Source organism: Peromyscus leucopus, chromosome 12 (assembly GCF_004664715.2).
Source record: "Peromyscus leucopus breed LL Stock chromosome 12, UCI_PerLeu_2.1, whole genome shotgun sequence".
NCBI lineage: Eukaryota > Metazoa > Chordata > Mammalia > Rodentia > Cricetidae > Peromyscus > Peromyscus leucopus.
This window is the reverse complement of record NC_051073.1, coordinates 66,255,387-66,373,974: the sequence shown is the minus strand read 5'-3', so window position 1 is coordinate 66,373,974 and position 118,588 is coordinate 66,255,387. Positions and strand designations below refer to the sequence as shown.

The 118,588-nt window shown below is 42.0% G+C and overlaps 1 protein-coding gene across 4 annotated transcripts; it reads left to right on the top strand.

Annotated features, from left to right (window-relative positions):
* The first annotated feature begins 30,896 nt into the window (after positions 1-30,896).
* Opa1 (OPA1 mitochondrial dynamin like GTPase) lies at positions 30,897-108,959 on the top strand. 4 transcript variants are annotated; one of them, XM_028890070.2, is made up of 31 exons: positions 30,897-31,107; positions 37,135-37,453; positions 38,074-38,170; positions 39,413-39,520; positions 39,989-40,042; positions 40,862-40,929; positions 47,168-47,278; positions 51,489-51,542; positions 54,479-54,583; positions 56,637-56,723; positions 57,282-57,395; positions 61,827-61,907; positions 62,010-62,084; positions 62,566-62,637; positions 62,721-62,820; positions 63,074-63,204; positions 64,981-65,053; positions 65,155-65,227; positions 66,064-66,179; positions 66,821-66,885; positions 67,572-67,648; positions 71,946-72,111; positions 73,945-74,097; positions 76,102-76,210; positions 77,382-77,461; positions 80,033-80,173; positions 83,121-83,237; positions 83,938-84,031; positions 84,430-84,540; positions 105,130-105,204; positions 106,196-108,959. In XM_028890070.2, the coding sequence occupies exons 1-30, from the start codon at positions 31,076-31,078 to the stop codon at positions 105,192-105,194; spliced, it is 3,048 nt and encodes a 1,015-aa protein (XP_028745903.1). In that variant the 5' UTR covers positions 30,897-31,075; the 3' UTR covers positions 105,195-105,204; positions 106,196-108,959. The 4 variants fall into 4 exon arrangements, with proteins under 4 accessions (XP_028745903.1, XP_028745904.1, XP_028745905.1 ...); XM_028890071.2 differs by lacking the exon at positions 39,989-40,042; XM_028890072.2 differs by lacking the exon at positions 47,168-47,278.
* Positions 108,960-118,588: the final 9,629 nt, after the last annotated feature.

The following is a 118,588-nucleotide window of genomic DNA, read 5'->3' as shown; positions in this document are numbered from 1 at the left end:
CCTTGCCAGACTACCTCTTCCTGGGATATTCATTGAAAAAAATAAAACCTTTCCTGAAAGCCTCCTGACCATCCTGCTCCCCACTCCTGAATATTGGGATTATAGGCATATGCCACCATACACAGCTCATTCTGCTGTCTGGGAATCTGAACTCAGGTCCCCTGTTTGTACAAGCAGTTTATCAACTAAACTATCCCCCAGTCTCCCAGACTCTGTGTGTGTGTGTGTGTGTGTGTGTGTGTGTGTGTGTGTGTGTGTCTGTGCCCACAACTGTGTGGAAAAACTAATTTTGACAGTCTAGAGAATCATCCAGATCTTAAATTGCTTAGTCAAAAATACCAAAGGGAGATGAACCAGCTGATAGCGAAGCTCACCTTGGTCTTGTGTAACACAGTTGTAGCTTATGAAAGCATTTATCTGGAGGAATGGGGTGTGCACAGGACAGGCTGCTCATCTCCAGGTATCTGATTTCTCACCGCATAAGACACTGACAATTTGCTCCCAAGAGAAGATCTAAGAGTCGCAGATGGGAGCTGCTACCCAGTGGCGGAGAGTAAGGACTTCAGCTGTGTTCATGATGGTCAGGAATATACAGATGCACCTGTGGCATGCGTCATAGCTGCTGTATTTCTTTCCTCTTTTTGTATTTTTCAAGACAGGATTTCTGTGTGTAGCCCTGGCCATCCTGGAACTCACTCTGTAAACCAGGCTGGCAGATTTGTCTACCTCTGCTCCTGAGTGCTGGGATTGAAGGCATGAGCCACCATGGACTAGCTCGTTGCTGTATTTCTAATATACTTCTGTGAAACAGAAAAGACAATAAGTCTCAGTGTCAGATGGTTTGGTCTCAGTTATTGCCTCATCTTACTGTATGGTCCTAGACACATTTCTTATTCTCAAAATAAGCTTTTTGGGGTGGGGGTTACTATGAGGTGAGATGAGATAATACATATGGGCGGCAAAATGGACTGTAATCACCAGGTCCTTTGACTTCTGTGGTGGCCCTAACTTTTCTATGGCTTAAGCCTATTGCATGTAGAAGGGAAGTCACAGTACCCTGAGTTGCTGATACCTTGGAAAGGGCACCAGAGAGTGTTGGAAGGAGAGAGAATCATAGCCATCTTCTAGGAGCATTCCTGCCTGACTTGAGACAACCATCACTGAGCAAATAAAAAAAAAAAACCCTGAGAGCAAAATTAACTGAACATTTTAAAAAAGGTGCTGTAGAGATTGGCTGGTCCTATTCCCAGCCAAGTGACCCACTCTGTCCATGAGATGCCACATTCTTCCTCCTGTCTACCAGCACCAGGCAGCCAGGAGGTTGCATAAATCACATCTTATTTAGAGGGTCAAGTATTTAGTGATGGACAGTAGGAAACATGCCCTGTTCGTATCTCCCACTGTGAGATCCATAACAGGTCACTTCACTGCCTGATCCAAAGCTGAACGAGCAAGGATGGAGTTGATGTTATTTGCTCCACACCTCCAACATTCTAAAGCTTGAGTCCTGCTCAGTGCAGGGGCACATGCCCCTTGAAGTCCAGGTTATAGGCTGCCATGAGCATTGTGGGAGTTAATAGAAGTAGAATCAGCAGATAGAGAGCAGAGTGGCCATGTTCTATGCAGCAGCTGAAAGGAGTGTTGAGGGGCTCTAGGTCCCCCTGGATTGTAACCATGCATTTCATTTCAGGGTTTTTCTTAATTTTTGAAACTATAATTATGCCATTTCTACCCCCCTCCCCTTTCCTCCCATATACCCCTGCCCTCTATCCTTCAAATTCATGGCCTCTTTTTTCATTGTTATATTGATGTGTGTGTGTGTGTGTGTGTGTGTGTGTGTGTGTGTGTATTCCTAAATATGATGTGATATATATATATATATATATATATATATATATATATATATATATATATATAAAGAAGAGAGAGAGAGAGAGAGAGAGAGATACATACATGGGATATATATAACCATTCAGCACTGGACAAGCAATCAGTGTGCTCTTCCCTGGGAAAGACCACCACCTCTCCTGCTCTCAGCTTCTCTCAGCTACCTATAGTTCTTTGGATAGGGTTGAGGCCTCCAGAGCTTGTCCCCACCTGCTCTGGAGTGTCTCTTAGTGTTCTCCTTGTTCAGCTCTCATTTGGGTAGCCATTTTGAGGAGGCTTTATAGGTGCATCTTTTGATATTACTAGGTGACACACTCTCTCAGTAAATTCCCTGATCCCCTCGCTCTTACACTCTTGCCATCCCCTCTTCCTCAACATTCCCCGGGCCTTATGTGCAAGAATGCTCTGTAGATGCGTCCACTGGGACTAGGTCCCACAACTCTGCACTTTGATTGGTTGTGGTTTTCTGTAGTGGTCTACATTGTATTACAAAGAGACATTTCCCTAATGAGGAGAGAAGACTATGCTGATCTGTGGGCATAAGGACAAATGTTTACGGATTGTTGTTATGTTGGTTTAGTAAAGTGGTGGTTATAGATTCTCCTCCAATAACCATGACTTCAGTAGCACTGAGTAGTTAATCAGGTTTCCAGTATCAGGCACGATTTCCCTCTTGTTGAGAGGGTCCTAAGTCCAATCAAAGAGCTTTTGGTTACTGCCGAGGTACACATGCCACTACTACATCTGAAAAATCATCATGCCGTGTTGGTCATTGATGTGGTTCATAGGTGTCATGGCTGGCTGCTGTTGGTTGCCTCCTTCCTTTAGAAATTTGCATGATGCTTTTGGGTACCATGGAAGTTAGTCCTTAGGCATGGGATATTCAGGTCAGTTCCAGATCAGGGGTCCCTGAGTGCTGTTTCTGAAGTGCGTGGTTTCTTCGGCAATGGGGACTTACCTCCACCTCTGGGGGGAGCCAATGACAGCAGTAATAGGCTGCAGGCTTTGAGAATGTCTTAGATAGTCCCGGCCAACAACTCAAAGCGGGGCTTCTCATGTCTGGTATTGGGGTTTTTTGTTAGGTAGTCTTTGGTAGAAAAGATCGTGAGTAGCTCAGACCCAGAAAGACAAATGTCACATGTTCTCTCTCATTGGAGGCTCCTAGCCCCCAAATCTTCAGATGTGATTACATAGCCTGTAGTAACTACAGAAACCAGGAAAGCAAACCAGGCCCACTCCCAGAATGGGGGATTGAGGAGCAATAGAGGTGGGGAACAGCAGTATGCATGTGATCTGGTAGGGGAAATAGGGAAAGGAGGGCTCCTTCGGGAGGAGGAGGGGGTAAGCAGAGAATAAAGAAGAAGGGAGGTAGGTAAAAACAACTATAAGAATGTCTGAAAAGCCACAAAGAATCACACCATTGACCATTTACCAAATATATATGTATATGTATATATATAACACATAACTGCAGGTATAAATATACATATAGTTTTTGTTTGTGAGCCTAGCCTTTAATGGCTGAGCCATCACTCCAGCCCATAAATATACATATAGTTTTAATAAACTTTTCTCATCTGGGCTGACTGGGCTCCTTTTAGCTTTTGAGAGCATTCTCTATGGAGCCCAGGTTAACCACAAATGTGTGATCCTCCTGCTTCATTTTCCAAGTGCTGGGATGACAATCATTCCTCACTTCATCTACGAACACACCTTAGACAGTGGCTTCCTGGAAGTAATCTACTTGCCTTTATTTTCTCAGCCTACTGTTTTTGCTCATCCTGTATTCTGATTTCTCTTACTGAAACTGAATAGCTCAGGGATTATCCTTAATTACAGCTCACTGGAATTCCTTTCTTTGATCTTTTTAAGGATTATGATGGGACAGATGGTCTTCTGCCTATACGTTCTTCATACCTGAATAATTAACACAAGTGGCTACTGTCTTGCCTCCTTACGCACTATAAATGTAACCTAAGAGTCTTATAATCTGCCTTCAATATTATATGACTTTGTCTGGTGGTCCAGCCCAGAACCTTTTCTGCTGGAGTCTGAAAGCCCATAAAAGACGTTGAGCATCATCTGAGCTTTGCTCCCTTTCTCTTTCTTCTCCAGACATGACCCACACCCAGGCACTCACACACTAGCCTGAGATTTGATCACATGTGCCTATCCTGCCCCCAGAAGTCACTCACAAGGCTGAGTGTTGTGAGTCACAAGATTTTCACTTTAAAACAATTGATTCTTAAAGTGTTTGATGTTAGACTTTTGTTAAAAATAAAAACAAATTTTCTGAAATATTATTTGATAGTACTTATCATATAGCATATACTGCAATTATTGTACCTACCAGGAACATCTGCTGTCACCCTGTACCACTGTAAGTCACCACAACTCACTGTCAGGCCAACAGCTCAGTGAAGCAGGCACTTTGTTATTATAAGCACTTGATTCTGCTTCTAGAGATTGCTCCTAAGGAAACCATCTTTGGTGCATTTAAAATCTATGTATATAAAAATGCATCAAAGCATTGTTTAAATTGAATGCATCCATATGACAGAATACAATGGTCACCAAGCACGAAGTTTTTCTGGACTACCGAATAATGTAAAAGGATATCATATTAAATGGAAAATGATGTATGCAAATGATCATATGCAACATTAATTTTACTGAAAATGAGGATCCAAAGGGGAGATAGTGAGAACCAGCAAACATCCTAAGAGTGATCGTCGAAATGGGAGAATTTGCTGCTTTGTTTGTTTGAATATGTCATCCAATTTTTGTAATAAAGTTGCTTCCATGTTATAATCAGACAAAGTAATATACTAGAAATATATTTCATTGTAGTATAATTTATTTAAATTATACTGGATGTCCACTAGAGCCTAAGTCTTTTGTTTGTCTTGATGAGACATATCACAATCTCTTTGACAGAGGCCATGAGTTACACATTAATATTACTCCCAAAGACGGGGAGTCTGACATGTAACGTAGTTTATTCTAATTGTGAAAGAAATATTAAAACACTGTGGGGCAGTTGCTATTCCACTCTGAGAAGTGCGAATTTAGGTAGCATGGTCTGGGGCCCCCATTTTTCTACCAAAGCACCGTCTTCCTAGAATTCTTATCCCAGTGTTGACCTTTGATTCTTTCTTTCCACCTGGCCCCTATGCCCCAAATATGATTTATGGATCCTGGTTCTAGCTGAGGTCAGCCTGGCAGCTTCCTCTAAAAGCCTCCCCACCTCTGATCTTGTGAGTCTGGGTAGGGTGGCACCATGTAAGCCCCTGGTCTGTGGTGGCACCCTCACTTACAAAGAAACCCTTGAAATGCCTGGTCCACTATGCCTTGACTGCCAAGGAGCTTTAGAGAACTGTTGATTTCTGGAGCAAAGCTGATTCTTTCTTTGGGAGCTAAGAAATGAGACTCAACACAGAACCTGCCACCAGACTACAGATAACAATGACACCTTCTGCTTTAGCTAGTTTTTGCACATAATGTCTCATAGGCACCCCAAATCTATGCTAGCCAGGAGATGTGGAAGGCTGACTACAAAGGTTGCTTTTCTACCCAACAGGGTTCAGAACTAATAGGACTCTCACAAGAATGAAAGGTGTGCTCAAGTGTGTGCGTAAGTGGATGTAAACATAGCATCTAGAACATTCTCACACCCTGCTCCAAGAAGGGCAACTGAGGGCAATGGTTGCCTCTGGGACTAAGAAAGTAAATGTATAAGATGGGCCTGGAGCTTCTTACAGAAAGTAAAGTACTAAAACCTTGGTGATACATGCCAGCTGGGTATAGCTGTGACTGGAAGAGCTTTAGGAGGCCAACATTGGAGCACTTTGAGCCATGAGTTTATAAGTAGTCATACTGAATTGTAATTCAGAGTTGAAAATAAATGTTCATTGTTCTCACTCTTAGGAATAAAGAATAGAATGAGTGAACATATGAGGGAGAAGAGATCAATTTCTCATGAAGGATCCTAATAATACGTGCAATACTGACCCCTGAAGGAGGGTTACATACTGCCCATCTTTAAGTGTAGAGTTCTCGTGGTGATTTCCTTCCGAACAGTACAGTACAGAAAACTAAAATAGTATAGTTTGGATAGGAAATGTCCCCCACAAGCACGTTTGTTGGAGCCTAAGCATCCAATTGGAGAAAATGAGACATGATTAGATGTTGTTCATAGCCAAATGGACTGTCAGGGGGTGGAGGCGCCTCATAGAAAGACATGGGCCACTGAAGCAATGCCTTTGAATTTGAATGTCTTGTTCCTAGACAGACTGCTTTGCTCACACCCTCTCCTTTCCCCTCTTCTTTTCTGGCTGCCATAAGATGAGCATCTTTCTCCTCCTTCGACTATGGGGCTTTGCCTCATCACAGCACATAGCAATGGACCAGCCTACCATGAACTAAGGTCTCCAAAACTATGAGCCAAATGAATATTTCCTCCTTTTAAGATGATTTGATCAAGTTTTGTTTTGTTTTTGTTTGTTTTGTTTTTGTTTTTTATCCACAGCAACATAAAGTAGCCAAGAGCAGAGAAAGGGAAGATTTGCAGTCAGGAAGTTTGACCAAGCCCACTCTACCCAAGTGATTGAATCAACACCCACAATAGCAGATCATGTCTAATGTGCATCCTCAATGCAAAAAGAAGAGCATGGTGCCTCTGGAATCTGCCTCCATTAAGCCATCCTTCCCATCTGAGTGTGAGAGTATCATTACGCACATTTTTAAAGTTTACTAATTAACACACATGTGTGTTTGTCTGTGGAACTGTATGCTGTGTGTGTGTGCTGGTGCCCCTTGAAGCCAGAAGAAGTTGTCAGATCCCCTGGAATTACAGGCACTTATGAGTTACCTGATGTGGGTGCTTGAAATCAAACTCGGGTCCCTTGGAAGAGACCAGATCGACCCCCTCTAAGCTGCCAAAGCCCTCAAAAGAAAGGAAAGTTTGAGAAATGTCAGACCCAGGAAAACACTAAGTATATATGACAACTTAATGCAATGTGGTATCCTCATGAGATCCTGGAGCACACAGAGAATAATAGATTAAAGTAAAGAATCTAAACAAAGTACAGACTATAGTTAAAACTAATTACCAACATCAACTTAATCAACTGTGACAATCAAACATGACATGAGTGTAATATACTGTCTTCACATTTTTTCTTAAACTTAAAACTAGTCGGGCATTGGTGGTGCACACCTTTAATCCCAGCACTTGGAGGCAGAGCCAGGCCTGTGAGTTCGAGGCCAGCCTGGGCTACCAAGTGAGTTCCAGGAAAGGTGCAAAGCTACACAGAGAAACCCTGTCTCGAAAAACAAAACAAAAAAAAAAAAAATGCTTCATGGGCTGGAGAGATGGTTCAGTTGGTTAGAAGTGCTTGCTGCACAAGTTCAGTGACCTGATTTAGATACCCAGAACCCATGTGAAAGACCAGATGTGCACATCTGTAGTCTCCAAACACCAGCAAGATGGGAGGCAGAGCAGGAGAATCAGCTGGAAGTGTGCTGGTCAGCTAGCCTGGAGAACATAATGCAGTCTCAGAAATGAGAAAGATGCTGGTTCAAAATCAAGGTAGACAGAGATAACCACCTCCTGAAAGACTGTCCTCCAATGTCTACATACAGGCCACGGCACACATGTGCCTCCTCTCTCTCTCACACACACACCATGCACACACACATACAAACACATACAGACACAATCATACACATATAACACCACACACATGCACCACACACCAGACACACACACACACACTTATTCCAATGTTTTATAAACTACAGAACATACTTTTTCCTCATTTTCTCTCTCCTGAGATAGATTATTTATAGACTATTATTACAGAAAATGTATTTCTTATCAAATATCAACTCATTATCAAGATATGAATACATTTCTATTGATTTTTTTTTTGCTTTTCTAAAACTTTTTTTGATTCTTTGTGGCTTTCACACCATGTATCTTGATCCCACCCATCTCATTGTCCCTTTGTATCAACCATCCACCCCTAAAACCTCCCCCCCAAAATAAAATGAAGTAAAATTTAAGAGAATAGAAGAATAAAAAAAAGAAGAGAAAAATCTGGAAGCTGTAGTGTGACACAGTGAGTCACACAGTAAACCCTTTAGTCCATATATCTTTACTTGCATGTGTTCATTATAATGAGTCATTGGTCTGGTTCAAGGCCTCTGGTTTCTGCTACACTATCAATACTGGACCTCACAGAAACTCCTCTTGTATATCCTGTTTTTGCCTTGTGTCATGGAGTTCCTTCAGCTCTGGATCTGCAGTACCAGCCCCTTCACACGCTCCAGCAGATCACAGATGGGGTGGATGTTGGGATGGGCCAAGTCATAGCCCTGGTTCTGGGCCTGAGTGATTGCAGAGCTGGTCAGTCCACCAGCTCTCTCCTGTCCTCGCCACCAGGATGAACTCCCAGCACCACCCCAGCTAGTTCACTCTATGCAGCAAGGGGCATGTCTGGTTCTCCTGCTCTCATGCCCTTGGGGACCCCCTCACTCCTACACCACCAGGGCCAGCTCTACTGTGTTGCCCAGGTGAAGTGCGGCAACAAGGTCAGCTCTATTGCTGCCTGGGAGAGGTGCGGGGCCCACTTTCCCAAGTGCTGCAGCTGGTGAGGGGCAGAGTCAGCTCTCTTGCCTGTCGTAGGTGGCAGGGGGTGAGGGGGGAAACATTTCTATTGATTTTTGAAATGTTTGTATCTGATGAATAGAAATAGTAAATTAATGAGATGTTGATGAAGAGGCGTAAGAAGAAAGGATTGGGTTCTAGGCCTCCAACAACCATAGTCTTCAGCTGTCTTTACTATCCTTAACCTCAACTCAACTCAGTCTCCTCGCACATCCTGATCTCGAACAAAGGCTGGGCAATGTGCAGGCTTTGAACTTTCACCAGGCAGTGCTTATGCCCTGATTAGCAATGGCAGGGCCAGAGGAAACCATTTACCTCGACCAGCTTCAAGCTTTTCATGTAGGGCTAAAGCAGCAGTTCTCAACCTGTGGCTCTCGACCCCTTTTGGGCGTGGAGCGACACCTTTTACAGAAATCGCACATTAGACATCCTGCATAACAGATATTTACATTATAATTCATAACAGCAGCAAAATTACAGTCATGAAGTAGCAACGAAAATAATTTTATGGTTGAGGGACGCCATAACATGAGGAACTGTACTAAAGGGTCATAGCGTTAGGAAGACTGAGAACCACTGGACTAAAGGGTAATTCTTCCCTCAGGATAGTTGCTGAGTTAAATGAGGTATTGTATATAGAATGCTTAGCACAGTGACAGCCATGTATAAACTCCCTGCTATGGGTAGCTATTATCACCAAAACTGCACTAAATTTTGCCAGACACATTTGAAAAAGCAAAGCACAAAATACATCCATAGGTCCACAGTGATTAAATAATAGAGCAAGTAAATAGGTGAGGAGAATAGATAAATCTGTACAGAATTCCAGATAAGCTGTTCGGAGCCCCTTCAAGGGCAGCACAACTGTATTTCTTGGTGTGAGCTATGCACAGCGATTCCCTTCCAAAGAGGATAAAACACAGGTCAGAGGAGAAGCCTGACAAGCTTTTCTCAGTGAGGCGATCGAGGTTAGAATATCAAAATTGTTATGTCATGTGGATAAGTCATAAGAATAGCCCTTTGTGTTTTTGTGATCCTTGCTCCAAATCCCAGAATGCTGTGTAAGTATGAGTAAAAACATCAGACAAATGTGAACTGAATCAGGATAGCATATAAAGTATCTCATCAAAGTCATTAAGATCAGCAGAAACACAGGGGTTCTGAGAAAACGCTAGTCTTAAGGAGCCAAAGGAAACACAGGCCATGTGACGTGGCGTGGTATGCTGGATGGGCATTTGCTTTAAAACGCCAAACAAATGAAGGGGTTTAGTTACTACTACCATATCAGGATTGGCTCGTTACTTGTGAAAACTCTGTTGTACTGATTGGAGCCCATGGGAACTCTCTGGACTATCTTTATAACTTTTTTGGAAATACTAAAGTTATTCTTAGAAATTTAGTCAAACGCAGTGTGAATAGGGTATGTCGTTACAGTAACTGCATGGCATCCCTGTGTTACCAACTTATTAAAACAATCAAAGATGCCTGGTGTCAATGTGAGCTCCTACATTTAGATTTGCTTTAAACTGACGCAGGTTTTTAGCCAAATAAACCTTGGTTTACTGAGACAACTATGCCTCCTAGTGGCATAATGGTCTATCTACATTTTGTAGCCAAGAACGTCCCTCAAGCTTCCTTTTTTTCTTTCTTTTCTTTTCTTTTCTTTTCTTTCTTTCTTTCTTTTTCAAAGAATGAAGATGGGAACAGATTCGGGGGAAGGGGGAAGTAGAGATAATTGGAACCTGGGTGAATCTCTGGGATGAGCTAGAAACCTAGAGCAATGGAAACACCCAGGAATCTATGAGGGTGACCTTAGCTAAGACTCCTAGAAAAGGGGATATGGAGCCTGAACTGGCCATCTCCTGTAACCAGGCAAGACTTCCAGTGGAGGGATTGGGACTCCAGCCCAGCCACAAACCCTTTGACCTGCAATTTGTCCTGCCTACCAGATATGCTGGGGTAAAGATGGCACAGAAATTGTCGGATTGACTGACTAATGATTGGCACAGCTGGACACCCATACCCTGAGATGGAGCTCACCCCTGATGGCCAAGACCCAGAGGCAGGATACCCTAGAGACCTAGAATAGAACCAAACACAACTTGTATGGGAGGAAAGTCAATAAAATGATTCCTAACACTATTCTGCTATACTCTGAGATTGATGCCTAATCCAACTGTCATCAGAGAGGCTTCACCCAGCAACTGATGGAAACAGATGCAGAGACTTGCAGCCAACCATTAGATGGAGCTTGGGGGATCCTGCCGAAGAAGAGGAGGAAGAGTTACAGGAGCCGGTGGGAGCAAGGACACCACAAAACCAACTAACCTGGGCTCATAAAGGCTCACAGAGACTGAACCGACAACCAGGGAGCCTGCATGGGACTGAATATGTTACAGTTGTGTAACTCAGTCATCTTGTGAGACTCCTAACAGTAGGAGCAGGGGCTGTCTCTGACTCTGTTGCCTGCTCTTGGGACCCATTCTTCCTGCCGGATTGCCTCATCAATTCTCAATAAAAGAAGAGGTGCCTAGTCTCACTGCAGCTTGATATACCATGACTGGCTGATATCCATGGGAGGCCTGTCTGTATCTGAACAGAAACAGAGGAGGATGGGGAAAAAGGGATGGGGAGCTAGGAGGAGAGGACAGAGGGAAAGCTGTGGTCAGGATGTAAAAACAAAACAATCAAAATCTGCCCGGAGCCTGTGGCCTTCCAGGAGGGACCATACTGCATTTTGTTCCCACGAGCCAACACTACTTTCATGCGTGGCCTCTAAAGAAAGCAGACGACACACAAAAGGGATTTTGCCGGTGGGATGCCATAGCCCCACAGAGCAGTGTAATGATAATGTCTGAAATCTTGATGTTGATTGTGTATCTGTCCTGAAAAATCTCTACTCCGAAATTTCTACACAATCTGTGAATAGGAAAGATATGTCTTATGACATTTGGACTTTCTTTTCTTTATTATTTAGAGAATACTTTATTGGTTTCAGTACCCAAACCCACATAGATAAGGCCTTACTATTTAATGCAGTGTGCTACTCTTGTAAAAATGGGGGGACGGAGAATACATTAATGTTCTAAACCAGCGGTTCTCACCTTCCTAATGCTACCATCCTTTAATACAGTTCTTCATGTTGTGCTGGCCCCCAATCATAGAATTATTAGCATTGCTTTTTCATAACTAATTTTTGCTGCTGTTGTGAATCATAATGTAAATATCTGATGCAGGATATCTGATATTTGACCCCTGTGAAAGGGTCGTTGGACCCCTGGGAGTTGTGATCCACAGGTTGAGAACCACTGTTCTAGACTTATATAACTCTTAATTTCTGTGCAGTGTTAGTTCAACACGGGAAAGAGAGATACTTTTTTCCAAGGTTTACATTACAACTAAATTTTCCAAAAATTAAAATTATATGCATATGTAATATTCTATGTGTATTTAAAAGGCGAGTCGTAGCAGTAAGCTATGTACCAACAGCAGCACTCCCTTTTCCAGGTTCTTCCGTCATTCCAAAAACACTGAGGATAACCCATTTTAAAAAGGATAAACCAACAAAATCCCAGAAAATGGCACAGTTCTGCTACTGTTACAGTGCCAGGCACTTTTTTCTTATTATCTTCTCAGCCATCATCTGGAAGGGAAGCATTCTAAACGGCAATACTAAAACAGCTGTGACAAAGCATGGTCACTACTATGTATCACAAACAAGGTATGAGGTATTTAATGTTCACAGATGTGTGATATGGAGCTGTCCCTCTCACATCTGTAAACGAGAGGATATCATTTAAAAGGCTTTATTTAAGACTTCTCCAGCAGGAGGCCCAAAGGAAGGCATGGCATGACTCTGTAAAGAAATGAGCCAGTGAGAGGCCTTAGGGGGCAAATGTGCTTGCCTCACAACCCTAGTGAACTGAGCGCGCGCGTGTGCGCGCACACACACACACACACACACACACACACACACACACACTGTATATAAGCACACAACAACAACAACAATAATAATAATTACTTTTTTTGGTTTTTCAAGACAGGGTTTCTCTGTGTAGCTTTGCACCTGTCCTGGAACTCACTCTTGTGGCCCAGGCTGGCCTCAAACTCACAAGAGATCCACCTGCCTTTGCCTCCCAAGTGCTGGGATTAAAGGCATGTGCCACCACCACCCCAGCACAATAATTACTTTTTAAGGAAAAAAAAATGTAGTCTCCTAGGGAGTGGCACTATTAGGAGGTGTGGCTTTGTTGGAGTGGGTGTGACCTTGTTGGAGGAAGTGTGTCACTGTGGGGGTGGGCTTTAAGGTTTCCTATGCTCAGGATACCACCCAGTGTCTCAGTTGACTTCCTGTTGCCTGCAGAAGTTTGGGCCCTCAGCTACTTCTCCAGTACCATGTCTGCCTGCACAATCCCATGCTCCCTGCCATGATGATAATGGACTGAACCTCTGAAATTGTAAACAAGCCACCCCAATTCAATGTTTTCATTTATAAGAGTTGCTGTGATCATGGTGTCTCTTCACAGGAATAGAAACCTAAACTAAGACAGCCTGCTTCTCTAGAACTCCTGGGAGGACTTGACTGTACAGCTCAGAGTAGGAACAGCCACTAGCATGGGCCAGATCCCAGATTAATTCTTCAGCACTGGGGACAAACCAACGACTACAACCAAAAAAAGTTCAATCACCTCTCCTACTCATACCACCAAGTAAATGAACCACTGAAGAAATATTCATTTTGCCTTTTTCTAGATGTGGATTCCACAGCTGCTTCAACAGGTCTCTGAACTGGGAGGCAGCTGATCACACTCTCTTGGTGGCATTGTGAGCTGTGATGGGCGGGCCTCCACTACTCATCTTGACCCTTCTACCATCAGGAAATTCAAGACCAAGAGCATTGGGGGCGGGGGGCAAGGAGGGCTTCAAGGGTGCACGATAATGAGCATCCAGTCCAGTGGTTCTCAACTTTCCTAATGCTGCGACCCTTTCATACAGTTCCTCATGTTGTGGTGGCCCCCAACCATAAAATTATTTCATTGTTACTTCATGACTATGATTTTGCTACTCTTGTGAATCGTAGTGTAAATATCTGATATGCAGGATACCTGATGCGTGACTCTCAGTGGGGTCATGACCCACAGGTTGAGAAACACTGATCAAGTAGGAGGGCAATGTCCCTCTATGTTGCATTACTTGAACCCACACATGGTAAGGAAGGGGAGGCAAGCTGGAAAGAAGTTTGGTTCAGATAGATGCTGCCAAAGAGAATCCCAGACAGAGTTACTCCATGGCCAATATATATTTCATTTATTGTATGAGTTAAGTTTGGGAATAGGAAGGAAATAGAGAATGTATTTTAGTCTAAAGGGGAACAAAGAAAACATTCCAAAATGTGGAGGGGAAAATGCTTATAATCCAGGACAGAAGGCTTCAGTTCCTTGGAGGATAAGATGCGTCTGTGAGTTTAGGTATGGGATTGACCTAAAAATAAAAGAGAGAGAGAGGCAGTTGTACACACTTCCAAACAAATAGAACCCAAGAACAGGATAAATAACTAAGTGGTGAAAATTGTGAGGGATGGAAATGTCGGAAATACAATGAAGAAAAGCAGCGGTATGTGTTCAGAGACAAGTGCAGGGCCGTGCCCAGCCACTGGCTCCACGACTAAAAAGTCTACATAGATGCATAACTTCATTGTAAACTTTACTCTAAGTACACGCTCAGTTACTTTTATTACTTTAATTGGACAAAGATGTTGCGAGCATTACTAGTCTACCGGTTTGTATCTGACACGAATATTGCTTGATATTTTCCTAAACATTGAATAAGAAGAAAAAAACAGACAAATAGGAGAACTTACATGAATATAAGCAAGATGTCTTTATTGAACAAGACAGTGGTACTTTTCATACTCACAAAGTACTATCTCAGTATTCGGGTGCCATTCGCAATGCAACAGCTGCGAAGACACACTTCTAAATTTAATCTGCTGTACTGCCATTTTCCCGTTACTTTCTTAAGAGGAGATAATCAACGATGGTCAACCAGGCCCTGATTGTAGTGTGCTGGCCTCTGTGGTGTATTCACTGTCACTGCGACTAGTTTAAGGCTACCAGCAAGACATCACTTAATGAGGAGCTGGAGGAAACACACAGTAGGGCACCATTGTATCATTGTTCTAATTACTTTTCAATTGCTGTGATAAAACACTGACCAAAAACAACATTGGAGAGGGAGGGTTATTTCCTCTTACACTTCCAGGTGACACTCCATCACGGAGTGAGGCTAAGGAAACTCAAACAGGGATCTGGAGGCAGAAACGGGAGCAGAGATGGTGAAGGAACGCTGCTTACTGGTTTGCTTCTCCTGACCTGCTCAACTACTTCTCTTTTAACTCCAGGCTCATCTGCCTAGGAATGACACCACCCACAGTAGACTAGGCCCTCCAACATCAATGAGCAACTAAGAAAATGCTCCACAGATATGCCTATGGGCCAATCTGACAGAAGCAATTCCTCAACTGAGGTTCCCCCTTCCCAGGTGATTAGTTTTTTATATCAAGTTGATAAAAAAAATAACCAGTACAATAGTTTTTCCACTGTATACATGTAACAGAAATAAATAACCAAGCATGCAGAAAGCAGGTCTTAGTAATGCAACATAGGTAATCTCACAAATGCTACATTCTAGTGTTTACAATTCTGTGACTCTGGTGGGTTTGCTGTTTTACATTCTGCTTGGGTGAAAAGAACCCTTTAGGAGTCTTAATCTTTCAGAGGATTCCAGAAATATGTCAAGGTAGGTGGAAAAAGGAACTTACCATTCTCTTTCTGGCTTAAGAATCTCTCCTCTCCAATCTTTGTTTACCCGGGGCATATACTCCAGGCAACTTTGCAAAAACCTGCCACTGCACCTAATTCCTCACACGTGTGCTGGTGACATCCCAGAAGTAAAGGAATTATAAAATCTAGGTATCTTTCCAATATGGGAAGGAAAGGAGGAATGTAATAAATTAACATATATTTAACTTTCAAAAGTTTTATCCCACCTCAGTCGTTAGTAGAACAGAGAAGGGACTTTGGTTTGAATATTTACAACACAGATAACTTTTCTTTCAGTTGAGAACAAATAGCAGTCTTCAATGCCAGTTTTTCTGATTACTAAAATCCCTGTAAAAACTATAAAACTTGTAACAATGACAAAAAAAATAATCAAAATTATAGAAGAATAGCACTAGGCATGAGACCTTGATAGCAATATTAAAATTATCGCTATTGATCTATACATACACTGCTACATAATACAAAATGGTAACAACACACCAGACCACTTAATGAGTAATCACAGCAATCATGATAGCCATTGTTTTACCAAGGTCTGAAGAATGTTTGCTATGGGATGTTATTCTGTATGCTATGAATATGTGTTGCTCTGACTGGTTGATAAATAAAGTTGTTTGGCCAATGGTGTAAGGTTAGGCGGGACATTCCAACTAGAGAGAGGGGAAGGAGAAAGGCAGAGCTGAGGAGACACTGCTAGCTGCCGCCAGAAGAAGCAAGATGTAAAGTATCGGTAAGCGACAAGCCACATGGCAAAGTATAGATCTATAGAAATGGGTTAATTTAAGAAACAAGAGCTAGACAGTGAGAAATCTGAGCCATTAGATCATATAGTTTGAAAATAATATAAACCTCTATGTGCTTATTTGGGTCTAAGCAGTTGCAGGAGGACCAGGTGGGACACAGGAAAACTTCCAGCTACAAATGTTCATATCTATGAATTTATTACATAAGTATTCATTTACTATATGAGCAAGAAAAAAAGCTAGACAATATGTTGACAACTTCAGTAAAATGAAAGAAGCTTGATCTTCATGACAAAGACACTAAAAGCAGTAAAGACAGATAATAAAAATAATTCAGGATTTACAGTGCAAGAGTGCCTTTTTAAAAGAACCACTCAGAAAAAGGCTTTTAAAAATGCCAACTCTGGAAGGTAAAAATCTGTGGTGCGGAACACAGCAGGAAAACAAAAAAGAGACCACGGTGTAAAAATCATTAAAAGGAGAAAACAAAGAGGACAAAGGTGAGGGGTGTAATCTTAAACTACAGCTATTTCCAGATGTGGGCATGTTAAAGAACCCATCCCCCACCTCTCTCTCTCTCTCTCTCTCTCTCTCTCTCTCTCTCTCTCTCTCTCTCTCACACACACACACACACACACACACACACACACACACACACACCCCTTTTTCTCCCCCTCAGTATACTTAGAGAGAAATTACAACAATGCACTTCAGAAAGAGGTCTGCAGTCCTAATCTCAAGACCTGTGGGTGCCAAGGGCGATTCGGGTGGCTGATCCGTCACCCTTAAAATGAGGACCCCATCTTTGAGGTCGTCCTTGATTCTCTATGGCCTCCACCTAACAACAGGGTTTATTATATGTGGAAGACAGAGAAGAATCATGTCGAAATTGACCATGACCAGCCACTGCTGGCTGTGAGGACACAAGTGAGTCACAAAGAAAAGTGTGTGCCTCAGTGTGAAACCAGAATGACGAACACCTGTCTTGAATCACAGCGAGACTTGTTTTGTTGTTGTTGTTGTTGTTGTTGTTGTTTTGTTTGTTTTTGCTTCTGACATCCAGAGCAGTCAGATGAAAAATTAATGATTTGTTACAGCAGCAAAAGGAAACTAATACACGCTGTGGCCAGTTCTTCAGCACTCACAAAGCGTTTAGTGCCCTACCTTCTGTTCAGCATTCTTAGAAGAGAAACAAACAGAAAAAGGTAATGAACTCTCCTGTGCCTTGGATGCAGGAGTTGTACTGTAGATGTATCTAGTAGAGCTGGGCTCCTCAATGTCAGTTATTCTCTCGATTTTGACCAGTTGTGGCTTTCTGTGGTCCTCTCTGCTGCAGTGAGAAGCTTCTTTGATGGAGGATGAGGCCTCCACTTACCTGGGAGCATAAGGTAAGCATTGAGAATGCAGTTAGGAATCGTGCTGGTAGCTCCAGGTAGTTGGCTAGGTTTCCAGGATCAGGCATGATTTCCCTCCTGCTGTGTGGACTGTAAGTCAATTAGGGAGCCATAATTATCACCAAGATTTGAATGTCACCATTCCCGTCAGGGGTATCTTTTTTTTTTTTTAATATTTATTTAACTTATTTTATGTACATTGGTGTGAAGATGTCAGATCCCCTGGAACAGGGATTACAGACAGTTGTGAGCTGCCATGTGGGTCCTGGGAATTGAACCCGGGTCCTCTGGAAGAGGTCACCTTAACCGCTCAGCCATCTCTCCAGTCCCCTGTCGGGTGTATCATGCAGGGCTGGTCGTCAATGTGGCTCATAGGTCACCAATCACCACCGGTAGGGCTAGGAATTGCTTCCTCCCGTTGACAGCTTGCAAAGCACCTCCTGGTGCCAGGACAGCTGGTCCTCAGCGAGGCTTTCAGGTCAGATCCAGCACTCACCCACAGAGCCAGAGAGCATCTAACAGAAATCCCAGCACCAGGCATGAGAAACCTCTTTTCAAGTTGTTGGTCAGTCAAATCCAAGAGACTTCCAAAACAATATAGGCTATTGCTGTTGCTCTTAGTTTCCACCCAGAGGTTGAAGGTTAAGTCTCTATTGCTTAAGACACCATGTACTTTGGATACAGGACTCACAAATGCATAAACCTTATCTGCACATTTTGACAAATGTAATTCAGTGTCTTATCGTGACAAAAACTATTTCCACTGACCATGTCCCAGTGTGTGTTTGTTTTTATTCTCCACACTAATTTTCCCTCTTCTAGAACATCGTATAATTGGATTCACACAGTGTATCATATTTTGATTTGGGCATGTCTGTTAGACCATTCATGTTGGATCATGTTATTGAATGTATCTGTATAGTACATCTCCACTCACTGTTGAATATTAGTCCACTATTTACACACCAGTTATCCATTTTGTTGTTGTTCATGGACATTTAGTTCCAGTTTAAAGTCATTGTAAATAAAATTTCATGAATATTTTTGTTCACATCTCTTCATGGACCTATGTTCTTGTTTCTCTTACATAAACCCCTAAGAGCAGAACTGCCTGATCAAGAGGAGCCCATGTTTAATCTGGTAGAAACTGTCCATTATTTTTTCTAATGGACCTGTATACATACTAACTTTTGTATATGTTATAAATGTATGCTAGATGTTGCATGTAGTGGGGGAGTATATTTTTCCATGTGGATCTTCATTTATTCCAGAATCATTCAGAAAAAAAATATCCCCTTCTCCATTAAACTGCTTTGGTGTTTTTGTCATGAACCAGTTACTTTTAGCTGTTACCAAAATTATGTGAAATTTATTTTATCTCAGGATTTCCATGGTCTTGACCAGCACAGCATGGTGGCTGGAGCATACAGAGCAGGACACTTCCCTTCTGGTGCACAGGAAGCAGAGTGGAGCCGTGACAGGAAGGGGGCAGGGCAAGGACACAATCGCAGCGATTCTACACGTCCCACCAGGCCCCGCCCTCCACAGCTCCACCACTTCCTAAGGGGCTCTTCAAATTCTGAGTCCATCCAAGAGCCAGACTGTTCCCTGGGCCAGCCAGCCCCCTTGGATCTCATTGCATCTGGAAACACACAGACGTGCTCAGAGGTGTGAGTGACCAGCTCCTATGTATTTCTCGGTCCAGTCAGGTTGTTAAGATTAGCCATTACACTACACAACTTGAAATCTGTTTCCGAATCCTCTATTCTTGTCCATGGGTAGATGTATCCTTAGACCTACCACATTGTCTCCTTCCCAGCTGTTTTGCAGTAGGTTTTGAGGGCAGGCAGTCATAAATGCTCCAGCTTCAATTTAAAACAACAACAACAACAACAAAACATTTTGGTCTTTTACATTTCCAAGTAGATTTTCGGATATTTTGTCAACTTCCTATAATGATCTATAACACATAGGTGAGGGCGGGAGAGATGTCTCAATAATTATGAGTGCTTGCTACTCTTGTAAAGGAGCTGAATTTGTTCCTAGCATCCACACCGGGCAGCTCCCAAGTGCCTGCAACTCCAGCTCTAAGGGAGCTGCTGCCCTCTGCTGCCCTGCTCATGCAACTGCACATATGAACTACAGACATGGACACAAATGCATGCATATAAATAAGAGTAAAATAAATCTTTTATCAAATAAAGAGACTAATTTGAGGAAAGGCGCCATCCTAACAATTTTGGGACTTTTCGTATTTTCAGGTAATATTGATGAGAAGAGACTTACACATGTCTGCTGATGGTTGTAACATGCTTTCCTGAGCCTGGGGGAGTTTGATAATGATGATATGCAAAAGCATGCGTCTTCGGATGCTTCTTTCTCCAGGGAACCACAGAGGAAATACGTAATGCCAGGGACCTTGGATACCATCCAAGAAGAACTTTGCAGAAGAAAAACTTAATAAAACCTTAAATTCACACCCACGGACAAGCACAAATGTCTAAATTTCCAGTAACGTTTCTTTACTCTTTTTAAAGATCTCTGACTCACTGGATAACTGAACAGTGTTGCTTTGCACATTAAGGTAAATGCCTTGAGAGTTTTAACTGCTGGGCTGTTCAGTTCCTAACTGTTGTAGAATATTACTTCAAGGTGTGTTACTTTTGTTTATGTTGCATTTGTTTAACTCTGTGAAGCTGTGTTACTGTGCCTGTCTAAAACACCTGATGGTCTAATAAAGAACTGAACAGCCAATAGCAAGGCAGGAGAAAGGATAGGCAGGGCTGGCAGGCAGAGAGAATATATATATAGGGAGAAATCTGAGCTAGAGAGATATCTAGGGTCAGAGAAGGAGCAGCCAGAGAAAGAAGAGTTCAGGCACCAGTCACTTAGCTACACACCAACAAGCTGTGGAATAAGAGTAAGATTTATGGAAGAGAACAGGAAAAGCTCAGAGGAAAAAGGTAGTTGGAATAAAATAAGGAAAGCTGGCAAGAAACTAAGCCAAGATGAGGCGAGGAATTTTTAAGATAAGACTAAGCCTCCATGTGTGAATTTATTTAGGAGCTGGGTGGCGCCCCCCCCCAAAAAAAGAATAAAAAACAAATAACAACAAATTGGCGTACCAACTTGGGGCTCTCATATATCTATCTAAAGCCTGAGAAAGCTGAACAGAAACAGCAAAAAAGGGATGCGGCTCCTTTAAGAGTTTCAGCCAGACAGTTTCTGCCCCTCACTGAGCCCTTAAGCAGCTAGTACCTTAAGTAGGAACAAAAAACTAAGTGCAAACATTGGCATTCTAGAGCTCTAGGAAGGTTGATGCAGTTCCTGGTCAGATAAACCTCCGACCAGCCTCGAGTTTCACGTTTGGCTTTAACAACCAGAGAAGTGGGCAGAGAATCCAGATGTGCTTTATCAGTTTAAAAGTTTGCTCGTGCAGTCAAAAAAGAGGCTAAAAGATATGCAGTAAAAGAGATCCAGATGGGAAAAACCTCTAAACAGGTTCCAGTGTGTTTTACAACGTACACAAGCTTAAGAGAAAAAAGAAAATAAGGGTATGGACAGTCATAGAAAGAAATAGTATAAAAATAACAGTCTAGCCGGGCATTGGTGGTGCACGCCTTTAATCTCAGCACTCGGGAGGCAGAGCCAGGCGGATCTCTGTGAGTTCGAGGCCAGTCTGGACTACCAAGTGAGCTCCAGGGAAGGCACAAAGCTACACAGAGAAACCCTGTCTCGAAAAACCAAAAAAAAAATAATAATAATAACAGTCTTTAAAGAGAGAGTAAAAGAAAAAAGTCACATAAAATGGGAAATACACAGGGAGTCTGGTTCCTGTATGTAAGTGTGTTAATTTTGAATTTTTTGATTGTTAAAAATCAAAGGACAGCTGCAAAGAGACCTGGAATTGAAAGAGGGACTGTTGAAATAAATCAGCCTATATACTTTAGGAATGACTTAACTTTTAAAAAGTCAAAAAAATATATCTGTCAAGTGGAAATCAAAAATCTTTTGGAGTTTTGTTCCCACAGGAGATGAGAGGCTGTGGATTCCTTCAGGGCTAGTATGGATCAGGTTTGATCAGGTGAGACCTCCTGAAACTTGACAGGTGATAGCTATCAACAAAGGTTATTGCTGGTCTTCCCAGGACTTGGTCATTATTTCAAAATTTTCTCTCTGGGATCCTAAAGATACTTAGTCCACAGACAGCAGGAAGACGTATGGAGAAAACTACACCCACATTCCCAAGAGTTGGGGGGTGTGAGTGGTTTTGGGTTATTTAGTGGGTTATGGATGTTTGTTATCATTTAGGGGAATGTAGAATATTGATGCAAATTTAAAGTTATTTTTGTTACACTGTATATATGTTTCTACTCTTGTTTAAAGGATTTTTGTATATTGATAAAAATTTAAGGTTATTTTTGTTACAACATATTGTATATATGTTTCTATTCTTTTTTTTCTTTTTTCTTTTTTTTTTTTTTTTTTTTTTTTTTTTTGTTTTTTTTTTTTTTTTTTTTTTTTGGTTTTTCGAGACAGGGTTTCTCTGTGTAGCTTTGCGCCTTTCTGGACTCACTTGGTAGCCAGGCTGCCTCGAACTCACAGAGATCCACCTGACTCTGCCTCCCGAGTGCTGGGATTAAAGGCGTGCGCCACCACCGCCGGGCTTTTCTATTCTTATTTAAGGTTATTGTACCTATGTAGTTTATTTTAAAATGTAAGGTAAAATTCTAGTTTTTGCAAGCTATTATTATAAACTATATAGAATAATCAGGAAACAGGTTAGTGGTTAGTCATTTATAACAATCAAAATTGTAGATATGTTAGGTATGCTTTCCAGGTCATATAGAGATATATTTTAAATAGATAGTCTTCAAAGACATACAGAATATGACATTTAAAATGTTTTGTTAACTTAGGGTTTTTTTATGACAATGAGACACATCTGCTCCTGGCAGCATCAATTTACTTCAGAGAAGATGATGGGCATTGAAGAAACTCCTTATGGAGTTTGCTTTCATTGTGGCAAAGTTAGCCACTGGGTAAAGAAACTGCTCTTGCCTTCAACTGCTGACAATGTGGTGTGCAGAGTGGACATGCAGGACACAGGAAAAAGACTGTTGAACTTTGCCAAAACAAGGCAGGACACTCCTTCATAATTTCTGCTCCACAGAAGAGTCTGTCAAATATTCTGCAGGACACAGAGGAAAGTGACTGATGAACTTTGCCAAAATAAGGTGGGACAGTCCAGAATTCCTGCTTCATAGAAAAGTCTGCCAGACACTCCAGGCCTATAGGCTGAAGATAGATGCCCCAGTGTTGCTGAGGAACTTTCGGTTTCTGTCCAGACAGCCAAATGTCTCTGATGTTAGATAATATCACATCCTGCTGGGTCTTTGATGGAGTTGAAGACTAGATAGTTATAGTTGCAGTTTTCCTTAGTTATGATAGAGAGTAAATTAGGTATAAAACTTTAGATTCATTAAGATAGGATAGATAATGGAGTATTTTCTTTTAAGTTGCCAAACACAAATGAACTGGAATTCATTACACTGTGAATGTAATCTTTACTTGGTAATTGTTCTTACTGTGTACAGTCTTATGTTAAAGTTAAAACCTTTCATTTTTTTTAGACAAAAAGGGAAAAATGTTGTAGAATATTATTTCAAGGTATGTTACTTTTGTTTATGCTCTGGAACGTTTGTTTAATAATATAAAGATGTGTTTGATTAAATAAAATTCACCCGCACTCAGCAGGCTGAGTCAGCAACTAGCTGACAGGAAGTGGTAGGGAGGAGCCAGGTGAAAAGGGGTTTATAAGGAGGGGCGAGGAGAAGCAGGAGGGCTTTTTGGAGGACTTGAACAAGGAGAGGAGGTGATCTACTTGCTATTCAGCCTCTCTGGGAAGCAGAATTCCACCTTAACCTTTGAACTTGAGCTCTCTAGAGGGACAGAGATTTAGTTAAGTTTCCTTCATAGCTTTGCAAGAGTTGGAGCCTGAGGGAACAGATTTCCCTCCGGTTACAGCCCATGCAGCCCAACTGCCGCTGGTAGCAATGAAGTTGCAGTTCCTGGTTCAGACAGCTGTGGCTTAAAAGGCAGCAACCATTTAAAAAAAGGGCAACACCTAAGTGAACCTGAAATTTTACTTTAATAGTAAAATTATTTCATGACTCCTAGACCAGAAGACATAGTTAACATCTTTGTGTGTATTAAATAATATACAAGTTAATAAATAAAAAAACAAGGGTAGTTCTCTCTCCCACTTAGGCAGCAATGAGTCCTTTTCTCGCTCTGCTTTTCACTAAGGCTTATTCATCTGAATACTCTCTTGGGTCATGTACGCAATGTGAACAAGTAACACAAGTATTTGTTGTATAACACATTCAACTGTATTCCTTGAACATCACATAGTTTGTGTAGCTATGTTCTTCTCTGGGGGTGGGATTCTTATTGCTTGAGAAACGTCAGACCCTCTAAGTACATCAGTTAATAATTTTTGTTAAACAATGGTTTATAGTTTAAAATTCTCTTGTTCTCTAAAAAATTAATAAAATAAAACCACAGTCATAGCAATTGATGTGCTTAACTTCAGGAAGGAGTATGAAACTCCATGTAGCTCCTTACCCTAGAAAAATGTAAAGATTAGAACTTAATGTCATCTGGTATTTTAAGCGTAACTGGCTTATTTAATGTAGTTTAATTTCATAACAAATTGACTAGTTTTCTTATCCAGCACTGTAAATAGGTGTTCCTCAATGTGCATATAATGAGGCTGACATCATGTAAACCTACTATAATTTGTAAATATCACTTGAGGCACCCCGCCTCCCAAACTTCCTTAGTCTAGCCTACTGTGGTGGTTTGAAAGAAAATGTGCCCACCCCCCAAATTGGCACTATTAGGAGATGTGGCTTTGTTGGATTGGGTATGGCCTTGTGGGAGGAAGTGTGTCACTGTGGAAGCAGGCTTTGAGGTCTCATATATGCTCAAGCCATGCCCCGTGTCTGGGACCTCTTCCTGTTGCCTGCAAGATGTAGAACTCTAAGCTACCTCTCCTCTCCAGCACCATGTCTGCCTACATGCCACAATATTCCACCGTGGTGATAATGGACTAAACCTCTGAACTGTAAGCCGCCACCTCAAATGTTTTCCTTTCAAAGAGTTGCTGTAATCATGGTGACTCCACAGCAATAGAAACCCTTACTAAGACACCTATTTATCTTAAACATGCTCACCATAGAGACATTAGCAGACAGGAGGCAAAAGTGTCAGACACAAGGCCCATTTTATACAGTGTTGAGTAACTCATGTAATTATTGGATAGAATACTAAATATAGAAATCAGCTGTTAAAAACAATGACACCATGAAATTTGAAGGCAAATACATGGAACTAGAAAAATTTAACCTGAGTAAGGAAACCCAGACCTAGAAAGACAAACATGGTATGTATTCACTTATAAGTGGACATTAGTTGTAAACTAAAGGATAACCATACTATAATCCACAGACTAGAGACTAGGTAACAAGGAGGGTCCATGAGGGGATGCATGGAGCTCCCTGGGAAGAGGAAATAGAAGAGATCTGTGGGTGGACTAGGGGTGGGTGGAGATGTGAACTTGAGGGATCAAGTTGTAGGGTGGGTGGAGGATGAGAATACTGAGATTTAGGGGTCATATAGAAACCTGGTACAAGGGAAAATCCCAGGAATCTACAAGGATGACCCCAGCTAAGACTCCTGGCAATAGTGGATACTATAGCCTGAAGTGTCCATTTCCTATGACCAGGCAAGACTTCCAGAGGAGGTGAGACACTAACCAGCCACACAACCTTTGACCTACAGTCTGTCCTGCCTATAGAGTGTGCTGGGGTAAGGGTGGCACAGAGATTGTGGGAGTGGCCAATCAATGACTGGTCCAGCCTCAGACCCATGCCACAAGAGTGAACCTACTCCTGACAATGCCTGGTATGCCAGGACCCAGAGGCTGGATGGCCCAGAGACCTAGAATAGAACCAAACAAGATTGGAGGGGGGAAAATATCAACATAATGAAGCCTAATGATATTCTGCTATACTCATAGATTGGTGAGTACCCCAATTGTCAGAGAGCCTTCATCCAGTGTGGGGTATTTACCCACCAACCCCACAGCTCCCCAGAGTTTTCTTGAGTGTGAGCAGCAGGAAATATTAGATAGAAGGATTTATTGCGGAGAATCCTGCGGAGATAAACAGATAGAAAATAAAGGATAGCCTCAAGAGGGCCTGGAACCTTTTCCAACGGGCCCCAACTATCTCTGCCCCAGGGTTTTTATAGAGATGCCAAGGGGTGGAGCAAATGACCTCCTCCCCCAGCACAGCCAAGTGCAGACCATCTCAGACACCTGCACTCAGGCCCATGGTCCTATGTGGACCTGCTGGGTAAAGCCATGAGGAACCCAAAAACGGGCTCCCACAGGTCCCCCTTTCTTTATATAAAAACTAATTATTAATGGCTTACAGCAATCTCCATAGCTGTTACACCTCCCAGCGTGGGAGTAGAGGATGATACAGATGGCATTTCTCTTTTGAATTAGGTCCAAGGTGACTACAGCAGTCTTAGCTGCCTCAAGCCCTTTCTAAACCAAAAACTCTTGAGGCAACTACAAACTTAAAGAATCCCTTAGCTTCATCATTATCATTAACAGGTTAACATAAATTGCTATACATAGTCATAATTCTCCCAATCTTATAACACAAAGCAAACTCTTAACAGACCATTTGAATTAGCATATATGGTGCTATATATAGTTAACAATTTTCTCCATCTTACAACTTTAACTCTTAATCATTTGAATTTTCTTGCTAACAGAACATAGGAAAAACTTTGATGTATTCACATCAAACTTAAATATTTCCTTAACTCCACAAAACCAGGGTGCATTAATATCAATAGGTTTCTGCAAACATAATTCAATCTCATAACTCCTCCTTTTCTTTATAATATTTTAAACAAAATCTCAAACCTAGTTAGAGGAACCCAAACTTATACAATTCCTAAAAACCCATATTGAAAAGCAATATTTTCAATCTAACCATCAACACTTTGAAAACTTTTAAGCAAAACATCCAAAAGCAGTTTCTTAATAAAACTCTTTACACTTTAAAAGTAGTCTCTTAGTATACCCCATTTGCATTGGTTACTAACAAAACATGACATTAATCCACTCAAACAACCATTTTTTAAATTAAGTAGACTAAGGAATATTAACTCTCCCTTTTCGTTATAATTTTTTAAACAAATCTCAAGCCTAGTTAGAAAACCCAAACTTGCCGGGCGGTGGTGGTGGTGGCGGCAGCGGCAGCAGCAGCGGCAGCAGCGCACGCCTTTAATCCCAGCACTCGGGAGGCAGAGACAGGTGGATCTCTGTGAGTTCGAGGCCAGCCTGGGCTACCAAGTGAGTTCCAGGAAAGGTGCAAAGCTACACAGAGAAACCCTGTCTCGAAAAAACCAAAAAAAAAAAAAAAAGAAAAAGAAAAAAGAAAAAAAGAAAAAGAAAAAGAAAGAAAAGAAAACCCAAACTTTTCTGTTTAAACAGTTCCATTTGTAACACAAAACCAGTTCCATAAGTAATTCCATTTTTACATAAGCAGTTCCACAAAAGAATTCATGAATCACCAGTTAATAAAGCAAAACTGCATCTTGATTCTAGGTAGAAATAAATTTCTTCATTTAAACAGTTCCATTTTTAACCCAATACTAGCAAACAGTTCCTAGGTTATTGCTATAAGTAAACTCAAAATTGTCTCATTGCAATGAAATCTATTGTTCATTTCTTTTAGTCCCAAAATTCAAATGATAAATTCTGGCACTAGCCTTTCAAATACAAAGAAATCCATAACCAAAATCTTTGTAGTTTTGTCTCATTTTAAGTTCAAAAAGTTCAAACAAATAAATTCTGGTATCAGGCTTTCACTTCCAAATATGAAGAGATGTTTTTCAACCAAAACTTTTTGCAGTTAACAATTTTTGTTCAAACAAGTGTCTCTGAACTTTTATTCTCAAGCGAGAGACCTTTTTAGGTACAGTAGTATTCTAAACCGCACCATTTTTTATGTTAGCTCAGGTTTTTCTGTGTTGCATCGATTTTCCACGGATCTCAGCTGCAGATGCCTTGTTGTGCTGGTTCTGGCGTCCGCCATTCTTAGCTTCTTATTGGCTTCTGGAGCTTTTGAAACCATTCAGACTGCCTGCTTTGCAGTCTACTAGGACACTACCTTCTGTGTCTCAGGTTCTTTCACCATATACATTAAGAATGGAGTCACACTTAACACTTACACTTTTTTTTTTTTTACAAATTCACATATAACATTAACATCTACTTATTTATACTCTTTAAGGGAACTATAGAACTACTTTAGCAAATATATTTCTTATTACTTCTTATATACTTATAGTCATTCCATCTTATTTCTTATTTAACTTACATTTACAACTAACATCTTTACTTCTTACAAGCTTATTACTACATGTCTTAAGACTACATTAGATACTTCTTGCAAGCTTATATTCTTAAAGGAACTCTATAGATCTATTTTTAGCATATATTTAACTTAGTCCCCAAAGTTAGAAAACTGACGTTTTTCTGTCTAGTTGCCTTATTTTTTTCTACACAATCTTACATTTCTAAGTTTTTCCTACACTATATTACTACCCTATACCTTATACTTATTTTTCACAGATAGAAATTGAGAAAGGGATAGAAGATAGAAAATTTTGATAGAAGAGAATTGCGCTGCAGCATCGGACATCCTTCCAGTTCGCTTTCCTTTTCTCTCAAGGATAAAACCCCTGCCCCTCAATAATATATATAATAAAATATATATATTTTCCATAACACCGCATGCCTTTCCACTGGCAGGGATGACTCAGCACTTTTGCCAAAAACTCTAATAAAACTATTATTTTCCTTTATCTTTAGTCCCTATTTCTTTGTCTTTAGTCCCTGTTCATTTGTCTTAGTCCCCCCCCCCTTTTTTTTAGTTCCTTTTTCTTTTTTTTAGTCCCTGTTCAGGCGCCATTCTGTGGGGCGTTTACCTACCAACCCCACAGCTCCCCAGAGTTTTCTTGAGTCTGAGCAGCAGGAAATATTAGATAGAAAGATTTATTGTGGAGAATCTTGCAGAGATAAACAGAAAATAAAGAATAGCCTCGAGAGGGCCTGGAACCTTTTCCAACGGCCTGGACTATCTCTGTCTCAGGGTTTTTATAGAGACGCCAAGGGGTGGAGCAAATGGCCTCCTCCCCCAGCACAGCCAAGTGCAGACCATCTCAGGCACCTGCACTTAGGCCCGTGGTCCTAATCATCCTCTATGTGGACCTGCTGGGTAAAGCCAAGAGGAACCCGGAAACGGGCTCCCACAATCCAGTAACTGATGGAAACAAATGCAGAAACCACAATCAAGCATTGGGCTGAGCTCAGAGAAATCTGCTGAAGAGAGGGATGAAGGATTATATGAGCGGGGCGAGGAGGAGTCAAGGACATTACAAGAAACCCCACAGAAACAACTAATCTGAGTTCATAGAATCTGAACTGACAACCAGGGAGCCTATATGGGACCGACCTAGGCCCTATACATATATGTGACAGTGGTGTAGCCTGGTCTACTTGTGGGACTCTTAACAGTGGGAGCAGGGGCTGTCCCTAATGGTTGGCTGGCTTTTGGGAACCTATTCCTTATACTGGATTGCCTTGCCCAGCTTTAACACAATGGGAGGAGCTTACTGCAGCTTGATACACCATGCTTTGTTGATACCCATGGGAGGCCGGCCCCTTTCTGAGAAGAAACAGAGGAGGAGTGGATAGGCGGGAGGGGGGATTGGGAGGAGAAGAGGAAGGAGAAATCATAGTTGGGATGTAAAATAAATAAATTTAATTAAAAAAAAAAACAAACAGGCTAGTCAAAACAAGTACATGAAGCATGGCTTCTCTTGAGTCACATTCTTGGCACCATTGAAAAGCTAAAACCAAACAAAACCTAGATAAAAGCCATTTCAATTTACAACCATCTATTTCAGATATTATTCTCTATTAAGATACAGAGAGCCCATAAGTTTTTGTGGCTAGTACGAATATAATACACTTAATTAGCTAACTATTCAGGGACTTTAAGGTTGATTCTACTATTTTGCTATTCCATTTAATAGCAGCCATGGTCTGCACATAAGACTGGTTCAGTAGTCCCAGCCAACAAGTGGAATTACAAAACAAGAACTATGCAAAATACAAAGAGAAGTGAAAGAAACATGTCCTTGAAATGAGATGAGTCCAAGACCCTTTGACGTTGGTTCCCACTAATGCCATTTATTGGCTTCATAACCTTTCACAGGCAATATCCCCTTTATAAGCTCCCGTTTCCTTTTAAAAATACAAAATGGTTGACTTGAAAGAGATATTTAGAGTAATGCAACTAATTTAGATTATCAAGGAGAAAATGTAGCTAGAGAAAGGAAAGAATCCACGACGCCCAAAACTTAACTGGAACTTTTGAACATTAAGAAATAGTTGGGATGCCGGGCGGTGGTGGCGCACGCCTTTAATCCCAGCACTCGGGAGGCAGAGCCAGGCGCATCTTTGTGAGTTCGAGCAGCCTGGCTACCAAGTGAGTTCAGGAAAGGCGCAAAGCTACACAGAGAAACCCTGTCTCGAAAAACCAAAAAAAAAAAAAAGTTGGGAGAAACAGATAGCTAGGGATCTAGGAATCGACTGTGTCTGAAGAGGGGGTGGTAGGGAGGAAATAGGAAGCGGGTATGGGTTACAAGGAAAGGGGAGGATGAATCTGACGTTTGAAAGTCAAAAGAAGACTTACGAGAGCTTAGCTGAACGGTGCTGAAGGGCCATTATCCGAGATACAGAGCTGTTAAGAGACTTAACAAGGACCATTTCAATAAATCAACGCCAATGGAATTCAAATGAAAGCCAGCTAAAGAGAAAATGAACAAAATCATTTTCGCCTTCATTAAATACCGTATGTGTTTATTCCAAACCAAGAGCTTAACTGTCCCAAGTCCCTTTCGGATCGTCTACCACGACTCCCGGCTGTATGGCTGTTCGGCTACGAAAATACTTTTAAACAGATCTCATTAAATTGGCTGCTCCCAATAAACATTCGCCGTGTGTATTTCATGCACCCAGCTCGCCCAACCCTCTCGCTCCGAATCCGTGAGACCGGGACATTGGGAGGGCGGGGCTGGGGGCGGGGCGACTAAGTGGGCCCCGCCCAGAGGCTTCCGGTGCATGCGCACGTCCTCCGCGGCCCGTTTGTGCAGCCTTCCGAGTGTTCCTGTGGGTGATTATTTCGGTGACGGACTGACTACGGGTGCCCGGCCGGCTCTTGCGGAAGTCCATGCGCCGTTGGGAGGGACTCGGCGGCTGCTCTATGCCCTTGTTGCCGAGGGCCTTTTCCCGGGTCACTGCGGGAGCAGGAGTCGGGCTGAGGCCGACACGGGGCTCCCACGTGGCCGTCTAGGCGCCGGTGTGTGGTCTGCGCTGGCGGGATGTGGCGAGCACGCCGGGCGGCCGTGGCCTGGTAAGTGCGGCCTGCGACCTGGCCCCGTTATGTCATGTTCTGGGCCATTTGGACAGCCAGCGGGGTTGTCCCATCATTACTTCCTGAATGTGCAGGTGACCCTCGGAACAGGCCGAGGCTCTTAACAGAGAAATCTCACGAATGTTTGAGCACCCGAAATGGCAGGAGCTGGCCGGTGACCACTCCTTGTTCAACTCGAAGATGTTGGACGCCTTCAGCCTTGGCCCATCACCCGTGTCCCTTTTGCCCCTGCCCTTGTGATCTCGCTGTTATCTCTGTCTCTGGTTGCTGCTGTTATTGTTGCTATTCTCTCTTCGCCTGGCTCTGTCCTTGTGTCTCTTATCTGTGCACTTCATTTAGCTGTCTTCTCCCAGCCGTACGCCATGTATACTTTGCACTTACAGCTGCTTGGGCTCTTGGTGTAAAGGCAGAAAGGAAGGACTCTGCCTTTTGCCTGACCCTCTGGCTGGAGTCAGGTCTAGAGCAGTGACGCACATGAAGAGATGTCCTCCTCAGAGAAGATCTAGTTGAGTGCTGAGGTACACTTCCAGATACAACGTGCTGCGTGCTGCGTGTGGCGCCACTTTTCCAATCACACTGCTGTAGTCGCCCTAGTCTGGTTTTGAAGTAGAAAAATCATAAAATGTTTTGATTTATGTGAATTGTTTGCTGTATGCACTTTAATGGTATTAAATTTAATGTTATATATGTAATGTGTTCCAATAATATGATATTTGTGCCAAGCTTAACACATTGTTTTAAGACATTAATTGTTTCAGACATTTGATTATTAGGAAGTTATATGTACCAAGGAAGATTGAGAAAATGTAGCTCTCCTGAATTAACTTCAGCTTTAGACATGAATCTTAAATTTATTTAGAATTTTTAAAGGATTTTGTTTTAGTTGTGTGTATGGGAGAGGGCGGTATGTGCACAAGAGTACAGGTGCCCCGTCTGGGTAGAGGGGTGAGATTCCCCTGGAAATGGAGAACAAGCGGTTGAGCGGCCTGAAGTGGATACTAGGGACCGAACTAAGGTCCTCTGCAGATACAACAAGCATTTCTAACCCTTCCATCCATCTCTGCAGCTCCCTGGAACTTTTTTTTTTAATGGGTCTATCTGTTTTGCCAGCATGTCTGTCTGTCTGTGTGCCACTTGTGTCTGCTGCCCAAGCGACCAGATCACAGCATTCAGTCCCCAGGGACTGCAGTAACAGACAGTTGTAAGTCGTCATGTGGCTGCTGGGAATCCAACCTCGGTCATCTGGAAAAGCAGCCCTTTTTCTTAAGCAATAAACCATCTCTCCAGCCCTCCCTCAGGAACTAACCTTGATTGATTGATTGATTGATTGATTGGGGTTTTTTTGTTGTTGTTGTTTTTGTTTTGGTTTTTGGTTTTGTTTTGTTTTTTTTCTTTTTGTTTTTGTTTTGGTTTGGTTTGGTTTTTCAAGACAGGATTTCTCTGTGTAGCTTTGGAGCCTGTTCTGGAACTCGATCTGTAACCAGGCAGAGATCCCCTGCCTCTGCCTCACAAGTGCTGAGATTAAAGGTGTGTGCCACCACTGCCCAGCTAGGAACTTTTTTTAGTGGTATAAATGATTTATTACACTTAAAAGGAATGGAACCCATTTGTTTTGTCAGGGTTAATTATGAGTCCAAAAGTGGAACTGCCTCTGCTACAATGTGGTTATTTTTAATATTATGGGATTTTAATTTCAATTCACAACCTTTGGTATTGAAATAAGCTATTTACAACTTTTCTACTATTTTATAACTAATGTGGAGACATCTAATTTTCTGTAAAACAGAAGAAACTGCAGAAGATAGCATATTCTTTTTAAACACCGAAGTATGTAGGAAACACTTTGAGTTGAGTATACAGATAAACAGATGTATAGTTTGCATTGTTTACTTAATCGGTTGTTTACCATTATGGTGAATTGTTTCTGAAACTATGGGTTCTACAGTCATGGCTTTAGCATGTCTCATGCCAAAGCACAGCTTAGCTAATGGTAAATTGGGTATATGGAAAGCTGGAAAGCCCCAAGCTCTGGAATTTGCCTTTTGCTGTAGTTCCTATGCAAGTCCTGAAATATTGCAGCTAGTCCTACTCTAGTCATAAGATGGAAACAGACTTTCTATATACACACAAAAATACTCCTTCTGGACAAGTCAGTGGAAGACTGATGACCAACACTTGGGGGGTGCAATAAGTGTTTATGTAAAACTAATGAAAAAAATTTCATACTAGACAGTTCATATAGGTAAAAGATGTGGTAGTGGAGCAAGAAATGACTTGTGGTGATCTGCTTTGCATCACATTTGAATTTTGTTTTCATGCTTCTTTAGAGACAGAAGTCTTTTTCTCTTCATTGCCTCTGTTAGGATCTTTCTTGACTTTGTCCTTTGTCTCAAATTTCTTAAGGCTTTGTTCAACTGTGGGTTTTCTTGTTCGTCACTTGTATGGCTTGACCTTTGATTTTTTTTTAAATCTCTTTCTTCAGTTTTGCAAAATTTTTGTTCAACTTTATTTTCTTCCTTCCATTGCAGCTGTTCTTTTTCTTTCAAAATACTTTTGAAAGAATATGAGATTGCTTAGGTAGGTTCAGTATTTCTTCATTTCCAAAATAAAGACATGGACTCCCTTTTTTCTCCATATATATTAAAAGATATGAGGTTATCTTGGAAGACATAAAATATACATCTCTCTGCAAGATTAGTTGATGTTTTCTCCAAGCTACACAATTATTTTAACCACTGTAAAAAAGAGAATGTTTGTAATGTGCTAAGCTGTAAGCCAAGTCACAAAACTACATGTTATAAAGTCCTTTTTATATTACAGTCTGTTTCTGAGTATGCCCAATAAAAGGGGAACTCCACTGAAAAACAGGAAGCCTCCCAAGCCTGCACGGGCACCCAGAGGTGCGTAGGCATATTCATATCCAGTACTTGATTCCCTGATCCCAGTGGACCATTGCAGTGTACTCCATGGGCTGCGTTATACCTCCCATCCCCCCACTTTGATACTTCTTTGCATCATAGCTTTTGTTTTCTGCATTTTTCTTTATTCTGCATCCTAGCCAGTGTCCTCAATTTATTTTCTGCTATTGATGTATATAAATGCAGCTTTGCTTTTTTAAATATTCACTAAGCTCTTTTTTTAATGTTTAAATCTATAAACATTGTATTCTCTAATATCTTTGAATATACTCTTAGTGAAATTGCAGTATTTTCAGGAATCCTGTCAATACAAGTGGTAGCATGCAAAGAGCCGCTGGTTTGCATGCAGTAAGGGTCTGGTTGTCTGGGGACTTTTAAATATGAAGGGCCAAGGACAGATGCAAATGCTTTGTCCATGCTGCTCCTTAATGAGAGGGATGGATGACTAGGCAGGCTTAGTGTTTTCTGATTATTTCACCTACAACTTTCCTTTTCAGCTTTTATGGAGTGGACAGGTGATTTGAGCCTGTTACAAATGCCAGTATTGATGACAGCTCACTCTGGGGAGCCTCCTCCACACATACAGATGCACTTAGGATCCCCAGGTCTTCCCTGACAGCTTGCTCAGCTTCCAGAGGCAATTGCTCTCCTCCTCTTACTCTTTTACCTATATATCACAAATACCACGATGTGGGGCTGGAAAGATGGCTGCTCTTCCAGGGGATCTGGGTTCAATTTCCATCACCCACCTGACAGCCCACAACCATCTGTAACTCCAGTTCCAGGAAATCCAATGCCTCATCTGGCTTCTGCTGATACTATGCACACACGTGGTACCCAGACATATATGCAGGCAAAATACCAATACATATAAAATAAGTAATAATAAGACTTTTTTTTGGTTTTTCAAGACAGGGTTTCTCTGTGTAGCTTTGCGCCTTTCCTGGAACTCACTTGGTAGCCCAGGCTGGCCTTGAACTCATAGAGATACGCCTGGCTCTGCCTCCCGAGTGCTGGGATTAAAGGCGTGCGCCACCACTGCCCAGCTAAGATTTTTAACACTTAAAAAAAATATAATACCTGATGAAGAATAGCTTTCCCCTGGGTGAGCTTTTGTCTGTCTTTGAACTGGAAGCTCTGAACAATGCCTGTCTTAAGTACAGGGATTTGCTTTGAGTCCGTTATGCCTCCAGGGGGCAATTGAATATTATACGTCTAACTACTGACCTGGAACATCCTGTCCCTGTGTCTTATGCTTATTCCTGCCACCATTGTGAAAATAGGAATATTTGAGGATTTGGAGAGAAATGAGGGAGAAAGTAAAGATATAAATGCCCTAGGGCAGCACTTGGTCTTAGAGTTCATCTAGATGGGGTTATATTTGGGTTAGCACCGTTCTAAAAAGTAGAAATAACCTCTTGAAGGTTAAAAAGCTATTCACTCATTTATACAAAAGTTAAATACAAATTAATACTAAAGTGACATTAAGCCCTTACTCTGGGCTAGCCTTTGCTATGTTCTTTGCAAGCCCCAAGGTGAGAGGGAGGGTAGCACAGTCAAAACACTGGATCACAGCAAGGCTGTGTCCTGAGGAATCCAGAGGAGGTATTAGGCCTCCAGAGTGTCCCCACAGCCCCATTTCCAGTGTTGCAGCTGTTTACATGTGTGCTGCTCTCCTCACTTGTTCAGTGTCATCTCTTGTGGAAAGAGCTTTATTACAGAACTGAACCTAGTTTCAGCCTCTTTCACTCTTAAACAAGACATCGTTTTGTTTTGTTTTTTTTTAAACAGTTTATAAAAGGAGCTATCTATTCTTTCAAGTTTTCCTATGTGGGAGCCCACAAAGGTTTCCTAGTGAGATCTGAGCTTGCTTTACACAGCAGGGCTGAATAAGGGAATGGCTGGACCACGTGCAAGGTCACCAGGTGTTTGGGATGGGCTGCACTTGGCTGTGCTGGAGGAGGTCTTTTGCTCTACCCCTTGGCATTCCTTTAAAAAGCCCTATAGTGGAGACAGAGGGGGCTGATGGATTTGGACCCAGGCCCTCCTGAAGAGGCTATTCTTTTTCTTTCTTCCTTCTTCCTTTCTTCCTTCCTTTCTTCCTTCCTTCCTTCCTTCCTTTCTCTATCTGTCTGTCTGTCTATCTATCTATCTATCTATCTTTATCCTTCTATCTACAAATTCCTCATTTCTCCCTGCTCAAGAGTACCCTGGGGGAAAAAGAGGGAGCTGGTCTCCCTCATTCCCATCTTGGGTTTGTGAAAGCGTCTAACATAATATCTCTGACATAACTGGAATTGAGCTACAGCCTGTGATGCCTGTTGTATGAGAAGTTCTCAGCTTCGTGTAACTAGACAAATGGACATTCTAACACTACTTAGCATTGCACCTCACCCACAGGATGGAACCAGATGTGGTTGAAAAAGATAGGGCATGTAGGCTTCTTGTGCGAATGCTCTCTTCTGTGCAGGAAGGAGGGTAGGGTGGAGCCCGGACCCTTAGCCTGTACAGTGCAATCTCGTCTCTTGAGGGCTGTTCTGCTACTTGCATTTTCCTAAGGAACCAAGATTAACTTAATTTCCATTTCTGTGCTAATTTAGGATTGGGAGGCAGAACAAGCAGATATTCCTGACTGCTAGAATTTTTGTCCTTAAAAGTAGAATTTTGCACGCCCTTTTGTTACCAGCTGTTACAGTGCACAGCTGTTGGGAAACTAGTACCCACCTCTTCCTTCTTTGGTTTCAATTCCTTGGACGAGTAATATCACTGCCCACATATAGTAAATTAACATGTAGAGTCAGGAGTCCCTGTGCCTGGACTTACATTCCACCTTTATTCCTCGGTCAATGTCTTCTTGGGCAGTTGTGTTTATTTCTCTGTCCCACATTTTCCCTCGTCTGTAGAATGGGGCTAGTGTAATTATTTTCATGGTAGGGTTTTCAACAGGATTGAATGAGCTGGCACACAGCAAGTGTAAACTATCATGTGATGGGACATGGAGGGTCAGTATGCATGTGTGTTCTTCTCTGTCGGTTCCTAGGCATTGTTACCTTCTCTGATGTTTTCCCATCCTTTTTGTTTTTTTCAGTGAAGTCTGCCAATCACTAGTGAAACACAGCTCTGGCATACAAAGAAACTTCCCACTCCAAAAACTACATCTGGTTTCACGAAGTATTTATTGTTCACATCATCCCACCCTAAAGCTTCAAAGACCCCAATTAAGGACATCATTTCAGCAGTTCTCTTCTCTGACTAACCTTTCTTTACATAAATTAAAACTATCTCCGATTAAATATGGCTACCAGCCCCGCAGGAACTTTTGGCCAGCAAGGTTAGCTGCAAGGCTCTTAAAACTTCGATATATCATACTGGGATCTGCTGTTGGAGGTGGCTATACAGCCAAAAAAGTGAGTTGACTTTCTTACTACAGGTCTAATTATTCAAATACTGTAAATGTGTATAGCATGGTAGGAAGAAATTGTCATTTTTCTTTAGTGAGTAAAATATGATTAGCTATTGAAACATTAACTGTACATATTTGCAATGTCCTGTGTTGTTTCAATGGTCCCTTTTAAATATTAACTATAATTATCGATGATCTGGAAGATGGAGCCCTGGTCTGGGAGTAAGAACACTTTAGTTTGGTTCTGGACATGGCCACTTAGTAGCACAGGAGAGGAAGTCGGTGGCATGTTCACGGACTATTTCTGAGAGCCCTGGGTCCAGAGGCAAGGTGACCTCTCCCCATCCATCTTCCTTGCTTCATGGTGTTACTTAATGCCAACATGAGCCCTGTTTGAAGTAGGAACGTTGTGAGTTTTTACATTTCCCACATTTGATAGAAGAGTACTTACTTTCATTCTACACACTCACCTACAGATTTGTTCTTAAAAGACCTGGGCTCACATAAATTCGTTCCGTAAGGTTCTGCAAGTGATACATTTTCTAGTAGATTGTTTTAATCAACATGCTTTCTCTTTATATTGGCATTTAGAATATCTGATTGACATATGTTCTTGTCTTTTAGACCTTCGATGAATGGAAAGATATGATACCAGACCTTAGTGACTATAAGTGGATTGTGCCTGACTTTATATGGGAAATTGATGAGTATATTGATTTGGGTTTGTATCATCAACATTAAAAATAGCTTTTGGATTCGGGGGTGGGTGGGACAGAAGTAGTTGTATTGATAGTTTTAACTTTTGAGTCAAATATGTGATAGTTTAAATAATGAAAGTAATAATCTGTAAAAGAAATTAATTTTGATTACATTTATGTATGTGTGTGAGTGTGCATTACACTTGTGTGTACACACATACAGAAACACATGTGCATGCCAAGGCCTGCATGTAAAGGTCAGAAGACAATTTGGGGTTTTTTGTAATTAAAAGGGATCCTGTAGGTACAGGGACAAGCTCAGGTTGACAGGCCTGGGAATGAGCACTTGGACCCACTGAGCCGTTTTGCCAACCCAGAGGAAAAAAAGTGTGAGACTGAAGTATCCAACGGTCTGTCATTTTAACATGGCTGCCACCACTCCTGTGGAATATTTTCTTCGGGTTTTGCTTGTTAGTTGGCTGTGGCTAACGTTTTGGTTTCTTATTTAGAAATTGTGCCGTCATGGGGATATGTACCTTGGTGTTTTGTATTTTGCTGCCTAGCACATCCTCTGCATGTCCATGTTGCCGGCAGCCTTTCTAAACACCATTTTCAGTATTATGCAATATTGCCTGCATCATACAAACTAGGACCCTAACCAAAAACCCCTCTCTTGGGTTGACTACCTTGGCTATTTGTACTTTCTGCAACCAAGTTCCTTAAAAGTCTGTTAATATGCAAAGTAGCTTCAGCCCTAGAAATCCCGCCCCTCCCTTAACAAGTAGGTGAGACTAGAGTAAAGTTCAATAGCTGATCACAAGTAACTCAAGGTGAGCTTAAAAAGTTTGGATATTTCCTTCAGTCCCTTTTTAAGACATGCAGAGGTGGAATTCATCTGCATAAGTGCTTTATCATGGTGCTTCTTAAAGGTAACCATGTTAACAAAGGTATTTTTAGGAAAGGGACAATTCCGTTTTTTAAAAAAGAATTCATGTTAGTACTGTGCAACAGAATGTATTTGCTGGTATCTCAGTGTAGTGACTGAGGATCTAGGTTCTAAACTGGGCTGCCGGGTCTTGAACCCTGCCTGGCCCCCTCACTTCCTGGCTGTGTGCTCTAGATTTTCATCTGTAAGTAGAGTTGACAGTAGGAAGTGTTTTGTAGGACTGGCTTGAGGTGTAAACAGGTTGACACACTTATAGTCCTCATTTGTTTGCTCTGTCCTACTTTGAGACTGTTTGTGACTCCTGTTTTGCTCTCTCCAGAGAAACTTAGAAAAGCCCTTCCCAGTTCGGAAGACCTTGCTAAGTTAGCTCCTGACCTGGACAAGCTTGCTGAAAGCTTCAGCTTACTGAAGGATTTCTTCACCACAGGTAAGGAGGGACTTTTCTCCTAACTTCAAGACTTAGGAACCTCAGGGAAAAGGCATGGATGGTCATATTTGTTCTCATCTTTTAAATTAAAACATTGTAAACCCAAAAGCATTTTAACACAAGATAAACACAAAGTTTGCACAATACTTTTAATCATTAGCCTAATCAAACGAAAATCTGTAAGAAAATGTGTGCTTAGCTTTTAGTCGGTGAATAAAAAATACTGCTTCGTGACAAGTAGATGAGACTACCTATGCATTTGCTTTTCATGACTGCTTAGAGCCACTATTGATGCTTTAAAACAGAACCTAATTATTAGGCCATATAAGATACAACTTATGAGGTTTAATACAGTTTATCCTGGCGTAGTTGCCCAAGTATTGCCCTAATAGGATATAAGTCTGAGATCTCAGACATCTTTGCTTATTCTTATTAAATTGTATTTCCCCTTTTGCTGATTTTTCACAGGTCACAAATTGGTTAGTGAAGTCATAGACGCTTCTGGCCCACTTCTCTTGTTAGGTGTGTAACCAGACATTTTTGCTGACCTTAACATGCCTTTTACATGCTTCTAATAAACTAGTCACGAATAAAATTGCAGACCAAATTTATAATCCTGCTTATATATGCTGATCTTTAAACCCAGAACTATATTAGGCAAACTTACATCCTTTTGGTGGAAATAATAAAAGAATTACATTTATGACAAAACTAAAATTGTTAAATACATGACTTAAAATTATTAAAAGAAAATTTGCTTAGCCAAAGTGTTTTCTTGAAAAAAAATATTTTTGATAATTGAAATGAAAAGTAATTTTAGCTTGTCTCATCTGCCCTGTCAGTGACATTTAAATTGGCTTTGTGTTATGTACGTTGTCTGATGGCAGTGGTACTTGGCTAAATTGTAAGTACTCTCTTGTTTTTTAAAGAAAAAAGTCCTTACCAAAGATTGTCTCATTTTTATTGTAATTTTCATTTATATTTTAAAAACGGATTGATTTTGAAAATTTTTGTCATTGATTGCCAGTCATTTTCTTAGAAATACAAACATATTCTTCGAACCTCGTTTGGTTTCCTATGAGCCATGCTCGCTGTGGAGCCCAGGTTCCATCTCCTGAGCATCGGTGCTGGGACTGCGGGCACACACCTGGCCTGTCTGGGTTTGTTTTGATTGGGTTGCATTTCACAAAGCTGGGGATCCAATACATACTAGGCAAGCACTCTGCCACAGTGTCATGTCTCCCCACCCCACTGACTTGAATTGCTTAGATGTCATTTGGAATTTAGCTTGGGCTGTTGACATCACTGGGGAATTTAAAGAACTGTGTGTTTATCTTTAAGGGTCACCTGGAGAAACAGCATTTCGAGCAACAGATCATGGATCCGAAAGTGACAAGCATTATAGGAAGGTAAGTATGGAGGCCTGAAAAGCTTGACTTTTCCTTTCTCTTTCAAAGATTTGAAATGCTAATCCATTACTAGAAAATACAAAACTGTCTGCTTACTAAGTGAAAACTGCAGGCGCGGCTGCAGCAGCTCTGGAATAGAATCAGGGGTGCCCATCCCCTCTGGTTATGCTCTGAGAAATAACCACCCCAGGTTTTTCATGTGGGAAAGGATGGTGTAGACGTTTAAGCAGTCTTCTCTTTCTTGGGACTTCACAGACCAACTTATATTCATTCATACATGTTCATAGAGCTCCAAAAGGCCTAAGAATGTGCAGGGCATACCAGATTTATGCACAGAACCTACTTCCTCTTCTGGAGATTTACATTAGCTTAGAGAAAAGATATGAGAGAATAGAAAGTGAGTTATTAGCAAAGAAGTCAGTTCTTATACATTGAGAACCTACATGGTTGTGTATGGATGAGTCCAGTTAGAGTATATCAGTTTTAGTACATTCTCCGACAAATCCATGTGAATGGTACAGAACAGGTGTTAACAGGAGTTACTCTGCATTTCTAATCATATGCCCTGCTATCTTATTCTTAGGTTTTACTTTCATCTTTTTGAACTGGAAAAAGAAGTAATTACATGTAAAGTTTTATAAAAATAATGCCTCGGGCTGGAGAGATGGCTCAGCCGTTAAAGGCTAGGCTCACAACCAAAAATAAAAATAATGCCTCGATAAATAAATTTATAACCAAAATATTCTATAAACATTTTAAGTTAAATATGCATTATGTAGTTTATACTGAATTTTAAAGCATGGGAAAGAAATAATTTTATGATTATTGAGCAGAAAGAAGAAATAATTTCTGTATTTCCATTTCTTTCAACTTGGACCTTTTTTTATGCTATTCCAAATTTAAATATTTTTCCAAGATTTATTTTCTTTCACCTTTTAGGTAAAACATACTATAGAATATGTATTTGCTTTCATTTTGACCTGTTTTTAATACACATAATTTTAATTAAGGAACACTCTTGATGGTTTGTGCATTGAGCAGTAGGGTTAGAAAATAGCTTATTGGCTGGGCGGCTGTGGTGCACGCCTTTAATCCCAACACTCAGGAGGCAGAGCCAGTTGGATCTCTTTGAGTTCAAGACCAACCTGGTCTACAGAGCAAGATCCAGGACAGGCACCAAAACTACACAGAGAAACCCTGTCTCAAAGCAAACAAAAAAAGTAGTAAGTGGAATACATTTCTACAGCTAGAATGGAAATGAAGATCTGTCCTTTGATAGGACAGAATGGAAAAGTCTTGGCAGTAGAGAAATAGTTAGGACCACTCAGAGCCAGCTGAAAGTAAAGGGAGTTAGGGAATGCGGGTATCGCGTAATGTGGCCTGAGAATGAGCAACACCATGAGCTGATGGCTTGCTTGTGCTTCCTGTCTGGAGCTCACTAGACTTGTCTGTGTCTGGGGAATTACAGTGGAGATCTTTAGAAAGCACAGAAGCCATGTGACTGCTCAGCCTGAGCAATCATCTGCTTCTACCTGAACTTCTGTTTAGACTGTGGACACGGTTTATGCTGTGTTGATCAAAAGGTCTGATATGTGTCTTCGTTAATAAACATTGAAAGGGGTAGCAAATTCACTTTCAGCTTGAACTACTTTATTGAGGTATGATTAGCATATAGTAATACTACTTTATAATAAATGGTCATGTTAATCAAAAGTTTAAAATTTGGAAAAAAGTTTTACATTTTTATTCACTGGAGGAAATATTAATGTGAACTTGGTAAAATCCTTGGGATCTGGAGAACTTAAAACTTCCAGAAGCCAAATTAGGGGCTGGAGAAGTGAGCCTGTTTTAGTGAATGAGTGGACTCAAGATTTGTAAGCCAGCACTATAAAGTAGCCACGGGTTTGAAGAATTCGTGTTTCCTGCGCAGCTAATAGCTGCAAGAATAGATGAGATAGTTCTTGGCAAGAAGCCACAGCATGTGTATACTTAGTAGATCAGAAACTGAGCGATCAGAAGTAGGGAAATGCCCGTAAGGAAAATGGAATGAAGCAGACAGCCTTACTGCATTGCCTAATAAGAAGCACGCTGCATGTTTATGTCATTTAAGAGATACTATGAACATGTATCAATAAACTATACTGTTGTAAGTAGCCACTTAGAAACAAAGATTTAATGTAAATTGTAATATTGGTAAGTACTGATAGCTGTTTTATCTTTTAAAACTATTTATAGAAAATGTCCAAGTAGTAAAATATATAGTATGCTGTTTCTGATTGAAGCAAATTAATTAACCCAAAGTGGGAAGACATTTCATTTTGACAACCAGTAACAAATTTGCATTCATAAATATCTGGAGCAGTTATTTATTAGGAAACCAGTTGTTTTTAGCTAAACAAATAGCAGAATTATTCAAAGTTTGGAAAGTAGTGCTTAGGAATATTGCCTAAAGTTCTTTTACTAAACAAAAACGTAGTATGGCAAATGTTATGTTTTGGGTCCCGATGTGAAATAGTTTATTTAGGTTTGCAGACCATAATGTCTCTCAGCTACTCAGCTGTAGGCCGCCAACTCTGCTCTGCAGTAATCTGGATATGCCTGCCATTGTGCTCTTGGAAAAGCAGGTTGATTGTAATGGGTCAAAGGCACTTTGAAAATAGCTGTGCACTATTACTGGGTGGTACTGATGCAGACTTTGGAATCACAGGTCCTGTTTTTCCTGTTCTAAACTGTAACCTTCTACAAATCGTTTAGCTTCTCTGAGTTCCTCATTTCCTCTGTTGGAAAAGGAGATGCCCTTGAAAGAGTGCGAGGAGTAAAAGTAGATAAAGAAAGCTGTGAGTTGTTAGGTGTTAATGGGACATTAACGTTTGATTAATTTCTTCTCCTTGCTTTGTTATGAAGTCTTCTGGAGATCGTGGAAAGTGGGAAAATGATTTGTAGGACTGACCTGGTAGATTCTAAAGAGTTTTTAAATTATCTTTAACTAGAAACTACAGGTGATTGATAGGTAAAAATCAGCTGTTTTGACTCACTCAAGCAACATGTGCCAACCCCTGCTCTACCTGGGTGATAACACATCTCAGATACGTCAGGCCTTAGTTAAGATGCTAGGTATTAAAATAAACAGAGTGGAGCATAGCTATGGTTCCAGGCACTCAGGAGGCTGAGATGGGAGGCTCGCTGGAAGCCAGGCCTTTGAGACCCGTCTGGGTAACATAGCAGGTGAAGTAATTATCTTAACCGGTTCAAGCTTTATAAGAAGGCCACAAACAACAGAAGTGTGTTCCTCACAGTCCTAGAGCTGAACTACAAGAATGAGGTACCGCAGGGGTGACGTGTGGTGAGCACTGTCTGTATACCTCGGGGCTAGGCAGCTCCTGGCGTCTGTCTTACAAGAACACTTGACCTGGAGGCCTGTGACCTCATCACCATGCTGAGGCCCTGGTTCTCTTACTACCCCAATGAGGGTTAGGTTTCACTAGGAATCTGTGGGAGCTAGTACTTAGACCCTAGCATAATAGTTCAAATTTATTAAAAATCTTTCCCACCAAACTCATTAAATTGTAAGCTAGCGTTTTCAGTTGGTTTTTTAGAACTCCAGCTATAACCAAGTTTCTTGATTTAATGCTGTCATTTTTTTACAATTGTGAATGTTATACCTGAAACATGAGACAAGATTATAGTGTCAAATTAACAACGACCAAAATAGTGTTAAAGAGTATTGGAGGCGCACGCCTTTAACCCCAGCACTTGGGAGGCGAAGGCAGGCGGGTCTCTGTGAGTTCGAGGCCACATAGCCAGCCAGAGTTACATGGTAAGATCTGTCTCCAAAAAATAGGGGAGTTCTTTTCTTTTTTTGATAAATTACAGAAGGTAAATTGTAGAAGTTATCTTCTGTAATTGTTAATCATAATCATTGTCATTTGTAGCCATTACTGTGATCTATATATAATATTTTTTAAATGATGATTCCTTGAGAGAAAAGAGGTCACGGTCAGGAGAGTGTTGCTGGCAAAGGTGTGTTTTGTACATCTGTGTGTCTGGTCCATCTGTCTCTTGGCTGTTGTGATGCTCAGAGACTGGCAGCTGCACAGCCTATTAGTTGGTCCTCAAAGCTGGGGGAGTGAGCTTAGGATACATAGCTTAGTGTAAGCCGTTTTTTCCTGTGTCTAATTCTTGTTTTCTCCTACTTTTTTTTAGGAGGTAACAGTTAATTTCACCAGTCTTCAGTAACAGTGCTTCAGTAACAGACTTGGAAGGAAAGTGAGGTGTCCTAGGAAGAGTGGTTTCGGGTAGTCTAATAGATGTTACCAATTAACTGTGTAGCTGTGGGGAGACACAAGCAGTGACTCGGGGCGCTAGTTAAGCTAAGTCAAAATTACTTGGCATTTTATAAGTCAGTATCAGTGGTATGTAAATATTAACAGATATTCTACCAGGTATGTCCAACCTTTTGACACTGTGACACTGGTTGTCATTTACAAAATTCACACTTGAAAACTGCACAATTGACTTAAAAAAAGTCAACCAAATATAATGTTTTAAGTAAGTTTGTGCTGCATGTGGCCCATGGGTGTTGTGTTGGACTCACCTGCAGGCTAACACAGGAAACCTTCTTTGAGCACTTGTTTGTGTCATCCCAATCCTGGGTGATTAGAAGACATGATGATCAAGATAAATGTGCTAGTGCACAACCCTGCTAAATGACCTTCTGTTGTTTGATGTATGGAATGATAAAAATGATGGGAAAAATTAAGATAGCTGGCAGTGACTTTGATAAATTTGTCAGTGATCATCAATCTACATATATATATATATATATATATATATACATACATACACACGCATATATATTATATGTCTTGAGAGCATCAATAGCTGGGTCATCGATGAGTCCTTTGGTGCTATTGAATCGGGAACACGTGCTGACATTTCTCTTGTCAGCTGCTTTCATCCTGTGATTTGCCATAAATCGGTCTCATTCATTGTCTCATACTGACAGTAATCTTAGTATCAAAACAAAATGAAACGAAAATCCCCAAATTTCTATCCATTTTTCTATAACTTAAAACATTTCACTGTAATGCAGCCCTACCCCTACCCCTGTGCCTGTATCATTTTTAGGAACTCTTTTTATGGTTACCTAATTTCTTGGCTATGTAGGGTAAATTAAGCTTTCTACAAACTAAAATTCGAATGTACTGTCAGCCAGCCTTTTTATTTTAAGAGACTTTCTAATACTACAAACCAGTATTTTTGACAATTATTTTTTGAAATCTAAAGCTCAAGTCCTGGTTTAGGCTGGTTTCGTGATTACTAGCTTTGCTGCCTTTAGTTTTGACTTGGTAAGTCTGAGCCCCTTGTTTTTGAACACACTACACTGTTCAAATTGATTGTTGGAACGTACCGTTTAGTTTTTCTGACTGAGAAAACATCAGTCTAGTATCACTGTTGATTCTCAGTTGTCTTTTTCTTCACTTACCTCAAAGTTGGCTAGCTCATAGGCCAGCAGTTTACAACATAAAGGGACCCCTTAGCTCAGCTGGCAGAAGGTCACGTGTGTTTTAGTATTGTGCCATTGTACCACGTGTGAACACAAATACTCACCGTGTACCAGCTTAACCTTTAATGATTGAGTAGAATCAGTGTTAGGGGGAAAAAAGGTAATACGGTCGAGCCAGCTTTTACTTGTCAGTTTTCATAATAACTGGGTTGTCTCTGTATCTTAATTATGTTGTTTTGTTTTGTTTTAGTAATTGGTGTGTACTCAGTTACTTTCTCAGAGGCTATTCTGTTTTCTGTCCAAACAGCTCATAAAAAGTGAAAATGCAGTCACACTGGTTATGTAATGTTTCAGGTCAGCGGCATACATTAGTTCATACACATTGGCAGTCTCATAAAGAGTTTACCAAGGAGTCCAGGGAGCTGCCATGCTGCCTTCCTTGAGCATGCCCATTGTCTGGTTCCCCTGTGTTGCCATTGTCTGGCTGGCCGTTAAGTCAGTGGTCTGTGCACGCTCACCTTCACTCTGTAAACCATGCTATTTATTTTTCCTGAGGGAGGTGGAAGTGCAGTGCAGAGCCTGTTTTATGGCACTGTGGGGGCGTGAGTTTCCATTTGTGTTTTAAGCTCTCCATCCCTCCCTGTCTTGCATCTGTTCTTCTGTTATACCCTTTGGTTTAACATTGTTCTCCTCCCCAATTTTCCTCTTCTCCTCATTGTAAACTCATGGCAGGGTCTGCTTGGTGAGCTCATTCTCTTACAACAGCAAATTCAAGAGCACGAAGAGGAAGCACGCAGAGCCGCTGGCCAGTATAGCACGAGCTATGCCCACCAGAAGCGCAAGGTGATGCTTGGTTACGGGGGCTACTGATGCATCGCACTAATCAGCCATTTCTGCCAAGATCATGTTGCCTTAATCTGTTGATGGGCTCCATCATGGGAAATTACCTTTAACAAATTCAATTCAAAAGATACATCATACCCCCTAAAGTGGATAGTATAGACAAAGCCCAAAACATAAGCTCAAGTACAGGAAGTTAGGTTCGGAAGATTAGATTATCTCTGAGCATCCATGGATTTGTATTTAGGATGAAACTGGATTATTGTTTATGTGATCCAGTTGAGTCACTCAGATACTTTGGTTTTGAAGCTGTCATGAAGTTCTGAAAAATATGCTTTTAACTATGAGGTCAAAGCCCCACAGGGTCAGTCTCTAGGTTCTGTACAATGAAGGAAGTGTAATGATTATACATTTATATGCAGATCTTAAACTAATTCAGTGTTTAGATCAGTTTTAAAGCTATGTACAAACCTTACCCAGGAAAAGAGTCAGTCATATCTAGTTAGATTCTTGTTTGCTCTTACATCTAAATCAAGGATATTACAGATATACACTCGATGCAGTGCTTCTACTGGCTAATCTTGGTGGTGGTTAATGCTTGAGAGTGTCCATCATAGTTCACTCAATGTCACTTCCTGGCTTTTCTCAATCCCATGGCTGTACAACCAACAACTAAATATATATTGTTCAGTTTTCAATGAATGGATAAAATAAGTAGAAGAAGAAAACAAGTTATTTCATCATTGTGGTTAAAGTAGATATCTTGAGGAAGGACTTATTTAACCATCCTCTAATTCCATGTGTTGTGACTATATCATTTAGATACTCTAAGAAGTCAGATGCTGTCACTGAGCTGTCCATCCCTTAGGTTTGTTACAGAAAGGAGTGGGAGGAGTTTGTGTGTTCTGGAATGTTAGAAATATGAATAGAGTGCCAAGCACAATCTGGTCTCTTTTCAAAATGATAGGATTGAAATGCGACCCTTCTGTCTGCCATCTCAAGACCTAAGATGCAGTTTAACATTATACCAGCATGCTGCTAATCCTGACCTTTCCGGGGATGTATCAGTTGATCTTCTGCAATAGCAGATATGCCTGCTTTACAAGTATTCAGACTTCAGGATATCATTCCTGTTCTAATGGCTGGTTGTTTACTCAACCCCTTTGTTCCTCTCTTTGGGGTTTGTGACCAGAGTGACAGAGCTGGATTTCTGTCTGCTTTGTCTGTACAGGAACACTTAGTGGGACCCCAGCCAGGACTTGGTCCTGCCCACTGTGTAGTTAGTTGTGGGATGTTAATGGCACATTAAAAATGCTTGATGCCAGCCCATAATGGCCCCGTTCATGCCATCCTGAAAGCCCAGTTCCATGCTTTCTTCCTCTGCTCCACTATGGTTAGGACAGAGATGCCATCAGCTCTTCACCTTCATGGCCAAATCTGTGTTCCTGCAACTATCATTCCAGACATCTGAGGTTAGCAGGAGGCCTAAGTAAACCACAGGCACTTTTAATTCCTTTAAGTATTTATTTCTCTGATCTTGAAGAACCTAGGTCTTTTTAGTATTTTGTTAGAAGTAAAATTTTTGGCTGTATCTTCTGAGCAAAGAGATCACCAGAGGCCAGAGGTATTGGTTGTTTTCCTCCTAAGAATGTGTGCAGATAGAATTTTCCAGAGATTCTCAGATCGCATTTGACTATTTCAGAACAGCCCCGAGGACTTACTAGAAGGAAATCAGTTCTGAGACAATGTTCTCAGGAGGAGCACACAGTGTTCTCTTCACTTGAGCTCATTTGTGCACAAGACCCACCCTTTCTCCCTCAGTTTCACAGCCTTGGGAGTGTGGGAGACCGTTGTTTCATTCCTGCCAGGGTGACTTTAAAATTAATTTCATAATAAAAACTAGACATGTTACACCGCAAAATGTGAGTCTCATATTGCAAGTAGCTGAGGAAAACATACTAAGTTGTCTAAAGAGGGAGGGGGAAGTATAGGCCTCACAAGCATGAGGACCTGAGTTGGATCCCCAGAACCCATGTGAAAATGTCAGGTATGGTGTCACGCTCTTGTAATCCCAGTGCTAAGGAGACCTAGGGCTCCTGGGGCTCCCCGGCTAGCTGGCCTAGTCTAATTGGAGAGCTCTAGAGCAGTGAGAGACCCTGGCTCTAAGGAGGTTACAATGTCCCTGAGGGTGACACCAAGCTAAGCTTCTGACCTCCGCATGCATACGTATTTAAAAAATAACTACAGTAAATGACAGAGTAGAAGTAGCTCATGCTAGTCTCTTAAGAAAACCTGTAAAAATTGCCTTCTTACCAATCTTTAATACTTAGTATTATAAACCTAAAATTTTTTATTCTATATCTTAGGAAAAAAAGTGAGATCTCAGTTTTTACTACCTACCTTAAAACATTAATTTGATCCTTTTTAAATGAAGCAGCTAGGAAGTATGCCATTTTATAATATTCTAATTGATTGTTTTGACTTCTTATGTAGTCTTTTTTAACCCAGCTAATAAGTTAACCTTTTATACACCTTGGCTTATATTAACATTTTAACTTTTTAATTTAGTTATATTAGTTTCTTAATTATCCTCCCACATGCTGAGTCATGTTGAATTTTTTTTATAGTAATTCAGGATATATTTATTGCAAGAAATCACTTGATTTACATTTATAACTAAAACAAAAACAAAGTAGATCATGGTGGCAAAAAAACCTTTAACCCCAGCCCTTGAGAGGCAGAAGCAGGCCAATCTTTGTTGAGTTTAAGGCCAGCCTGGTCTATATAGAGAGACCCTGTCTCAAGAAGAAAAAAGTAAAACAAAACAGTTGGAAGTATTTGTGCTTATATATCTTATTGTAAATTTGCTACAGTTGGATGGATATTTAGAGGAAGAAAGTACATCCCAGTACCTTTGAAATGAGTCAGGAATTTAATCTGCATCATAAATTTCTATGCTCATACATTACAGAATGATGATCTTAATATGTGGTCTTAATATGGAGTGATCTGGTTCTTCTTTGGTCTTTGGGTCGTGGGCTCTTCGATTTGCCTAGCTCCTCACACTTTAAGAGACCTAATAATTCTTGTCCAGTCTACCTGAGCACACATAATCAAAATGGAAAAGTAGATTACACCAGCAAGTCTCTGTCACTACTCAAGGCTAAAAACAAAATCTGTGTCACCAATCTCATTACAAAATAATGTTAGGAGGTTTTCAAACACAGACATTAGGGAGAAAAATGTACCTGTCATTCCTAGCAAGTATTATCACCTATGAAAACATGGGGAGATGTGGAAAAGTTATTTGGAATTAGTTAAAAATCTAAAAATAATATTCTGTAGCACAGACAAGATTTATTGTCTACCTCAATACAAAAATATCATTTAAAACCTGAGAAAGACAACTCTGTGCCCTTTCAAGAAGTCAGTGCACATGTACGTGAACCTGTCATATGTGACACTGTTTTCATTGTATGTTGTTTATAATTATATTGGGACGACTTTAAACTATTCTACAATGAAATCTGGAGACTTTTAAAAGTCTTAGAACTATTGATAACAATTTGAAGTAGTTTACACAATACTGTAAATTTTATTTTTATGTTCAAATCAGCTTTAGTTGCTTAACTTGGTTTCATTTCTACAGATATATTTGTTCTGTTGACAGTTAGTGGATGTTGCATTGGAATTGAACTTAAAAACAAGCTTCTGGCTCCACTTAACTCTGAAGATGCCAGTTAGTCCCTGTGTCCATTGGGTGTGCACATCTCTGCTGGTAGTGAGGAAGGAAAGTTGTTCTTTAGCAGATCTGCTGTAGCCATGAGCTTTTGCAGTGCTGGGGACAGTGACTTGGACTGGAGTCCCCGGGCTTGTGTCTGGAGAAATACAGTGCTCTGGATGTTAGGTTCTGTGCCTTAGTACAAAACAACCTCCTGATAGAGCAAACCCCGATGTCCATGTCTGCTTTTTCTAACAAGTCTTTTATAACAAATGGCTAGAATGGTGACAAGACAATGATCCTTGATGTTTCTATTTATAAGATTTTGATGAACTGATTTTATTGATGAGTACAAGTATTTTTATTATCTTAAATATTCACTTGTTTTAAATTTTATTTTAAATATGCATATACTTGGTGCTTCTTTAAAACTGTAGCTTATTGTATATTCTAAACCCACTCAGCTAAAATTAATCCATCTTAAATATTTAGGTGTCAGACAAAGAGAAGATTGACCAACTTCAAGAGGAACTTCTGCATACTCAGGTAACTCTAGTCAGTAAGAGAACCCAGCACTCTTCCTTGTGAGCTGCTGGGGGCTGCTGAGTCCAGGGCATCATACATGGTGGGCATGTGTCCTGACACTGAGCAGCATCCTCAGCCCCAGGGACTTCTTTAGAATATGGACAGCAGCTTCTTTTTCCAGCAAAGCAACAGTTGGAATACTTAGTGACAGACCCTTAGCGCTGACAGTAATTTTTGTATCTACCAAAGCTAACTGAGAAACAGGGAATAAAGAAGAAACCAAGTGAATACCAGGTTAATTCATTATGTAGAGATTCCTATTTTGAGTGATTCTTATCCTCATTTTAAGGATAAATTATTGTGGGAAGGGAATGGGTAAAAGTATTTTCACTTTGCTTGGCTAAATATAAAATAAAGAGATTTGAGTTTCACATATCTCTGCTGAGTCCCCAAAAGCCTTTCTTTGCTTCTCTGGAACATGAAATCATTTAAAATTTTTTCCTAAAGATAATTCTGCTGGTATAAGCCTCTCTCTTAGGGTTAATGATAGAAATGATGATTTAAAAATCAGTTCTGTACAATATAATGAGTTCCAACCTTCCTTGCTGGTAGAAGATTTGCCAACAGTGGTTATTCTGTACTAATAACATCTAGTACTTAAGACTTGTTTTATAAGACTTGTTTTATATGCCACAAGGCATATTTATCATCTTGGGTCTTTCTAGGGAAAAATTAAAAGAAGGGGCAGTCTAATTGAAATCAAGCAGCTATATATTTCTGATACGTGATTCTCCTTGAACTGTTCATGGAGTCTCCTGTGTAATTGACCAGTGCTTTGGCACCTGTCTTTCTCAAGGCTTCTCTGCCATGAGTTAAGACTTGTTACTCTGTTTACTGCTCAGACCACTGTTCCCTTTTAGTGTACTCAGGAAATTATTCTTTAAAAAAGAAAGAAAGAACACTGTTTTGAGAGTGTGGTCCCTGGAGCCATGGCATCTGTATCCCTGGGAGCTCATTAGAAGTGCAGATTCTTAGCCCATCCTAAACCCACTGGGTCAGAGTCGCTTGAGTTCACAGAGTCAGTGAACTCAGTGGTCTTTGGAGCATTTTGCAGCTCTTTTTTGTTTATATGGTTTGGGTTTGGGAGAGGATCTCACTGGGTAGCTGACCTGGAACTCAAATCCTCTTGCCTTAGTCTCCTAAATGCCTACTCCCCATAAACCCAGCTACATACAGTCTTCATTGTTAAAGTCCTTAAGGTAATTATGATACACCCTACCTAGATTTTGAGAAGTTTTTTGGTTCTACATAAGCATGCGCAACCTCCTGACTTTGTAACACAACCTAGTTGACTACAAGGTTCACACTGAAGAACCACACAATCAAGTTACAAAATGAAATCACACACAAAAGCATTTATAATGTTTTACAGTTTTGTGTACATCTGTATTCACAACTGGCCACAGGTAGGACACACCTGTTAGCTCATTTGTGCTTCTGAGTGGCTGCAGGTTGACACTTGTGTCAAGGAAAGAAAACATAGATTCCCCAAACTGATTCCATATGTACAAAGAAATCTGCCAATGAACTGTACCCCACAGTTAGGCAGTTCCAGTTGTAGCCACTTAGTGTGGCTACACTGTGTGAGGACCATGTACTATACGGAGCTGTGTGGTCAGCCCCTTTACCTGTGATTCTCGGGTAAAGGGAATACACGGGCTGCATGGGGAGTTTTTAATTTCCATTTCAAAGGGGTAACAGATGGGAATTAATGTTAACAATGTATTTTACTTAATGCAATGTGTTCCAAATTAACATCATTTCAACATGTTGTCCATATAGCAGATAGCACACTATTCCAAGTGCTCAGTAACTGGGTGACGAGTGACTTTAAACAGCCAAGAAATATTAGACTCTTACTATATCCTTACAGGCTGTGAGGATATGCTTTATTAAATATGTTTATCATACAATCCAGTAGTTCTCTTTGTGTTGTGCCATATAATTAACTAGAGATGTTTTCTCTAATTAGGCCTCACTTGCATGTTCTGTAAGGATAGGACCTTGATTTCCTGTTATTGACCATTTTCTCAGGACTTTAAAACCTAAAAAAGTCTTAGAAGTGTTTTCCCTGATGTGATATAAGTTGTACATCTATGCATTCTGCTGATTATGGGGGAAGTTTGATTCTTAATTTCCTGTATAAACTAAGATGACCAATTTGAATAGCTCACCCTGAAAAGCAAAGTTATGTTACCATTTAGGTACTTTGAAATAATAACCCTAAATAAATTGATTTTCTTAAGTATTTGTTTTTATATCAGTATTCTAAGTACAAACTTCTCCAGACATGGACATTTGACCAAACCTGGAAGAGTTTAAGCCTCTCACTTAACAGACCTGTTTAAATGCTCTTTCCTCGGTGACTTTAGGACAAGCTAGCAGGTGTTGCTAACCTTAAGCTTCCTGTTTGTAAAACCTCTACTCAGGGCTTTCTGTAAAGGGTCATCACATGATGCATGCGTAGGTGTTACTCACTCATGTTTTATATCATACCATCTTTCTTAATTATGTCAAATGAGAATAATTTAATTTTGGCCAAATAGCCTTATATTGGAGACTTAATTTTGAAATTGTAGGAAATATTAGGTATAGTCCAGACTTCTTTAAGTTCTTAAATTTTTAGTATTTTTAAGTTATTTCTTCAACATAAGCAAATAAATTTTTAAGTTAAATGCTAAATTGTAATGGAAATTATGGATTTCACTGCTTGCTTGAAATAATCATAATTTTATTTTCTCCACATTGCCATGGAATATTTCTAAGTGTAATAATAATTTTAAGTGTAACTAGTTAAGTCATATAACTTCAGAACTTTGGGAGATTTTAATTAGACTTAATATTTATTTGTTAACCCATCTTTTTCTTACACAGTCCTGTGTATTGTCTTGTTGCAGTTAAAGTATCAGAGGATCTTGGAGCGTTTGGAAAAGGAGAACAAAGAGCTGAGAAAATTGGTACTGCAGAAGGATGACAAAGGCATCCATCATAGGAAACTTAAGGTACTTTATCTGAATCTGGTAGGTCTCGGAACGTTGACGTTTCACGTTGTGTATTTTTAGTTTATCTTCTTTTAAAAATATTGTATGTATTGGTGTTTTGCCTGAATGTATGTCTATGTATCGCGTGCATGCCTGGTGCCTGTGGAGGCCAGAAGAGGGCATCAGATCCCTTGAAACCTACAATTACAGGTAGTTGTGAAAGCCGATGTGTAGGTACTAGGAATTGAACCTGGGTTCTCTTAGAAGAGCAGCCAGTGCTCTTAACCACTGAGCCATCTCTCCAGCTCCTAAATGATAAAAAATTTTAATAAATTATGGAGTGTTTTATCATCTTTTTCAATTCTAGACAATGTAAATATTTCATAAATTGTAGTTTCTAAATTCATCATATAGTATGCCCATAAAATCTTCATATTTAAAGAGGACTTTCTTATGAATCAATCTATTTTCATAAAATACCTAGTTTATCTTCAGGCTTAACATCCACATCTTTAAAATTGGGATTCTTTTAAGTGTTTTTCAAAAATTATCGTGTGTGTGTGTGTGTGTGTGTGTGTGTGTGTGTGTGTCTGTGTGTGTGTCTGTGTGTGTGTCTGTGTCTGTGTGTGTGTGTGACAGGGAATAAATCTGTGAGGTTGGTTCTCTCTTTCCCCGTTTACTGGGTTCGAGGAACTGAGTTCAGGGTACCATACCAGGCTTGCATGCTGTGTGCCTGAGCTTGCTCAGCCGTCTTGGCTCCCCACATTAGGACTGTTAGGTTGTTGACTCCTTAAGTAGCACCTGCCACTGCCATCTCACTAGGATTTCCACTTCAATTTGTCTTCAGTTTTGAAATTTGACACTTTCTTTCCAAGGTAAGTTTTCTACTACAGCAATTAAAATACAGTTTTAAAATAAGTGTATGTTGGTATTATTGTAACCAACATCTTGTTATTTACCACTATCAATAAATTATGTTCTACTATCACCACAGACCCAAGCCAGATGTGTTAAGTTGACATGATTCTTTCAACTTGAAAGTTTAACGCTATAATCAGTGTCTCAGAAAAAGTAAAGATGAGTTGCTGCAGCGTACCAGAACCATGGTGAATCATGGCACACATTCTAGAACCAAGATCCAAAGATGTCACTCTAGTTTAATAAGCATGGTGTAGTAGCTTGGACTGTAACCTATTACTACTGCACAAAAGCCTGACTTTACAAGTGCTCTTGGCCACTGAAAAGTCATGCTCAAGTGTTAGGAAATAAAGACGTGGTGTTTTTCCTCATGAGATACAATGGTAATGAAATGTGTGCATTTTTAGGCAGATGTGAGAGCAGCTGTTTGCCCTTCAGGTGTTTCTATGAATTAAGAGGCAAAAATATCCTTACACTCATAAAGTTCCCACCTCGGTATTAAAACTTACCTTAGTAAATGCTTGATGGTTACTGTTCCCTCTCCCGAAGATATTTTACTTGACGCTGTTGTGTTCGGGACGCCATGCTCCGTCCTGGTCTCCAGGGACGCCATGCTCCGTCCTGGTCTCCAGGGACGCCATGCTCCGTCTTGGTCTCCAGAGAACAGCAATGCAGGCGTTTGCCCTTGACTCCCATTACAGCCTTTGCCATCCCTAGGGCGCTTCCCCGTCCCTGTCTGTCCTCAGGCTCTCCCCCTCACTCTGTCGCGTGCTCTCTCTCCTGCTTTCCACCTTCTCCTCTGCTGTTCTCACACCCGAGTCTGACAGAGTAGTTTCTCTGTCACTTGGTCACCTGGCCCCTTATTTGACTTTTATGGCATTAGTTAGCTTATTAATGTTAATGAGCTTCCCCTTTTACCATCTAATTAGATTATGAAATCCTAAATTAATAAACTTTTTATTAAGTCAGGTATATTTTAATTAAACTGAAGAAGTGGAATTTTTATTCTTACACTGACTGGTTTTACTATGAAATATATTTTTGTAATTAGAAAAAGCAATGCAAATTTGAATTTATCCACGTTTTCTCTTGGTATAACTGTAGTCTTTTATTGTTTTTTTTTTCACTGATTTTTACTAATTTTAATTTTTTGCAGAAATCTTTGATTGATATGTATTCTGAAGTTCTTGATGTTCTCTCCGATTATGATGCCAGTTATAATACACAAGACCATCTACCACGGGTAAGGGCAGGATGGACGGGGACCTGCGTCATCGGGGAAGCACTCTCCTTATATTGTCATAATCCTGCGTTCCTGTGATACCTTAACCACTGAGCATTTTTGGCTCCTTATTGGGGGACCATTAAAGTAAATATATGTGTTTTCACAGAAAACTGTCAGATATTTGCCATTATACATTTTTTATAATCTTAAAATACCTGAGCAAAAAATTAAACACATGGGTGAAATTTGATCTAATAAAATCCAAAGTATGTTAGTAAAATGTAAACTGGCTATGGAAAATATTTGTGGAAAGTTAATGATCTAGTTGTAGAAATAACTCTTAATTAACTAAAAATTTGACTATAAATAATGGATCCAATTAATGCTTTTGCTATGTGTATCTTCAGAGTGCCTACATGCATCAACCCTCATTCTTAAAAAAAAAAAAAAAAAATCACTTCTTTTGGCTATAAATGTCTTAAAAGATTTTTTTTTTTAATGATGTCATTCAAACTCTACTTACATTTAATTTGGCATCAGAAAAATACTAGTAAGTGCTGTTTGTCTTGTGATTAGGTTGTGGTGGTTGGAGATCAGAGTGCTGGGAAAACAAGTGTGCTGGAAATGATCGCTCAAGCGCGGATATTCCCACGAGGCTCCGGGGAGATGATGACCCGTTCTCCAGTGAAGGTAGGGAAGGAGGCCATCTCACTGAAAGACCTTAGAGAAGGCACCACTTGAGCGTTCATGTGAAGATTCTTTCGCCTCCTTACTTCACTTTAGTAAGAGGGCTTCTGACACAGCATTTGGAAGCATTCCCCCTGTGGCAGTGAGTGGGAGGCACCGCCAGGGCACATGTGCAGAGCTGAGAGGATAAGTGAAGGGAGAGGGGCGGGAGGGAAAGGACATGGGGGCAGTGGTTGTCCAGGTGATACCCTGAGTCCTCTTGATGGCATTCAGGATAGGACGCAGAGGCTGAGAAAGAGAACATTGGAAGTGGACTCAACGAACATAGATCATTTCCCAGAGTATTTATATGCTGGGTATCAGGATGTATTTAACTAGAAAAAATGATAAAAGGAAACATTGCAAGAACAAAGTCACTGAAGTAAAGGAGGCTTGTGTGTGTGTGTGTGTGTGTGTGTGTGTGTGTGTGTGTGTGTGTGTACACTCATTGCCCATATATAAAACTACTAACATCTCACCAACAGAGACAGGGAGATAGTAAATGACTGTAGACTGTTTGGTTAAGCAAATATTTATTCAGCTCTTAATATATGCCAGCATTGGTATACTGGGCATGTGCAACCTTTTGACATTGTGGTATTATATACAAAACACTTGAGAACCATGCAGCCATGTTACCAGGTAAGTAAATAAATAAGTATATCAATGTCTTAAGTAAGTTTATGGTTTGGTGTTGGGCCACAGTCACAGTTATTCTAGGGTACATGTAGCCCATAGGCCACAGTTGGGATATACCTGGCATTAGACAGTGTGCAGTAAATTAAAGAAGATTCTTGCCATAAGCATAATAAATATCTAAATATTTACACTATTTAGTATGTTAGAAATGGAGCCAGTGGGGGTGACAGGATCCTTGTAGGTGGTGTAGCTAAGGTGGCATTTGAACCAAGATTTACAGAGAGTGAGGGAAGTAGTCATGTTGCAGTCTGGTACAGTTAGGTTCCAAGCAGAGACTAGCTGGTGCACAGCTCCTAAAGTGATGGGGTTAATCCTGTTTGAGGAACAGTAAAGAGACCCGTGTAATGGGCCACAGTGAAGTCCTCAGTGACAGAGAGGTAATGAATGGCAGGCATGAGCAGATCATTAGGGCTGCCAGACCAGTTTACAGACTGTGATTTTTATTTTAAATAAAATGGGAAGCCAGTGAAGTCTCGAGAGCAGAGTTCCAGTACCTTCTAAAAGACTCTGGCTGCTGTGTTGAAAAGAGGTATTGGCAAGTGGGTCAGATCACGGAGGTCAGGTGAAGGGCAGCTGGATTAGATGATACTTGGATGCAGGAAGTGTTAATGAGGGTGAAAAGAATTGGTGGGCTCATGAAACGATTTTTAAAGTACAACCAACAGGATTTGTTGACCGATGGATAAGAAGAGACCAGTCATCTAGGACTTGGGTTTTGACCTGAACAGATTAAAGGGTGTTATTTGCATAGAAACATCTAGGTAGGTCCAGTTTGAGAAAGATGTTCCAGAGTTGGACTTTCTTGCTAAAGGGAGATAATAAATAGGTAGCTGGATGTACAGATATAGGGAGTGGTCTGGACTGGAGACATAAAACTTGGGAGTCAAGATGAGATATCTATCTGCTGGCTAAGATCTCAAAGGAGTGAATGGACATTAAGACACAGGACCTGCTAGGTTAAGGAAAAGGAAGCAGTTTGGAGCTCGAGAGGCTAGTCAGCCAGAACCAGAACCATGGTATCAACTGCGAGTCGGGAAAAGAAGTGTCCAAGAGGAGGACGGGAGCAAGGGACCAGCTCAGCAAGGCTGAGCAGCAGGCATTTGGTTTACCATGAGGCCAAGTTAAGTGGCTGGGTGGTGTAGAGACTTTCTGCTTGCTTCTGCGTACTTGGTGAAATAAGTCACCAGGTTATCAGCTGTTAAGAGAGAGGAGAGACTGAGGCAGGAGAACAAAAACAGAGAAAAGCAATCTCTTTCTAGGAGATTGAAGTAACTCTGCTGATAAAGTTGGGTAAATAAAGTCACCAGGAAGGCTGTGGGCATAAATTTCAGGTGAATCTGTGTAGCTAGGGGATTGGTTATTGTTTTTCTTTCACATTCATCTGATAGAGGTCGAGATAAAGTAATTCAGAATGAGAAAATTGAAATCACCAAGAAGTGTGATCAGAATTGTGGTAGAAAGGAAGACAGTGATGTCTGGGTGGAACTGCAACAAGGTGGAGTAGTGAGCAGTATAGTGTGAGTCACAGTATTCTGTGGGGTCTGGCTGTGAGCTGGACCATGATGTGTGTTAGTGGTTCTTCCTTCATTGATTGGTAGTATTTTGTGTGTATCCATTCTACATCCATTATGCATCAATGGGAGTCTAGTGTACTTCCAGTGTAGACAGGTGAAGCCCAGAGTGAACCTGTGCTTCATATCATGCCCAGTAATCAGTATAAAAACATTGGGAGTTCATCTTTTACTTTGCTACAGGTACCATAATTGTAGAGTCTTGTTTTTAATCAAAATCTCAATCATTCAATTTTACCAATAAAGACTTGGGAGTCAGATGCTGGGGTGAAAGCCTGCTAGCTCAGAGAGGCAGAGAAAGCACCTTCCTCTCTGCTGACATTCCAGAAAAAGACCTTTCTCCTAGCCAGCTCAAACAAGACTCCTCCAACTCAGTGTCCCTTCCTTATACTTCCTGTGTGGCTCTCTCTCCATCCTCCTCACTCCCTCTTACCCTCTGGTTTTTTCTTGTTCACTTCCAGTCAACTGGTTGCTTGCTCCACCTCTTGACCTATGGTTGACCTTATTTAGTCCTGTTTGCAATATTCAAGCAGAAAGCTCTTGGACTAAAGGTGTGTGTTAGGGCTGAGCCACACCACAACTAGAAACAGGTTTTCCCAGTAAATAACGCAATCTTGGGGTTCACAGTGTGATCAAATATCCTGCAACTGTAGAGGCTTTGGGTAATACTTGAGGAAATTAAGGCCCTGGGAGGAGGCTGTCTTCAAATAGACAAGGCCATTGGCCGTCTGTTCACCATGACTCCTACGTCTTGATGTGCTCCTGTTTGTGTCTCCTCAGATCAGTGAAACTGGCAAATCTGGACTTAGTATTTCAGCTTCTTTACCCCAGCTTTCTGCGTGGGTCTAAATATCCATGTCTTGAAGGGACATCACACATAAGATGAGGGTTGGTTTCTGGTGATTGATTTCTGCAGCTCATTTTTTGCTAATCTTGACACTTGAGGTCACAGTTGCTTAAAAACCCGAATTCCATTTGTTTGTTTGTTTTTTTGGGTCTGTTTGACAATGTAATTGCTGTGGAGTTTCAGTTTTTCTCTAAGCCTTTGTCCTGCACCACAAATGAGCAAGTACTCAAGGAAAATAGCTGCAGGACAATCCCCTAAGGCCTTTGGGATCTGGGGTGCAGGACAATCCCCTAAGGCCTTTGGGATCTAGGGTGCAGGACAATCCCTAAGGCTTGGGATCTGGGGGAGGACATCTAAGGCCTTTGGGATCTGGGGTGCAGGACATTCCCCTAAGGCCTTTGGGATCTGGGATGCAGGACAGTCCCCTAAGGCCTTTGGGATCTGGGGTGCAGGACAATCCCCTAAGGCCTTTGGGATCTGGATGCAGGGCTGGGGATCTGGGATGCAGGACAATCCCCTAAGGCCTTTGGGATCTGGGGTGCAGGACAGTCCCCTAAGGCCTTTGGATCTGGGGTGCTTAGGCCAAGCCACCAGAGCTGCTTTTAGCAGCTGGTTTTGTTTTCTTGTGTAACCTGCCTAGCTTATCTCAGGGAAAAAAATACACTTTCAATGTTAACAGTATAATTATGATACCCTGAAATGAGTACACTAAAGATTAAGGAATAGCAAGTTTAGAAGCTCTAGTAAAATGACTCACTGTCACTGCATTTTGTTAAATACTCCATCCGAATGCCTTTCCTAAGAAGCCTGTGGTGACCCCTGGCAGCCAGGGTCAGTCTGTCTGTAGTACCATGCCTTCCTTCCACCATACTCTTCCTGTCTGTGTGGAGTGAGACCTGAAGCAGAGGCCGTCAGGCTGTTCCCCATCTGTAACACTTGTTGTATAGTTAATGGATTGAAGAATGGTGACCTAATGAACTGTCCTCTCCCTGAACTCATCTCTGAATTCTTCAGGCTGTGGAGGGACAGTTTCTCTGCTTGGTGTCTGCAGAGCATCGCCTGGGGGAGAGGGGCCAGCAGCACCCTAGGTCATAAGAGACAGAGAACTCCCCAGTCTCCTTGCAGAGTGTCAGCAAGGTGCCGCACAGTGCCGAGCAGCCGTGCTGACTGCTCCTGACTGTAGCATAAAGGTGCAGTGATGGACCTGTCGGCACTGGGCAGGTGCTGTGAATTAATGTCGGTGTGAGGGCGGCGTCTTACATGTTCCTGTCCTTTCAGGTAACTCTCAGCGAAGGCCCTCACCATGTGGCCTTGTTTAAAGATAGCTCTCGGGAGTTTGACCTTACCAAGGAGGAAGACGTAAGTAGCATTCAAATCAGATTTGTGGCTGTGCTCCAAGACAAAGAAGTGATGTATTTGTCATTCAGGTTGTCACAGGACTTCGTTCTTTTCCATTGACAGCTTGCGGCATTAAGACATGAAATTGAACTCCGAATGAGGAAAAATGTGAAAGAAGGCTGTACTGTTAGCCCTGAGGTAAGGGCAGCAATCCTTTCAGCAAGTTCTTATGGATATTAATAATTAATATGGATATGCTGTTTGGATTGTAGCTTTTTTTTTTTTTTTTTTTTTTTTTTTTTTTTTTTTTTAGTTTCTTGTTTTGTTTTCCTTTTTTTGAGACACAGTCTCACTATGTAGTCCAGGCTGGCACTCAGTATGTAGATGAAGCTAGCCTTGAACTTACAGAGATCTACCTGCCTCACAAATGCTGGGATAAAAAGCGTGTGCCACCACACTCTGCAGATTTTTTTTTAATGTTCTAAATAATGTATCATTGAAGGGAGAATTTTCTAGAATAATTACTTTGGCATCAAAAGAAAATAACTTTTCTGAATAAAAAATAAATAAAATAACTGAATGAACAAGATTGAAAATTTTCAGAATATTTATCACCACAAATGTTCTTAAGAAATTCACCCCCCAAGAGATTTTTTTTTTTCTTTCCCTTCCTGAATAGACCATCTCTTTAAACGTCAAAGGCCCTGGACTGCAGAGGATGGTGCTTGTGGACTTGCCCGGTGTGATCAATGTAAGTCCATACAGAAGATGTGTTTCATTTTATTCCTGCTGTGGAAGCCATTTATAATGACACTTAACCCCTTTTTCTTCAAGACTGTGACATCAGGCATGGCTCCTGACACAAAGGAGACTATTTTCAGTATCAGCAAGGCTTACATGCAGAACCCTAATGCCATCATCCTGTGTATTCAGGGTAAGTCCCCCAGATACTCAACTGCACCCAGCCTCTCCTCTTCGAACTTGAAGTATTGCTGCAGTATCTGTCATGTAAGCTCGCATGCCCGTGTGTTCTCACTGCGCCTGTCATTTTAGTAGTAAATGGAATTGAGGATGTCACTTTCGACATCATTGGGATTTTTAATGGCTACATTCCTAAAGTAAATGTATCAAGACTACATTTCCACACTCAGCTTTGTAATTATTACACCGTTATTTTCTTTTTTCAGATGGATCTGTAGATGCTGAGCGCAGTATTGTTACAGACTTGGTCAGTCAAATGGATCCTCATGGAAGAAGAACCATATTTGTTTTGACCAAAGTAGACCTGGCAGAAAAAAATGTAGCCAGTCCAAGCAGGGTGAGGGCAAGTTGTGTGTGTGTGTGTGTTGGTGTTTTGGCTCCTCATCTAGTGGGAATGAAGACATTTATGATATGATTACATAGGTTGCGATGAGTTACTAGTCAAATAATACGCAGTGGTTAGAATGGTTCTCGGGCACCAAGTGTTGTGTAACTCGTGACTGGCTTGTTTACAAATGATAATTTCATGATCGGTAGTCCCTGTAGAACAGTGGCATCATCAGGTCCTTATCCTCAGTGCTACTGCAGAGGATGCCTCTCTTTCCCACCTTAAACCTGTGGGACTGCCTCTGTGTCAGGGTCCCCAGACATAGCAGCCTCAGCGGCGGTGATTCTTTCAAAGGACCCATAGGGTCACCACATAGTCATAGTTGCCACAAAGACACATTACAGAGCCATGAAGGAGAAGATTCGTGGGATACAGTCTAGAGGCAGCCTGCTCATGTCTCCAGGAGCCTTCTCTCAGGCTGGTCAGAGAGATGGGATCAAAATTCCAAATTCTCAGAAGAAAACTGGTCAGGACATACCAGGAATGCCAGACACAGGCCAGCAGACCTTTTGTAGGGTCCTCTTGGGCCTGCTGTGGGAACTTGTCCTTCAACCTCTGCCCCTCTGCCTTGTTTTATGTTTTTGCTTGTGAGCCTAACCTTTAATGGCCAAGCCGCCTCTCCAGCCCTCCTTGCCTTGTTTTAAGAGCAAGGCAGTATTGTTGTGGCAGTGTTGGTGCTCATGGGAAGAGAAGGAGCAAAGTAGAGACAGTGTCTGTGGCCTCCTTTCTCCCCAATGCTTTCATTCCTCCTTCTCTGGGGCAGTCACTTTGGATTTCACTGGAGATGCAGATGAAGCTTACTTCAGGCCTTTTGATGGCAAAGACTCGGTTTTAGTCTAGCTTTGCCTTGTCTCACCACAGTGGTAATCTGAATGGGCGTCCAGAAGTGGAAATTCTCACATTGTGTATGAATGATAAATTTATGTAAATATGCATTTTCCTGTGCCCAGACTCCATAGTTTTTTATGTCACTTAGAAAAAGGATTTTTGTCCTTAAAAGAGTTAAAAACCAATCTAAAATATATTGTTTCAAGTAGAGAAGAGAAATTAGTAAAAGATAATCCAGCTTGGTGAGAATCTAGATAATCAGGGCCCACAAAATGTATCAGCAGGTAAAGGTGCTATGGCCAAATCTGAGTTTGATCCCTGAAACCCACAGAGTAGAAGGAGAGAGCCAACTCCTATGAATTGTCTTCTGACCTCTACATGCATGCCCAAACATACATATACAGATGAACAAATGTCATTTTTTAATTTAATAGAACAATTTAAATTTTTAAATATTCAAAGCAACTATAAGGAAAAAGTAATGAAGCTGTTTCTTGAGTGCTTCTCTCTGCCAGGCTTGGTGCTCAGTGCCATTATCTCATAACCTCAGTAACCTTGTATTAAAATTATCTCACTGACTTGTGGTCACATAGCTTGGAACAGTAGAACAAGCACTCCAGCCAAGGTCTGACTCTGAAGCACTGTGAATCAGTCGTTCCAAGTTTTGATCTAGGTATACACATTTTAATATGACATTTTTAATACAGTAAAGTTAAGTCTATTTCCCTCAGATAACAATCAGAACACATTTATATGCTTTTGAACAGATATACGTATGCTGATAAGTATATATATATGTATAGAGTTTTTTTAAATATTTTGCTTTATAAATTGCATGTTGTGCTTTTAAAAACTAAGTCTGTATTTCACATTTATTTTTCCAATTTGTTAAAACAGATACAACAGATAATTGAAGGCAAGCTCTTCCCAATGAAAGCTCTGGGTTATTTTGCTGTTGTAACAGGAAAAGGTATGCAAAGATGGATTATTATAACTTAATTTTAGCTTTTGTTGTTTTCAGATAATAAAAATTAATTTTCTTGATGAAAATTTGGCCATCATCTTTCCTAGGAAACAGCTCTGAAAGCATCGAAGCTATAAGGGAATATGAAGAAGAATTCTTTCAGAACTCAAAACTCCTAAAGTAGGTGTCGTGTAACAGTATTCGAGTCTCTACAGTGAGAGTGTAGCTTACACGGAACTGCTTCAGCTGCGCCGACCGTGTCTGGGAACAGTTAGTCTTCTGTGGGCCCTCCGTCCACGTGGTGGTCTGTACCCACTGAGGCTGTCCTGGAGCACTCTTGGATAGAACAGAAGCAGTCTGTCTATCACATGGTGCAGCAGATGGCAGGACAGACTGCCTCTGCAGATGTGGACTGAGAGACAGCCCTCACACCTCTTATATCCGTTTCCCTAGAAAGTGATTTTTTGATTAATTTTTCCTATTTTAAGTATGTGTGCGCATTTCTCTATAATAGAAAAAGTTGGAGTGGGAGGTGACAACAGGATGTTCCTGGGTAGATCCTGGAAGAAATTGACAGAAAATAAGACACTGAACCACAGATCAAAATAGAGGGACTAAAACAGCCATTTCAGAATCACCCTGAAAGTTTCTGTGTAGTTTCTGGAAATAGACAAGCATGCTTGCTCCATATTGGTACAGAAGGAAGGAAGGACAGCCCTGCAGATAGCCAAGGATTCCCTTTAGGAAAGGAAGCGAGGAGCCTGTAGAACTGTGCTGCCCACTGTGGTGCTCACTGGTCATGTGCACACTCCAGACTGGCCAGCGTTTGATAGGACAAAAGCCATCGCTCAGCCACACTAGCCATGCTTCGAGAGCTCAGTAACACATGTGGCGGGTGCCTGCCTGCTGGACAGGTTAGGTGCCCCATTTCCTCACTGCAGAAAGTTCCCTGGGCAGCGTAGTGTGGAGTAAGCGCTCCTTTGCCATTCTGACACGCTAGCTCTGGTCTCCTGTAGGACAAGTATGCTAAAGGCACACCAGGTCACCACGAGAAATCTAAGCCTTGCTGTGTCCGACTGCTTTTGGAAAATGGTTCGCGAGTCAGTTGAACAACAGGCTGATAGCTTCAAAGGTAAGCTGGCTTCTTGAAGCAGACCCACAAATCCAGGCATGTGATTTACTATTGGTCAGCACGTGGAAAAAAGAGAACCAAACCTTCTATTTTACAAGATCCGATTTTCCCCTTCAGAGGCCCCATTACAGAGTTCTCAGAAGCAGCGGGTTTGCAGCAGTGTTTAGAGAAAGCTTGATAGCCTGTGGAGAACTAGGACCCTCCCTTACAGGAAGAAGGGAAACCGGGAGGCCTGCATTGTACTGTTTCCCCAAGCCCACATAGCTGCATCCACTGAGAGCACGTTCTCCTCCCCTCTTGCCATTTGGAAAGTTCACTTACTCTTTATCCCACTTAGTCCTACAGCAGTTTCGTGTTGTCTTTATTTCCATTTCACAGATGAGAAAACAGAGGTGCAGGGTAATTTACATAACCAGTGCCACATAGCGTTAGACCAGGATCTGAATTACAGCGCCAGGGTCCATTTGTGGCTTTGTGAGCTGAACATGGAGAAACGAGAAGTGAGAAGAATAGTTGAGACAACTCTGACAGTAATAGCATCAGAACGTCAGGGCACCAGGACGTGCTCAGAAACTCAGCTAATGCACAAGTCGAGAGGTACCTTCTTCACAGTCAGACTGGGCATCTTCCTTTCTCCACAGCCACACGGTTTAACCTGGAGACGGAGTGGAAGAATAACTACCCTCGCCTGCGAGAGCTTGACAGGGTAATAATATCTGAGTGCCCCACGGTCTGGTGTTTGCTTTAACTCACTGTGTGCTTGCAGAGTTGTTATCTGCTGAGCAAAATTGCTGTGGTCTTCTTGATAACTACCTAGGGGTATTTATCTTTTCTACAGTAGTTTTAGCTATTATAACATTTTAAAATAATTAGGAATCAGAATGTAAAACATGTTAAAATGATTTCCGAAAAAATTACAAATATTCTTTACTAGTCTTATTAATGTATACTTAAGTAATCTGTTTTTTGTTTTTAATTATACATTAGCTTTTTACTTTGTTGGTATTTATATTGGACATGTAGAGTCTAATGGGAACTAAATATGTTTTTCTTTAATTTTAAAATAGCATTAGTTGTAAGATCCAGCATTATCTTACTATTACTGATCACTAAATTGTGTTTGTTGGTTCTTTAGCATTAGTTATGTGGAAATGCTATATTAAAAAACTGCAGTCAGAATTGGAAAGGGTAGACATGGTGACTGCCTCTTGCTCCTTATCTGAGTAGTGGTGTTCCTAAAGGAGACTAGAAGGTCATTTGCTGCTCTCACATCTTCAAACCAAAACTTAGTCAACACAGCCTGTTCATGTCCTCCTTTTGGTTATCTCTGAAGATCAGACGGGACAAATGCAGTGGCTTGTGACAATCCTAACTTGTCTCTGTGTTGCCTAGAATGAACTATTTGAAAAGGCTAAAAATGAGATCCTTGACGAAGTTATCAGCCTGAGCCAGGTTACTCCAAAACACTGGTGAGTGTGAATCCCTGTCTCGGTGTCGTTTCTCTCTAAAGTAGAAGAAAGCAGTGAGTTGTTGCCTGGGTTCATCTCTCGAGATGCAGTAGGCAAAGAGTAGAGTGTGTCTCCTGTGGAAATAGCTGCATTGTCATCTGTCAGCTGACCGTCTGGACAGCAGCTTGCTTACTCAAGGCTCCCTTTGAATCTGCTTTGTTATTTCTGTAGACTCATTTACATATAATTTCATAAAATTGTCATAAAGTAACCTATCAGGACTGGTTATTACTAACTGGAGAATAGTATAGGGAACATTGATCTGTAAAGGAACAAGGGTGTATGCTCTTTAGATGTCATTCAGGACCAGAAGTAACTGGTGATTTCTGTGACATGTATGTAGTGTGCTGTGTACAGTAACATTTCTTTAATTTGTGTGTGTGGGGGTGTTTTGCCTGCATGTGTCTGTGTACCACACGCATACCTGTTGCCCACAGAAGCTAGCAGAGGAGTTGCAGGCGGCCGTGTGCTGCCTTGTAGGTGCTGGGAATAGAACTCGTTTCCTCTGCTGTGGCCGCCAGCGCTTGCATCACTAGCCATCTCTCCAGACCCACTATGTGTTAGGTTTTTATTGCTTCCTACTTTTTTTTTTTTAAACAAATTCATCCTTTTGAAAATAGTCATACGAATCCTAGGGCAAGCTATCATCTTCAATTTATGTTTATGTAATTGTAGGCATTCTTAAATTGATTGAAACAGGGCATCATAAACAGACAGACTAAAGCAGGGATGGTGGCAGATGCTTGTAATCCCAGCATGCAGGAGGAGGAAGCAGGAGAACACAAATTCCAAGGCAGCCTGTACTGCATAGGAGACCTCATAACCACAGCAGGACAGGCTGCATGCAGCTCGAGCGGGCTGCATGTGAAGAGCCTGGAAGTTTGTAGTTATATTTTAATTAACAAATTCCTCATGCCTAAATTATCTTCTAATAAACCTGTGGTACTTAAGAACCTATCACTCTTGGCGCAAAACGATCCTTACCACCATTCATGATACATAGTTTTAGTACCTCTGTTTGCCCAGTCACTGATTATTAGCACATGGAGTCGACAGCAGCCTAAGTTTGAATTTGTTCTCACTGGTTTCCCCATCTCGGGGCCCTGTCTTCCTCTTTAAGTCATCGATATTTGCCAGATTCCTTACTCTCCTTGTTAAGAAAAAGATATCTGGTCTTATTTTTACTGTTGACTGATTAGTCAGATATATATGACACAAACTGTTTTGTTTCTTATTTATATTTTAAACCAGTTCAGTGACTTTTTACAACTCAGCTCATAAAATTACAAGAGAGAGGGGCTGGAGAGATGGCTAGTGATGAACTCAGAGGTTAAGAGCACTGGCCGTTCTTCCTGAAGTCCTGAGTTCAATTCCCAGCAACCACATACATGGTGGCTCACAGCCATCTATAGTGAGATCTGGTGCCCTCTTCTGGCCTGCAGGTATACATGCGGGCAGAACACTGTATACATAGTAAATAAATAAATAAATCTTTAAAAGAAAATTATGAGAGATACAGATATGTAGATGTGTATATAAGTAAATTTAAATGTACCTAAGTATAACTAATTAATATAATACTAGTTGCCTTCCTAGATTGTATGAGGGTAATATACAGAAGAAGTGATTTATAAATCATAACTGATGAACTGAGGATGCAACTCAGTGGTAGAGTGCCTGCTCAACAAGCCAAGGCCCTGGGTGCTCTTCAGTGCTACTAAAAGAGGCAGAGAGCCTATAACTAATAATATTATTTACGGTAGGAGAAAAAAAGTGGCCCTACTCCAAATTAATTTATTACCTTAAGTATGATTAGTTTTGTTTACGTAGAGCAAGGCTAAAATGCTAAAATTTTATACATAGCCACACTGAAATAAGCCTAAAGGTAAATCTGTTTTGTTTACTACACGAGGCACTTAACAGAGTTGTGAAAAGACAAGAAATGAGATTCCAGTGGAGAAGACACAGCTGAGAACTAGAACATTTGGTGGGTGGCTGAGAATTCTAGCTGCCTGATCAGATGACCTCTAGTGAGTTTTCTTGATCAGCTTGTGCTTTAGACTCTAGCATTTGGCACAAAGATCAGGGTAGCCAATCCCAGCCTTAACTGTTGATGCTGCAATGGATTTAACTGCATTGCACCAAAGAATTTCTGGAGCATAGTTAGGTTTACCTTAGAGGTTACATGGGCACTTTAAGATGGATGCCTTAGCTCTGAATTATTGAAGTCCCAGGACTGCATAGTAAGTACTATATGTCCTAAGAGGATAATTTGTTATTTACTTACAGACATTCTGCATGCTTTAGTCATATTTTAAGAAAGGAATCCTGGAGAATTCAAATTGACATATAATGTGTTAGAGTAGTAAATATATACACACTGCATTTGTCCAGCAATGGATGTGATCTTAAAGATACAGCTACCTCATTAAACGAGATGCTGGTATGTTATTAGCATGTAACCGTCTTTTCTAGCACAGTAATTGAGTGACTTTATAGAAATACACTTTATAAAATCCAGTATTGTGGTATTGTGCAGTTTTTGATGAAAGTATTATGTTTACTTTGGTTAGTTCAACAGACTAACACAAAAATGGAGAAAACATATAGTTGAATCCCCTAACCCAGAGGTGAGGAATCTGAGGTTTGCGGTAACATGATGTGGAATTTAAAGAGTGGATTGGTGTTAGAAAAGATAGAGCAAAGGAGTTGCAGAGCCAGGAGGTGAGAGGAAGAAAGAAAACTTGATGTTTGTGTCCATGGCTTCCGCATAGAGAGGTGAAGGTCAGAGATGACACAGGAACTGTTCTTTAAGGCTGTTCGAGGCAGGAAAGCTCTAAGCCAGGAAGCACTTAAGAGGTCCCGTGCCTTGAACATGTAGTAGTGCAGATGGGAAAGAGTCTTGAGGTATTTGAAAGGTGACACAGGAAGGAGAATTGACAGATTCGTGGCTGGATATATAAGTGATAAAGAAGAATGCTTTTTTCCCATGCAGCCATGCTACCTCATCGTTAAGTAATATGTCTTCTCATAATCTTCCGTTTTGTGGTAACTGAACAGCCAGCTGAACATTGACAAGGTGACCCCAGCAGTAAGGCCAGTGGTTCAGAGGACTAGGAGAGTACCCTTTGCCTTGTCAGCAGGAGTGTCTCTGCTCTCACTGGGTTGTGGTTACATTCCAGATGGACCAAATCATAACAGGGTAGTTTGGGTTTTCTTCTTGTTGGATTTTATTTTGGTTTTACCTTGTATTCTGTAACAGTAGAATTTATTTCAGTGGAAGCCAAATAAATACTTTCTTGATATTTTAAGTACTTTCATAGTGGAAATGGTTGTCTTTTCTTATTTAGAGATCTTATTCTTAAAGAACACTTAAAGGCAGAATTTTCAGCTTAAGTTTGCATCCTTTATGTTATTTTCTTAGCCATGAAGTCCTGAAGCATCATATATGGTGATATCCCATATCTCTATGCTTTGTGATATGGTTTGCTAAATTATAAAAATTATTCAAAAAGTTTTCACCTTGAACTCCAGTAAATATGTACGGTGTATGTTAGGGCCAAGTTAATGAGCACATGAAAATACACAATGATACAGATGATTATTAGAGACCTGCAGCCACGGTGAGAAGGTACTGGAAACCCACTGGACTGGCCGAGCTGAGACAGCGCCTCAGTGAGGGTAGAGTTTCTCGGACCCTCCATCTCTGCTAGTGGGATGTAAACCACTGGGTAGTTTAGAAAAGAATGGCGTCTTCAAAAACTGCTATACGTTCACCCACTCCACTCGTAGACGTGTCCCCATGGAGAGGAAAAGCATGTATGCTTCTAAAGATTTGTGACAGAATGGCCACGGCAGCCTTGGTTGTAACAGCCAACAACTAGAAAGCGTGCACGACCATCAATAGCCATCCACGGGTAGATTACACACAATTGATGGTGCTTAGCAATAAAGGAAGTAAAACAGCAACGCCCCACGGATTTCAAACTAAGTTTGCTGAGTGAAAGAAGGTAGGTGGGAGAGTACATGCCACATGACTACATGTGTGGAAAGTTCTAGAAACTACAAGTAATTGTAATAGCAGCAAATAGAGTGGTTATAGATCTGATGAGAGGCATTTATATCTTGATTCCTGTGATTCACAGATGTATACATATCCCAAATTTGTCAGCCCTTCAAATATGTGTAGTTTATTACCATAGTTAGTGATACTTAAATCAAGCTATTTTTAACCTGTTTCTTGAAACTTCAATTTTAGGGAGGAAATCCTTCAGCAGACTCTGTGGGAAAGAGTGTCAACTCACGTGATTGAGAACATCTACCTTCCGGCCGCACAGACCATGAATTCAGGAACATTTAACACCACAGTGGACATCAAGCTGAAACAGTGGACTGACAAGCAGCTCCCTAATAAAGCAGTAGAGGTTAGGATATGATTTAATTAAATGGGTAAGAAGCATTGTGTGGAGGGAATCGGTGCTGTGGATTGGGGCCTTATTTCCCTTTCAGTCACTATCTTTCTCAGCCTAACACTTCCTGTATGCTCTGCGCCTGCCTCTGTTGGACTAACCTTGATATGTTCTCAGGTGCTGCTAACATAAAAGTTTACTAGTCAGGATGCTGTTTGCCTTCCAAAGATAACATTTACTAAGACCGGCAAAACTGGCTTGACGGTGACAGACATATTTTGAACTTCTATGAATTGAGCTTCTGTAAGGAATATCTTCAAATGGACTAAATGTTACCATTTGTATATTTTCTCCAGGACCCTTTAACATTGCATATGCATTGAGTTAGGGCCCTGCTAGTTTTGACTAGAATTATTTACAAAATTAAAGCAGTTTGAAGAATCCATTTCTGTCCTGAGACATCTTGCCCCGACCTGTGACAACTGATAGCCGCCTACTTGCTCAACCTTCCTGTAGCTTCCTCTGAGAAGCTGGGGTGACAGTGTTACCCACCTGCCAGGGTTGCCATCAGGATTAGGGGAGTTACTGTTACGTACTTAGGTAACACCTGGCCCATCCGTAAGAGCCGCTCAGGATTATCAGCATTGGCCACACTTGTCCTGCTCTCCAGCTAGAGCCAGTGTGTCCTGGACTCTGAGAGATGCTCAACAGCATGTGGTCGGTACTAAGTGTGATTCTATTCTGCATACCTGCCTTGGAAGAGGCATCGGCTCCTTGTGTCCGGCCCCAGCCTGGCCTCTGCACCACAGTCCCGCAGGCCTGCAGCCCCTGCCTGTGTTGACACTGCTGGACCACTTACAGGGAAAGAGCTGGAGAGCTGTGCCTGTCTGTCACTTCTCACCCTGACTGGGTGTGTCCTGGCCTGAGACATTTGCATAGTCAAAGCTTCCCGAGGTGAACCGAGTCTTTGTGACACTGGAATTCTGTCCTGCTTTCTGCCTGGGCTTTCTGTTGGGGGAAGGAGTGGAGCTGATGAGGGTAGGCAGCGAGTGGGTTCATTCCCATCCTGTGCAGGAATGGGGGTGCATGCCTGCAATCCTAGCTCTAGGGAGGCTAACTAAAGCAGGGGATTGCCTTCCAGTTCACCACAGAACAAAACGAAAACCTCCTCACCCCACCATCTATGTGCACTGAAATTACTTCTGTCCTGTGCTCTTCCTTTCACAGTTGACATGGAATAAAAGTTAGCTGAGTAATACTTCATAGTACTTGGAGCTTTTAATATGAATGTTTGCTTGCAGGCAGAGCTGTGAAGACGATTGATTGGCTCAGTGAGTAAGCACTGAGACTTAGTGTGGTGTGGCGGCAGCACGCAGACTCAGACGTGTTGAAATAAGTCAGGTTGGCAGACTTAGGGTGTGGGCCTGGCCTAAAGGAGCCAACCCTGCTCGGCTCAGCGAGTGCGCCCTGTGGGGGTGTGAGTTGATTGTTTCCAGGTTGTTCTCAAGCACTGGAGGTGCAGATGGACAAGTCTCAGTCTTTAAAATGGCAGCTTTCTTTTTATAACTGGACCTCTGTATGTCACCCTGGCTGTCCTGGAACTCACTGTGTACACCAGGCTGGCCCTGAGCTCACAGATCCACCTGCCTCCTCCCCGTCCTGAGTGATCGGGTTAAAGGCCTACGACACAACCCCTAGCTGTGTGCCCTGTGTGCATGCACCTAGTCATGAACTTGCATTTCCTGATCGGCTGCTCTAGCACATCTGTTTGGGTTCGTGTTATTTTTTCATGTTGCATATTAATTAAGGGTAAGCAGTCTAAATACAGCTTTTTTCTTTTATACCTAGGTGGCTTGGGAGACGCTCCAAGAGGAATTTTCCCGCTTCATGACGGAACCCAAAGGAAAGGAGCATGACGACATATTTGACAAACTCAAGGAGGCCGTGAAGGAGGAGAGCATCAAGCGGCACAAGTGGAACGACTTTGCAGAGGATAGCTTGGTACGCCCGCGGCCGGGGCAGACCTGCTGCGCCTCTGTCTGTCCATCAGGACGCCAGCAGCAGCGTTTGTCACAGGGTGTCCCAAACTGACTCTCCTGGAGGTCTCTATGACTGCAATGGAAAGTAATAGATTGATGCTTTGTAACACGCCCTCACCATTCCTCCGGCTCTTCTAAAATAGCCTCTGTCCTTTTCTCTTGCCCTCCACTGCTGAAGAAGAGCAGTTATGCAGTGAGCAGGTCCCCAGACGTTCCCACGAGTTGCCCTCTCTTAGTTACTGGGGCTGTCTGTAGTTACCTTGGTGTAAACTCTAGCACTACCTACCATGGATTGAAGGTCTGCCGGGGGCCTGAGCAACCCTCAAGTGGTTATAAGCATCGTTTAGTTGACCTTATATGTGCTAGGCAAGGCCTCTGTCACTGAGTTATATCCTCAGCCTCTCTTGCTTTAAATAGGGTCTTGTTAAGTTGCCCAGGATGACCTTGAGTCTGTGACCCCGGCAATCCTTGAACGGTCAGTCCTGCCTACATCCCCTGAAATAACTGGGGTTATGGCCTTGACCCCCCCAGCCCAAAGCTTGATTGACTTCTGCAGCAGTTGTGTTAATGAGGTTTTGTTGCTGGGTCAGACACCCGAGTGACAGGAAGGAAAGGTTTGCTTGGTTTGATCTCCATCTGTGGGTGGTTTGGGTCCATTGCTGTTGGCCTGTGCAGCGAGGTTCTGAAAGGCAGGCATGGTGGAACAAAGCAGCTCGTTCATGACAGCCAAGACAGAGGGGAGGGGACAGCCTTGAGAGGAACTCCCACAGCGGCCTGCTTCCCTCCCCAGGCCCCACCGCCCAGTGACCCCCAAGGTATTGAGTCACCAGTGGATTCATTCCTTGATGGAGTTAGCACCCTCATGATCCAGTCACCTCTCAGAAGGTCCAGCATCAGGGGCCAAGCCTGTTGGGGACACTTCAGGATGGACAGCCACAGGCCTGTCATGCTCATTGGCAGGGCTGGACTCACCACCTGCTCTGACTACTCCTGGTTCCGCTCCTTTCATAGTGAGCGTGCTCCACCACAGTCAGCCTTTATGTCGCTCTCCTTTCATAAGCGTCTCCACCACAGTCAGGCCTTTAGTAGTCGGCCCTTCTGCTCCTTTCATAAGAGCGTGCTCCCGCCACAGTCAGGCCTTTAGTAGTCGGCCCTTCTCCTTTCATAAGAGCGTCTCCCACCACAGTCAGGCCTTTAGTAGTCGGCCCTTCTGCTCCTTTCATAAGAGCGTGCTCCTACCACAGTCAGGCCTTTAGTAGTCCGCCCTTCTGCTAGCGGGGCCAGGGTCCAAGGGGAACTCTTGAAAGGACTGGACCATTTTCTAGAAAAGCAAAGATCTCACTGTGTACTGTTTGTAATTATAATTTCATTTTGAGAAATATTTGTCTTTGTATTTGAAAATCATATCCTTACTTCATTGCCTGGAAGGCTGGGTTTCTAAAAGAGGGGCCAGTTGCATTCATTCACTCAAAAGTTATAAAATTTAGAAACCAGTTTTTCATTATAAAAATAATAGCTAATATTTATGATTGACAAAGTGGTTGAGCCTTTGCCCTGTCACTGTATTTCTGTTAACAACAAGAAAGTGATTAATAATTTCTGTTTTAAAATATTTCTGCATAGTTAATATGGCAATAAATAAGTAAATACAGATGGGAATATGACCCTCTGGATACTAGGGTTCTAGCTCTTATGATTTATTTAGTCAAATGTACTATTTACGTTCTTCTGTCATCCCCCTCAGTTAGCTCTTGAATTTTAGCCACAGGAGACTCCACTTTATTTGTTCAGATAAAAACTGACAAGTGTAGCCAGATAAAAGGGGCTTCTGCGCCTCTTGTGAGAATAACTTCCCCTTTGTGGTTATTTGTTATGTTCAATATTTACTAAGTCACCAGATTTAAATAAAATGACTGACATGTGGGAGCATAATTTAAATTAGCTTTTTCTGCCCTGACCGTTTCAGAGGGTCATTCAGCACAATGCTTTGGAAGACCGGTCCATATCAGACAAGCAGCAGTGGGATGCAGCCATTTACTTTATGGAAGAGGCACTTCAAGCTCGGCTCAAGGACAGTAAGTAGGGACTGAAGGTCTGGAGTCTTTGTAAGCATTGTGAAATACAATCCGTGGGCCAGCGAGATAGCTCATTGAGTAAAGCAATCACCATGAAAGCTGAGAACCTGGGTTGGATCCCTGGAACCCATGGTGGAGACAGAAGAGATGCCTAAAAGTTGTCCTCTGACCTCCACTCATGCACTCCCAGACTCACACACATGCCATGTGTACACTGTGGAGATCACAGAGGTTCCTAGTGAGAGCTGAGCTTGCTTTACCCAGCAGGGCTGCCTAAGGGGATGATTTGACCACTGGCATGGTTACCAGCTGTTTGGAAGGGTCTACACCTGACTGTACGGTATGCTCTGATCTAGCGAGGGGGAGGTCTTCTGCTCTGCCCCTTGACATTGTTATAAAAAGCCCTTTTGAAGAAACAGAAGGGGCTGGTGGATTTTGATCTTGGTCCTCCTGAAGCTGTCCTGTGTTTCTGTCTGTCTCCTCTCCTCTATCTTTCTATCTAAAAGTTTCTTATCCATCTCTCCTCCTCATAGGAACCCTTAAGAAGGTGGGAGCTGGCCGTCCCATAGATGGTGCTGTGAACAGGGGACTTAGGTTCAGGGACCCCCACAATATACATATATAATAAGTTAATTTTAATATATAGCTAACACTTCAAAGTCTTTGTCCTAAATACAGTTGAGGGCTGGAGAGATGGCTTAGAGATTAAGAGCACTGACTGCTCTTCCAGAGGTCCTGAGTTCAACTCCCAGCAACCACATGGTGGCTCACAACCATCTGTAATGAGATCTGGTGCCCTCTTCTGGCCTGCAGACATACATAAATAAATAAATCTTTAAAAGAAAAAATACAGTTGAATATTTAATTGTGGGATTTTTTATTTTTTATGAGTTGCTTTGTGGCTAATAAAGAGAGTAATTAGGCTAGACAGTGGATACTTATATTTATTCCTTACACATAGGAATTCTGTAAACAATTATACTTTTCATATATTTTAAGCACATAATTGTCATACTTTTGCCATACTAATCATATAATTGTTTATTTTAATTAATTTCATTTTAATACAGCATTTAGAAATAATTAAAAATTCATGAACATTGTTAGTTATAATTTATAGCCTTGGTAAATGATAAAATTCCCACTGAATTAATTTTTACCTTTCTTCTAGCTGAAAATGCTATTGAAAACATGATAGGCCCAGACTGGAAAAAGCGGTGGTTGTACTGGAAGAATCGGACCCAAGAACAGGTAAGAACAAAAACATCTCCATTCTCATGGTGGCATTTTGTTCATGGTTTAGTTTGCTTTGGTTTTCTGTAGCCCAGGCTGGCCTTGAACTCAGAGAACTTCTCCTTCAGCCTCTTGCTGAGATTATAGGCATGTGCCAGCCCTTCTGCCTGTCCATTTCAGTTCCAGCGTTAACACAGTCGTGGGACTGGGGAAGATGACTCAGTGGGTAAGAGCTCTTGCTGTGAAAGCATGGGACCTGAGTTCAGATCCCAGGCCCCCAAAGAAGCCCAGCATGGCTGCATGAGCACCCATAGCTCTGGGGGTGGAGCCAGGAGGATCTCTGGGGCCACTGCCTGCCAGCCTAGCTCCAAGTTCACTGGGAAAGGCAGCACAGGATACCTGATGTTCTCCTCTGACCTCTGTGTGTGCCCACAGGTGCCAGCAACCACATGCATCCACTCACAGATACTCACATGTGCACATGTGTGTGCATGCACACACGCACATGTTCATATGTATACCCAGTATTCTCGCAGCTCTAGAACATTCTTTAGAATTTTAGTTGCATAAACCTTTTTAAACTATAATGAATGTTTTATTAAAAGATTTTTTAAAAAAATCAATAAACTGTGCTTCCCTGTGGTTGACCACTCCGTTTATTTCTGTTCCCTGACTGAGGTTCAAAACAGAGTAGTTGGGCTGGAGAGGTGGCTGGTGGGTAAGAGCACTTGCTGCCCTTACAGAGGACATGGGCTTGGTCAGGTCCCAGGACCACAGGACAGCTCACACCTACCACAAACGCTGGCCTCTGAGGGCACCAGACATATACGTGGTGCACATACTTACATGTAGGCAAAACACCCATGCACAAAGTAAAATAAATAAAATCTCTTTAAGTAAAGAGTAGTTATGAACAAAAAACATGAAACAGAATCAAAAGCTATGTGACAGTTGTGCTTAGGAAGAATACTGATTTTTATATACGTAGATATGTTTATGTATGTGTGTGTGTGTGTAGTTTATTATATTATCTCTGAGTTTTTCTGTTGGAAGTTCATTCAAAGAGTTTTACCTTTTTGTAGTAGCTTGTTAAAATGCATACAAAATAAATATGAAAATTCAGATGGAAAGTATGATAGAACTCATCCTTTAGTAAATATTGAATGAGCACTTCAGAACAAAATGGCAAAGCTAAATATAAAGAACTTTATAAATCGGTAATTGTAGAAAAATGTGTGTCACTTCCACACTCACCCCTTTTCACTCCTTTGAACTTTTTAGTTTTTTGAGACAGGGTTTCTCTGTGTAGTTTTGGAGTCTGTCCTGGATCTCTGTAGACCAGGCTGGCCTCGAACTCACAGAGATCCGCCTGGCTCTGCCTCCCGAGTGCTGGGACTAAAGGCGTGCGATACCACAGCTTCTTTTCCTGTAATATCAGTCTCATCCTTCAGTTCTTAAAGGGAAGTGCATAAATAGAATATCAAATCAAAATAATGTAAATGATGAAATAATAAGAAAAAGAGGTGGTATCCGGTCCACTTGCTGTTGTTTCCTGTGTTCCCTGAATCTACTTAATTAGCAAAAAGGATGCTAAATGGGAAAATTCAGAGGTAAAGAGGATAAAGCACTCCCGAAGAGCATGACCTTATTCCCATGTTTTTCTTTACATTTTAGATAAAGTTAGTGAGGTACATGATCAGTACCCTGTTTTTTCCCATGCCCTCACTCCTGGTTTCCTGATAGATAAATGAGTTTGCCACACAGATGGGCTGAGAAAAGGTCTGTCCAAAAGACCTTATGAGGCTCTCCATCAGAGCTCTCTGGAAGAGACATGGAGTAGAAGCAGCTGGTATATGGCAGCTAAACTCAGAATAGGGTTAGAAGCCGCCAGAGCAATCAGTGACAAGTACTTTGCTCAGCAACTCCTGGTAAATAGACTAACCAAACAGAGAGACAACTCCTGCTCACAAGTTGTTTTTCTCCAGACTCCATTTAAGAGAAGTAACAAATGCATTTAAGGTCATTGCAAAGGATCTGTACCCCTAGAAGAGGAATCTGGGAGCCCTTCCTAGATGAGCCTTCACCCCTGTTCCAAGCCCAGGCTTGGGGCAGCGTATGTAAGATTGAGGCTGACGGTTTAGATATGGGGAAGGACACCAGAGTCACCTGGGAGGTGTCCGTGGGTCAGGTTTGCTTTCTCCTTTAACCTGGTGACTGACTGGATTCTCGTCCCTAATCTTTTTATCCGTCCACTCCCAGCTGAAAGCTACTCAGGTGTCCCTCTTACCTAGAAGATACAGTGAGGACCATGTTTCAGGAGAGGCAGAAGGTATCCCCAGGTCTGTTTAGATAGCTGTGTACAGTTCCTTCTGCCTTCATGAGTGACAGGTCTTAGCAAGAAAAGAGACGTAAGGTCTTCCTTTGTTAAAGATGAGAAAGAAACCAGGGGACTGGGGAGATAGCTCAGTGGTTAAGAGTGCTTGCTACTCCTCCAGAGTTCAGTTCCCAGAATCCACATCCTTCTTCTGGCCTCTATTTTCACAAGTACCAAGCTTGAACTGTCTAAGCAGCCTTCTTTTAACTTTACAGGGTGTTCACAATGAAACCAAGAATGAACTGGAGAAGATGCTGAAGTGTAACGAGGAGCACCCAGCTTATCTTGCAAGCGATGAGATTACCACGGTCCGGAAGAACCTGGAATCTCGAGGAGTCGAAGTAGATCCAAGTTTGGTAAGAAATACCTTACAGGAGTTGGGGATTAGCTCAGGGGTAGGTTGCTTGCCTAGCAAGCATAAGGCCCTGGGTTCAGTCCTCAGCTCTTGGGGGGAAAAAACCACCACTGACAGCCAGCTGTGGTGACGGATGCAATACTTGGAATGTGGAGGCAGGAGTTCAAGGTCATCCTCAGCTACAACAAAGTGAGGCTGAGATAGCCCAGACTACAAGAGACTCTGTCTTGGAAAAGGAAAAAGGGTGGAGTGTGCTTCTAAATCAGTGTTCCCTACAGTACAGTATTCCTTCCTCGAATTAGCTGTCTAAAGATCTGAGGGCTGAATTCTACTGTGATCATGTGCACATTTGCTGGTATAATTATAGTAATTTTGATTATATGAGGAAAAGCAATTTTTATTTCAGTTTGCTTCTTAAAGGGTAACTCGAAAAATTAAGATTTAGAAAATTAGGTTTACATGGCTCATTATAGCAATTTCTACAAAAGGGATAAAAGCACCCAGACCTTGTCTCAGCTCTGTTTTATAGTTTTAGAGTACAACTAACTTTTGTCTGAATATGGCCCGCTTGTACAGACAGGTGTGTGTGTGTGTGTGTGTGTGTGTGTGTGTGTGTGTGTGTGTGTGTTGGGGGAAGTGTAGTTGTAGTGTTTTGGTAAGGGTTGTTTTAGACAGGGTCTCACTATATAGCCTTGGCTGACCTGGAACTCACTATGTAGGCCAGGCTAGCCACAAACTCACAAAGACCCACCTGCCTCGGCCTCCCAAGTGCTGTGCCAGGATTAAATGGGAGCATGCCACCATTCCCAGCAACATAGGTGATGTTTATAGTGTTTACAGTCAATGTAGCTCAGTTAGATATAAGTAGATTGGGGGGGGGGAACAAGCATTTTAATTTTTATTGAATTTGAAGACCTTTGGATCCAATCTCATTCTCTGATTTCTGATAAGAGAATAAAGACAGTCTACACTACACATTTGACCATCTTTGTTCTCAGCTTCATGATACTTACTTTGCAGCACAATTTTAAAACAATTACTGCATCTATGTTTCCTGCTGCTTGGAAGTTAGAATGTAGGGGCTTGAAAACTTTTAAAGGTTAGCTTAGGGGCTGGAGAGGTGGCTCCAGCAGTTAAGAGCACTTGTTCTCACAGGTGGCCTGGGTCTGGTTCCCATCCCCCACGTGCTCACCATCTAAACCCCCAATTCCAGTTCCAGGGTATCTGATAGCCTCTTGAGGCACTGCACCCATGTGGTGCTCTGACAGACGTGGTAGCCAAGCACCCAGGAAAACCCAATGAGAAAATCGATCTAGTGAGGAAAACAGCCTGAAACCCTTCCAAGCACGTGACTACTTCTAAATACCGCCTGGTTTTATGTTTCTGTACGTACTTTAAATTCTGCCTGAGGTCGCCTTTAATCCCAGCACTCGGGAGGCAAAGCCAGGAAGATCTCTGTGAGTTCGAGGCCAGCCTGGGCTACCAAGTGAGTCCCAGGAAAGGCGCAAAGCTACACAGAGAAACCCTGTCTCGAAAAAACAAACAAACAAAAAAAAAAAATTCTGCCTGAGGTCAGAACAGCAAAACTGGCAAGAACCTAAATGCTTAAGCTGCTGTACATGTAACATTTTCTATAAAGTGATTGAAACTTCTAGTTGGGTGCAGATCCAACTTGTCTACGTGATCCTAACTCTCATTAATAAAATGCCGGTCAGCCGTGCATGATGAGTTCAAGGCCATCCTTGACCTGGTCTACAGAGCAAGTTCCAGGACAGCCAGTGCTACACAGAGAAACCCTGTCTCAAAAAAGAAAAAGGGGGGGGGGGGAGGCCATGCATATTGAGCATCCCCTGATTCAAAGAGAGAAAATCAAAACTCCAAATGCTCCAAAACCTGAAACTTTTTCCACTCCGACTTGATATCATAAGAAAATTCTTCATGGGACTGGTTGTATTCAAAATCCAGGCACACTATTGTAGTGCATAAAATTACTTTTAGACTATGTGTGTAAGGTATATATAAAGCAGAAGTGAATTTTGTGTTTAGACCTTTATCCCACCTCCAAGGTATATATGTAAATATTACAAAACCATTCCACCCAAAAATCCCATCTGCAAACAGGTCTGTCCCATGTATGTTGGTCAGAGATACTCAAGCTATGTGTGCAGTGGTACTTTTAATTTTATGACATGTAAGTTAATGCAGTAGGGATTGTCTCTTGAAAGTAGAGTGGAACAAGTTGCTACTTTCTGCAGGCAAGAACATCTGAGTTTTTCTTCTAGTGATACTTTGTTTAGTCCAGTCTCTAAGGCTGCAGTAACGGCCAAGAATATGGGCTGTCAGGAGATGTGGATCCTCACGGAGTTCCGCTGTATTACTAGTACTACTCCCTTAGTAATTGATAATTCGAGTCTCACTTTCTTCATCTGTCCAATGGGATCAGTACTTGTTCTGCCTACTAGCATTGTGATTGTTACTAGATGTGCTGAGCATTCAATACTCGACAGACCACAGTGCCACGGTGGTGGGGAGGGACACTTGTGGTGACAGTGTGACAATAGAAAGGATTACTTTCTGACTGTTGACATTGGTGGACGTGGTCTGAGACCAGCTCCCAGGGCCTAATGTGGTCCTTAGACCAGGCTTCCAAACTCCTCTTGCCTGGGTTTTCCCACTGCTGGCTGTGGAAAGATCATCCCTTACCAGTCTACTCTACACTGATTATGTAACTGTAGCCACCATGCTTGCTTAGAACTTTGTAGATTTGAAAGTGTGGAAACTCGTAAATCTGATATCTGACTTGAAAAATGATGTAAGTGGATTTAAAAGTTGCTAGAATAAGAATGTTGCTATGACTTTCAATTAACTTTTAAAAGTAAATTTTGTATATAACTACTCAGTGGTCAACAACATCTATCATAATGCTTTTTTTTCTTTTCTCATTTTAGATTAAGGATACTTGGCATCAAGTTTATAGAAGACATTTCTTAAAAACAGCTCTAAATCATTGTAACCTTTGTCGAAGAGGGTTTTATTACTACCAGAGGCATTTTATAGATTCTGAGGTGAGGTTTCACAGAGCATAAGAAGTCATTTTTAGCTTCTGTGTGTTGTTGAAAGATGGTAAAGAGTGAACCTCGGCTTCCTGTTCAGTTGAAGTCCTTGAGCATCTGGGAGAAAAGAATGTGTGACTTTCAAAGAATAACCTTGTGTCTTTTCAGAGATTTGCCAGTTTAGGAATAACTGACTTCCACGTGTATCATCAGGGGCAAGGGAAAGGAGGCAGTCATGTGTACCCCAGGGTGATTTGAAGCATTTTTATGTTTTTCTATAAGGGGAGGATGTATGTAGAACATAGCCAACCACATGTGTGGTGGAGGCCATATAGCAAAACTACTTTATTATGTATTTTTTATGTGTCATAATTTTCTCACATCACTGGACTCTTGAACTAGTTCTTGTAATGGACATAGCTCTCACATCTTTTAAAGTAACCCCTAGGTGGCAGCAGACTGATGCCTTTCGAGCACTTTCGTATAAACAGAAGTTCTTTAAATTAGCCCTTGCAGAAGCTCTGCTAATCTGTGTTGTTATCAAATTGAAGCTTCTAAGTGTTTTTCTGGTTTATTTCAGCTCAAAGGAAACATGTATGTATTACTAGATAAGCACTGATATTTTTACTAAAGCTTAGGAAATAAGTCCTACGAGTTTAGTAAAGGCTTTGTTTTTAACTTTGCATCTGATCTTAACTGTTTACTACTTCAGCTGGAATGCAATGACGTGGTCCTGTTCTGGCGAATACAGCGTATGCTGGCTATCACTGCCAATACATTAAGACAGCAGCTTACAAACACTGAAGGTAAGGTAATTCCTAAAACACAGATTGAATTAGAAACCTCAGAATCGGAATTTGCTTTAAAATATTAATAAAAAAGAAATTACAATTAGAAAATGGTAGGGATAAGAGGTGCTATGTATCTACTTCATTAGGTCGAAATTAGGATAAAGAGAGTGGCGTCCTGAGCATTGCTCTGTGGTTTGGAGTCTGTGTGTCTGTTACGTGCTATGGCTTAAGAACATGTGGTCCTCAGAATGTGGGTCAGGTTTGTGCTGACAAATGCACTAGGAAGTGAGAAACGTGAGTTCAAGAGTAGAGCTAACATATGGCGATACAGAGTTTTCACTATATGCGGGATTTTTTCATTCTGTGCATTCATAAAAACGGTGCTCTTCGGGGGTTTTATTTGCTTTGAACAGTTAGGCGACTAGAAAAAAACGTTAAAGAGGTATTAGAAGACTTTGCTGAAGACGGGGAGAAGAAGATTAAATTGCTGACTGGCAAACGGGTTCAGCTGGCTGAAGACCTCAGTAAGTACTTCCTCCCTCCCACCCTGCTTCCTTAGCCCTTCCCCATCCCCATGTCTCTGCTTAAAAACAATTACAGCTGCCTAGGAAGAACTTGATTTCTTCTGAAGTGCTAAAATACGACATTGACCTGAAATCTTATCACTTCCAAATACTTGAACGTGTTTCCTAGGAATAAAGATCTTTCTCCTAGCAAGTCCCAAAGTCAGAGTGTCACTGTATCTAATCCTTAGACTCATCCATCTCTTACTCAGTATTGTCCTGCCATACCACAGTGTTCCAGGCTCATTCATTTTCTTTTAAAGAATGGTATTTAGGAATCAAGGTCTGAGAACTAGATAATGCTTGTTATGTGAGTTCCCAGACCTTCTCAGTAGAAAGGTGTGTGTGTGTGTACGTGTGTGCTCAAGCATTTGTGTGTACGCACAGATGCACACACACACACACACACACACACACACACACACACGCGTACCTGTGTTATCTATCAAAGACTGAAGTGAATGCCGATGCTTCCAAGTTGTATCCAATCCTGTCAGGCTTGTTCTTTCTTGGCTTTGCTCTTTCCCATACTTGTAACTCCTGACAGGGAGAAACCAGCTTCTAGACTCCTTAGCATAGTTACTTATTTTGATCAGTCCTCGTGATGTGTAACCAAACTTTTTGCTGCCCCCTTCCTCACAAAAAAACGGTCTTTTCATCCAGCGTGGACTCTTGGCCGTCCTGTGCCAGATCACCGCCACAGTGCCTCACACCCTGTTAGAGACTGCTCTTCCTCAGCGAGTTCTCTCACCCAGCTCGTGCTCTGACCTTCGTGTCCAGAACTGCCATCTTGTCTTTCCCAGCTCTCCCTCCCCATCTCCTGTGAGTCCTCTCCCCGAAGCCAGAGCAGGCTTTGTCCTGCTTGTAGTCCAGCACCCTGCGTCAGGTTACCACACAGAGATCTGCATCGTGGGGCCAGGCTGCCAACGTCCTATTAGCCCCGGTTGGACATTGCATCTATATCATCCCGCCCACAGCCTTGCTTGTTTGAAGCATGGTTGGTTCTTAAAGGCTGATTAGTTCCTAGCATGAAGACTTGCTTGGATTTTTGAGAGCCCGCGGTGATCAGAGAAGCATTAACGTTATATACAACTGTTGGTAGTCAGGGCTCTGTCAGAGGCTACCTTATATATTTATAAGTGCCCCTTCTCTGAGCTTACGAAACTGTTTCCTTTCAGAGTGCACTTAACTCTGTATGCTCTCTGGCGTGAAAGAACGCGAACACTGACTGGGAAGGAGCCTTTCCAGCTTGGCAGCAGTGTGTAAGCTGAGTCCAGTTCTGCGGTCAGTCGCGAACTCGCCAGGCAGCAGGCAGGGCTCTCGGTGGTGTGACCGCGCTGCGGCTCCGCCCCCTTCTCGTCTGCACCACCTCATCCCGGGTGCTCTTGCTGCTGTGGAGCTCCCATTGCTTTCTCCTCTCTTTATTCTTTAGCTGTATCTCATTTATTTCCGTGTCTGTCCTGTGCTGTGCAGAAGCCCGTGTGCGAGCTGGTCCGCTCTTTGCTGTGTCGTCCATAGGGTCCTCCGAGCCCCTCCTTGACTGTGAGATGCCTGTTGTGATTCATAAGGAAGTCCACCCAGCGAGCGCTTGGGAGTCCCTGACTCATAATCCCATGCTGTCCGTACTGTTACAGGAAAGGCTTGTCCTTGTCACAGTGTGTACAATTCTGTGTCCCGCAGGACACAGCTATTAGACTGTGACTTACTTCAGTGAGTTTTACCAGCTTCTACATTTTTAAGTGACAGAAAAGTAACGTGCGTTTTCATGACTTGTAATAGAGGCTGTACGGTTACCCATTACTCTCCAGTTGTAATTTGATTATTTAAAGAAAGCACACTGGCAACTCAGATCTGTGCTCCGTCAAGCTGAGTTCCGTGTTCTGGTAGTTTTCCTAAGAAAGCAATCATATGAAGTGATTTGTGACTTGCGTGCAAATAGAGCTATGGTGTTAATGTTCCAAATAATGTTCTTAAAAGCAGGGGTCTCACCCATGACTCAGCTTCATCAGTCACACTAAGGAGATGAGCCATGACTACCCTGTAGTTTAGAGTTCTGAAAGCACCTTTTCCTCACTGTTGCTCTTCGGTCTGAGGATTGGGAATATGGTCGTAGATGCTTCCAGCCAGACTGCTCTCTAGGTTTATTAGTCACAGCTGTATTGTAGTGAACAAGGTATCTAGTATTGCAGATGCATTCAAGATATAGTATGGGGCATTAACTTAGAGATTTAACTCTAAGTTCAAAATTGTAAAGAATGGTGTCACATAGAATTGACTAAAACGCTGGTGACATTCATGTTTCGCCAGTCGTAAATTTACCTGTCCTTCAGTCATCACTCTGGATACTTACCAACTGATTGTGCGTTTGTAAGTAGTGCAGCATTCTCTCACCATTTGCTGTCCTTCTCTACCAAAGTAAAGCAGTGAAACTACGGTTAGGAGAACCAAGAAATGGGAGTAAAGCCCACTTCTTGTGTGAGGAGGCTTGTTGAAAGAAGCCAAGACTGTGGACACACACACAGTGGTTTCCATAGCTGAAGCGTGCGAAGGACAGGAGGAGCCTGGACCACTTTGGAGTAAGAAGTAAGGATGTGTTTGAAGTGTGGTGTGTTGTCACGTGACACAGACACTGTTTGATCTGCAGCTGGCTAGACCTCAGGGTATTGAGACAGAGACAAATTGTAGCTTATTGAGTGAAACACAGATCCATGAGCTGGGAATTATATCGGGAGGGAATGCAAGTAGTGGTGAAGAATAGAATATTCTCAAAATATCTCAATAGAAAATACCTATTCAGGGACTGGAGAGATGACTCAGCGGTTAAGAGCACTGACTGCTCTTCCAGAGGTCCTGAGTTCAATTCCCAGCACCCACATGGCAGCTCACAACTGTCTGTAACTATAAGATCTGACACCCTGACCCAGACATGTGAACAGGCAGAACACCAATGCACATAAAATACAAATAAATAAATAATTTTTTAAAAAGAAAATACCTATTCAAAATTGTTTCCAAAGAAAATAGCTATTAATTTTTAAAGTGAAAGGTAACTGTCATGGAGAAACTGAGCAGTCACCACATGAATCGCATGGTCAAATCAAAATCCTAAGACACTGAATGGATTGGCCACTGAGAAGAGGCCATTCTTCCTAAAGACACATTACTTTAGTGTGATGGGGCATCAGACAAAGCCAAGGTAGAGTCCTCTGCAGAACGAGTACCTGGCCTGCAGTTGTTAATGCATCAGAGACGAGACAAGACTAAAGAAGTAGTCCACACTGAGAGCAAGCAGAGGACCTAAAATACCGAGTCTGTTCCAATGGCATCATCAGGCAGGCAGAGAGTCAGGCTGGTGTTTCTTAGAAGTACTACATCCGCGTTGGTTTCTAAGGCTTCATTATTCGCTTGTGGTCATTTAAGGAAATGCACTGGCTTCCAGCTAGTTTACAGCAACATTTAGATGTGAAGAAGCCTAGTAACAGTAACTGTTTCTGGAGAGAGATAAGCAGTTTGTAGTGTTGTTACAGTCTTTTTGTGAGCCGGGTGGTTTGTTTTTTGATAAAACAGGAAAAGGAAGTTTGTTTCTAGCTAAAGATCAGTTTCGTGTGAAAATACATTACAGAAAGTGAGGCTCATAGACATAATCTGTGAAGATGTCAAAAGACTGAATACCTCATGGACCATTGAGTGAGATACACAGCTTGTCTACCTCAGTTCTTATTCACAGTATCTCCCCACAGTATATAAACAGCCCACTATAACCTTCATGAGAACCTTGATTCTGTAGTAAAAGCCCAACAGATTGTTACAGTGTCTAAAAGCAGTACTGTGAAGGTAGCTATTTGGATTACCTATGAATTTTTTAGTAGTATGCCCCATCTATTAAAATGGAGAGAGTTATGTTAAAATACCTTCTGTGGCATGACAAGTTGTTCCTCCTATAATGTTGGATTTTGATTGTCACCATATAAAATAAGAGTGCTTACATTCTGAGATTTGTTGATTATGTTTTCCCACCTTGAAAACTGAATATCTGGGCAATAGTAACAATGGGAAAGTTTCATCAGTATAGGGTAAAATTCTTTTACTTAACTCCTGTCCACTAAAACCCAAGTTATACTTTGTTGGGTTTGGGTTTGGTTTGGATTGGGTTTTTGTTGTTGTTGTTTGTTTGTTTGTCTGTCTTTTTGAGGCAGGGTTTCTCTGTGTCGCCCTGGCTGTCCTGGATCTCGCTCTGTAGACCAGAATGGCCTCGAACTCACAGAGATTTGCCTGCCTCTGCCTCCCAGTGCTGGGATTAAAGGCATGTGCCACCACTGCCAGGCTCCAAGTTATTCTTTTGATTCCTTGTGTATTCAGAGTCAGCAAAGAATTAAAGGGATATTTGTAGTCATTTAGACAGCTTGTTCCGAGAAAGGATTCTTTTCCTGTTTATGTTATAAACTTTCTGGCTCTCTAATAAAACATGAAGTTAGTTGTTGATGGATGTGAACTGACTTGTCTTAGGCCAGAAAACTGCTTTCCCTAAGTTCTCATTGGGGTCTCCACTGCAGCCTTTTGAAGTAGCTATTTTTTTCATTTTACAGATTAAAAAATGGAGACTTAGAAACACATACTATCTGATCCCAGATTTTTTAAATTTATTACGGCTTTGGAAACTGTGTGTGTGTGTGTGTGTGTGTGTGTGTGTGTGTGTGTGTGTGTGTGTGTGTGTACTCTTTGTATTGGGTTGTGTACATAGTAGCTTGTCCTCCGTCCTTCCTGCCATGTAAGAAGCTTTGGAGCTAAGGCTTTCACTCTTGAAAACATCTGGCTAAAGAAACACCAACATGCATCTTATATGACATGTAAACTGTCTCCAGACTGCCAGATCCCACTATAATCAGAGTTGCCCAAACCCTAGATGTTAACCCCTGTGCTGGTCTCAAACTCGCTAATGTATCTAGAATGACTTTGAACTTCATGCTCAACTTGCAATTTGCTCTCACCTTCTGAGTACTTGATTAAGGTTTCCAGGCAGGCCCAAAACACCAGGGCTTCTCCCATGCTAATCAGACTCTCCCAACTGAACCACAGCCCCAGGCCCTACACTAAGAGCTCTTCGTGTGCTTGTGTCCATACCTGAGCTAGGAGATGTACCAACCCTTTAAACTTTAACTGGCTGTCATTCTGACTTCATGGTTTTTGTTGAACAGGATTGGGAGTGTTGCAATGTTCTCCACCAAGTTTCTGTGCATTCCTTCTCATTTACCACTATAAAAATAAGATAAAAATATATATGGAATATAAAAACAATAATGAACTCTGGCTGTCATTGTGCAGACTTATTGTAATGCTATAGTTGAATGACCTTCATGTTAAAAGCAGTAAAATCAAAGTGGCTGTTAATTTAGAATTTTGCAATATCCCCTCTCCCTGCCCCCGGTTAATCTGCTCTGCTGACTGCCTCCATCCTACACGAGGTGGCCACAGCTGGCCTTTTTCCCAGAGCTCAGGGGGATTAGAGAGCAGGAGAGCAGCAGCGTGCTCGGCCTCTTGCCTCTGTTGACTGTTCTTTATTGTTTGATGCCTGAGCATCTCCCAGACAGCAAGCAATTGTGACTGGAAACTTGGAGTTTGTTTCTCTTGAGCGTATACAATGCTGTTCGGGCTCCTCTTTGTGTTTCTTCACATTCCCAGTCTCCTCTTATCCGCCATCCTGTGCTTTCTCTTGATAATTAGAAAAGAGCAAAGAGACAATCCCTGTGTCTTAGGCTATGTGACAGTCCCTGGTGACGCTAACACTTGGCCATAGAGACTACAGACACAAGGGTTTGTCTCTGAATTACCAGGTATTTAGCAATGTAAGTCATGTTTGCTACGAGAACTCTGTTCATGATGGGTAATATTACTTAATGACAGAACACATGTATTTGTTCATTTTTTTTTAATTAGAACAAAAAAGAAAGCAACAGAATTACCTAAGACTTCATTTGCAAACCCAAGATTAGAAATTTATCAAAGCCGCCTAGGTGTACAAAGATACTTTCAGTGACTCAAACACCATCCTAATTTATAGGATAACTGTAAGAATTTCTTCATGTTTTGTTAAAATCCGAATTAAAAAGTAGGTCGGACATAGCTAATAGAAGCGTAGTTAGCTGGGATGTTTTTATTCTAGTATATCTGGAAAGGAAAAATGTCAGGTGAGCCTGAGATTTAGTTTCTGTTGATTGCTTTCAGTTTCTAATCTGGCTGGTGCCTGCTGCTGTCACAGATGAGATGAGTGGTCCTGAAAATGTGGGGGCAAACACCATCCCACAAGGGTTACTCTATTCTGGATGTGGACCCTAAGGGGCATGAAAGGAAAGTTCTCTGTGATCCTTCACACCATCACTTAGTTCCCCATCCCATGTATTCTGGAGAGTTCTCCTATTCACAGCAAGGCAGTTTTCTCTTCATTAGTTGGCATAGTATGTGACTGTCACGAACTTGTTAAGGCCTTTGAGCTCCAGATGCAGTCGAATGTCTGTTTTCCTTCTGCAGACTTAACAAAGGAAGTCAGCTTTAACATATTTGAAAGAAGAGGATAGCATTGAGTTTTAGGTACCCAGGTCCAGCAAAGAAAAGAGGGCACTGGAGAGGTGGCTCTTCATTGCTCTTGCAAAGGCCCGAGGTTCAGTTCCCAGGACTCAGAGCAAGCAGCTCACAACTGCCTATAACTCCAGCTCCAGGAGATCCAACACCCTCTTCTGGCCTCTGTGGGCACCAGACACACAAGCGCTGTGCACACAGACATGCAGGCACTCAGACATACACTAAAATCGAAAGAAATAAGCCTTTTAAAAAGAAAGAGAAAGGTAGGGTCCAGTCAGAATAATAGGGAAGAGCAGGTGAGCAGCCAGGACCAGACCTCCCGGCCTCCTTTCTCTCAGCCCTCCTGCTGTTTCTTCGGCCCCAGGACAGTTTCTTCTTTCCTTTCGCTTTCTTTCTCACATCTTCTCCTAGGTCATTATCATTTGACCTAAGCCAATATTTTTCCTCCTCCCTGCTTACTTGCCTTCCCTCGGTGATTAAAAGCATACTCAGCTACTGCCACAGCTGTCTAATTGAGCAGAAAGAATACTGCCTTCCCACTCCATAACAGTAAGTCAGCCAAAAGAATCATTTAAAGAAAATATTCTTGGGTCTGCTATGATTGACCCACCCTAGCAGAATGATTTGGTTCATTTATGACTGCTGTAGCCTGTGTTATATATCACACGGTCAGTGAATGCTTGATCACGATCTTAATACTGACTTTCATTAGCCCTTCTCTAGACTTCAAAGGGGGAGACTGGAGGTGCCAGAGACCTTTCTTCTCTGTCTCGCCAGAAGCTCCGGTTTCATCCCTTGCGAGCAGCTCACATTTGCCATATTCACTCTGGTACCCACACCTCCCTTACTCCTTGTAGTCTGGCTCCACTGTATGGAAACCACTGATTTATGGGCCCCCAGTGATTTCCTAATAGCCAGCCCATCAGGTTCACATACAAAAAAATTAATAATTTCTAACATTAAGAATTTAAGTTTATTGAAACACATTTTCTTTGGCATTCAAGTGTTTTGAAAAGGTAACTTCTAGATATATGTATGTTTGTAAAAAGGAAAGATTAATACTTTTTACTACAGAATAAACATTTCTGTTTTATGTTACTGGTAACTCTTGAAACCATCTTTTCTGGATAAAAGTCTCTACTTTTGTAAGTTCTGCCATTGTGAGGTATTTCTCATACTAAGGTGAAATATATCATCTGAGGGAAACAGTAAAGAATTATTTTTACCTGGAGTCTGCATGCCCAAGGCGGGCTCTGCTTTGTGTTCTAGCCCAAGACGGCTGGAGCTGACAAAGAATAAAGTGACCCTGAGGAAGAGACCTCTGGTTTGAGAAGTAGTTATTTACACACAGTTCCCGGCGAGGCCTCCAGAGTGTGCTTTCCCGTTACTGATGAGGACATGCAGACGCAAACTGAGTCTTCGGATGAAAGTACAGTTTTCATGGCCCAGTTCTGTTTTTTTAAGGTCATGATTGAGGAATAAATCGGTGTATAATTAAAAGGATATCTACTTTATATTGTATAGGCTGCTATGTTCAACACTGTTAGCAAATATCTCCTTTATTGCTTTAAGTGCAGTTTTAGATTATTATAAATATTTTTAAATTATAATTTATAATTCATTATTATAAATGAGATTATGATTCTAAATGAGAATAAAAACAATGTTACTTTCAATAATCTATAAATTGGGGATTTTTGTTTGTTTTGTTTTAAGACAGTCACTATATAGCTCTGACTGGCCTGGAACTCAGAAATCTGCCTGCCTCTGTCCTCCAACCCCAACTGATGAGATTAAAGGTGTGCATAACCACACCAACATAATTATTATTATTAAAGGTGTGCATAACCACACCAACGTACTTTATCACTTTAGGGCAGTGCTTCTCAACCTTCCTAGTGCTGTGACCCTTTAATACAGTTCCTCATGTTGTGGTGACCAAACCATAAAATTATTTTCATTGTTACTTCATAATGGTAATTTTGCTACTGTTATGAATCATAATGTAATTATTTTTTGAGATAAAGGGTTTCCAAAGGGGCCACAACCCACAGATTGAGAACCACTGCTTTAAAGGAAGTTCTGTTTATATAGTATTATAGAAGCCAGTGTGCATATTTAAAACTAGAAATTGGGGGGTTTTCCTCCCCTTCTAATAATGCTTACCATTTCCTTAATGAGCAATATTAGAATGGAATAATAAATTTAAAGTTGGGGTTAATCTTTTTCAAAATTCCTTTTAAAGATTTTTGTAATCCTTTTATTTTATGTATATAAATGTTTTACCTGCAGCATGTAAGCGCAGTATACACATGCCTCGTGCCTGAGAAGAACAGAAGAGGGCCCTGGGTCCTCTGGAAGGGCAGCCAGTGCCCTTAACCTCCGAGCCATTTCTTCAGCCCTGCCTTTTCAAATTTTATGTTTTGGTGTGTTCTCTCCAATTCTAAAATGCGAAAAACAGAACCTAGTAGTGGGAATGCAAATCTAATCACACTATAATCTGCTGGCTTATGAAAATACATAAAAAATAAAATTAAGCAAGCCATGAACAGATACTGTGAAAAAGAGAACTCGAAGGGTTACAGACCCACTAGAGACGCCCTACACCAGTGTGTGGGAAATACACTGCTTCTCCCCACCCCCTTTCGGTTTTTTGAGACAAGGTCTCACTATGCGGTCGGGGCTGGCCTGGAATTCATAGAGATCCACCTACCTCTGCCTCTGAGTGCTAGGATTAAAGGCGTGCTCAGTGTAAAGCACAATTCTTGGAGTAGGTGAAGATATCGGTTAAGGCCAAAAGAATTTTGATATTTTACTATCATATATTTCTAAACTTTTCCTCCCAATGAATACAGTGCAAAATTCCCTTAAAAATTTTAGCATCTGAATTATCCTATCATGGGAATGATGAAAACTAGACATGATATGCTATTTCTCCAGACAAGGTCTCCATGTAGTATTACCAGGGCACATTGGATAGTCCTGTACGAGAACGGCTCGCCGCATTGTTGAAGTCAGTGTGGTCTGTTTCCTGAGCCATCTGACCTGTCCTGTGGGAACGTACTGCAGTGTTGTTTCGAAGGTTCACTTTAGGGAGATTTTTCTTTCACTGTTACCTTCCATGGTCCATTTTAATTATTCCTTATACATCTCTTTGATCTGTTCCAGTTTAATATTTTGAATTGTAGAAGAAGGTTGCTATTTTTTCCTTCACCTAAGTAAGTGAAATAGATTCTTGCTCCCTTTCTGGGACGGGAATTCAAGATTGTTTTGTTTTATTTTAAAAACAATCTTTTTTTTTTTAAGATTTATTTATTTATTATGTATACAGTATTCTGTCTGCATGTGTGCCTGCAGGCCAGAAGAGGGCACCAGATCTCATTACAGATGGTTGTGAGCCACCATGTGGTTGCTGGGAGTTGAACTCAGGACCTCTGGAAGAGCAGTCGGTGCTCTTAACCTCTGAGCCACCTCTCCAGCCCCTTGTTTTTAATCTTTTATCTCCTCTTTTTTGCAAAACTTCTTACTCTGAGCTGTGTACACAGCTCTTCTGTCTTTAAACAGATCCAGCAGGTATACTACCAGGATTTAGGTTTTCATTTTTAAGTCTTCTTTTTTTTTTTTTTTTTTTTTTTTTTTTTGGTTTTTTTTTTTTTTCGAGACAGGGTTTCTCTTGTGTAGCTTTGCGCCTTTCCTGGAGCTCACTTGGTAGCCCAGGCTGGCCTGAACTCACAGAGATCCGCCTGGCTCTGCCTCCCGAGTGCTGGAATTAAAGGCGTGCACCACCAACGCCCGGCTGTTTTGGTTTTTCAAGGCAGGGTTTCTCTGTGTAGCTTTGCGCCTTTCCTGGAACTCACTCTGTAGCCCAGGCTGGCCTCGAACTCACAGAGATCCGCCTGGCTCTGCCTCCCGAGTGCTGGGATTAAAGGCGTGCACCACCACTGCCCGGCATGTCTTCTTTTATTATTATCAGGAAAAGCTAGTACATATACATTATGAAAAATGCCCCAACCAGAGATTATTACCCTTACCATTGTAGCTGAATAGGCTATGGAAGTGACCTTGGCCGTTTCTAGAGCCGGTTTTTCTTGCAGGCTCTGGGTTAGCCTGGAGTGCTCACACACCTTGATCTCGCTGTTAGAGCACTTGTATCCAGCTTCTCATCGGGCAGGGGTCTGCAGTGTACTTCTTTTTCTTTGTACAAACTTAGTTTTAAGTACTCATTCAGAGAGCAAGCAGCGTGGATACAGCTAAAAGCTCTGGAGCAGGTAGATACTTTATAGAGGCCGTGGGATCCCGAGGCCATGTCGTAGCATACGGTGTACTAATGGTCACTCCTTGAGAGTCCTCTGCCTGTTCGGGACCATGGCCTTCCTGCATGTGCTTATGCCTTATCCTGTCTTCCTTCTCCAGGGATGCCCAACTATTTCCATCTTGTAATTAGTGGAGCGGCCCTTCCTTATAGACTAACCACCTTTTTATCTTGATTCTCTAATGTTCAGGGGAAAAAAAACGTTTGTCTGCTGCCCTGCTTCTCTCGGGATCTACTTGTTTCTTCCTAATTTCATCTTTACTGAAATTTTTCCCATGGATTACTAAAATCAAGAGAAAACGGTGACATAGTCTCTTCAGAAATAGAGAATTTTTCCATGTAACTGCGTCATTTCACATTTGGATTCTGGGTCCTGCTTCAAACCCACCTGTCCCTCATGCTTGTACACTTCACAGAGCATCTTTTAAAGTTGTGCAAGGCTTGAGAGGTGGTCCTCCCATTGCTCATAGTCAAGAAGTGATGCTCGTTGAATTAATCACTTAGCCGTTTACATGAATGTTTATGGCAAAGCCGAGCTTCCTCTGGTAGCGCTGATACCTTTTTCTGCATTGCTTGGTGATCCTGCTTGTCTTGAGTCTGGTTTCTGCTGGTGAGGACGGTCGGTACAACACTTCTGTAGTTTCACTTCTTAGCTTGTATTGGTAATGAGTGTTTCAGAGCCTGTTTCTTGGTGAAACAAAGCGTCAAAAATCTAGAGTCTGTGCCAGTTGGGGTGGCGCATGTCTTTAATCTCGGCACTCAGGAGACAGAGGAAGGTGGATCTCTGTGAGTTTGAGGCCAGCCTGGGCTACAGAGACAGGACTGTTTCACAGAGGACCTGAGCTTGATTCCAGCACCCACATCAGGCAGCTGAGAAAAAGAAAGTGTAACTAAAATTTGAGGATGACTTCTAATTTACATAGTAGGTGACATCAATCCAGAATCACTGTGATCTGCCCACCTCTTGCTCTTACTGCCCCAGTACAAGCCAGACACTTCTAATCCAAAGGCTGTAAGACTGGAAACTTAAGTGCTCACGTGATACTCTGTGACTCTCAGATTTGGGTGCATTTTAGATTTTAGATGTTCAGATTCGAGAATTCAACTAGAAAAGCAGAAATACAGTTTCTGGTCCCAAGCATTTCCAATTGGGAAAAGTCAGCTTATATTAGTATCTAGACCTCCTAGGCACTGTGTTTCCAACAAGCCGGAGAGGACTTTGCCTAATGGAGCATCGTATTTAAGAGCTATAACTTGTATTTCATTTTTCATTTCATCTCAGCGTAAGCTTGACTAAAGCTTTCAATTTCAAAGTCAGAATTGCACTCTCTGAGCTTATATTTGTTCTTCTACTCTTAAAATTACATTAATGAGCTGTTTGAGACTCGTTCCCGTGGTTCATTTATCTGCTACAACTCCTTTTTCAAGCTTTGGTCCTGAAGGTCTTTTGACAAAGCAATATTTATAACAGTTTGACAGCAGGATGAGGAGCAGCGTTTGTCTTTGGAACAGCTTGAAGAAAGACCCTCTCCAGGCCCCGGTCATGCAGTTACAATCTTGGCCTCCTTTCTTAGGCTGGGAACATGCACGCAGCAGCACCTCCCATGCGTTTCCTTGTCCTATTGACTACCCATTCACTTCCCATCTGTTTTGCACTCTTAAAGGAACAGAAGGGGCCCTCTTCTTAGAAATCTGTCTTTGCAAGTGATAAATGATGCCCTAGCTCTTTAAGGGCTGCCTGGGTGGTTTTTCTTTTCTTAAAATGTTTCAGCTTTCCTCTTAACAAAACTCAAAGTAAAATGTTCTTTTAAAAATAGGAGAAAAGTAGAAAAGACAAACTATAACATTTTTAAAGTCATGTTTCATTTGTTGGAACAGAATAATTTGCTGACTCTATCCATCTTCTCAAGTAATTGCCTATGTCAGTATTTCTTTGAAATATGATACTAGATTTCCTACACTGGCAATATATGGGTAAATAAAATGATTCATTTTGACAAAGTATATTTTAGCTATTAGAGAAAAAAAGAAAACAGTGTATCACTAATAAATTAGAATATCAAATAACTTTAAATTTTTGTTATAATGTGAACTGATATAATTTGAAATATTTTGTGTGCTGGACACAAAATAAAATGACTCATACTAGACAATTATAACCTCATGATAGATTCTGTGGCCTTTACTAGAAAAGGATGGTCATGAATGCCATAACAGCTTATTATTTGTTATTTCTAGTCCTGAAAGTAAGTGCTATAGATACTTCTAATGTTGGCTTTTCTAAGAATTGAGCATAGCAAAGCATGGTGGGGCATATATATATTCACACTACTCGAGTAGCTGAGGCAGGAGGATTGCCATGAGTTCAAGACCAACTTGGGCTACATAGCCAAGCCTTTTTCAAAAAGTTTTAAAATAAAAAGAAAAGAATTCAATGTAAATAATTTTTCCTTCCATGAAAAAGAATTCCCTAAAGGTTAAATGTAACAAATACTATCATTTCCACCATTGCCCACAGAATGCTTTGAAATTATTATTTTAAAAGCATCAGCAACAGAAAAAGACCACATTTGGAATACTCTGTTGGACTGTATGAGTCTATGAATGTCTTCTACAAAGGTGGCACTTGATTAAGGCTGGTAACACTGCAGGTACATGCTTCAGAAGGCTCTGTATACTACCTAGACGTAAAGTGCCGGGGCCCAGTGGAAAGTATGGCTGGATAACTAACTGGTTCTGTGGCCCCCAGACCACCACATGGCTTTAGCTCAGGAGTAGGATGGATGTGTCTGCTACACACACCTGATAGAAATGTCTCTCCTCAGTCCTCTCAGAGTGGACCCTCGGTTTCTAGAGGTGGTGGGGGTGGTGTAAGTCTCAGGTAGCCCAGGTTAACCTTGAATTTGTTCTGTAGCCCAAGGACAAAGGTGGTTGCACTTCCAATCCCCTGTCTGCACCTCCCCCCTGGTTTATACAGTGTTGGAAATGCAACCCAGGGCTCCCTGCAGGTTGGGCAGCACTTGACCAGCTGAGCTGTGTCCCGGCCCTGGGTCTTCAGTGTACCGTCCTCAGTGTGGGTCCGTAGTAAAGCACTCCTGGGAGAAGGCACAATATTGCCCAAATACACAGTTTTTTAATTTGGCTTGTCTAAAGATAAATGTATCTCAAGAAGTAGATGAATTTTCCATCCCACAAACAAGTGCTTTCGTTGAGCAGCACAGCCTTTCAGTGAGTGTGATATAATCAAAAGTTGAGGTTTTATACCTACGGACACTGGCCACACCTTGAATGATACTATTCTTCGTTGTTAACTAATACAGACCATAATCATTCATAGGTCGCTGCGCTGAAATTAGTATTACCATCCATCTAGGAAGATTCCAGAGTCTAACAGCTATGTAGACCTAAATGCAAGGCTGCTCTGTGGTCATGCCGAAGTCTTACGGAGAATAGACTTCAAAACGTTTAGAAAGTATATGAATAGGTTCTGGTCACCAAAGGAGCCTGATAGGGGTGTTTACCTTGCCTTAAAGTGATTTTTAAAGTACCGGGCGGTAGTGACGCACGCCTTTAATCCCAGCACTCTGGGAGACAGAAGCAAGAGGATCTCTGAGTTTGAGGCCAGCCTAGTCTGCAGAGCAAGTTCCAGGACAGCCAGAGCTACACAGAGAAACCCTGTGGGAGGGGGTGAGGTTTAAGAAGGCTAGATTTGAAGCCAGGTGTGGTGGTATACATCTTTAATCCCAGCATTCAGGAGGCAGAAGCAGGTCCGTCTCTGAGTTGGAGGCTAGCTTTGTCTACATAGTGAAGTACAGGACAAGGCTAGAGAGACCCTCTCTGGGGAAAAAAAAGAAAAAGAAAAGAAAGCAAGCTACATTTATCTATGAGTCACATATTGCTATTATGTATTAGCAATCATGGAGTTGCACTGTTCCTCTCAATCTTTCTTTCTTTTTTTTTTTTTAAAGATTTATTTATTATGCATACAGTGTCCTGCATGTATGCCTGCAGGCCAGAAGGGGATATCAGATCTCATTACAGATGGTTGTGAGCCACCATGTAGGTGCTGGGAATTGAACTCAGGACCTCTGGAAGAGTAGCCTGTGCTCTTAACCTCTGAGCCATCTCTCCAGCCCCCCTCTCAATCTTTCTTAAGGCAGCTTTGGGGATATAAACTAGCACATTTATAATATTATCCTTTAATGTTTGAATTAAGTTTTTGCTCTAGGCAAAACAGTAAGTGAATAAACAATCATAGGTATCAATTTTGGCTATAGTTTCGACCTTTGGGTTCTGGCTTCCTATTTCCCCTTCGTAAATTTGTTTCCCCATTTCTCCATATGCTAGATTACTCGAGATCCTGAGTTTCTAAAGGGCATTTATATGGTACAGTTCTGCAGTAAACAGCAAACGTTTTCAGAAGCAGTGAGTGAGCTCCAAAGGCAGAAAGGTTCCAGGAATTCCCAGCCCTTCGTTGAACAGCCCTTTACTGAAGAACTTCACCCACAAGGTGTCCTAAAGGCTAGCCTGGAGTGCTCATGCAGCCTCTGACGGGATAGCTGTTAGATGGCTTGAATCTTTGGGTACATGGGTTGCTTAAAGTGCATTGTGTTAGTTCCTCAGCTAATTTCTTCATGCTTTCTTTAAAGACATCAAACGATGTCTAAGGGTTGTTTCAGCGCAGTGTTTTGTGGGTGGCTCTTTGTTCGTGTTCTAAACTGATATTAGCCACTGAAGTGAACCCTCTCCCAGGTTAGGGCTTTTGGCAGTCAGTGTATTCAAAACCTAATTACAGATTAGTCTGTATTGGGACTCTTAGAGCAAGTATCAGAAGACTCAGAAGCCCTGAGAGGAGCAGTGCCATTTCATGTGGGGATAAAGAGACCTAAAATGTGAATGGGTGTCAAGTCATCTGAAGAGAAGAAAAAAGAGAAGGAGCGTCATTCACTGAGGCTGGCGGTTTATGAGTTGAGGATTATGGGAATATTCATGACTCAATCAAGATGCACAACGAATTGATGTTTGAGACGGCTCATCTTTTAAGTAAACATTGAGTTAAATGGGAGCGAGTCTCCGAATTCACTCCATGTAGAACTGTGTAACAGAATAGTTAAGCCCTCCCTGAGGCCATTTCATTTATCAAAAGAGGCCACAGATTTTATAAGAATTCTCTATGTGAATATTTAATCCAAATATTTGAGAGAACCTGGAGTTTGCTTTACAAGTAGCCGTGCTGATTTGTGCTCGGTTGTGATTTTTACCAAATGTATCCTGTTTTACGTAGAAGGCGGTACTCCAGTAGACTTGAGACACTGCCGTTTGCTCTCTTGCTCCTCTGCTTTGGAGTGAAGCAGCAGAGCTCCTGTGTGTTTCTACATCAGGAAGGTGAGCAAGGATGCCTGCAGGACTGAAGGAGACATTTCAAAGTGTCTCCTTTGAAGTCAAATTTGAAATCACTTCAAAAGAGTAGACATTCTTTGATTGAAAGTAAGAGAATAAATAAGCAAGGAATGCATTTTGTTTGGTTGGTTGATTTGGGTTTGGTTTTGGGTTTAGTTTATTTGTTTCATTTCGGTTTGGTTTTGGGGTTTTGGATTTTTGAGACAGGGTTTCTCTGTGTAGCCCTGGCTGTCCTAGAACTCACTCTATAGACCAGGTTGGCCCCAATCTTACAGAGATCAGCCTTCCTCTACCTCCCCAGTGCTGGGATTAAAGACTAAGGAATGCTTCTTAAAGGAGGAATGAATCTCTTGGGGCTGGAGGAAAAGCTGGTGGCCGAGCAGTTAAGCGCGGAGGACCCACAGAGAGCTAGCTCACAGCTGCACTTAGCAGCACCCACGGCAGGGGAGAAAGACAGGTGGAGTTCTTTAGGGGAGGGATGCTGCTGCTGGCCGCCGCTCTTTCTCCTGGCGTCAGCCATCCCTCTCCTCGTACCACCCACCTCCATTCCTTCTCAGATGCTCTTTGGGGCCTTCTTAAGGTGGTGTGGCAAGGCAATGCCATGTCCTGACATTACAACTGTAAAACTGTTTAAAAGCGTAATTGTCTGTATTTTTGTGTTAAATAGTGCCATAACTTTCATTTAGGGAAAAAAATATTGCTTTATTTTCTAAAAACTGGACTTCCCTTTAGACCTGACAGAATTAGACACCTTCCTCAGTGGGGCTCTGTCTCTTCATACAAACAGCTCTTGCTCTGACCTGCCTGCTGCAGGTGACACCGCTGTGCCATACACCTCCGGTCAGTCCGCTCCTCGGAGGATGGAGGCCACTGGTGGGGCAGAGGTTGGCAAACTGACCCTGTGGATTATCCTTTCTGCGTATGGCATGCCATTCCCAAATAGACTGCCCACCAGGGAGTGATCAAGGGCTGCCAAGGCTGGAAATGCCTTTGTGGGATTTCCCTCATCTTATGCTTTTCAAGCTCAGCAGGGTTTGGGTGGGTTTTTATTGTTTGTTTTCGGTTTTGTTTTTTGGGTTTTTTTGTTTATTTGTTTTTTGTTGTTGTTGTTGTTGTTTTTCTTTTTTTCTTTTTCTTTTTTTTTTTTTTTTTTTTTTGGTTTTTCGAGACAGGGTTTCTCTGTGTAGCTTTGAGCCTTTCCTGGAACTCACTTGGTAGCCCAGGCTGGCCTCGAACTCACAGAGATCCGCCTGCCTCTGCCTCCCAAGTGCTGGGATTAAAGGCGTGCGCCACCACCGCCCGGCTTGTTTTGGTTTTTATGAGGACCGTGATCGTCTCCTCTTAGAACTGCTATGAGATAATTTGAAAAGCTCTTTTCTTCTACTCTTTTAAAGAATGATTTAAAGAGTTGCATTTATATGAAATTCTGAAAAATACTCATTTTTTTTTTTTTTTGTAAATCACCTGTTTTTAAACAACTAAATGAATTAGTTGTAAAACTAAGACTGTTTTCATTTGGAAAATCAAATGTTTTCTAGTTTGGCTGCTGATTAAGAAGTGGAAGCTAGCCTTCCAGAAAAGTCCGATTGAAGTTCTAAGGGCCCGCACGGTGACTCAGGAAGTATTGTAGTTTGCTTCTCTGTTTCAGTGCTAAGACACTCTAAGCAAAAGCAACTTGGAGAGGAAAAGTTTGTTTGGCTTACACTTCCAGGTCACAGTCCATCATTGAGAGTCAAGGCGAGAGCCTGAAGTAGAAACCGTAGAGGACCAGAATGTTGCTCACTGGCTCGCCGTGTGGCTTACTCACTGGCTCATGCTCAGCTTGCTTTCTTGTACAGCTCAGGCCTACCTCACTAGGGATGGTGCCACCCACAGTAGGCTGGGCCCTCCCACATCAATCATCAACCAAGATATCTTCCACAAGCCAGTCTGACCAAGGCAATTCTTCAACTGAGGTTACCTCTTCCCATGTGACTCTAGGTTGTGTCCAGTTGGCAACCAAGACTAGCCATCATAAGTCTGTCCTTGTCAACTTGACACCCAGTTACATTATGTCATACTTAATTTCCAAATTAAGACAGTAACAATGTTATAATTCTACCTAACATGATGTAACTTTCCCACTTAGAACCACACTTAAGTTTTTCTTAAAATAGGTGGCAAAGTCACCTTGAGGAATGCTTAGTCTTTGAGTATCTCATAACAAATACGAAAATATAGATTGATAACACTAATTGATATCTCAGTTGATGTCGTAGTACACTTAACCACTGATATCATCTCCATTGATGTTGTACATAGAGAGGAAGAAAGCACGAGTATCTGCTTATGTATGTGCATATATGCACAGTCATTCCTAACAGAATAGTACAGAAGCATGAATGTCAGTTACTGTCTTCATTTTTGTGTCTGGTATTCATAACTACCTTCCTCTACTATTCATTCTTTATTTCCTCCACCCTCAGCAAGTACCTCAGCAGGGCTAATACTTTCCCCGGGAAAATGGCCAGTACCTTTATCCCTGAAGGGTCTGGGCCACTTGTCATCTGCTTGGATTGGGTTGTTCTTACTCAGAGGACATGGTAACACTGACGTGTCCTAAAGGATCTCCTGTATCGCAGACATAATCTTCCTTCCCCATTGTAGAGAAGCAGTCCCCCTCCCCAGTAGAAGTCCGGATCAGTCATCCCTCCTAACACGGTTGATTATTCCTGTCTTAGCCTGTTGGCTTAGGGGCATCAGAAGCCCAGAGTGGCCCAAGAGAAGACTGAGCTTTAGTTCAGTGGGATGTTTGTTGTGTCTTTTGGCTAACTAAACACTCCCTAACAACACACACATGCACACGCACACAAAATTTTAAATTATAAGAGAGAGATTGGTATTGTCTTAGCTTCTCTGGTTCACTCATCTGTAGAAGGAGGAAATGCCACCCTTGCCTTAACTATTATTAGATTGTCTTAGTGGTTTGATCAAAACAATAGAGCTTTCTTCTCCACATACTTTCTTACTCTTAATATAATACCAAGAATTAGAAATACTAAATTACAGAGTATCTGCCAGCACCATTCCTTGTATGGGACTGTAGTAGCCGCCATTGGAGTTCTCCGATGCTGTGAAAGGTACAGAAGAACCATCCTTCCTTTGGCTGGGCGCTCATCACCAGTGCACACTGCTAGTAAAATTTATATCTTACAATACAACTTCTTTAATCATGGAAGATATAAATGTTGACCATTAGAGATGCCTTGTATGATCTTTCCTCTGAGTAGAGAGTAGGATGCTTGCCAGACTCTCGTCTCGGTCACCAGCCTTGAACTAGTCGGCTCCCATCAATTGGTAATTCCCACTGATATGTTAAGTTATGTTGAAGGGATGGAAGCATTTCTCATACTGCCTAGTGTAACTGATGTTCTAAGACAGGAGGTGCATGACTGAGTCAGCAGCAATAGCATACATATTAGTGGAAGAAGTGTACATTTCAGAGAGAAATTAAAGGTTGTATGTGGAATCCAATAAACATAAAAAATAAAAATTCAAATAAACAAAAATCTACTTTCAGTGGTTCTTTATAGTTCTTAACTTTCACATTCACACCTAGACAAGTATTTTCATATGTTAAAAACATTTTCCAGTTTCCTTTGCCTTTATTTCCTGGCATTTTGAAATTATGAATGAAGTATGCATCTCATCATGGTGATGTTGCCTGACCTTCCTGGTAACTTCGCATGTTACTTTTAAAAGGTCCTTTTCCAGACAAGGGACAGTTTTGTTCTCTTGCTGTCGTTGTTGAGATAGTAGGGTCTGATGGTGCAGCCCAGGCTGGTATTCCTTTCACAGTCAGCCTCCCACGTGCTGGGTAAGACATCAACCACCATTTCTGCTTATTAATTCCTAAAAATAGCCTCATCGTTTTTTTGGTAGAGCTTTGAGGAATCTAAGAATGCAGTAAAGCAGTTCTGTGGGTAGGCGGACAGGCATTGTTCTGTGTAAGCATCCACAGCTTCATTAATAGTTCCCCAACGGGGTCTGCAAGTGTTCTCCTCCTCCTCCTCCTCCTCCTCCTCCTCCTCCTCCTCCACCTCCCGGTAGGGCTACTTACTGCTCTTCTGACCACCTGGACGTGAACCACGGGAGGTTTAGTGAGAATGAGTTTCTCCTTTTCCTCAAATAGTTCAAGAAGTTTTATGACGATTTAATAATAATTCTCTCCAATAATTTATGCTGCCATTGAAAAGTAAATGTGTTTGTATTTATCTCCACAGAGAAAGTTAGAGAAATTCAAGAAAAACTTGATGCTTTCATTGAAGCTCTTCACCAGGAGAAGTAGACTGTACTACGTGAGTAACTCTCAGACTAGGGTGCACTGAATACAAAGCATGTTTCGGAAGCCTTTCTTAATAATTCCTGATTCTGCATGACAGCATCCGGCTTGCTTCTCTATGACGAGATCCTCTTGTGAGCATGACTCTGGGGACCAACTTCCTTTGTGTTGTGCCACGCCTTTAAATCATTTGATTACCTTCTGGCTAAACTAAGTGTTCTCTAGAACCCATTTCGGACAGAACCAAGGTTAATGAAAATATTTTATATGATGATTTTCTGACGTGGGTGACTCCTTTTCTACATTGAAAAACTGACCTGCGTTTGTCTTTATCTTCCCCTCGTGCTCACAGTAGGTAATTAAGTCAACTTACAGAGCTTCTTTATCCATCTCATTGAAGCTCTTCACCAGGAGAACTAGACTGTATTCTCCCTTGTAATTTCCACATGTGTGGCATACCTACCTCAGGATAGTAGTTTTGCTTTTCTGTGCATTGGTTCCAATGTTTTAAGAAAGAATTCTAGGATTTGGGTGTGGCAACACACTCAGGAGGTAGAGACAGACAGTTTTCTGTAAGTTCTAGGCTAGCCTGGTCTACATAGACAGTTCCAGGCCAGCCAGGGATACGTTAGAGAAGCCCTTCTCAAAAGAAGAAAAAGAAAGAAATGGATTTAGGGGCTGGCAAGATGGGTCAGCAGGTAAAGGAGCTTGCCACCAAGCCTGACAACCTGAGTTCAATCCCCAGGACCCACAAGATAGAAGCCAAGACTCCTGTTGTCCTCTGGCTTTCACACCCACACTGTGGCACAGGTATAGAATACACACACACAAATAAATGTTAGGAAAAATTTGAAGAAAAAAAAGAAATGAATTCTGGTATACATTTATTTACGTAATGTGTTTTAATAAATCTAACAGATTTGAACAATTAAGTTATGATAAAGTTACTTAAGTCTTTTCATTTGTCTTGCCAAATCTGAATTTATCTAATGGATTTATTTTTACAGAATCCTGCTCATAATCACCTCTGCATACATTCGAAGAAGGAAAACTTCAGAGTCTTTGTCCTGCCTCCTTTCTCCTGTTCTACCTTTTCAATGCAAAATAAAGTCATAGGGTAAAAATAACGTACGTGTGTCACAGGCACTTCAACCCCAGAAGAACAGTAAAAATGGCACCCACAGTCTATGTGCTTGTACTGATGTGACAGATTGGGAAAACATAATTGGCATGGCCGTTAGACTTACTCCTCAAAGATGAGGAGGTTATCTCTCGAGTCTTATTCATGGTGGCACCAATGGGATTCATTGTGGATGTCATCAGACATATAATGGTAGTTGCTTTGGAATAAAACTTATGGTGATTTTTTTAAAGACATAAATTGTGTATATGGTGACGGTTGCCTGCTAGGCCGTCATCTGTCTGCAGTGTTCGGTATGCAGGACTGTTTGGCTGTAATAATTCAGTTTATGTTCACCACATGAAAGAAAGCTGGTTTGTAAAAGAACGCTCCAGACAGGTTAACTTGTGTTGGACAGTTCGGTGTGTATTCAGTGAGAGAAATATCAGCCCTCCATTGCCAGCTTAGAAAACTCGCCTTGGAAGCCGATAGCACCAACCTACCCCGGTTGCTGATTTTACACTCTCTGTATCCATTTGTAATTAATTCTTGTTGATTATTGTGAGCTTTACGTCAGGCTTTATGGTAATAGTAGGGGTTCTCCTGTGGACAGAGCCATTGAATTATGACCCAAGATGGAGAAGACTAAAGGTAATCAGGTGACCAGTTTCATCCCGAGTGCTGTCAAACATTTGAATCAGGCATCAGGGAAGGACTGCACCACGGCTTTCAGACATTAGTGTAAATAAAAATTACTCTAACGTGGGAGAAGATTGACCCAGCCCTCTTCAAGCTGAAAGTTCTGTTTAATTCATTGCAGTTCAGTTACAGTATTTTCATGTGTTAAAATTATATTGGTTAGAAGACTTGAAGGGAAACAAATATGCCATATTTTACTTAAACGTCTCTTTCATTTGCTACCCTTTTTTTTTTTTTTTTAACTAAGGCTTTATTGTCCTGGTAAAAATACCCAGTGTTGCAGTTTTTATTTCACAGTTAATTTTTTAACCAGTTTTCTTGGAATTTTTTTGGTAACAATTCTCTACCCACACACATACTTTATATATATTTACACACACACACACACACACTCTGATCATTGTGATTCTCTGAAAATCTGACAGATGGAAGGCAAAATATTCCCAAAACTGTAAATTCAGTAAGTATTTTATTTAAATTATCAGATAAGAAATGGAGGTACTCTTCTCAGCAGCGAAGAGCAGCATCCACCGTCTCCTAGGACACGAGTGCTGAGGTGCCTTGTGTCTCTTAGGTGTGGGACCCTGGTGACAGGAGCTAAGTGGAGCCCTGTGCTGATCCAGCAGGGGTCAGGGAGTGGTCCCCCTAAGCCATGTTAACCTAACCGTGGCTGGAGGCCCTGGCCCAGGCCAGCAGAGAAATCTGATGCTAGGCATTGTATCCCTTTGTATACTTGGGTTTTTTCATTTGTTGGTTTTTGTTTTTTAGGGAAAGAGAACTCCTGTTTCTTTGAAGGGGTCAGTACTTGTAACCTCAACCTAAAAGTAGATTACCAAAAATCCCTGTCATTCTTCACATCCCCATGGGTTATTTTTAATTTGGTTTCATGCTAAACATGTCTTTCCACACACACACACCTCAAAAACAAGGCATTTATCAAATGCAGAAGCTAGGAAAGGAAATGAAGTTCAGTCCAGCAGTCGACCTTGTGTGTCCTGTCTAGTTCAGCTGCTTGATGTACAGAAGTTAAAGTCTAACTGGACAAGAAATCATTTGTTTTTCAAGAAATCATTTGTTTTCACGTCCAAATTTGCAAAGAATGGAGTGAACGAAATTCTGTTTGGAGAACTGAGGGATTTTAAGTAGATGATAAGCAAACCGAATTGGTCGGGATGTCGATTATAAATCCCCAGCCTGTGTACAACGTGAACCAGAGGAAGCAAGCCTGCTGCTTTCCCCGCCCAGCGACCAAGCTGCCATTTCAGGGAGAGCAGCCAGCCCTCCTGGGTCTTAATCCTAGTCCCTCGGATTAGTGGTTTTCCAGGCTGTAGTCAGTGGACACCCACGGATGACCTAGGAACCAAGTGGAAATGGACGCTGTGAAAGTGCATGGGGAGACAGCAAGTGGGACTTCCTAACTGTGCAATTCTGGGATGTCACACCCCAGTAGTCCCAGGCCTCAGGTGGCAGAGCAGGACTATCATGAGTTAAAGGCAATCCAGAGCTACGCAGGGAGGCCCTGTCTCTAAAACAAAAACAATACAATTAAGAGTGTAGACTTAACGGTCAAATTTCTAGTTAATTTTCTATTTATTTATTTCAGATGTATTTATCTGATAAAAGAAACATGGTATCCTTTTCTTTCCAGTAAATGAAATCACGGTGCTGGCGTATCTCCATCCTCTACGCTGGCGTATGGTAGACTGTCAAATGCTGTATGTAGCAAGTAGAAATGTGCTTGGAAATGTGCTTACCTTCTAAACATCATGGCTATTTGATATCTAAATATTTAAAACTTAACCATGTCTTCATGTGCACTGTGAATGGACTTTGTATTATTTTTTTAAACCGTACACTCGATGTAAATGTTACTTTGACTTATATTTGCCTGTGCTTAATCTAAGGTCATTTGTGTAGATGGGTAATTAAAAGATACTGAAGTGAAATTATAATGCTATTATTGGAGAGCATCTTTTACATTTTCTTTGTTTTAATGAGGAAGAGAGTCCTCTGTACCAAGGGTCGTGATTTGGCCCCATAGTTTAGCCAAATCCGTGACCTAAGAAGCTTTCAGAGTGGCTTTTCTCAGAAGGCTTGGATGTCATGGACCTTCTATTTCACAGTCGGAATCCATGTTCAGCTGATGCTTCTTTTCCTGACTTGATATTTGTCAAAACACTTTGGTATTTTCTTGGGTAAAATATAAAAAAGGACAGTTTTCTAGTTACACTGTCCTGCTAAGACCCTCACTTCCACTAATGATGCTGCCGAGTTCAGTCCCACAGGAGGCTTGCTGAGGGGCTTAACTAACTGAGGCCCGGAAGGAGCTGTAAAGATGACTTCTCTCCATCCTGATTAAAACCTCCCATTCTCCCTTCTTACTGCCACCACACTCTGCTCCTGAGTGATGCTTATAAAGTAACTCACTGGCGGTTAGCTGTGCAGAGTACTGCAGTGTTGAACCCTCCTACACACTTGTGTGCTCGGCTGAAATCAACCCTGGGAGAAGGTGCAGAAAGACTATTTCTAGTCCGCAGATGTAAGATCCTTTGTTGTAATTCAAACTTTTGTCCTTTCTGTGGTTCAACTTCCAAATCTTTATCCAAAAGTGAAGAGTTTAGTTACTAAAGATTCAGTCGAACAATTTGTTTTCTTTTAGCCTATTTAAGCAGTTAAGGAATTAATATAGTTAAAGTGTGCTAAGGATAACACAAGTATGTTTCATTATATTAGAAAAAATGTATAACTAATTGCATACCCAGCTTGTGGTAAATATGTTGGCCACAGGTTGTACATTAATTAGACTAAGTAGACATTTGCAGAAAACTGGAAGGTCTTAACCTACAAGAACTACAGAATTGTTAGAGGCTAAAAAGTAACATTATAAAGACTAATTAGATGACCTTTGTCCTGGGGAACACAGTTCATAAAATTAGGGGTAAGAAAAATGATCCTCATAAGCCATTAAATTGTTTTCCTAAAATAGCAGAATTAAGTTACCACCTTAAAAATTAGAAACATGACCAAATGTGGTGGTACCTTCTGGAATCCCAGCACTCAGGAGGCAGATGCAGGCAGATCTCTTGAGTTCGAGGCCAGCCTGGTCAGCAGTGAGTTCGAGGACAGCCAGGGCTATGTAAAGAGACCCTGTCTCAAAAAGGGAGTCCAAAGCCAATCTGAGCTATGTGTCTTAAAACATGTTCGCCTGTCTTAAAACAGAGTGGCAAACGTACATGATCCTCGTGAAAAGACTTTAGTGATTCAGGTTCTGTAAAACCAGTGTTAGGATTCTTTTGGAAGGAAGTAACTACTCTTAAGTGTGTTTAAGTCAGCTCTTCCATACCTCTTCGTGGTAAAGAATTGTTGCTGCTATTTTTATTAGTAGTATAAACTAATACAGATGTAAACTGATTCCGGTGCGAGTATTTGAGATCAAAGGAGAGACCAGAGACCCCCACTAAAGACCCAGTCACCACACAGTATTGCTGGCAGCAGCCTCCCAGGAACAGGTCCCCTGTTCACTCCTCCTGGGGACAGGTCCACCGCTCATCTTGCATACACTGGGTCACAGTACAGCAGCCTGGAAGTCGGGATTTTATCCACTGTAGCTCATACCAACCGCTTGTGAGACCTTGAAGGTTTTGTGAAGGGACTGGAAAGGCAGAGGTCAGCTCCATCTTCCTGCAAAACTGTCCAGACGACTCACCTTCTTCCACAATGGGATGCCCTGGCTTTCATGTGCAGAACATGTGTGTCTGCTCAAGGAAGGTGACAGTCTCTTCTGCAGAGGTCTAGTGCTTGTCACTCTTGCCCTGAGGTCATCAGTGTCAGAATCGCTAGATAATTTTGAACCTGCAAAGCTTCCAATAAAGACAATGGATATTCTGTTGTTTCTGAAAGAACTCAGACTGTACCAGTCTCGTGCTTCAGCCACTAGGAAGGTCTGCAAATCCATGGCCTCTCAACTGGAGGAATGGGCTGGCCAGGTCTTCCCGCCCCTTCTATCCTCTCTCTGTTGTTATTTTCTGTGCCCTCCCCCCCCTCCCCCCACCTCTCCCTCTCTATTTTCTTCTCCCCCCACTTCTTTCTCCATGGTGCTGGAAACTGAAGACTCGACCACTGAACCACACCCAGCCCAAAGTGTAGGCTTGCTCGACTCTGTTAAGAACGTGTTTGTCTAGTGGCTGTAAATTGAAAATGTCCACACAGACAATAATGAACCTACCAGCCAGACTCCTGCAATGCCAAATACATATGATTTTTTTTCTGTTATTTGTAAATAGCAATAGCCAGAAGTCACCATACTAATGCTTCAGCAACAAACCACACACCCAGAGACAATGGTGAACCTGCCTCCTCACTGAACAGCACAAGAGTACAAGGTGCCGGTGAGGTGCCAGAAGTGTGTTAGGAGGAGGGCCTGCCTATCAAAGGTCTGAGCTGGGCTCAGTACTGCAAAGAGTCCTGTGAACTAGTCATGAGCAAAGTGAGATCCGTCTAGAACTCCCCTGAAACACTAATGGTCAGGATCCTATCTCGCCAAAAGATTGTGCCTGTGAATTGAGAAAACCGGAATCCAGAGCAAAAGATCCAGTATACCTTGTGTTTTTATCACTAGCAGAACTCTTTCCATTTTATGGTTGGGGAATAATTTGTGAGTGACTTTGAGAAAGTCACTGTGGTAGCAAAGTCAGGCTTGGAAAGCCAGTCTGATTACAAACCACTTTGCAAAGTAACCTCCTCTCTACAAAATGCTTTGAGGAAAGTGAGGATGTGCATGGTATTGGGAGCCCTGGGTACGCGATACACCAAAAAGTGCACGATGAGCCCATCATTGGAATAGATGGCTCAGGAACGTTCCCGTGCGGCTGTCTGTGCTGCAGAAACAGCTCTGGGCAGAGGTGTGCTGTGGCCGCAGTGGACAGGGCTTGGGTTCGAAGCTCCTGTGAGCCCTGAGCCTCCTGGGCGGTTTCCCTTCACCTAATGAATTTCCACCCCTTACTTTTGTGGATATTGATCTTTTTGAGTTAATCTTCTAAGATGCAGACTTATTTTTACCCAAGCTTTTAAAACTTTTTTTTTCTCTCTTCCGTGATACCAAATTTAGTTTTCCTAAGTTTCTCCTTTTGGCTGTCTTTTTGTTACTTACAAATCTAACACTTTTCAAAGGAAAGGTGTTAACAGAAGCCTGTACAATTTCAACTAATTTATTTCCAGAAATCTCATCTACGCCCCTTGGTTCTCTTGCTCTGAGATACACCAGGCTTCTCAAGCCTTAATATGGAAATGGCAACTTTTCCTGCCAAGACTCTTCAGTGTATGTCTTTCAGACACTTTCAGAGGGTCTCGGCATCAACACAGAGCCACTCCCATCCTTACGCATCAAGACTCCTCTCTCCAAACATCTTGACACATTTACATTCTTGCTAATTATACTAATTACTATGGTCATAGCTGAATCAAGATCATAGAGTGTGATTTTATTCATGTGGCATGAGGCACTGGGACCGGGATGTTCTCCCCATGGGCGCCTCCCTTTGGTGCGATTCGCCAGCTGTGTCTTCTATGATTGGCTGGGCTTTTGATGTGCAGATAGTACAAGTTGGTCACAAACTTGTGTACAATGAGGCTGTTCTGGTTCATGTGAAAATCAACATCCCTTTTTGTGTAAGCGGGTGACAGGATGCTGCAATACTATTAGCATTTGCAAAGAGGGTGCTCTGGGCGAGGGCGGCGCCACAGATCGAGGCTGCTCAGTTTGTGTTACTCCATTATGTGAAAGATACAAAGAAGCTGAAGGCTGGCAAAGGCCTGTCAAATCTTGTAATGTAGTGCGACCCCAAAACTCGGCTTGGCCTCCAAGCAGCCCTTGTTCCCTGGCCCACCCCTCTCTCTGAATGGGCACTGAGGTAGGTAAATGAATTCAGGGCCTGGTGGGTGGGGGCTTCCTTTCTGACCTCATTCCTGTACTATTTGTTTGCGGGCTTGTAGGGGGAGAGGAGGACATTTTGGAATCCTTTGTGCCAAATCATTTTCTTGCAGGTTGGGGAGTTAATGGTAACTTTGTCTGAGGCCAGCCAAGCAGAAAGTCTGTGCAGATGAGGCGTGGCATGTTCAACCTCAAAAAAAAAAAAAAAAAAAACAAGATGAGAATATGGAAATGGGGAACTTTCTAGAGCAGATGGATATGCCACACGTCGGCATGTTCAACATCTGCTGCTGGGAAGCTTAAAGCTTGCCAGTGTTGCTGCATAGGGAAGTTCTTTACTCCCGAGTAGAAAAATCATAGCCTTAGATGCCTACAGTTAGGATAATGATGTGTGTGTGTGTGTGTGTGTGTGTGTGTGTGTGTGTGTGTCCGAGGACCTGACTAAGTGGCTATATAGTATGGTATGATGGAAAACTTATTAAAAAAAGAAAAAAAGAAAAAAAAGATTTTCTTTTTATACCTAAAAGATGTACTACAGCTTCAGAGCCCCAATAGCTCATATTTTACAGAGAGAGAGAGAGAGAGAGAGAGAGAGAGAGAGAGAGAGAGAGAGAGAGAGGATGCCCAAAGATGCTGTTTGCTCAGCTAATGCTACAGCAAGAGCCGGTTCCTGATTCCAGCAAATTCTGCTCTGTTCTGTGAATGTCCACGGGCACAGGACAGTGCCTCCACAAACAGGCAGCTTATTAAGGAAGTGTGTGTGTTGTGGGGGGGCGGGGGGGGTGTTGAGATCGTCATGTGACATTTTATTTTTAAATGCTTGAAGCTAAGTTTTGAGATCAAGACACATATGAGTCAGAAGTGTCAACACTCCGTGTGCTGCCCACCCATGAGTCACTGTCTGCAGCCTTCAGCTCTAGCAGTCTGTCCGTCTGTGGACTTGGGAGCTTCTGGGGCCTGAAAATAACACGACTTCTAGTTGTTCTTGGAGATGCAGCTTTCTCGTGAGGCTGGCCCGGAGGGAGATGGATTATTCACTAAATAACTGCAGTGTTCCAGATACCTCAAACATACTGCCCTGCTTTTCACGACTTCTTGGTGCAGGCATTGCCTGGGTCTTACCAGCGTGCCTGGCTGGGGCTGTATGAAGTCCATGCTAGCCAGCTGACAAGGCATCTGTGGGAGCTGATGTAGCTGCAAAGCCCTGAAAAGGCAAGTGCAGAGAGGACTGAGCACGTGCTCGGGGCTTCCTAATCTCTTCTATCCTGAGGCATCAGTGCCTTTTTATGACGCAGACCATTAGATTTAAAAACAGAGAGGTCCATATATTCTGAAGGTCGGTGTGCAAAGTTGGACTCCCAGCACCCTGGAAAAAGCCAGCTATAACCAGTCACATTTCCAATCCTAGCAATTGGGGAAGGGCAGGACCAGATAGGCCCTGGGGAGCTCGCTGGCATCAAGCTCCAGGTTCAGAGAGAGACACTGGCCGACTTAAAGGTGGTGGGTGCTGAAGCCATAGCTCAGCTATTCAAGTGTGTGCTGCAAAGATCAACAGAGGACGGCACCCATGGGTCCATCCTCAGCCCCTGACCGACTCAGGCAAGGTTGAGTGAGTGCTGGCACTCACGTTTGGGTGAGTGTTCACACATATTTTTTAAGTGCATGTATTTGTAAGAATATGTTGCAGATGCTACTTCTAGCACACACAGCAGCAGGTACTTAGGGAAAACCTCGATTGGATGAGACACGCTCCCGTGTATGTATAAAAGCCTTTTGCTCTTGGTGTCAAGTGTGTTCAGGTTCCAAAAGGCACACTGGTGAGCTTCAGTGGGCAAAATTGGCACTTACCATGCCAGTTCATTTGTTTTAACAAGTTCTGTCAAGAAGATACTGCATTTTTATAAGTTACTATGAAAAAGCAACCCAAAAATCTTAGGAATTTTTTTTTTTTTATATTTGATGCACCCCTTACATAAAACTACCCCACCAATAAAGCCAGTTGTCAGTGCAGTGTGGGGGTGTGTTAGATCCCAGATGCTGTCTGAGTCACGGTCATCTGCAACTGGAATAGCTGATTCTGCCCACAGACCCCAGGCTGACAAGCTCCAAACTATCAGGAGCTACCTGTAGTACAGCTGTATGATGGATACACATTAGCCAAATGAGTCACTCCTACACACACACACACACACACACACACACACACACACACACACACACCCTCAAAATCACATTCCTGCAAATGTGGCCACCAAATACCTGCCACCCATTCCCTGGAATGAGGGACAACCCTTCTATGGATCACCCATCACATGGTGCTAGAATCTCCTGAAACCTCTTAAGAAGTGACCGCACGCCTTTAATCCCAGCACTCAGGAGGCAGAGGCAGGCGGATCTCTGTGAGTTTGCGGCCAGCCTGGGCTACAGAGCGAGTTCCAGGAAAGGCGCAAAGCTACACAGAGAAACCCTGTCTCAAGAAACCAAAAAAAAAAAAAAGAAAAGTGACCCTTACTCTGCCACATGGGCCTGAAATCTCCTCAGAGCCCCCACATGCTATCTGTCCATTTGCCTTCGGTGTTAATAGCTCTTCTAGTAAATCTCTTACCCAAAAGGACAGCCCTCTTCAGTGTCCCCCCTTAAACCTCGAAGGACGTAGCTGTGGAACCAGGACTCGCCACAGAGTTCACTCCTTGTTCTAAAAGGCACAAGCCTACCTGAAGTAGCCGAGGAGGGGCTGCTGCTGAGCAGGGAGAGGCAGTGTGCCATGGGCACAGGGCACATACAGAGTTCTGACTTGTGTGTCTAAAGAGCAGATCACAGGACGTGAAGGGAGCGCGCCTGTTCTGGGACTCCACCATCAGGTTAGGCCTTGGAGGAGCCCTTCCTCTTCCACACCAGAGACGAACAGGAACTGACGGCTGATAGGAATTCTAGCCACGACCCCACGATCACACATGCCCTGTAGAGACAGTCATTTCCGCCCAGCCATTTCCGGGTCATATGCCCTACGTAAGCCATGTGCGGCATGGTCACGTCATTTGCATGCAGCGTGATCACGTAATCTATTCGCGTGTGTGGAGTAGCCACGTGGACGCATGTGTGCGTGTGCAGAGTAGTCCTTAAAAGGCGGATCCCATGTCCCCTCTCCCTCCTCAGCACATATCTTTCAGCACGCCTGATCGCACATTCTGTCCTATCCCCTCCCTCCTAAGAAAACTCTGAGAGTGGGTTTTGTTGTGTTCCGTGACTTTTCCTCGCAGGGTAAGAGCGCCGCAGAAAACCAGCAATGGCTGTGACCAAGTACCTGACAAGAAGATGCCTTCCGCCTCAGGTGTGAGAAGATTCGCAGTCCACCCTGACAGGGCAGAGCTGCAGCAGACCTGACAAGCGGCTGGTCATGGTACACTTTAGTCAGGAAAGAGAGAGCAGAGGAGAAGCAGGGCTGCTGGGAAATCCCAAGGCCCAGTCCTGATGGCCCCCTTCCTCCAGGAAGCCTCCGCCTCCTAGAGATTCCACAACCTTCTCCAATCACCGCAGGAACTGCAGTTCAAACCCGTGAGCCTAGGGAGAAGATTGTCAGCTTTGTTGGGGCTACTGTGGCTGTGATGAGACACCATGACCAAAGACAGTTTGGGGAGGAAGGCTTTATTTGACGTAACACTTTATCATCATCATCATCATCATCATCATCATCATCATCATCAAATGAAGTCAGGGCAAGAACCTGGAGGCAGTTAATCACACACACAAAAAAAACTTTCTCGCACAGTATAAGACAAAGGGAAGAAGCCGCCATTGGCAAAGAAGAGTGTGTCCAGAAGAGTGAGGAGAGGTCAGGAGTTCAGAAGCTAGGCACATGGAACTGTGGTTAGGCTGCCTCCTGGGACCATGAAGCAGCGGAGCCTTCACCTACTCACGGGCACACCTTTTCTGGGCACAGTGCTAGGAACTGCGCCCCCAGTCCCTCAGGAGTGCCAAGCTTGAAGATGACAAGTCCTCCCCTCAGGGGGGAAGCATGAGAGCCTTGGCTCAGCTGTCTACACTAGAAAAGGGTGGAGAGGCCTGAAACCAAGGGAGGTATCCAAGGAGACAGGGATTAGCGGCCCAAAGGTGCTGTCAGCCTTGAATGCGGACACCATGTGAGGTGTGGGCAAATTTAGTTCATGGCCAAGAAGCCGGAGATTGCCCCTCTATACAAACAGCCTTGGCATTGGGGAGACCTTGCCTTTCAGCGGCCCTTGAGTATTCAGTGTAGTTGTCACATTAGCTACTTTTACTTTTCTTTCTTCCTTTTTCTTTTTTAAATGTGGATGGATGACTTTAACTTTCTCTGTCCTGGATCCTGTGAATGCAGTTACCCAGAAATAAGGCAAATGAACTTTTAAAATGTTACTGAATCTTGACACCTAAAAATCAGTCGGCCGCTTCTGTACACCCTGGATGCGTGCCGCCACCTCTGCCTGGGTTTCCTTCTGAGTGACAAAGTGGCCGCTGACGTAATAGTGCTGTCTGCACTCCTAAGATGGCAATTCCCCAGTCTCAACTCCTCCCCAGCTGGTCACCACCCTGTGTCAGCTCCAGACTCATCTCCCCATCCCCTTCTCCCTCCCTTCCTAACCCGCGGCTCCCACAGTCTGCTCGCACATCCCACAGATGGTTTAAACTTAACCCAGCCAAAGGACAGACAGTCCTCTCTCCGTGACACTGCCCCTGCTCTGACTTGTACTGTTTAGAGGCAGGCACTGTGCTACGTACCAGACAGAAACGAGACAGGGTCCCTCTCAGTACAATCAAGAAGCCAGTCACCTGTTTCTACAGTTTTTATCTCATCTTTTGAATCCAGGCAATCATTCCCAGCCTCCTGTCTCGACCCTCACTGTGGCCCTTACACCTCTGTGGTTGCCATAAGCCTTTTGTTTATCTCCCACCTCCAGCCTGTTAAAATCTGATTCTGCACAGCTTTATTCCTCTGTTGATAAAAATCGGGAGTCCTGCTGGTCTCCCTGAAGCCTTGATCAGCCTCCTGTGAAACAGCCTTTCGTAAACAAAACTGCAGGTGGCCTTCACGCTGTTATCTCAGGTAATCTTCAAGACATATCAAGCAGGTGGATAAGGTAGTCATTGTGTGAAATAAGTAGATTCAATTCTCTTATTAAACATCAAATGAGAGAGTTAAACCTTAATCTATCAGTTTGAGTCTGACACTACAGCTTCTTGAGATGGTTCTAAATGTAGCACATTTCTGGTCCTGTGTGCTATCGACCACACTCAACATAGGAAACGTCAAGAAGAAAATTGTGCCTTCATTTTTCATTTTAGTTCATTTTGCATAGGAGAGTCTCCGCGTGAATCACTGCCCCCTTAGATATCAACTCTCGTTTTTTTTGTTTTTATTATTGTTGTTATCATTAATATTATTTTAAGAATCTCTTTTGTAAAGATTTATTTATTATGTCTGCATGCATGACTGCAGGCCGGAAGAGAGCACCAAATCTCATTACAGATGGTTGTAAATCACCATGTGGTTGCTGGGAATTGAACTCAGGACCTCTGGAAGAGCAGCTGGTGCTCTTAACCACGGAGCCATCTCTCCAGCCCAGATACCAACTCTCTTGTGCCCCAGCAGCAGGTCCAGGGTCTTCCAGATCCTTT

What these genes read in the sequence shown, in the direction of transcription:
- Opa1 (XM_028890070.2), top strand. Translation starts at nt 31,076, where the DNA reads ATGTGGCGAGCACGCCGGGCGGCCGTGGCCTG. An exon ending in GTGACAAGCATTATAGGAAG is followed by an intron (nt 40,930 to 47,167) that starts GTAAGTATGGAG and finishes AACTCATGGCAG; the next exon opens with GGTCTGCTTGGTGAGCTCAT. An exon ending in ACTTGCCCGGTGTGATCAAT is followed by an intron (nt 62,638 to 62,720) that starts GTAAGTCCATAC and finishes TTTTTCTTCAAG; the next exon opens with ACTGTGACATCAGGCATGGC.